At 49.5% G+C, this 139698-nt stretch overlaps 2 protein-coding genes across 6 annotated transcripts; one reads left to right on the top strand and one right to left on the bottom strand.

Moving 5' to 3' along the window:
• The first annotated feature begins 29945 nt into the window (after positions 1-29945).
• TACR2 (tachykinin receptor 2) lies at positions 29946-42221 on the top strand. The gene is made up of 5 exons (XM_036264844.1): positions 29946-30337; positions 34241-34435; positions 36407-36560; positions 37991-38187; positions 42005-42221. The coding sequence occupies exons 1-5, from the start codon at positions 29946-29948 to the stop codon at positions 42219-42221; spliced, it is 1155 nt and encodes a 384-aa protein (XP_036120737.1).
• A 1891-nt stretch (positions 42222-44112) lies between these two features.
• Positions 44113-112947, bottom strand: HK1 (hexokinase 1). 5 transcript variants are annotated; one of them, XM_036265613.1, is made up of 18 exons: positions 112775-112947; positions 86175-86337; positions 75207-75355; positions 70152-70271; positions 67227-67322; positions 66567-66666; positions 66275-66458; positions 64464-64619; positions 61740-61973; positions 59324-59628; positions 57782-57930; positions 57372-57491; positions 55771-55866; positions 53894-53993; positions 51243-51426; positions 49275-49430; positions 46776-47009; positions 44113-44972 (listed from the first exon to the last, which is right to left on the bottom strand). In XM_036265613.1, exons 2-18 carry the CDS (start codon positions 86314-86316, stop codon positions 44828-44830), a joined length of 2670 nt encoding a protein of 889 aa, XP_036121506.1. In that variant the 5' UTR covers positions 86317-86337; positions 112775-112947; the 3' UTR covers positions 44113-44827. The 5 variants fall into 5 exon arrangements, with proteins under 5 accessions (XP_036121506.1, XP_036121505.1, XP_036121503.1 ...); XM_036265612.1 differs by lacking the exon at positions 112775-112947 and adding an exon at positions 110298-110541; XM_036265610.1 differs by lacking the exon at positions 112775-112947 and adding an exon at positions 110351-110541.
• Positions 112948-139698: the final 26751 nt, after the last annotated feature.

The following is a 139698-nucleotide window of genomic DNA, read 5'->3' as shown; positions in this document are numbered from 1 at the left end:
CTAATCCAGGGTACGTAGAAATGCACACTTTCCACTGTTGTCAAGAAGGAAAACTATGGGGAAAAGGCAGAACCTAACCGCTAAAGTGCTAAAATGTGCAAGATCTGAAGTGTAACCAGGAAGTGGAATTGCTCAGCCTGAGGAGGGCGGAGTGCCCCACCTAGGAAGGTGCAGCATACCAGGGTAGGGCTAAGGTGCTCCGCATGGAGCTGGGGCCGGAGTTTCCTTTGTGTTTCCTTTGGTAACAGATCCCCCTTTCCCCAACCAGTCTCCCGGAATCTCCTTCTCAGTGGCCGGGTGAGATCCCAACCCTTCCCTCAGGGGCCTCCTTCCCTGGGAAGCCCTCCTCCATTCCCATCCTCGGGCCAGGTTAGGGACCCCCTTCCGTGCACACACTCAGCCCAGGGTGACCCAGCCTCTTCCCACCAGGCCATTCCTCTGCCTGGAGTCAGATGGCTGTGAGTCTCTCCCACAGCTGGATGGCCCAACTTGACTCACCGATGCTTCCTTGTGTCCCAGGCCGCGCTCAGCCTGGGAGTCTGTCTTTGGTAATAACATGTGTGGCCCAGAGGTCATGAGCAGTGCTGAGTGGGGTCCCTGGTGGTAACTACAAGAATGTCACCCTTGTCCAGGTCCCTTGTCCTGGACTCCCAAGCCTCCTGTGTACAGACTCCTAGAGAGAGACAGCCGCTTGGCCAGCCCAGTCCCCAGGGCTCTGTCCTAGAGGGAAGAAAGTGAGGTTGGGGGTGGGGAGGGAGCAATGCCCTGCCCTGAAGGGTTAAAGGGAAGTCCAGTTTCATGGCACAAAAGGAGCAGACTCTGATGGGTGTTCACTTTGGGTAGAGACATGGAACCAGGAACTGCTGCAGGTTACCTCCAGGTGAATAACTGAGGTCCAAGAAAACGTCTCACCACAGTGTTAAAAGTTGTCCTTTTGTTGGTGGCAGCAACAATGGCACCAGGTGTTAGACCAGTGGGGTCAAACTGAACCAGGGTTCAGTAACCTGGGTACTTGAGTTCTGGCTAGGAAAGAATTCAGAGCCCAGACTCCAACTATAAGAGAACATTTATTTAGGAAAGCTCAGAGGTAGAAGAAGTAACTTATAGAAGAAATGTGCTGAGTAAACAGGTTATAGAGGCAAAGGAAGGACCCTGGGAGCTTAGAAGTGAGGAAGGTCAAGGGGACAGGCATGCTCCAGGGAGGGAGAGCACGTTGGGTACTCCATCCTACGCGTGTTAAGGGGGGAGATTTTAGGGGAGGTCCCAGAGGAAGGTCTCAATAGACTTTTCAGCAGCTTTCCAGGTGTGTCCTTTCAGGGTATAGTTCTCCACTGATTGATTGGTCAGTGCCAGAGTAGGGGTCATTATCCAATGCAGCTGCGTCTGAGGTCAGCCCCAATGTGGCTTGTCTGGCTGTTCTGGGCCCGGAGCTGAAATACTACTGAAGCCTATCTCTAAGGAATAAAGGTCAAGGGGTCCAAACTACATGACCAGAGATATCCTAAGGGAGGAAAGGTCACCCTAGGGACGAGGTCCCACCCTGCAATTGTCCATTGCAGTTGGTCCGAAGGTTGTGGGTCATTGTTAAGCTGATTAACCGTTGTTCATTGCTAGGCATTGAGGGCTTTTCACCCTGGTGACCTTCTGTACTTGGCCTATTAGCCTTGCTCTGCTCATGTCTAACTGGCTGTCACACTTTCTGTCCTTTGAGAAGGAGGAAACTAACTCTCTATCCCTCGCCCAGCCCTGCAGAGCTAGTCTTACACCAACTCTTTGAGGGGCTGGTCTCTACCTCCTAGAGGGCTAGTTCAGCACCTTGTCCTCTGAAGGATTAGTCTGTCTCCCTTTCCCTCTCCCAACCTACATGCACACACACACACACATATTCACACACACACACACACATCTGAGTCCCTGTAAGATGTCCTGGAAAATGAAGCTGAGACACCCCTGCAGTTCTTTGGGGCTTACACAGCCTTTCCTATGCTCCTGAGTTCCTTCCTTGTCCCTCCCCACCCCCAACCTGAACCCCAAGTACTGAGGCTGCTCCTCAGCCATATTTGCAAACACTGAGACCTTAGAAGTGTCAAGCTATTTTCAACTTTTCCCTCCTTTTGTCAGGAGCTCTGGGCTGGGGATCAGCAGGTCTGATGCCAATCCTGGTTTTACCATTAACTTTTTGTGAGACTGTTAGACTATGTGGCATAGATATAGGTGTGAGTGTGACCCTGGCTGCAGATTAGAATCACCTGGTGAGATTTAACTGCGTTCTGATATCCAAGCCCTGTGTGAAGTCAGAATCTCTGCCTACAGGGACCTGAGAATCGGTATTCTTTTAAAGGGCCCGGGTACTTTCTAAAGTGCAGCCAGGACTGAGTATCACTGGTGTAGAGTAGCCATGAGGGTGAAGGGGTCAGCCAGCATTTCATCAGAAAGGCCACAGTCCAGAGGTCACTCCACCTATCCAGCAGTATGCTGATGTTTAATAACTGTCTCTCCATGGAGGAGGACCCTGTTACCAATTTCCATAGTGTAAATACTTCCACCATATCTGGTTTCAAGTTACCCACTCAAAGTCAATGAACCTGGGAGTTAGAGAAAGGAACACAATCACACACAATCAGCTCAACAGCCTCTGCAGCTCTCCATGTCTCAATCCACCCCCACCCAACCCCAAGCTTTACTGATTAGCATAGAGAATGCCCTAATGAATGTATCAGTGAAATTTATGCCTCATTAATTAGCATAGCAGGTATTGGAAATGAGCTCTCCTTTAGTGAAATTAGTAGTATTCAAGCTATGTAGAGTGGCTGAAATGGTTTTCAATCACCACCCATTCCTGTTCAGAGTAAAAGAATCTCACTTAGGGATGATACACTGGATTGATCCTTGAGGGATCCCATGTCCCAGGGTATTCTGGTTGCCTGATGTGACCATCAGTCTAACTGACTCCTGCCCCTAGAATGTTGTATCTTCCTTGCCGGGACCTTTCATGTCAGGTGGTCGAGCACCTCAAAGGACAGAGACAGGGGCCTTCACTGACTTTACAGAACACATTATATGAACCAGTTTTGTGGCTACTTGCTAATAAGTGTTTGTTTTATAAATATTTGTATGGGCAACAGAATTTGTTCTGAGATCTGTTTCCATGATAACTTGGCAGGGAGCTTGTAGGGGGAAGGAACTAACCCTCACTTTTAGTGGCTACTGCCATTTATGGAAAGGACCTTAGGAGTATGCGTGACCAACTTGGCTTACGTGCTTGTGTTCGCGCCGCTAGAAAGTGACTCTATCTGTGCCTCTGTTTCTCCATATGTGAAACTATAAGGCTTGACTGTTTCTCTTCTAGCTCCGACACTTTTAGCTCTAGTCCTTACACTCAAGTGCGTCAACAAATCCTACTGAGCTTCACCTATGCCAGGCCCTGCCCTAGGCTCCGGGCACACAGCTGGAAGCAAGGCAGGCAAGAGCTTCTAGTCCCTTCTGTTCAGGAGTGTGGGGTTGTGGGACATGCAGCATGTATTAAACAAATCCATGAAGAGGGTAACCTCAAGTACTGACATGTGCTAAAGATCTGGGAGAAGAGCTTCCAAGCGGAAGAAACAGCGAGTGGAAAGGCCGAGAGAGAGGAAAACACTTGGAGAGGTCCCTGGGGCTCGCACAAGGTATCGAGGAAGAGTAGACGGCGGGGGTCAGATGGGCAGAAGCCTCGTAACTTTGATCAGCAGTGTAGATTTACGTATTTCCAGTTTCAGTGAGAGTCGCTGTTAGGTTTTGAGCAGGAACCTGATCCAGAATCTGATTTATGCTTCAGAAGGCTGCTGCCTGGAGGATGGACAAGAGGGCTGAGGGGGCGGGGCGGGGGGGCTGGTTAGGAAGCCGTTGCCACAGTCCCGGAGCTGGAGGCTGTGGCTTGGGCTAGGGACACAGCCCTGGAAATGGTGACAAGAGGTTGCGTTGGGGATATATCATGGAGATGGAGCCAACAGGGCTTACTGGCAGACAGGGTGTGGAATGTGAGGAAAAGAGAAATCAAGGATGACCCCAAGTGCTTTTACGTTGAGCAGCTAGGTAGATGTTGCTGTCCTTTACAATGGTGAGGAAGATCAGGAAGAGAGGGGGCGAGAGGAGCTGGGTCAAAAATTACTTTGGCCATATCGGTTTTGAGATATCTTTTCAAAGTCCAGGTGGAGTTGACCAGGGAACTCAGAGGTGAGGTTTAGGTTGGATGATATAAATTTGAGAGTCATCAGATCAATTTAAACCATGGGCCTACAATGTGAGATCATCGAGGGAGAAAATGTAGAGAGAAGAGAAGACAAAGACAGACCCTGGGGTGCTCCAACATTGAGAGAATGAGGGGCTGACAGAGAAAACAGACAAGGTACAGCTGGTGAGATGGAAGGCCAGTGAGGCCAGTGAGGTGACAAGGATGTCTGGAGATGAAAGGGCTTCAAAAAGTTAAAAGAAATGTGCAATAGGACTGAGTGTCCTTGGATCTCATCTTAATACACCAAGGCTTCAATGATGTCCTGAGAGGTCAAGTGGGAGCAGAACAGAGAACTGACCATCACAAGATATGAGTCATTGGTGACTTTGATAAGAGCTCTTTCAGTGATGCAATGGAGACAAAAGCCGACTGAAGTGGATGGAAGAGGGAAAGCAAAGGGGAGAAATAGAGGAGGAAAGTATAGATAACATGGGAAGTCTACAGTCTCAGACACGTGTAGGAAACCACTCACAGGGGAGGGAGAGCATAGGTAAAATTCTTCCCAACACACCAAACAGCCTCTCAGGCCAACTATGCAAGAGTTGGCCTCTATGTTGGAGAATTTAAATGGCCAGGAATTCTTTGCAGATTCTCCATTATTAAAGAACAAAATTCAACTGAGTAAATTTGAAGATCTAATTGGCTTTATTAAGCAATTCATGAACTAGAAGAGTGCTCGAGGGGTTGTACAAAATGGAAGTTGTGCAAAAACAGGCTGGGGCTAAGAAGTTACAAGAATAGATTCCTTCGGGCAAGACCAACCTCACACAGGGGAAGGCAGGAGTCTTCTAATTCAGATGACCTCACTAGTGTGGATCAGGAAATTCCAGATTGATTGGTTTAACATTAACTCCTGGGAGAGGCTGAAACTCCGATTAGGTTAGTTACTAAATTTTAGCTTGGCAATGTGGCTTAGCAAAAGTGACTCCATTTTGGCCTATTGTTTCTTTTTTTAGTAACAGGAAGTGGGATCTATTTCCTCACCTCTTGAATCTAGGCTGGCCCTTTGATTTGTTTTCACCAATAGGATGTGAGTGAAATGAGTTTGAGTTCTAAGTCTAGGAATCAAGAGACCTCACAGCCCTGCTTTGTGCCCTCTTGAAATGCTGCTGCCATGCTGGAGAGTCCGTAAGTGGTGGAACAAGGTTCTTGGCTGACAGCCACTGACTACCAGACATGTGAGTGAAACCAGCTTAGAGCACCAGCCCATTACCCCCACAGCTGACTATCTCTGTGTGAATGAGTCCAGGCATGACTACCTAAGCCCAGCCCAAATGCACCCTCCTAGAGAACCATGAACTAATATGTCATTGCTGTTTTAAGGCTCAAAATTCTGGAGTGGTTTGTGGTTTGTTATATAGCAAAAGTTAACCAGTCAGTCCTAGAGCTGGAAAATAAATAAAACCCCTGAATTCAAATACTTATTCTCTTTTTTCTTTTGTTTGTTAATCCTCACTCAAGGATATTTTTCCATTGACTTTTTTAGAGGCAGTGAAGGGGGGGCGCACATCAGTGTGAGAAAGACACATTGATTGGTTGCCTCCTGCTTAACCCTGACTGGGGCCAGGGATCGAACCTTCAACCCAGGTACTTGCCCTTGACCACAATTGAACCCATGACCCGTCAGTCCAAGGGCCCCATTCTCACCACTGAGCCAAATCAGCCAGGGCTATTCCCTTCCTTTTCCATCTTCCACCTTCTTCCCCCAAAGTACTGCACTCCGAGTCTATAGATTGATCTTAAGAAGAGACTTCAGCTGTCCTTCGGATTTTCCTCGACTCCTCTCGGTGCCCTCCCTGGCTGACCCAGGCCACGTCTCCTTCCATCCCATGTGACCTCTGTGCTCTCCGTCTGTTCTCCACCGCCAGTCGCTGAGCATCACACACCATGCGGGCCTTCACATAATTACTTCTTCATTCCTCCCAACCCGTGGAATTCGATGTGCTGAATCCCACTTTGCAGAGGAGGAAACTGAGGTTCAGAGAAGTAGCTGACTTTTCTCCATCAGGGCGTTCAGGTGCTTTGTGACCCAGCGAACAGTGTGCCTTGTGCTCTCCACTCTCACACAGCCGTGGCTTCAGCTGCACTGGAACGAGACGACCTCACGACGGGGTTAACAAGGACCCGGGGACAACACATGCAGCTCACATATTGAGTTTCATACTGGTCGGAGTTGAAGCTTTACATGGAGTTATTGTACGTTACTGTAGGATAGCAGTTCCATGAGATTTTAAGTGTTTTGTTAAAAAAAAAAAAGGATGCATGGAGTCTGGAAATGCTGCAGCCTTCGTGGCCTTTAATGTGAGAACGGAGATTGTCATCTCCAGGAGGAAAGGGTGCTCGGCCTTTCTCAACTATATTTAACCATACAACTCTAGCTTTTCCCAGACACCAGCTACTGTCATCTCAGAGAGCTGGTATCCCTCAGAATGTCCTTTGGGAAATGTTGCCCCCTGAGACTGAGTCAAAAGTGACCTCCCAAAGTTATGTGCTGTGTACTTAAGAGGAAAATAAAAAGCAACAGAGATGATTTCTGTTTTGAGTCTGACTTTGTAAAATTACAGAACTTTCTCTGCTCTGATTGTCAGATAGCCAGATCTGTTTGTGCTCATACCTCTTAGGGCCTGCAGGGGGTGAGGAACACACATTGGTGATGCTGGGGTCCAAGAGGATTATGGAAAAGAGCCCCCAATAAAAGGCAAGTGGTCAGAGCAGCCTGGGTCACTCTAGTGGTTTTTCATCCCTGAAGAGCTGCCCCTGAAAGGCTTGCTCCTCTGGCCCCTCTCCCTGCTCCCCATCACTGTCCCCACAGAAGACCGACTGCCCCAGACCCCTCTTTACACCCCATAATTATCCCTTACCCTTGGCTACTGGACACCCCTCCTTGCAGCCCCCAACCCCACGACTGTTTCTGGGGCCTTTAAAACCTCAGGGGACTTCCTGCCTCCTTCCAGACAAACAGAATCAAACAGCTGTCCTGGAGGCCCACTCTGGTCCCAGAGGCCCACTGTGCTCTGCCCCTCCCCAGCCTATTTTTCTTGAGACTTGATCCTGGACCAGCTGTGTAAATGTTTCCTCCCGCCGAGGTCAGCCCAGGTCCTTCCCACTGTCCCATGCTGCAAGGCTGCTCCCGACCAGCTGTCTAGAGCAAACGTCCTCAGGAGCAGCTGTGGGTGTGTGGTAGGGGGTTGCGGAAGAGAGTGCTAATAACCTAACTGACCGGCCACAGGAACTCCCACTGGATGATGGCGCAGCCACGCCACAAGCCCTGCGCAGCCACGGAAAGTGATGTGGAAAAGCACTGGGTATTGTGGAATGGACCTTCGAGCACTGAGGCTCTGTCTGTTTGGGGATCGGGTGGGGCCTAAATTAGGCTCTTCTGGTTCTGAGACTTCAGCAAGGCTTTCTGGGCCTCCATTCCCAGCGATGGGCTGGGGAGCAGAGAAGCGATGTCACAGGAGAAATGGGCGTTGACGTTCGGAAGGAGACACCTGCAAAGTCCTAGGGAGAGTCCCCCACCAGAGCCTAGAGGACCAAGCTGGAAGATCCTGAATCTGGCAAGTGGGGGGGTCCCACAGGGGACAGTCAGTGCAGGCTGGGGTCCCAGGGCTGGGAGTGAGGTCAGGAGCTGGCACAGCCCAGGAGGGTTCTGTGCACTGCGCCTTGTGAGCCTTTTTGGACGGGGACAGGCCCTGAATGCACGTTGCCTTGGGGTGATGGACGGATGCATGAGTTAGGGACAGCCCAGGGGTCATTCAGTATCGGGGTGCCGGGATCCAGGTGAGGAGGGACTATGTGAACCAGAAGGCCTACTTCATGATATGATTGGGGAGGGGAGGCGGAAGGGAGAAGGATACCCAACGGTAAGTTCAACCTGATCATAGATTTTTCCCCCAAATGTACTGCTCCTCCATGTGTAGGGGGTGAGGTCTCACCTGCAGGAAAGGGGGCTCTGTTTTGAGAAGAAGATGGGAGAGGGTTCTGAAATAAAAAACCAGCAGATGTCCAATCCTTTCCTGTACAACTTGGTGTCTCCACGGGACATTTTCATTCCTCAGCAGGTGACAGGGTCCTGAGGCTACATGTTCCTAAGGATGGTATGAGGCTTGGTCCGCTCAGCACGTCACCAGCAGCTCTCCCAGAAACCCCGACCAACTGCGAATGGGAGTCTCAGCTCCAGGCACGCGGGCGCCAGCCATGCCCTTGCCTCCCACGGGGCTCCCAGGGCAACTGGGAGAGAATCCTCACCATGGACCTACCCTGGGGCCCTGGCGATGCACAGGCCTCTTCCTTCCCAGTCTCTCACCCTCTGCATCCCTTTCAGGGAGAAACAGATGCCCTGGCATGATGATCTTCTAGGATGATCAACCACCCTGGATTGTCCACAGCGGGGGTGGTTTGTGGCGCATGGTTCATCCCGTCTGAAACCTGGAACAGTTCCTAGAAACTGTAATGGTTCCCCAGAGCTGAGGAGTTTCTGGGAGGCAGGACGTTCAGTGCGAAACTGGCCAAGTCCTGCACAAAACCACGACGGGCGGTCGCCCTGCTGCTCCCCAGCCTGCCCACCATCTCGCAGATGTTCCAGCGGAACAGCCAGTGCGGGGAGAGCCGCAGGCTGTGCCCGAGGAAGAGCGAGGGCGGAGAGGGGAAGACGGGGGTGGGCCAGTGTCCGCAGCTATCTGATGGCTGGCCCCGGGCGTCCCTCGGGATAGAAGTGGGACCAGCAGCGTGTGTTGAAGGAGAGCTGAGCTCCCTAAAGCAGCACTGGGTTGTGAAAAACATCTGATTCGGTCAGGTTGGGGGGGTGCGGGGGTCACATACCACATGCCAGCCCTACCACATGCAAACCAACTCTGAACACTGGGAACATTAGTTACCCTCTCAGGACACTAATGCCATCTATGAAATGGGGGTCCCATTCAAAGTAACCAAATGAAATTATCAAGCACTGTACCTAGAACAAGGCGGGAATGCAAGAACTGTGCGTCAAATCTGCCAACAGCTGCCACACCTCTGTCCAGTCTAATAGGGGATGTTCCAGATCCACGGGACACGGGGTGGGTGACACCTCAGAGAATGACACCTCAGAGACCACCAGAACCGTTTCCCTCTCCTCAGCCCAGGCCCTGGCCCTGTGCCTGCCACCCACCCTCCTAAGACACTTGTCCTCTGCTGACTTTCTCCATCAGAACGTTTACAGCCCCTCTCCGTGTGGGTTAGGGAGGTGTTTGTGTGCCGCATTATGAGTGAGAAGGGAGAGGTTGGGCTCCTTCCCCAGGCCACTGCGGGCATTAGCAGTAATCCAGGACTGACAGCGGGGTCTGAGGGGCCAGGGCTGGGAGGGCCTTCACACATCGTGATGGCCAAGCCTCATGAACGGCCACATTGCTCACCGTGTGTGTTTACTAGTCATGCCCTTTTCTACATGTGTACTATATTGCACAATAAAAAGTTTTATAAGAGAAAAACATTCTCTTATTTTAATGTGCACTTCCTGGATGGTTAGTGAGGTCAGATGTGTTTTTACGTATTGATTGGCCATTCGTAGTTCTACAAATGTCCTGTTTTCATCCTTGGCACATTTTCCAGTAGCCCACAGACTCAGTGGACAATGCCAAGGCTGAGAGACTGAGAAAATGCCATTCCCACCTCTTCTGCCCACAGGGGACTCCAGACTGGTCTCACAGAGCTTTGCCGGAGGAAGGGTGGAGAAGCCAGCCGCCAGCAGGGGTCAGTCTTGTTGGGGCTCAGCTGGGAATTCTGGGGAAGCAGCCTGGGAACAGTGGCTGTTGGGGTTAGGCTGTGTGACTCATTGGCAGTGGCAGGGTACCAGGCATCACCTGCAGCTGTCGCACACCTCACTCAGGAGGGCAGTGCTGCTGGGAGAGGGGGGAGGCCTCAGGCTCCGGGGGCAATGTGAAGGTGCCAAGAAAGAGGGCTGGGGGCCGGCCGGTGTGGCTCAGTGGTTGAGCATCCACCCATGCACCAAGAGGTCGCCAGTTCAATTCCTGGTCAGGGCACATGCCCAGGTTGTAGGCCCTATCCCCAGTGGGGGCATGCAGAAGGCGGCCAATCAATGTTCTCTCTCATTGATGTTTCTCTCTCTCTCTCTCCCTCTCCCTTCCTCTCTCTCTAATCAATAAAGAAAAAAAATTTTTTTAATTTTTTACAAAAGAGGGCTGGGGAACAGAAGTCAGGTCTAGACTTGATCCTATAGCTATAGAGGAAAGAATGGGAGGCTTTTAACACTCAGAAAATGCCCATCGATCTGTTGGTCTACAACAGGAAGTGTACAAGCTACAGAGGCCTGTCCTGTGCTGGTTGCCGTGGGACCCCCAGCAGCCCTTAAGGGCGGACTGCACAGTTTACAGTCAACAAAGCACTTACCACTCCTAGACTTGCTTGGATATAGGCCCCTTCTCCACTTGATTGTCAGCACAATGAGGAAAAGACCATCTTACCACAATGTATCTGGGTGCCTCATGGGGTGCCAGGCTCATTAAACTTGGGAGCCACAGGTCAGCTGTCCCTTTGGCCACAAGGGCTGACTGCATGCAGCCCATTTCAGACTGCAGACTCTGTCCTTCTCCAGGCCTTTGCCGGAAGTCCAGTGACCCAGGCATCTGAAGAAAGCCTTGTAGGGTCACCAAAAGGGTCAGTTCTCTTCCCTCCAGCTTTCAGACTCCTTTCTCCTACTTCTGTATTTTCCCTCAGGCATTTCAACTTCCTCTTTCCTGTTTGCTGAGCAGCTCAGCTCAGCTTCAGCACCTACTTTCTGTCTTGTGCACCCAAATCCCTCCCTGCCCTGCTCAGAAACAATGAAAGGCCTTCCACTAGCAAAATATCATTTTCTGTTCCTGACTGTGTGGACTGAACTATTTTTCTCTCTCAATGCTCATCAGAACAGCTTTGTGTGGGAATCAAGACGGAGGACACTTAGTCCCCGAGTGTGTGCCCAGAGTCACACTGCCCTTTGGGGTCTGTGCAGGCAGTAGAACCCGGGTCTAGTTTCCACCTGCTACTCTGCCTCCACAAGTGTCCCTCTCCAAACACTAGAGCAGGGTTACTCGTCGTCCCAGGAAATAGTCCTGAGTATTTCACAATGGCTGCAGAGAAAGCGGGCTACCCTGGACTTCTGAGGGCCCAGTAGAGGGCCCAGTAGAGGGCCCGGGGAAGGCCACTGAGTTTAGGCTGCTTTTTGGTAGTTAATTCAAAGGGTACCTGGTAATTAAAGTCAGCTGGGAGTGGAGGGCGTCATGGCAGGTATCCTTTTAGTAAAAAAAATCTAATCATCCTCTAATTTTACTTTTTTTTTTCTTTATTGATTTTAGAGAGAGAGGAAGGGAAAAGGAGAGAGAGAGAAACATCAGTGAGAGAGAACATCAATTGGCTGCCTCCTGCATGCCCCCCACTGGGGATCAGGCCCACAACCTGGGCATGTGCCCTGACCAGGAATCTAACCGGCAACCTCTTGGTGCATGGGCTGACACTCAACAACTGAGCCACACCAGCCAGGCTCTCATATATATATATTTATCTTTATTGTTGAATGTATTACAGATGTTCCTCATTTTCCACCATTGACCCCCACCTTCCTACTCCCGCCCCCCTCCTGCCTTTTCCCATACTATTGTCTGTGTCCATTGGTTATGCATATAAGTTCTTTGGTTTATTTCTTCCCACTCCCAAATCCCCTTCTCTTTGAGGTTTGTCTGTCTAGCAACCTATTTGTACTTCTTAATTCCTTCACCTTTTCACCCATTCCCCCAAGCCCCCCAACTGACAACCAACAAAATGTTCTCTGTATCTATGAGAATGTTTCTGTTCTGCCTGTTCATTTTGTTTGTAGATTAAATTGTCGATAGATATGTATTCACTGCCATTTTATTTGTTCATATACTTTATCTTTTTCTTTAAAAAGACCCTTCATCATTTCATATAATAACGGTTTGGTGGTGGTAAACTCCTTTAGCTTTTTCTTGTCTGGGAAACTATATGGCCATCGATTCTAAATGACAGCTTTGCAGGACAGAGTAATCTTGGTTGTAGGTTCTTGCTTTTCATCACTCTGAATATTTTTTGCCACTCCCTTCTGGCCTGCAACATTTCTTTTGAGAAATCAGCTGACAGCCTAATGGGAACTCCCTTGAAGGTAACGAGCTGCCTTTCTCTTGCTGCTTTTAAGATTCTCTCTTTGTCTTGAACCTTTTGCATTTTGATGATGATGTGTCTTGGTGTGGGCCTCTTGGGGTTCATCTTGTTTGGGACTCTGTGCTTCCTGGACTTGTATGTCTGTTTCCTTCACCAAGTTAGGAAAGTTTTCTGCCATTATTGTTTCAAATAGGTTTGTGATTTCTTGTTCTCTCTCTTTTCTCCTTGTGGCACCCCCAAGATGCGAATGTTGGCACGCTTGAAGTTGTCCCAGAGGCTCCTTACACTATCCTCATTTTTTTGGATTCTTTTTATTTTTTTCTGTTCTGATTGGGTGTTTTTTGCTTCCTTATATTCCAAATCGATGGTTTGCTTCTTGGCTTTACCTATTCTACTTTTGAATCTGTGTAAATTATTCTTTATTTCAGTTAGTGCCTCCTTCATTTCTGACTGTGCATCCTTCATTTCTGACTGCTCCTTTTTTATGCTCTTGAGGCCCTCACTAAGTTCACTGAGGTTTTCACTAAGTTCACTGAGCATCCTTATAAGCAGTATTTTGAACTCAGCATCTGTTAGGTTGCTTATCTCCATGTCGCTTAGTTCTTTTCTTGGGGTTTTGTTCTGTTCTTTCATTTGGGACCTGTTTCTTTGTCTCCTCATTTTGGCTGCCTCCCTGTGTTTGTTTCAGTGTATTACTTAAGGAGAGGTATGGGGCTATCTGAGACCAGATGCTGCTTGTTTGAAAGAATTTAGGAACACCTGAAGCAGGATCCAAGACAGGCCAATCCTATGGTTAAGCAACTGGCAACAGCTTGGGTGGGCCTGAAAGTTGGGTGGGGCGGGCCTCAGAAAATCACCAAGGCGGGGCGACCAGTGTGAGCCAGGTTGCTGGAGTCCCAGATATGGAGACTGTCTGCTGCCCCAGGAAAGGGCTCACCAAAGGAACAAAGGCCTCTGACAGCACATTCGTCCTGGAGAAAGCCCCCTCTCCAGCCCTTGCTCCAGTGCCAAACAGCTCAGTTCTTCCCTGTATGTCTCTGGCGCTCCTGGAGCTGCCTCCCCTCCAAGCTCAGAGGGAGAGAGTCCGATAAGTCCGTGCGCGGGTCCTTTAAGGAGCTGCCTGGGGCTCCAGCCGCCTCACCCTCCCTGAGCCTCAGTTCCTGCTGGTTTTTCTAGACAGAAGTTATGGGGACTTCTCTTCCTGGCACTGGAACCCTGAGCGGGGCACCTCGTGTGGGATAAGGACCCCTCAGTCCTCAGGGAGGACCTTCCAAGCCAAAGTGTCCTCTTGATTTTTATCCGCCACACTTGGGTGTGGGACCTGCCCCTCATGCCTCCACCCCTCCCACCAGTCTGGATGTGGCTGCTGCTTTAATTCTGTAGTTGTAGGACGTCCATTCAGCTTGATTTCAGGCAGTTTTGAATGATGGTTCTTCTGTAGTTTAGTTGTAACTTTGATATGGTTGTGGGAGGACATGATACTGTGTTTACCTACCCGCCATCATGACCGGAAGTCCCCATATTTTAATATTACCCAGAAATGTATTTCACATTCTAGTCCAATATACACACAAAACACACAGCTGAACAAAACTGCATGAAATAAACTCACCTTCACCATGTGGTACATTCCTATATTTTCTATACTGTCTCCTTTGTTTTAACACTAGTTAACTCACTGTTTGAAGTCGCTAATATAATTCACATTACTGACAGAATGCCTCCAGAGAAGCCCCACTGGACCTGTTTTATCAGACAGGAAAGTCACACCTGGATTTCCAACCTTCGTCTGCACCATACCCAGATAGTAAGCTAAAGCAGAACCTTTATAAATTTGTCTCAGGTGAATCCTAACATGTGCTTGACTGAGCGTTGCACCTCCCTTATGCCCTCCCCCTGCCAGCTCACTCACTGTCTGTGTGACAACCAGGAAGTCTGCAGGGAGCACTGGAGGCCACAGAGAGCCATACCTTGTCCAGGGCAAGAAGGTCTGCTCTCCTGAGCTAGAGCAGCAGGACCAGTGGTAGGACAGAAGACACATCTCTCTCTCTCTCTCTTTTTAAGAATTTATTTTATTTTATTATTATTTCTTTTTCTTTTGGATTGTAGAGAGGAAGGGAGAGGGAGAGAGACAGAAACATCAATGAGAGAGAACACTGACTGGCCACCTCCTGCATGCCCACTGGGGACTGGGCGCACAACCTGGGCCTGTGCCCTGACCGGGAATCGAACTGGTGACCTCCTGGTGATGTGTCCACGCTCAACCACTGAGCCACACCGGCCAGGCACACATTTTCCTTTGGGGATCAGGTAGAAGGTAATTGCTTGTTGAACACACAAAGTAAAAGTAGCAGAAAAGACAAAAGTGGATTTTAAATAAAGAGAAAAATGTTATGGGAACTCTGAAGAAGATGTAATTGGAGACATGCAAAAGATTCTTGCAAACTAAAAAGTATGACTTTCAAATACAATAATTCAATAGAGGTCAGTGCTGAGGACTGAATCAGTGGTCTGGAAGATCAAGTGAGAGAAATATTTCACAACACAGAGCAGAGACACAAAGAGGTGGAAAGCAGAAGAGAAAGATAAGCGATGGGGAGACCAGATCCAAGATGAAGAAATGTGGCAAATGCCATGGGCTGACTACCTCAGCCCCATTCCCAACCTCCTCCTTCCTTCCCAGACTCCACTATGGAGGCTGGGCACATGAAACAGACTTATTACCAGTTTCCCTTGCTCTATGATGTGGTTCTGGCCCATGACATAAGTGTCCAGAAAGATTATTTTTTCTAATATGGAATACAAATGCAGTTAGTACAGGGCTTTCGTCTCCATTTTTCCTTCCTTGAATGCACACTTGGTGCCTGGAGCTGCAATAGCCATCCTGTGACCGCAAGGGAGAAGCCAAGAACATTGAAGAGATGTGAACGCAGAAGTAGCGTTGAACAACTGAATCAAGGCCAGCAACAATGCCTACCCATGGCCTTCTTATTAAGTGAGAAAAATAAGCAGCTACTTATTCAAGTTATTCTTTATCAGTGTTTCTGCTACTTACACCTAAAAACATTTCTAAGTAATATGAGAAGAAATAATTAAAGAAATTATGAAAGAACCCTGGCCGGTTTGGCTCAGCAGTTAGAGCGTCAGCCCGCAGACCAGAGAGACCCGGGTTCGGTTCCTGCTAAGGGCACGTACCTCAGTTGCAGTTTGTCCCCGGCCCCAATTGGGGTCATGTGGGTGGCAGCCAGTCAATGTGTCTCTCTCGCATCGATGTTTCTCTCTCTCTCTTTCCCTCTCTCTCCCTCCCACTCTGTCTGAAGATAAATGAAAAAAAAAAAAAAAATGTCCTCGGGTGAGGATAAAAAAAAAGAAATTATGAAAGAAAAATTCTCCATGAAGAAAAACTAGTATTCAAACTGAAAGAACTCACCAAGTACCAAGTATATTTAAAACTTATACTCCTTTATACATGTGGCATAACTTGGTAAATTTCTGAATTTCAACAAGAAAAGAGAAAAAGTTGCAATCTTCCAGTAGAAAGAGCAGGTTCCTTAAAAAAAAAGTATCAGACAAACATTAGATTTTTCTTTTTCGCTCCTGAATCTGGAAGACAGGGAAACAACATCAATAGATTATTGAGAGGAAATAACCATAATCTAAGAATCTATGTCCTGCTGAGATTATCATTCACTTGAAAGACAAAAGAAAAATATTTTTGGACATGCACATTCTCAGAGAAAATACATGTACCTAGCCATGTACCTATCATACATGAATAGAATCCTTCAGGAAATACTCCAACCAAATGGCAATTTAAGTCAGAACAGGGATCTCTCCCGGATGACCAGCGAATCCAATGGAATGTTTTTCTTGCGGCTGCCGCTGATCCAAACGGCTAGGGCAGACTCCCTTTTCACTATGAACTTATTACGACTTGTCACGATGCGCTTTGCTTCCTTGTTGAAAGTGACAGAAGCCGTTGCACGAATGTTCTTTTCATCTTTACAAATGGAGCAAACAGTAGACTCATTCAAGTCATAATGGTGGGCAACCTCCACTGTTTTCTTGCCATTTTTGATCATATCCAAGAGTTTCACCTTCTCCTGGATGATAAGCATCTTCCTCTGGCGCTTAGTTTCATTGTCAGAAGGCTTAGAAGAGCAGCACGTTTAGGAGCCATCGTGGGGCTTGGATAAAAGTTCTCAGAAATCGCAAACACTTAGAAGAGCAAAGATGCTTCTGATGCGTAGCGATGTACAAGCATGTATGAGAGAAATGAACTTGCATGTGGCTGAGCCAATCAGTGGCCAGGATAGGAAGAGGATAGGATAGCCAATCAGTGAACAGCACGCTCTGACTGGCTTGGTTTCACCACACCTGATATTTTGGAAAAATGTTATTGCTCCCACACATGTCTAAGGGTTGCACCTGGCATTGAAGGATTTGCGGGGGTGCTCGAATACATAGGCCTACAGTCCATACGTACAGTAATTTTGATTTTAATTGTAATATAGGGGTGTATAACTGACTCAGATAACTAAGCACGCAATGTATCATTTTTACTGTCTTGATCAACTTTTTAATGAATATATTTGGAAAAAAACCCGCAATAGAGTGAAGCCGCGAAAGCTGAAGCGCAAAGTGGCAAGGGACAACTGTAGTATGTTCTTTAAAATAAACTTTTGAGTGAGAACTTCTGGAATAGAAGATCTACGCTTAAGAGTAGCTCGGGACTGAAAATGTTCAATGATCTCAGCAAAACCCAGGAGTTTGGGTGGAGAGAAGTGAATATGGAAGACAAAGCTTTCTAGACGTTTTATTTATCCTGTAAAAGAGAGGGTAGGTTCAATGTCTCATTAGAGGAGGTGTAGTTATTTCATCTTTATGTATTGATAGAGAACTAAAGATTTAATTATGGCTATCAGAAATGCCATAGCAGGTATTCTAGAATTTTTCCAATAAGCAAAAAAGAAAAAAGAAAATAAAGAGGAAAGAACCACACTGCTGCACAAGATAAAGTGTAAGTGTAAAATCCAGTGGAGAAATAAAGTATTTCAGTTACAACATTAAATGTGAATGGGTTCACACTCCTATCTGGCTGGGTGGCTCAGTTGGTTGGAACGTCATCCCGTACACCAAAAGGTGGCGGGTTCTATTCCCGGTTAGGGCTATTCCCAGGTTTCGGGTTCAATCCCTGGTCAGGATGTGTGCAGGAGGCAACCAATCGATGTTTCTCTTTCTCTCCCTTCCTTTCTCTAAAATCAATTTTTAAAAAATGAAGATTGTCAGTTGCTTGTTTTAAAAAATCTACCTATATGTTGTTAATGTGAAATATACCAATTAAAAGTGAGAAGGAAGCCCAGCCAGTGGGGCTCACTGGTTGAGCATCATACCATGCACCAAGAGGTTGCTGGTTCGATTCCTAGTCAGGGCACATGCCCAGGTTGTGGGCCAATCCCCAGTGGGGGCATGCAGGAGGCGGCCAATCAATGTTCTCTCTCATCAATGTTTCTCTCTCTCTCTCTCTCTCTCTCTCTCTCTCTCTCCCTCTCCCTTTTTCTCTCTCTAAAATCAATAAAGAAAAAATATTTTTTAAAAAAAGTGAGAAGAAAACATTTCAAATAAAGGAGTGAGATAGGAGATACCAGGCAAAGGCAAACAAAAAGAAATGAAGAGTCACAGCATTGATATCAGTGTCACACACAAGACCAGAGCATGAACTAGGATGAAGGTGTATGTTATAAAACTTTAAATCTGTGGGAAAGCTACAAACCTCTATGCACCAAACAACACAACAGCAAAAGTGCATAAGGTAAAAATTCTTAGACCTACAGACAAATTTAGATACAGTTGGACATTTCAGTGTACTTTTTTCAAAACTTGATAGATCAAGTAAGCAAATAATCTGATAGGTACATGATTGAGTAATATGTTCAATTGAATAGATATGTTTAGCATTTTTAATATTAAAAGAAAAGATATACATCTTTTTCATATATCCCTGGAAAGTTTACCAATTTTAGTCATGTACAGGACCACAGTGGAGACTTTATTAAAAAGTAGATTCACAGGCAACATGTGCTGATCATAGGCAAATAAAACTAGAAATCAACAAGAAAAACCTGACCCCCCAAAATTTCATCTACTCTTTGAAAAATATGAAACACTCTTCTAAGATAACTCCTAGATCAACGAGAAAATTGCAACTAAAATAAAATTTTCTAGAAAGAAATAAAATACAAAATATATCTAAACTTATGAATTACAGTAAAGCTGCATTCAATAAAAGCATTATGGCATTTGCTCACCCGGTGTGGCTCAGTGGTTGAGCATCGACCCATGCACCAAGAGGTCATCAGTTCGATTCCCGGTCAGGGCACATGCCCAGGTTGTGGGCCCAGTTCCCCGTGGGGGGCATGCAGGAGGTGGCCAGTCAATGTTCTCTCTCGTCGATGTTTCTATCCCTCTCTCCCTTTCCCTTCCTCTCTTTCTAAAATCAATAAAAAAAAATTTTTTTAAAGCATTATGACTTTTAATTTTTTATATTTAAAATGGGAGACTGAAAATGTTTGACTTCTTCAGTTTAAGAAATTAGAAAAAAATCAGCCAAATATATCACCTCATTCAAAAAAGTAAGAGGCAATAACTTAAATTTACAAATCAAGAAATAGTATTGTATTATGTCATTAAGACATATAGACATAAATTCCAGAAAAACAGCTAAAAGAATTGAAATCGGTAGCCTGGGGGTGGGGAGGGGCAGAAATCGGGTTAGGGAAGTATTACAGGGAACCACTTTTTATTGTTATATGCTTCATGCTACTAGTTGGCTTCTTACATTATATAAGTATATTACTTTGATAAAATTTAATTTAAAAAATTGTTAAAGTGAAAGGAAAGTGGATCTTGGTACTTTGACCCATCGTAACATAGTGAAAAGAACATGGATAATGAGATAGGCTGAATTTGCATTTTGCCTATTGCTTATTCATAATAAGATCTTTGGTCATGAATTTAGCCTTTAAGTCTGGGTTTCCACCTTTGTAAAACGGGGCATTGATTTGTACAACCTCTATAGGAGGGTCAAGGATGGGCCTTAGCTCCCTTTGATAGGCCAGGAGCCCACCCCTTCCCCGGCACAGGCAGGACACGCCAGCCATAGACACATGCAGATTAACTAGGCCCATCTGCTTTCTGGTTTCATTTTCTGCTTAAAATTGCTTGGGTTTCATTTTTCCATAAACCACAAGCATTTTGTGTATTTTCCACAGTCTCAGGGTCCCTGGGCAGATATTAGCCACAATTTGAGAATTTCAAGCAGAAAACAGGTTTAGAAACATGGCTTTGAAAGTATTAAGAACAGACATTATCTACAGGCACATTTAAAGAGAAAATGTCTTCCTTTATGCTTTGATCACTGTAAACAGATAAACTGCAAAAATAGAAACCTGGGGCAAAATTCAAAATCACAAGAACAATAAAATGTACCTCTTGTGTTGTAAAAATTCATTCCATTCACAGGTTTCTGCACAGCGTGGAGCACAGCCTTTCGCTCCGTGGGAAAGGGGCGGGGTAGTGGGAAGCAGACCTTTGAAAAAGCGAGAACAGCTCAGTGTGGTGTGGGAGATGGGGCAGAGCACGGCTCAGCTCTGTGTGTTTCAGGAGGCCGGCGGCGATGTTAAGAGAGGCTTGCCAGCCGGGGCCAGTTGCTCAGTGGTTAGAGCATCAGCCGGTGTACCAATGAGTCTCGGGTTCAATTCTAGTCAAGGGCACGTACCTCGGTTGCGGTTCATCCCTGCCCCTGGTCGGAGTTGTGCAGGAGGCAACTAGTCGATGTGTCTCTCTCACATTGATGTTTCTCTCTCTCTCTCTCTTCCTCCCTCTATCTGAAGATATCTATCTGAAGATAAATAGAAAGAAAAAAAATGTCTTCAAGTGAGAATTGAAAAAATCAAAATAAATAAAATAAATAAATAAAAAAGAGGCCTGCCAGAGGAAGGGGAGGTTGGCGAAAGGCTGTGGAAGGGTCGCAGACAAGGGGAGAGGAGTCCGATTCTTGGCAGCTGGAACTTGGGCTCTCTGACAGCAGTGCTGCCTGCACCCACCCCCACACACCCTGACTGATTTGGGGTGTGATGTGGCATCAGGAGTTGGCAGAGCTCCCCAGGTGATTCTAATGGGCAGCGAAGCTTGGGAACCACTGGCCTTCACCAGGGCTTCTGGCAAGAATTGGAAGGAAAAGACAAACGGCGGGAATGGAGAGAAATGGAAGGGTTAAGATTTAAGAAACAGAATGGACAAGAGTGGGTGACAGTCGGGAGGTCGGGAGGGAGAAAGAAGCTGGTGGTGATTTGATGCCCAGGTTTCGGGTGGAAGTGGTCCATTTTCTGAGATGCAGAACACAACAGGAGAAAGGCGTGTGCACGGGAAGACCTGCTGATTAGAGATGATGTGCGCTTATTACTGGAGGTTTCGTTCAATAAATAGTAGCCCTGGCTGTGGTCATGGTGGTCGTTATCATCACCATCATCGTCCTCTGATTGGCAGACTGCTTAAAGCCCCTGTGGTCACTAGGATTAAAGCAGTGAGGTCGCCCTCTAGTGTTGTCACCTGTATATTGCAGGCACCCAGGCCTCAGTCTGCACCATGCAGCAGATGAGCTGGGCCCAGGTAGCAGCAGTGGGTGGAAGTGGGAGATTAGAGATTAGTAAAACAAACTCTTTTATTGCTCAGGCCAGGATCTCCCAGGTGAGCCCCCTGCTCAGCCCAACTGTTAGGGTCTCTTTTGGATGAGCCACTATCTGCAAAGTACTCACATCATGGATGAAGCCTGAGCAGAGAAAAGGGCCCTGGTCGGGGAGTCTGGAGGCCCGAGCTCCAGGCACAGTTCTGCTAGTACTGGCTGGTTGACCTCCAGTAAGTGCCTCGTCTGGGCATCAGTGTCCTTATCAGGACCAGGCATCTCTGGAGCGCTGATTGTGTCTGTGTTAATGACCACACAGTGGGCAAGACTGACTCTCTGCCCTCCAGAGGAGAGACAAGGGGCAGTGCTTATGTTCTCCAGAAGGACCTGCCAACTGCCAGTGAAGAACAGAGAGCAATGCCCTGGGAGGCTTCCAGGAGGAGTTTGAATTCCGCCTGGGCCCTGAAGGGATTAATAAATAATGTCTATAGCAAAAAACCTCCCCCTTCAGACATTCTGGAAAAGCTTGTCATCACAGGGAAGCCAAGCCCTGTGGCAAGATATAAAAGGGTGTGGGCTGTGGAATCAGACCGGGCTTTGACTGTTGGCTCCTCCAATGGTGTGACCTCGGACGAGTTATTTAACTTTTAACAATCTGAGAAATTGGGATGTAATAAATTAACAACAGGAAACACCTATTTAATCCTATGTGCCAGGCACTATTCTAAGCAATTTGCATGTATAATTAATTTAATCCTCACATCAAGCCTATGAGGTAGTACAACTAGCCCCATATTACAGATGAGGAAAATGAGGCACAAAGAGGTTATGTATCTAGTTTAATCATCAGGCCATGGTTGGCACGCAGTTACTATTGCTGTGACCACCCTAGTGACAGTAGCTCGAGTATACTGAAACAGGTGAGCTCATTGGCAAGAGCTCGGCCTCCTGGGTGGGCCACAGTCAAGGAGAGAACCTCGAGAGATAGAAAGTAACATTCTCCAGCAAGCATCAAGCACAATACATGATCATTTATTTATTATCACAGCATGGTACCCTATGGTCCCTGGGACTTCCCAAAAAGGGACCATGTGGGCAAGGAGAGGTACAAGCTCAGAACTGGCTTCTTCACATCAGCCCCAGTGAGTACCACATTGCCAACACCCAGCTTGGTCTTGAAGAAAAAAGACGTTCCCTCTCCCAGGTTCCCATGAAGCTACAGGTGGTCATGTGACCTCATCTGGCCAAGCAGATGTCAGAGACATCTGCTAGGAGGGTCCTGGGAAAGATTTTCCCCCTGACAAAAGAGAGAGTTCTTTTCCTCCGGCTTCCTTCCTAGGATGGGAATGCTCTCATGCAAGAACATAATATTTGGAACTGTCACAGCCATGAGATGGAAGGCCATGAAAAAAATTATCATATGCCTGGCTGGTGTGGTTCAGTGATTGAGCATCAACCTATGCACCAAGAGGTCACCGGTTTAATTCCCGGTCAGGGCACATGCCCAAGCTGTGAGCCAAATCCCCAGTGGCGGACATGCAAGAGGCGGCCAATCGATGTTCTCTCTCATTGATGTTTCTCTCTCTCTCTCTCTCTCCCTTCCTCTCTCTCTAAAAATTGACAAAGAAAAAAATTGTCATAGATATTTTGATATCGTTGAGCTGGTTAGCATGGAATCACCTACCTCCAGACTTCCTGTTACATGAGAAAAATAAGAACCTATTTAAGTCACTGTTATTTACAGCAAAAAGTATCCCTAATGTTACATCCAAGTTGTTTCAGTGTGTTCATTCACTTACCCAAGCATTCATTGATTTTTTTTTTCTTTATTGATTTGAGAGAGAGAGATAGAAACATTGATGAAAGAGAACATCGATTGGCTACCTCCTACATGCCCCTCACTGGGGATCGGGCCCACAACCTGGGCATGTGCCCTGACCAGGAATCGAACCAGCAACCTCTTGGTGCATGGGTCAACACTCAGCCACTGAGTCTCACCGGCTGGACACATTCATTTATTTTATCAGCATTTATCACTGAGCATATACTATATGCCAATTACGGTGGAGGTAAGGGAGGCTGTGGCCATAATCAAGACACGCTTCATTCCTGGCCTCGTGGTTTCTTAGCTTGGTTGGGAAGCCACACTGAACAGGTGTGCTAGATCAGCGTGTTAACAAGGAGGAAAGGGCAGTCGTGCTCTTGGAGTGTAGAACAGGGACAGTTAACCTGGGTAAGCAGCACGAAAGTTCGTGGAGGCTAGTGTATTATTATTTAGCATTAAGTGATGTAATAGAGAGACCTCAAAATACAATGCCGACAACAAGAGAGAAGTTTTGCTCTGTTTTTGTTTTGTTTTTTCTTTTCAGTAACTGCCCTGGGCTCTGCCATTCATACGCGTGGATGGCAGCTCTCCATTCCCAGCCAGTAGGAAGGGGGCGTGGAAGTAAAGGGAAATCAGCCCCCTCTTTAAGGATGAGAACTTGAAGTGTGTGTGTGTGTGTGTGTGTGTGTGTGTGTTTGAGTGTGCATGCACGCACATTTCTGCCCACATCCCATTGGCCAGCTCCTAATCATGTGACCACACCTAGCTTGGAAAGTAGGGGCTCCGGACTGTAGCTAGGCAGCCAGAGGACAGCTAACACTCTGGGAGGTTCTATTGCTAAAAGGAAGAAGGAGAGCGTGGTCCTGAGGGACCGTGAGCAGTCACGCCTGTCAAAGACTGGGCTGAGAACACATGCTGGTGCATCCTCAGGGAGGTGGCACCTGAGGGGTCCCTGAAGGACCGATGCAGTGACTTCAGACAAGGTGTCCCAGAAGGGACTTTCAAGGCTCCCCCAAGACCCTGCGCTCTCCCTCTCCAGCCTCATTCCGGGAGCAGGCGACGGGTATTCTGATCGTTTGAACATGGGAACTTAGCTTTTGTTTTCCCTGCCTTTGTTTGCCACACTGCAAGGACGGAATGCCAGTACATTTTCTTTTCTACTTCTGAGGAAGAGCTGATGATTGAACTTGTCTGTGCCCTTGAGGAAAGCAGAGTGGTGTCCGGCCCCATCGACGATGCTGTGAAAAGGCATGAAGGACGGTGGGGTTCGGAGGGATAGGCTGAGTTTTTCCAGAAGCAGGACTTCCTCCACAGGGCGGGGAGGAGAGGCCTGTGGGGCGGGAGAAGGGAGCACTCAGTCACTCTCCCCGCGGGGCCTGGAGGGGGACCGCGAGGGGGAGGGGCTCTGGAACCCGTCCTCAGCTGAGCCCCCAGCCCCCAGGTCCCAGGGGACCTCAGAAACGGCGTCCCCTGCCTCAAGCACCCTGGTAAGCAGGAAGAAGAGGCACCACCACAGTGACCCGTGTGCATTAATGAGCAGTAAAGACCCTGCCCCAGACGCCTTGCCACTGCGGACAGCCCGGGCGTGGGCAGCTGGGGGAGGGGGCAGGTTAGACTTCCCTGCTGGTTCAACAAGATAGGGACCCAAGATATGGAGTCAAGACTAAGTTGATTTTTAGAGAATAAAGACCTGGGACCTCCTGGCACCCCTGGTTTGTGACCTGAGATTTAGACTCACTACATGTCCTGTTCCTTTCCTGCAGGAACTCTGGGTGCCCGCCAGGCTACTCTGACCCTGCTGTCAGGATCAGGCTGTTCCTGTGTCCCCTCCTCCATTACTTCAGGAGTCCCTCAAGCGACAGCTCCTGTCACTCCCCGAAACCCCGAAAGCTTCTCTCTCTCCCTCCTCTGAAACTTGAAGCTCACGGCGTCATCCACCTATTTGACACATGGGTATGGTGGGTTCTCGCTGCTGTGCTGGGACTTGGCCCCTGACTTGGCCCAGAGCTTCATGAAGGTAGAGCTGTGAGCTTTTCTCCAAACTCTGAGCTGATCATTAGAGCGCCCGCCCAGTCAACAGACCCACTGCAGGGCCCAGGGCTTGGTCGACCCTTCGTCAACCCCCTTTCCTCACCTCGTCCACACCACGGAGCTTGCTGCCACCTTTGCCAATGCCCTGGACAGGGACCAAGTCCCCCGTCTGCACCCAGGCTGCCTCTGGAATGACCCCCAGTTATCCAACCAGCATGCGGGTGTTGGGGTGCTCCCCCTAGAACAAGCCCCGTCTACTTCCTCCTCCGCCTGCCATAAAAGGTCAGGTTCTGCTGCAGCCTGGTGTTGAAAGTGAACTCATTTAGTGTCAAGCACTTCTGAGCACTGTGTACACCAGACCACAGCAGATGTAAACATCGCGGCCTCTCCTTTCCAGCTGGATAAACTTCGGCTTTCGGGGCGAGGCGCTGCCCCAGCACCCTCGCAGTGTTGCAAAGGTGTCCGCTGGGGCCCTGGCTCTGGGCAGAGGCCAGTTCTCCCCCTCAGCGGAAGTCCCACATTCGGGCCACTGAAGCTCAGGCCAGGGGCAGGGGGCACAGAGCCCATCTCCTGAAGGGGCCAGCCTGGAACCCTCCAGCTGAGAGCCCCCTCAGGGGCTATCCATGAGGAACACATTCTGGGGTGCTGGGGAGACCCCAGGGTCCTCCAAAAGTGCTACCTTCCTACTCAGACAGGGGCTTTCCATTTAAGCTTTAGATCCAGTGAAAATAAGAACGCGACTTTCTTTACCCCTGACAGGGTGATATTTTAAACATCATTTATTCACCTGACATTTGTTGAGCATCTACTATGTGCCAGTGTGCCAGGCATTATTCTGCCCTGCCCACTCAAAGTTGCCTAAAATCCCATCGTTAGTGTTAGTCTCATTAGTTGAAGGCTTTCATATCTATATGTTAGATACAGATATAAGTAGACATGTAATATATATTCATACGAGGCCCCATCCCTCACTCCTCAGTCATACTTTAAATTTTATTCATTTTCAATCAACCGACATTTATAGGGTACTCGTGATGTGCTGACAGCTCTCCCAGACACTGGACATAAACAAGACACAGTGCAGGCCCTGAGCAGCTCCCCATCCATCTCACAGGGAGGTGGCTTTGATGGGGCTTGAGAGAGAGGAGCAGACAGACCACTACAGGCTGTGGAGGACAGAGGGGCACAATCAGGGATGTGGCCCCACCTCACTAGCGATGAGACCTGGGCAAGCCTTCTGAAATCGGGGGTCCCTCTCCTCTTCTCCAAATGAGGAACTAGATTGGGGCTCCTGGACCCTTGAATTTAATAGACCAATAAAACACCAAAAACCTAACAGAGGGAACCATGTGGGTCACCAACTTGTGATTCCATTAAGTAAGCAATTTTATAGAAAAAGGAAAACCAGGGTGTTGACCATCTGCCAGCACCATTATTTCATGAAAGAAAGAACATCTTCAGCCTTTTAAAAGCAGAAAGGGCTTGGCTCAACCAGATTCATTTAGCTGAATAAAAAGCTCACTGCGTTGTCATCGTCCTCATTTTTCCCAGTCCAAGTGAGCTGTGTCGTGGCTAGCTGACCCACAGATGCACTGATGCCCGCAACACCGTGGGCCACTGAAGTCACGACCAAGTGGCCCGGGCCCAGAAGCGCCCTCTCTCAGACGCTGTTGAAGAAGCACCCAGTCCCCAACCCTTCCTGGAGCCCCCTTTTCTCTCCATCTACTTCCCTTATCCCACCTTCTCCTCTTTCCAAACTCCCTGAAAAACCAATGCCTCTCTCAACTCTGGTCTTCAGGCCTCCAGCCCAGGAGTCACGAAAACACAAATCACAAGAAGCACTGGCGAGCTCACACCCCACACACCGGGAGGCTGCTGTTCAGCCAAGGTGGACACTGACCTGTGCATCCCAGACTCCCTGCAAGATGCTGGGAGTGCTCTAGGCAGACAGTGTTCAGCTCACGCCTCCTTCAGCCACTGTGTCAGCTGCAGAGACCTGCCTTGTGCAAGGCCACGCCCCTCCTCGGGGCAGCGTGCGCCCAGTGGGCCATGTGGAAGCGTAAAGGCCTGGCCACCTTTGCCCAACACATGACAGCTCTGCAAGACCACTCTAGTCCAGAGCAACCCATGAGGTTGTCCAAGGCGGTATCACAGTTCAACTTCCTCCTCCACCAACTCTTCTCCTCCTCCTTTTCCCAGGTGTGGATTCCTAATAAACATCCTGCACTCTAAACTCTGAATCAGAGGCACTTCCTAGAGGTTCCCAACCTGTGCACCGTCAGCTCAGCCAGCCTCTGCAGAAACAATGGCCAGCCCTTCCCCCTTCACTTCCTGGTGGAAGAGACTTCCCATACACAAACCTTGATGAGCAAACCAGAGTCTTCATGTGTCATGGGAGCTAAAGAAATTCAGGTATTTTTGTCTCTTTTAACAAACACTAGCCTTCAAGGCCGTGGTATAGTGATGGATTCAGCAGGTCAACCCGAGCAGCAAGATTGACCAGTAACCTCTCTGTCCAGGGCAGCCCCACCCTCACCTCCCACGAAGCCACTACCGCGTAGTTGGAAAGCTGCAAGAGGGCATGGTTTAAGGTGGGAACAAAACTCTTGGGTTTACAAGCTCGAAATAGAATCCCCATTATGTATGCATTGGCGGTGGCAGGGCTAGGGGATGGGGAATGTGTACTATTATGAGCTTGGATGACCCGTGACATGCTCTTGAGTGCCTGGCCCTGCACTGTGCTTGCACCTGAGACTCAACAAATCCCAGCTGCCTGGGAACAGGAAGCAGAACAGCAACGAAGGAAGGTTGTCCTGTGCGTACACCCTATTTCCACACATTCCACCTCTGAACCCTGGCCAGCGGAGCAGGAGACAGAAACAAGCCCCAAAGTTGGGTGGATGCTGCTGCTGCTGCTGCTGCTGCTGCTGCCAAAAGAGATCAAAGGCAGAGGCCTTTTAGCAAAGGACACGTGTGCAAACAGAGGCTGGTGGCTTGCTCCGGAGAGGGAACAGGCGTCTGTCCCGTGGCCGGGCCAGGACTGCAGCCAGCTGTGTCCGGAGCTGACTCTGGGAGAGCAGAGTCCCAAGAGCCCCACCGTACACACACCCACAGGAGCAGAAGGGACCCAGGAAGCAGGCCCTCCCCAAGGTGCAGGGCTGGATTCCCAGGAGACCAACCATACCCTTAGCATAGCTGCTAATGCTGGTGAGTGTGTGTCCTCCTCTGCATTGATGAGGGACACACTGCAGGCCTTCATGTTCCACACACCCGCAGGCGTGCACAGCCACACATGTACAATCACTCGGAAACAGCAGTGCAGCTTCATCAGTGCCCAACACACATGCACAGCCAATGACCAAGAGCAGGTTCCTGTGGGCAAACCCAGAGCAGCCCTGGCCAGCCTTCCTGGGGCTCACAGAAGAGGCAGCGAGCCTGTCCTTGTCCTGTGAGAGTGGTTCTCAAAGTGAGAACCCTGGACCAGTAGCATCAGCATCACCTAAGAACTGGTTAGAAATACAGAGCCCAGCCCTGGCCAGTTTGGCTCAGCGGTTAGAGCGTCGGCCCATGGACCAGACAGACCCCAGTTCAGTTCCCGATAAGGGCAGGTACCTCAGTTGCAGTTTGTCATGTGGGTGGCAGCCAGTCATGTGTCTCTCTCACATCGATGTTTCTTTCTCTCTCTTCTTCCCTCTCCCTCCTGCTCTATCTGAAGATAAATGCAAAAATGTCCTTGGGTGAGGAAGGAAGGAAGGGAGGGAGGGAAGGAGGGAGGGAGGGAGGGAGGGAGGGAGGGCGAGCCCTGAGCTGTCTGGGGGGCCAGTTATGGGCCAGCCCCTGTGTTAAATAGACTTTACACACATCATCTCGTTTAAAACTAATAAAGACAGTAAGTCTTCATTTAACATCATCTATAGGTTTTTCAACTCTAAGCGAAACAATGTATAATAAAACCAACTTTAATGTTGTAAACAAGTTAAGCTCTCCGGCATCTCATCAACATTACAATGAAATGACTATGAATGAAACAGCATTATCCAAGGATCTGCTGTAAGCTGAGACATACACTTTTTCCCCCTATCTTTTTCAGCTAGGAAAAGCCAAAGTTCAAAAAGGTTGAGAGACTTGCCTGGCATCATTGAAGCCAACACACACTCAGTCTGACTCCCAACTACATGCTCCTAATCACCTTGTAGAAGTAGCTCCTGGCCTGGGCTGAATATAAACACCCCACCAAGGACTGTGCCCGCCATGCCAGACCCCACCCCTGCCGCCCCTATTTCTCCCTGCCTGGCAGCCAGTCCTAAATCTTTCCTCAAGAGACAAGGCTGGGCCATCCCAGCAGGGCCGGGACGAGGGGCGGGAACCAAAGCCCCATCTCGTGAGCAGGCAGCACCTCTGCCAAGGCCTCGCCCGCCCGCAGGAAGAGCAGAAGGCAGCGGCTCGGAGGGCTGGCAGCCCAACCTGCGCCCCAAGCCTGAGAGACAGCCAGCGGCCCTGTGGAATCCAAAGCCTGCTGCTGTGTGCTCCTCTGACCCAGAACGCTTCCGGAAGAGTATTAAGAGGGACCTGGGTTTGAGTCCTGGCTTGTCACTAATTTACCGAGTGACCTGGGCTGGTCACATCCCCCCTTGGAATCTGTTTCCATTTCTGCCGTGAAGGGGTTGACTGATCATTTACAAGGATATCTCCTGCTCTGCGGCCGTGTCTTGGGCTCTAGATTTCCAGGTGACGTTGGAGAAGTCTGGCTGGGACATGGGAAGCTGAAATGCCAACGGCTCTGGAACCCGCTCTCCACTCAGCCGACGCATCTCTGCTTGCGACTGGAGAGTGACCCCAAGTTTCCCTGACGTGCCTGGCTTTGCACCTACTCCTCGCTCCCCATATACTCACACCCGGGATTTCTCTTCTAGAGCATATCCAGGCAGGGCACCAGGGTCCGGGAGGAGCTGAGGAGCGACCCCTGTCCCAGACCAGAGGCAGCCATGGGGATTTGTACCGTTGTGACGGACGCCAACATCTCATCTGGCCCTGAGAGCAACACCACAGGCATCACGGTCTTCTCCATGCCGGGCTGGCAGCTGGCACTGTGGGCTGTGGCCTACCTGACCCTCGTGCTGGTGGCCGTGACGGGCAATGCCACGGTCATCTGGATCATCCTGGCCCATCAGAGGATGCGCACAGTCACCAACTACTTCATCGTCAACCTGGCCCTGGCCGACCTCTGCATGGCCGCCTTCAACGCTGTCTTCAACTTCATCTACGCCAGCCACAACATCTGGTACTTTGGCCGTGCCTTCTGCTATTTCCAGAACCTCTTCCCTGTCACGGTCATGTTCGTCAGCATCTACTCCATGACCGCCATCGCTGCAGACAGGCAAGAGCGGGTAGGGCTCGGGAGAAGCTGGGGGAGCCGGCCCACTTTGCTGGGGCTCAGACAGGGCTGGGGACTTGCCCGTAGTCACACAGCAAGTTAAGTGTAGAACCCAGGGAATTGCCTCCCAACCTGATCATGATCCAAAACTGCGTATCTGGAAGGCAGGGGACTAGGGAACTGAAGCAGGGAAGGTTAAGGTTAGACACAGGAAGAACTTGATACCAGATGGTTGTCCAGTGTTTTAGAAACTTTCTGGAATGTTCTTTCTGAAGTTGATCTTTGCTGTGGTGTCTTTCTTTTACTACAAGAAAATTGCTTATATGGTTTTCCTATTCCTAGGTAGATTATATGAGGGGGAAATGTAAGATTGCATGCAGTTATAGAATTACACGGGCCCATCCTTTCCCCCGGGCTTCTCTCAGCGCTGCAGACTGTGGCTTCTGTGGGGGTGTCAGGGAGGATGGAGGAGTGATCGGCGGCAGCTGTGGGATCCTTTTAAAGCCGGATGGGGCAGGCAGGGCCGGTGTACAAGAGGAAGGGAACTGTGTGTCCCCGAGGGAGTGTGGTTGAGACAGACGACAAACAACAAGAAACAGACGAAATACACCAGGCAAGTGTGGGAGGCAGGGAGGAGCCTGGGGCCCAGGGAGACACAGACTCCTGTCCAAATGGTTTGAAGAGGCTCACGCACCCCCTCCCAGCCAATGAGCCCCGCAACCTCTCCACTACAGCAGCTCTCGTCTCTGTGCTTGGCTGTCTTACTATGGAATCTCCCTGAAGATTTCATTTGAGAAGTTTATTTCTACTAATTAAAAGCAAAAAGAAAGTTTAAAAACCATTCATCCCATGTTGGAGTCCCATGTTTCAATTTTGCACCCAGGAAACAGGCCAGAGAGATGGGCAGGACGCCCCGAGGTCAGCCAGCGAGTCAGGGGGAGGGCCAGATGCCTGGAACCCAGACACACTCACCACCACCGCCACAAAAAGGCCCTTCTTCCCCCCTGGAAATATCTGAAAGTCTCACTAAGACTTTCTTTCCTTTACTCAGCAAGTATTTGAGTGTGTCCTCTGTTTCAGGCACTGGGATATATACCAATGGGAAAAAAGAGTCCTGAAATCATGACCTCACGAAAACTTCCTTTTTGAAGGGGGTGGGGGACGTGTGAATGGACTTGAGAGGCCAGGGTGGGAGCAGGGGACCGGTGGGAGGCTGCTGAATAGTAATCCAGGTGAGAGAGGATAGTGGCTCAGGCCAGGGTGGGAGCAGGGGACCGGGCGGGAGGCTGCTGAATAGTAATCCAGGTGAGAGAGGATAGTGGCTCAGGCCAGGGTGGGAGCAGGGGACCGGGCGGGAGCCTGCTGAATAGTAATCCAGGTGAGAGAGGATAGTGGCTCAGGCCAGGCTGGGAGCAGGGGACCGGGCGGGAGGCTGCTGAATAGTAATCCAGGTGAGAGAGGATAGTGGCTCAGGCCAGGCTGGGAGCAGGGGACCGGGCGGGAGGCTGCTGAATAGTAATCCAGGTGAGAGAGGGTAGTGGCTCAGGCCAGGGTGGTAATTGTGGAGACTTGCCCTTCGGTTCTTCATTTCTATTACGTACAGCTACTGTGCTGGGCACTGGGGGCGGGACAGATAAAAATGCCTGCTCTGGTGAGAATTGACATAATAAACAGATAAGTTATATATTGTATTTTGAGATCATGGGAACGTATTAGGAAAGGGAAAGGGGACCTGAGGTGCTGGGGGGGCAGGTTGCAGTGTTAGGGTGCCAGACTGGCCTTACCGTGAGGGTGGGTTAGAGCAGACAGGAGGGTGGTGAGAAAGTGAGCCTCCTGGGCTCTGGGTTGAAAGAACGTTCCAGAAAGCGCAGCAGCAGCGAAGGCCTGTGGCCGGAGCAGGCCCGTGTGTGAGGAGCAGCAAGGAGGGCGTCCTCACCGACACGGGTGGAAATGCTCCCGGGCACCGAGTCAGTTGCTCGCTTAATGCCCCAGACCCCAAGACACAAGCTCCCCTGCTCGGGGCAAGGGCTAAAGAAAATGGGAGGCTGTCTCCTACTGTCCTGCCTTGTCCGAAGGTTCAGATTAACTCCAGGGAGGAAGACCAGGGGTCCTGTAGGACCAAAGCCATTTCCAGTAAATTTAAAGGAAGAAGGTGAATAAGAATAATCACACTCCCGAGCCCCGAGCCCCTGCTGCCTGCGGGCAGGTCTCGGGCATCCCACTCACTCTGCACAGGAACCCTAGTGGCACGAATGACGACCAGCCCACTTTGCAGAGGAGGAAATGAGAACGGAGTCCCGGGAGCTCAGGTTATGTGCTCGAGACGCCAAGGCTGGGAGGAGTCGGGATTCAAATCTGGATCAGGCCGAACCCGAGCCCCAGGCCTGCTCCGCTACTAAACGAGAAGAAAAGTGCCCTTTCCCGTCCCACCTCCTGGAACAGGAAGGACACCGGAGCCCGCAAGTGGACCCTCTGGTCGCCTGTACCGCCTATGGGGGGCGGGGTGCCAAGAGCCTTGAGGAACACGGCCAACCTCTCTTGTCCTACTAAGGTACTCGGCCTGGGTCCAGGCTGTCGAGGGCTAGAGCTGGGCCAGGGCCAGGCCACAGTCAGGAGAAGGTCATTGTCACAGCGTAGGGAGAGAGGAGGGTCACAAATGATCTAGTCCAGACATGGACAGCCTGTGACCACGGACTGTGGGCAGGAATATGAGGCGTCATGAACTTGGAGGAGATCACAGTTACAGGTGTAGGCAGCACGCCAGGTTTGCTGGGACTCCAGCAGCGCCTGGGACTGTCGGCAGTAGATATCGCCAGCACTTCTGTTGTGCAGAAATCTCAGAGTGTCACCTACACTCATCACTACTTCAAAATTACGTTTCCAGCCCTGGTCAGTTGGGCTCAGCGGTTAGAGCGTTGACCTGCGGACCAGAGAGTCCCGGGTTCAGTTCCCACTAAGGGCACGTACCTCAGTTGCAGTTTGTCCCCGGACCTGGTTGGGGTCGTGTGGATGGCAACCAGTCGATGTGTCTCTCTCATATCAATGTTTCTCTCTCTTCCTCCTTCTTTCCCTCCTGCTCTATCTGAAGATAAATGCAAAACATGTCCTCAGGTGAGGATAAAAAAACAAAAAACAAAAAAATTTACCAGACCTGCTACTAGATTGTGTTGTTTAGTGTTTGCTAAAGAAGTGGACGCATTACTATGTCCCAGATTTACTTTATATTTTAATGATGGTATTTCAGTATAACTGACTGTCATCGTAATCCTTGTGCTGTACCTGCGGAGGGCCACACACACAGGGCTGTCCCACCACCAGAGTGAGCCAGGTCCGGAGCGGGAAGCACGTGCACTGTCCATGTGCGCAGGGCACTGAATGCCACTCTGAAGGGGTAGGCGGCACTGCCCGATAACAGCCACAGCCGTATGTGCCTATTTAACTTATAGCTAATTAAAATTTAAATCTGAGTTCCTTGGTCATGTTGGCCACGTGTGTTAGTGGCTACCGAACAGGACAGTGCGTACACAGAGCATTTCCACCGCTTCTGAGAGCTGCTGGGCAGGGCTGCTTTGGGCTTCGTCCAGGAGACTGCCGGGCTCTGCTAATGTTTCTGAACAGAAGAGGGACTGGCCTAGGGCTAAGGGGCTCGGCAGGGCTGTTTCAGACAAGTGTCCTGAGATGGACATCCAATGTGGCCACACCGCTCTCTTGTGGCCATCTGAGAGCAAGTCCATACTCAGAGGGAGGCGGTGCAGTAGGGGCCTGGGCTGGGGGTTAGGCCACCCGCATGCCATGTGGCTGTGGGAAAGTCACCAGCAGCAGTGTGGAGAACGGGGCTGGAGGGAGAGAGGATAGGGGCTGGTCTGGTAGGAGGTGCCCACTGTTCATACCGCCCTTCGCTCACAGGTATATGGCCATCGTCCACCCCTTCCAGCCACGGCTCTCAGCTCCTGGCACCAAAGCAGTTATTGCTAGCATCTGGCTGGTGGCCTTGGCACTCGCCTTTCCCCAGTGTTTCTACTCCACCATCGTCATGGACGAGGGAGCCACTAAGTGCATAGTGGACTGGCCCGAAAACAATGGCAGCAAGATGCTACTTTGGTAAGGCCTAGGGGTGGGGGGGAAGTGTGGTGTGTGCATGCACGTGCATATGACAATGTGTGTGCTTGTGTGTGCATGTGTGCACACACTTGCATGTACACATTTGCAGTATGTGCATGTGGGTGCATACATGTGTCTATGAGTGTACTTGGGTTAGTGTAAGTACACGTATGTACTAAAAGGAACATCACGTACTAAGTGTCAGGCTTGTTCTAAGCATATACATATATGAACTCATTTACTTCTCCTAACATTATGGAGTATGTATTATTTTTCTTCCCATTTTTCAGCTGAGAAAACTGAGGCTAAGTAATGTGCCCAAGACCATAGGGCTAGTAAGAGGTGAAGTGAAGAGTTAAACATAGGCAGTCCTGCTTCAGAGTGCAACCTCCTCCCCCTCTGTCACTTAAAGCAGGATGTGCACACCCTCAGTTGAGGATACGGTGTGTGCACATGTGCATGTGCCACTACACACGCAGACGCACCCATCCTGTCTGTGTGTGTTAGTGTGTGTGTGTATGTGGATGTGCTTGTGGGCGTGTGTGCACACAGGTACGTGTTCAGGAATGTGTGTGTGGGTGTGTGTTTGGGGAGGGCACTGTAAAAGCTCAGGCCACAAGGGTCAGGGTATTGAAGCAGAAAGAAAGGGTCAGTGATGGAGCCGGGGGTGTTTTGGGGAGGATGCCTGGTGCCTGCCTGGTGCTGAGGTGGGCACCAAGGGCTCTGGGGTGGGTGTGGGGTAAAATAAAACTCAGCATGGTCCAGTTGCTGTGTGACCCTGGGTAAGTCCTTTCCCTTTCTGGGCCTCCATTTGCCTAGTACTCACGGTGTGGCTTCCTGATCCCCAAGCACGGCATGGTGGATAGTAGAGGATAAAGAACTGGTCGAGGTTTGGAGTCAGCAGCTGGGATAGAGCCCTGCCCTGCGCCCTGCTGGCTGGAAGACCCTTCGTAGTCACTTAACCTCTCTGAGCCTTTGGCCCCTTCTCTCTCAAATGGGGATTATTAGTAAAGGAACCTTGTTCAAGGATAGTTGTGAGCACAAAGGAGAAAATGTACGCCAGGCCCTCAGCACCATGTCCGCCAGAGCCGGCGCCTCTGTGTGGTAGTTTAAATAGGGGACACGTGCAAACAAACTGCAGGCATCAGATTTAGTCCAATAGGACCCCGCTGCCCCAAGCCCGAGGATGTGCCTGCTCTGGGCCGGGGCTGCCAGGTCACCATGGCGACACAGCCCCCACCCCGCCTCCTCCAGACCCCTCCCCTGACACCGGTCTCCGTCGGTGCTGAGCCCGGGCCTTCAGCACTGGGGAAGGCGCCGTTCCTCTGAGAAGCCTGTTTCGGGGGGCTGTTGGGCCTCGAGGGCAGGCCCCGCCCGGGTCTCGTCCCTGCGCGGTACCCCAGCTTCGCGGAAGGACTCAGGGCTCCAGAGCGGCGCCTGCAGCGAAGCGCTCGGGTTTTTGGCTCCGGGAGGGATGGAGAGAAGACTGGCCACTGGGAGGCGCCGTTTCTCCGCCTCCGTCGGGCCTCCTCTCCCTGGGAAGCGGACCGGGCGGAGCCGAGGGTACCGAGCACCGGCTCTCCGGCGTGGCGGGTTCCGACCCTGATGCAGGCAGCACGGTGCGCACACGATTCTGGGAGAAAACACTCCGAATTGTTGAGCGTGGGGGGTGGGTGAGGAATTCCCATTGCGTCCTCTGCTGGCACTTGTCTGTCACCTGGGCCGACGCAGGCTAACCTGGCGTCCTTTCGCAGCGGGAAGCCCTCTTTGGGCACCTGTGCTGGCTAGTGTTGCCTTTACTTATTTACTGTCTTTAAGTCAAACTAAGGCCTCCGGAGCCGCCCAGGCTGGCTCGCCGCGGGCAACTCAAGGGCCGCTCAGGGGCGCCCGCGGGGTCCAAGGTACTGAGCGCTGGCGGGTGCTCAAGTCGCCCCCGGACCGCCGCTGCCCCGCCTTTGGCTCTCCCTCCAGGTACCACCTCGCCGTGATCGTCCTCATCTACTTCCTGCCTCTCGTGGTGATGTTCTTTGCCTACAGCGTCATCGGCTTCACGCTCTGGAGATGCGCGGTCCCCGGGTACCACGCGCACGGCGCCAACACGCACTACCTGCTGGCCAAGAAGAAGGTGGGCGCCGGGGGCGGGGCGCGCCGGGGCGGGGCCGCTCCTCCGGGCTCCAGGCTCCAGGATCGCCCTCCAGGGGGCGCCGCGGAGCACAGGATCCACTGGCAACTAGCCGGGGTCCCAAGTCCCTGGCCAGAGCCTGAATTCTTTCTCCTCGGGCAGGTCTTGGTCTTTGGCCAAACTCCAAGTTACAGGGACTTCGCAGAATGTTAGGGAATCAGGGAACCCTTAAGCCCCACAGAATTTCAGATTCTTCCAAGAACTTTAGAATGACAGAATCTTAAAATCTTACACTTTTTGAGTAATCAGAATATTTAACTTAAGAAGTCCCACAGAACTACAGAAGGCTCCTTGATAGAATCACAGGCATGTTCTCAGATGCGGGAACTGCAGACCCGAGATCATGGACACGGGACTGCAGTGCAGCTACATCATGTCTCAGTTTCCAAAGGAAGTGCAGTGCCCCTGCTCAGGGCTCCAGGGATCCTGATACCCTGTCAAAAGCTTATCTTTGCTTTGCCCGCTTCCTGTTAGGTGAGCAGGGAGGTAATGGGCTGATCATATCATGTATCAGGTCAAAGTCTCAACTTCTCATGTACTGTTCGGAATTTTTCAGGGCAATTCGGGGAGGTGGTTGGATATAGAACACCATTTGGGACTTCCTCCTCACGGAGAGCTGGTCCCCATGTGCCAGCCCTGGCTTGTCTTCCATCCCATGGGGTACTGGGCCACACTCAAGGACACCTGCTGAAACCAACCATGAGAGGGGAAATGTCGGCTGGGCCCTGGCAGAGGCTGGGGTCCCAGATTGGAGCCTCATACCTCTGGATGGAAGGGCTGTGGCTGGGCCCTGGCAGAGGCTGGGGTCCCAGATTGGAGCCTCATACCTCTGGATGGAAGGGCTGTGGCTGGGCCCTGGCAGAGGTTGGGGTCCCAGATTGGAGCCTCATACCTCTGGATGGAAGGGCTGTGGCTGGGCCCTGGCAGAGGTTGGGGTCCCAGATTGGAGCCTCATACCTCTGGATGGAAGGGCTGTGGCAGACACAGACCCCAGGGAGGGCAGTGGGGCTGGAAACCCATAGCTGGCGTAGGGACTCCCCAAAGGATGTGGTTAGGAGTGAGTGCTCATCCACAAGGGATTCAGGATGCCTTTTAAGGGAAGTGGACACTGAGTTGGGCTTTGAAGTGTGAGGACTTCAAAGGAAAGGCAGCAGTGTGGACAGAGGGACCAGGCTGAGCACAAGGCCCAAGATGGAGGGCCCAGGAGTGTCTGAGCAGCAGATGCTCCAGGGGACTGAGGCCACAGTGGTAGACAGGACCTGCTTGTTGAGGGCTTTCCAGGCTGGCCAGAGGGGCACCCCACCCCCACCCCTGGGAGGATCGGGGCTTGGGGCTTCCAGGCTGAGCAGTGACTTAAGCCTTTCCTGGACCAGTTTGTGAAGACCATGGTGCTGGTGGTGGTGACGTTTGCCATCTGCTGGCTTCCCTACCACCTCTACTTCATCCTGGGCCACTTCCAGGAAGACATCTACTGCCACAAGTTCATTCAGCAGGTCTACCTGGCGCTCTTATGGCTGGCTATGAGCTCCGCCATGTACAATCCCATCATCTATTGCTGCCTCAACCGCAGGTGAGTCCTCATCCCCACCCCTCTCCTCAGTTCTCGGGGCCCTGTGGCCTGTCCCCATCTGGGCTCACCTGTGCCCTTGTGCCCCCACCCCCACATGGGATTACCATCCTCACAGCGAGCCCACAGCACATTCCTCCCTCTGGTCTGGGCCCCACCTCCTCCCCAAAGCCTTGCCCCATTGTTCTCACCATTTGTCTGCTCTTGCTTTCTCTTGGGGGGGGGGGGGTTACGTATGGAACAAAAGGAGAGAAGGGAGGGACAGAGAGATGGAGGGAGGGGGAGAGTCAGAGAGAGGCAGGAGGACAAACAGAGGGGGAGGAAGGAAGGAGCCAAGGTAAAAGACTTCATCTGTGCTGACGGTTTTTTTCCCCTTTAGTGATTTTGTAGAGAGAGGAAGGGAGAGGGAGAGAGAGATAGAAACATCAATGAGAGAGAACATCGATTGGCCGCCTCCTGCATGCCCCCCCACTGGGGATCAGGTCCACAACCTGGGCATGTGTCTTGACTGGGAATCGAACTGGCAACCTCTTGGTGTATGGGTTGACACTCAACCACTGAGCCACACCGGCCGGACTGTGCTGAATTTTAAGAGCTTCCTGCAATGAGGAAGAACCAAGGACTTGCCTTGGGTGAGAAGTCCCGAGCCCAGCAGTATGAACACTCAGTCGCAGTCCCAGGGCCAGATCCGACAGAGGAGCCGCCTGCTCCCTGGGGTGATCACAGTGCATCTCCTGCCATCAGGGGCTTTCGGGGCAGCTGGGAAGCAGCCAGGGAGGATGGAGCCCAGCTCTCACTCCTCAGACACCATCTGGCTCTCCCCACTTTTATACTTCTGGGGAAGCAGAGTCCCAGAGACGGCCTGGCATTTGTTCTGGGGCACTTGGAAAGGTGGGGGGTGCTGGGCCAGGCAGAAAACCCAGCACCCAGCAGTCTGGCTGGCAGAGCAGGCCATGCAGCCTCAGAAAACCGACGGCGGGGTCAGGTCGGAGGATCCAAGAGGTGGACCCTGAGTCCTGGCCTTAACAGGAGAGTGATATGGGCAACATTGGCCCTGGGCCTCTTTGTTCAAGCCTTTTTACCACCTCCCTGCCCACATGTCCGGGCCACTCCTGCCATTAGGGTCTTTGTTGTTCAGACATCCTTCCCACCTGGGGAAGGCCAGAAGGAAGTGGGAAAACTACATTTTTTGAGTGTTTAATGGGTGCCACAACCTTCAGTTGTCTCCTGCAAGGGAAGTAGATATAGAGGGAGGAAGGCGTTAGTCCCATTTTACAGATGAGGAAACTGAGCCTCAGAAATGACTCTCCTGACTCAGCAAGCAGTGGAGCCAGCATCCATGTCTCTCTGCAGCCTGTAACCTCACCCCACACCACACTTCTCTTGCATGCAGCGTGCCGGAGGGAGAACTCGGGAGGGACGTCACTTGAGGGAGGGGCCACCAGCACTCAGTGTCTGTGTGTTGGTCACTCTCCTGCCACCTAAGGACACAGTCCTCGGGGCTCTATTTCTCCAAGGGACTCTCCAAGTTCCTGAAATAAGTTCTGAATCACTCAGTATTTGATGACACTAGCTGTCAAGCGGGCTGTGCTCCTGGCGGGAAGCTTCATTGAGAATATGTTCACCAAGGGGCCATGTGTGCCCCACAGGGAGACACCAGTGAACAGAAACAATGCTCCTTGCCTCGGGGAGCTGACATTCTGGTGAGGGCAAACCTAGTAAGGCGATAAGCAAACCTAGTAAGTACATGAATCGCATAGTGTGTTAGGTGGTAAGTCCTACAGGAAAAAGGAGAAACGAGAGCTGGGTGAGGGAAGACAGGAAGGGCTGGGGGAAGTCATGGGCAGGGGGTACAATTTTAAAGGATGGTCAGGGTAGGCCTTATTGAGGAGTCTTTTTTTTAATATTTTTTTTCTTTATTGATTTTAGAGAAAGAGGAAGGGAGAGGGATAGAAACATCGATGAGAGAGAACATTGATTGGCTGTCTTCTGCATGCCCCCACTGGGGATCAGGCCCACAACCTGGGCATGTGCCCCGACCGGGAATCGAACGGGCAACCTCCTAGTGCATGGTTGGTGCTCAGCCACTGAGCCACGCTGGCTGGGCTGTTGAGGAGACTTTAGAGCAAGGGCTTGAGGATTAAGTGGGCCCTGTCTAGGGAAGAGTTCCAGGCAGATGAACAGCGAGCAAAGGCCCTGGGGTCAAGGGAAGGACAGGGCTGGTACTCTGACCTGGAGCCCTGTGTGGCTGGGCCCTGGAGACACATGCTCTGACTTCTCCTTGAAAGGAGTCAGCGCGGAGCTGTGCTGGAACTGGACCTCAGCGAGGCAAGGGGAGACACAGGGAGGTAGATGGTTAGGCTATTGAGGTAATCCAGGCAAGAGATGGTGGGTTTAGACTGGGGTGAAAAGTGGTCAGAGTCTGGCTATTGCTAAGGTAAAGCCAACAGAATTTGATGGAGGGGAGACGGCATGAGAGATCAAGGGTGACTCCCAGGGACGGAGATGCAGACGACTGTGAGGGGCGTGGGGGGTGATGGTTAGCTCAGGCGGGGGCATGCTGGGTGTGAGTGTGGCCACTAAGCTCCCATCATACAGGCATTTGCTGGGCCACACCATGGAGTCTTGTAGAGCTACAAGGCAAGGAACCAAAACTCGACGTGCTTTTCTGGAACACGGGACCCTGTGGCTCCTGGGAACAAACAACACAGTTCTCCCTCTCGGCTGCCACTCAGGGTCTTGTTTGTCTTCCTCTCTGACAGGCCAGTGTCCACCTTCTGCAGCTCACTTCTTCCACCCGTCTGCTTCCTCTTACCTCTCATTTGCGTGTGGATCTTTAATTATAATCTCAGAGATGCCACAGGGAGAGTTGTTCATTTTTTTTTTTTTTTAATCTCGATTTTGGTGGTGGTGGGAGTTATTTTTTATTTATTTATTTTATTTCATTTTTTCCTTTATTGATTTGAGAGAAAGAGGACGGGAGAGGGAGAGAAACATCGATGAGAGAGAACATCAATTGGCTGCCTCCTGCATGCCCCCACTGGGGATCTGGCCCACAACCTGGGCATGTGCCCCGACCGGGAATTGAACCGGTGACCTCTTGGTGCGTGGGTCGATACTCAATCTCTGAGCCACACCGGCCAGGCAGGAGTTATTTTTTAAGCAAATGTACCAAGTGTATATTTTCTTTTTTAATTTTTATTTATTTATTTTTCTTTATTGGTTTTAGAGAGAAAGGAAGGGAGAGGGAGAGAGAGACAAGCATTAATGAGAGAGAACATCGACTGGCTGCCTCCCCCGTGCCCCTCACTGGGGATCGGGCCCACAACATGGGCATGTGCCCTGACCAGGAATTGAACCGGTGACCTCTTCACGGGTGAACGCTCAACCACTGGGTGCAAGTGTATTATTTTCTTTCAAAGCTGTCCCCTTGGGAGAGCATCCTTATTTCCCCCAACATTGCCAAAGCCCCAATTTGTTAAGACTCCTATGAATATTACTGTAGAAGCCCATTAACCAGTCAAATGAGAAAGTGTTTCTGTATAATTTGTACTTGGTTTCTTTTTGTCGTTGGTTATAACAAATGGTGTACTTCATTCAGCTCAATCACCCACTCCAATCACTAGACTTAGCTCCCATTACTTCCGGCTGTTTCCAAAATTCAAATCCATGAAAGACTGTGTCTCTGCAGGGCCCGAGCAATGGCGGTTCTCAGGAGTGAGGCAGTGCCTTTCCCCGAAGGGAGATGGGCTCCTAGAGGTGGGAGAAGCTGTAGTAACTGCCCCTTCACCCCTGCTCAAGCTGACCCTCCATCCCCCAGGTTTCGCTCTGGCTTCCGGATCGCTTTTCGCTGCTGCCCGTGGGTCACGCCAACTGAGGAGGATAAGGTGGAGCTGACTCACACCCCCTCTCTCTCCAGGAGAGTCAACAGGTGTCACACTAAAGAGACGCTGTTCATGAATGGGGATGTGGCCCCATCTGAGGCTACCAGTGGGCAGCCTGGGGGTCCCCAAGTTGGGGTGCCTATCGAATCCTGAAGCCTTGTGCCTGGCTGCAGGGTGAGGCTTAGCACCCTTGGAGAAGCAGCACATCAAGAGACCACGTCTGAACATGTGGCCCACGCCTCACTCTTCAATACGTCGATGCAGAAACAAGACAGAGCCGGGAACTCTACAGTGGACGCTAACTTTAAGAGGACCCAGCCTTTCCTCCCAAAGACAGTGCTTCTGGGGATCCACTAGGAGTCAAAGTGGGAGCTGACACATCTAGTCCAGGAGTTGCCAGGTCGGACGCCTTCCTGGGCACACAACGTAATGAGTAAGTTGGATCCAGTATAAAAGAAAAACTGCAAATATGATGACAAAAGGCAACTGGCTTCCAGTGTGGGGTGATAGAGAATGGTGAGGACTGTGGCAAACGAGAGGACAGTGGCATCCAAAGGGGACAGTAGCTGATCAGCTCTGGACAAATGTTGCCATGTGGTAAAGGGACCCCACTGTTCCCAGATCTTCTGTCAAGAGAAGCCAGAAATCCAAATTCGCGACACTTCCAGACTTGTTACATTTGGCTCGCGTTTTTATAAATGTTGGGTAAATAAAGCACACCTGTGGGCAGACACCAATTCATTATCAGGTTAAGGATAAGCATCACCTCTGAGTTGATCCTGGGCCTCTCAGCCTTGGCATCTAAGAACTCAGATGGTGGTTAAGAGTCAAAAGGATTGAAAATTGGGAAGAAAAAAGTCAAAGGAGGTTTGAGACAAGTCACTCTGACCCTCAGCTCTTCTCTCCCAGTTGGCTGTGAGGCTGAAGGAAGTGACGCCTACAAACCCCCAGGCCAAACGCAGACTAAGTGCACTACGCAGCAGCCACGACGTGCTCCTAGCACGCCAGCCGCTCCACAGGGACCCCTGCAGTCAGGAGCACGGCTCTCACCCTGACTTCCACAGCAAGAAGGTGGCAGGCAGACACCACCAACTGCCCGGGCTCCCCGGAGCCGCAGGCCTGGCCCAAGGGCACAGGCTCTCCCCGCTTGCCAACTCCCCCCCTGTGCCCCGGGGAGAGCCATTAACACTGTAAATGAACATCCAGACTGTTTAATGTTGTGTGTTCTCCACAAAGATCACTGTGCCACTGGCACTGGCTGTGCCAAATAAAGGGACTCTGGTCTCCCCACACCGAGTGAGCATGCGGTCAGTCCTGGGGAAGCCACTAGGGCTGTAGTCACGGCTGGGACACTCACAGCACCTCAGTCGTAGGCACCAGAATGCAGGCTGATGCGGGATCCACCAACCAGCTGTGAGGAGCATCCGAAACGGTGCGACAGCAGCCCCGAGGCTGAGGTGGGACAGGGGTGCAAGGGTCAGACAAGCCAGGTTCCTGCAGAAGGGGTTAATTTAAGACGGGAGGGGTGGGGAGCGCAGCAACCCTTACCCCAGGCTGCTGCAGGACTTCATCTGCGTAGGGCCGGGGTCCATGTCACCCATTGTCTTCGAGTTGGCAGACACGGTGGCAAAGGGCAGGGTCTGCTGGGGATGGCGCAGGAAGCCAAGGGAGGCCAGTGTTGCCCCAGCCTCTCATGACACCCCATCAGCCCCTGAAAGCCAAGCTGACTTTTCCTTTGTTCCCGTTGCAATGAGGAGGCCAGGCTACTGGAGGCCAGAGGACATCTCTTTACAGGGTGGGGGCTGCAGGAGCCCCTCCCCAGGATCGGACCCTGGGGCCGGAGCAGGGCAGTGGCAGACGAGGGGGGAGGCTGATTCTGTGACAATGCAGGGAGGTAGCGAGTCCAAGGGAAGGCGGGGGCTAATAACACGATCTCATCTCAATCCTCCCTTTGACCCTGCCGGCCACAGAAATCCCAAGGGTTTGGTTTTGCCCATCCCTGGATGTCCTCCCCAGTCCCCAGCCATTAAGCACCACGCAGGTCTTTGAATTGGTACAAAGTTTACTAGGTCATACGACATGGCTCACAGAAGCGATGGGAAATTCCAATGAGGGCACTGTTTCGTTGGTTGGTTCCTTTTATGCAAATAAAGACAAGACACTTTGCCACAGGACTGCCCACCTCCCCCCAGACAGAATGCAAGACAGTCACAGTGTGGCTATGACCAGATCCACAGACACACAGGCCAGTGGCATGGAAATGCCCGGATGGGAACCTTGGGGCGCCAGACAGCAGTGGGTGCTGGGGCAGGAGGAAGCGGCGAGCACCCCTGGGAGGAGCCCTGGCAGTGTCTGCTGGTGATAATACACTTCACGCAGGGGATGCGTCCCCAAGGATGGGCTGCAGACGCCCATGAGTCCTGTCAGATGGTGACTTTTCATCTCAGGCCAATAAATAACTATTGGACAAATGCATAAATTAGAAATGGACGTCACGGAACTTCACACACGGGGAACGTACGGCAGGTTGAGATCGGATCATGCAGAGTGGCGGGGCAGGCGAGGGGGCCTGGAGGTGAGAGGTATTATCAACAGCACACACTCGGTTTGTACCCTATGTTAGGCGCCACCAGTAGGCTTGTTTTCCTCCCGCTGTGGCAGTGGCCGGCGTCTTCCCAGCACAGCTCGCTGGAAGAACGGGGATCGCCGCTTGGAGAGAAGTAAGTACTGGAAGGACAGCAGGCTGGGGTCCAGGGCTCTTAGCTGCATGGTTCTCCCCGGAGCCGGACGCCCACGGCCGTGATGAGGGCAGCCCCCTTACCGCTGCCGTCTTCGGACAGGAGGAAGGACACGTTACACTTGGGTGACAGTTCCTTCACGGTTTGGTGCATGATTCTGGAGAAGCTGAAAAAGACAAGAGAAGAAAAGGGTAGGTAGGGGAAGATGAGACGAGAAGCTGGACCCACCCGAAGGTGCTAAAGGACCCTGACCATGAGGAGGGCGAGGGGCGGGGGAGGGGCTGCTGAGAGCAGCTGGGCTCACTGAGAACGGCGGGAGCAACACGAATCCTACTACGTACTAGAGGCAATCCTACCACCACAATGTTCAGCTGAGAATCGAAAGCAAACTACTTTGTACAGCTTATAAGGGCCAGGGCATGAATAATACACTCAGACACACCCTGAGGCTCCTAGGGGATCAAAACCCAAGATCTGTTCGAAGGCCGGGGCATGGCCACTGAGGCGGGCCTGCACCGGGCCTGCACCGGGCCAGCGCCCGGTCCCTTCGGCAGACTGCGGGCGCGAACATCTTCTACCCACAGCTGCAGCCCTGAGACCCCAGCCCGGCACTGGCTACAGCCCAGCAGGTGGTCCCCCAGTGAAGGATCATCTCTGAGAGGTGACTCGAGGTTCTGCATTTTGTGCTGGAAATGAGACGGGACCAGGCTGAGGATGCTCAGGACACAGAGAGGTCACATGAGCTGCCCTTTGTTGAACACCTACCACACTTCACAGACATCATTTCCAGTCCTGCCAGTGGCTATTGTCCCATGAGGAAGACGAGACTCAAACTTAGCAGCTGAACACAGCTTCCAAATGACGGCGCCAGGATTAAATCCCAGTGTGTCCGGCTCCAAAGCCTACCCTAAACCACACCTGGGTGCCACCTCAGGGGAGGAAGAGGCGAGCTACTAAGGTGGAGGGATGAAAGTGGGGTTGGAGTGAGACGGATGGGTCCACCCCCACCCATGGCCATGAGGTAAGCAGGTAATGTTGAGTTGGGTAATGTTGCTTTTAACTAGGGTGACATTATTGCCTGGTTTACCTGGGATGGTCCCAGTGAAATTAATTATTTTTTTATTTTTCTTTATTGAATTTAGGAAGAGAGGAAGGGGGAGAGAGATAGAAACATTGATGAGAGAACATCGATTGGCTGCCTCCTGCATGCCCCTCACTGGGGATATGGCCCACAACCTGGGCATGTGCCCTGATTGGGAATTGAACCGGCGACCTCTTGGTGCGTGGGTTGATGCTCAACAAGTGAGTCACACCAGCCGGGTAAAATTAATTATTAATAGCACTCTCTTCACTGGCAAAAGTAACCCAGAGTTTAGACAGTAAATAATACAGTCACTCTATAAGAGCCTTTGGGACATGCAATGATCACAGAGCAGATGGGGCCACACGACCTGTCCAACACTTAACCAACAGAAGTAGCTCCCCACCCACTCCTTGCTAGAAGCCCAGAGCGAAAACTGCTCCTGCCTTCCGCGTCTCTGACAAGCAGATGAACAAGACAAGGAGCCCCCTGCCCCTTTCCTTCACTCCCTCTCCCCTTACCAAACAGCCTCCCGGCCAGGCTGCAGCTAGCCCGGCTGATGGGTAAGCCCACAGCATCTCCATCTCCTTTCCTGCCCCCACCTGTACTCTGCCCGACCTAACGGGGCCCAGGAGCAGCGAGAGGGACATGTCACGACACTGGTTGAGCCGGCCAGGTAAAGCCACTTCTCTGCCTCTCTCAGTTACACTTCAGCGCGGCTCATCACCTCATCCCAGATCAGCCCCGGTCCTGAGTGCACAGCCTCGGGGGGCCTGTGATCAGGGTGAGGAATTGTCCTGTGGGAATTACGTCCCGATGTCCCGTCACCATCAGAGGAACTCCCCGGCCCAGGAAGCTCTGCCCTACCCAACGGGAAGCCCCACTCACTGTGGGTGAAGCTTGTACAGTGTTCCATCCACGCCCACGGTCACGTTGAGATGGTCCAGCCCTCTGTTTTCTCGAATCTTATCCACCACAGCAGCCATGCCCGCACCGCACATCTGTGCGGCCCTCTTGGACACCACCCCGCACACGGTCTTGACGAGGATACTGTCGTCGCAGGTGCTGTTCAGGCCCAGCTGCTGGAGGATGGCTCGGACCTGGAGCAGTGCTAACCGGTCACTGTGGGGGACAAAAGTCAGGAGGCCGCATGAAGCATGACCCACGAGAACAGCCTGGGAGCCAACTCACCGTAATTACCCATGAATAGAGTCATGGGTTTTTTTTTCCCCTTCAAAGTAACATTTATTTGCTCATTTTTAAAAAATGATCCCAGCCCTGGCCGGTTTGGCTCAGCGGTTAGAGTGTCGGCCTGTGGTCCCGAGAGACCCGGGTTTGATTCCCGCTAAGGGCACGTACCTCGGTTGCAGTTTGTCCCCGGCCCTGGTTGGTCGTGCGGGTGGCAGCCACTCGATGTGTCCCTTTCACATCGATGTTTCTCTCTCTCTCTCTCTCTTCCTCTCTCTCCCTCCCACTCTATCTGAACAAAAAATGGAAAAATGTCCTCAGGAGAGGATTAAAAAAAAATTTTTTTTTTTAAATGATCCCAAAAGTACTACATGTTAAATTGTAGAACATTTGGTAAATCTAGGAAAATAAATATCATAAAATTAAGACTACCCACAATCCCAACACTGGGGAAAACACTATTACCATTTTAATATATTTCCTCCCAATCTATTTTTTCTGAATATCACTAAACAATGTCTTTGTTCTTATGATACGCACAACAGGCCTGTCCTTTACATGTGGTTTTCTTTATTGCTTTTTGTCCTACGTCACACACCTGGGCAATTGCCCACCTCCTTACCCCAGAACAGGACCGAAAACAGCTGCCGCAGTATTCCATTCTGGGGGGCACCAAACTTACTTAGCCAGTTTAGAGAAATTTAAGTTGTTTGTAACCGTCTGCTATTATAAAGTAACATTCTAATGAACTTTCCTATTGATAAATCCTTGTGTGCAACTAATTTTCCCCTTGGGACACATTTCTGGGTCAGAGGGAGACTGATACATCTCGCCAAGGCCTTCCAGGAAGCTGGGTCGACCTCCTCCCTCCCCAGGAGAGCATTCGGTCATACGTGTCCCCAGGGGAAAAGATCACTTTTTAAAACATTTGACAATTTGGTAAGTATGATGTCACCTTGTGGTTTAATCTGCATTCTTCTCTATTAGTGAGGGTGACCTTTTTTTTTTTTTTTTTTTTCCTTTTCTCATTTGTTTATGGACCATATGAACTATTATGCCAAGACGTTTATTCTCCTGGGATATTTGTCTCATTCTTATTAAATTGAAAAAGTTGTCGATGACTCATGATGATAAGGATGATGGTGATAAGAGCAGCCAGCCTTGTTTGATTTACTATGTGACCGGTGCTTTATATACATTACCCATTTCCTCCTCTTGCCAACCAACCAGCACATGTCATAGTATCACCATTTTCAAGATGAGGAAGCTGAGGCTGGGAGAACCGAGCACGTCACTCAGGCACAGGTCTCAAGACCAGACCTGATCAAGCTCTCGCCAAGGGCACCATGCTCTGCATCGCATCACATACAACACACGTGTTTTCCCTTGTGTGCTGTTTGCCTTCTAAGTTTGACTACTAACTTTTTTTCTTAACTTACAGAAGCTACTGGCAAAATGTGGCAAGTTCTTTATGATTTCTTATATACCTCATTTTAACTTTCTGTTTCTGACCCTCTCACGTATGTGGGGTCCCCGTACATATATATGTGGTTAAATTAGATTATTTTGTCTTGTGTATGTGTCTTATGTACGTGTAATTATTAGACAAGCTAAAAGAACCCAGGAGGGTAGAGGAGTGTTTTCCTCCCCTACACAGGCGTGGGGGCAGCAATGGGCAGCCAATAGGAGTGCCGCTGTTAGGACCCCTGTAGAAAGAGGTGGCTTTTGCACAACTGCTGTGGCTTTTGCAGAGCACCTTGCAGCTTCTCTCACTGCTGGGCCGTGGAAGAGGACAACAGCAGAGACGAAATGCTCACGCAAGAAAACGAGAGGAAGACAGAGACAGCTTGCTGTGGGGCATGCGCACTGGGCGGGCAAGCTGCCGCTCAGATGGCAGGGGGTAGGGCTGGTCCAGTGGTTCTGGGCTCTATAGGACTCAATGCCCCTTTGACACAAATATTTGTAATGCATCGTCACTATCCTGAAATGGAGTCCATGGGACCTACTTACATACATAATTTCAAACAAATCAGTATCATGCCCCAACATGAAGTCAAATAAAATGAATGTATTTATAGTAAAATTATAGGAGAAAAAAAAACTCCTCCTAAATGGCTAGAATGTCCTCTAGGGTGCCTGGTGACCCCTGGCCAGGTTGACCGCTAACAGGCCCCTGCAGGGAAGCCCCTCCCCACTCACCTCTCAATCTGAGAGAGATACTTGGTCTGGAAGATGCCCCGAGTCTTCAGCGTCTCAGAGATCTGCCCTCGGAAGAGGAATCCCTTCTTGGTGAAGTCAATCAAGATGTTGCGAACAATTTCACCCAGGTACATGCCACTGATCATCTTCTCAAACCTGAAACGGGAGGGGGGAACTGGGCGTCTGTGTGTGCCAGTGCTCCAAAGGCATCAGCAGTCCGCACCCCGCCCTGTGCTCCCGGCAGAGACAGAGAATGAGGCCAGGAAGGACGGAGGGACCCTCACCATTCCCTGGGATCAGAGGTGAAGCCACCAGCACTCATGTCTAAGTGCTGGACCATTTCCCTCCTCACCTAACTTCCTGCCTTTGCCTGAAAAATCCCATTCCAGCTCTTAGAACAGGTTTTATCTACAGATCTCGGGCCCCCATACACCCTCCCTCGTCCTTCACAACGCACAGGGCCACTGCCTCTCATCACCCCTGCAGGAGAGCCTCGAAAAGGCGGACACTGTGTGCTCGTTCAGCTTTGGGTCCCAGGGCCTAGCACTGCACAGCGCTAGGCTCTCTGTCGGGTGCTCAATAAATACCTGCAGAATAAGCAAACCACCAGGCTGAGTCTTTAAGGGACAAGGAGACAATAAAGGGCAATTTGCTATGAGATTTTTGGGAGGTTCTGCAAACACCTGGAGCACTTGGTCAAGCGCCTGGCAGAGCTGAGGAAGCCATGCAGCTGGGGGATTCAGGCGGCCACGGACTCCCGAGGGCAACCTGTTCTTGGGGTTAGTTCCTGCCTTCTCCATACTCAAGAACCTCAGTACATGACAAAGGATTTAAATGCTTCCATGACACACACCCAATCCCAGCATCCTCGGCTGGGAAGAGTCCACTGTAATCTGGACACTCCACATTTCAGGCAGTCCACCAAACCACCACATGGCGTTGTTATCATCAGGTCCCACCCAGGCCTTCTCATCCCCTCAAGGAGACCTTCTCGGTCTGTGCTGATATGGCTTTAACCCCTTCCAACACCTGCCGATCTCCTTTTGTAACACAGGAAAGGGGGGTCTTCATTTAGAGCTTTTGGTAGGCAACAGTAACTAGAATTAAGTAACAGTGAATCACTATATTCATCTTATGATGGCCATCTATTTATTGGGTTTTCTGGTTTTCTTCTCCCTCATTAAGTTAAAGTTAAGAATGTAAGCTGATTTATAGGAAAATATTAATAACAGCACAGGTGGTATTTGGAAAAGGTAAGAATCTTGAGGGTGGCTGCAGAATAACTTATATTTGGGAAGTACTACCCAGCCCTTCTTTCTGCTCCTGGGACACAGCTTAGACCCGCTCCTCCTGGTGATGGCAGAGGGCGGCCTGAATCCTGGGAACCTGAGCCATAGGTCATCTGTCTGCTGGAATGGGTGACACTGCCACCTCAGCAGGGGCCCTGAGACCCAAGCTGTAAAGCTCCAAACAGCCACTAGGTGGTGCAGGAGGTCCCCTATGGGAAGGATGAATTGTGCTGAGCCTCTGCCTCACCCGGATCGGAAGGCCCCCATCCCCACCTCCACCCCAGCTGGCAGGTCTGAATTTCCCTTGCCCTTTGACAACTGCAGGTCAAGGGTGTTCTGCTTCCTCTAAACAAGACAAAAACCTACTGACCAAGAGGAAGGCTAGAATGTGCCGGGATGAACACAGCCACTGATGGAAGTGGTGTGGCCACCCCACCCTGTTCCCAGAGGCACCTGCAGAGGACATCAAGCCAGGCCCTCTTGTACCATGGCGGGACTCATCCTCCATTCTTTCTCTCCTTGGGCCCAAAAGTCAAGGTCAGGAGAAAATCCGAAAGAGGGACCAGTTTCAAGCCTCTGTGTAGACCCCACACCTACTAGAAACTTCTTTGTGCAGAACAGGCAGAACGCCCTCCCAATCCTGACCCCCTTATGTGCCTCCTCCAATAGGCAGAATTACCTCTGTTTCCCAACGTTTAGGGAATATTCATCCACCAGTCTGTCGTAGTTTGTTCTGATATCATCCAGACACCCGTTGTCCCCGAAAGCACCCCACTCCATGTTGATGCACATTCGCCCCTCATTCCCCTCCAGCATCTCCACGTTCTTCATTTCTTCCATGTAGCAGGCATTGCTGCCAGTCCCTGGAATACACCGGGGAAATGGTTGGCCATGCAACTAGGCCCGGGGCCTAGGATTCCAGACAGGGGAACAAGTCATAGCCTCACTTTCCCAATACTTTCCAGAAAAACCTCAAAATGTAAAAGGAGATTCAGAGTTAAACCATCAAGAGAACATCTGATTAACTTACTTTATACTAGGACATCAATACCAAGAGCCTCCTCTGTTTACCTGTCCAGGCAGAGCTGTATTTATTTTAACAGAAGAGAGTCTTATAACAAAGGGACGAAGCTTCAGTGGGGGATGTTCAGGCAATATTCAGATTGGAAGGATATTTCTCCTACTCCTGCTCCCTCTTCCTCTCTCTCTCTCTCTCTCTCCACACACACACACAATACTGTATGGGGGTTGTCCACTATCATACCATGGATGTCCACTTATCTTTTCTTATCAAAGACGGTCATGGACTGTACCTGCTCAGTAAACTCTCCTATGTGTCCCATGATGAAGCCCACAGTTAGACACTGAAAGACACTGTCCCGAGAATTTCACGGGTGCTTTTTTAAAGTGATGATTCCTCACCATTTTGGTATCACAGACCTCTCTGAAAATCTGGTAATTCTCCTGAGAGCAGGACCATTTTCCTGGGTGTACCACACTGAACACACACAATGGATTTCAGTGGCTCAGGAGCCTGACTTCCAACGCTGACCTCCCCCAAAGCAGGGCTACTCAGACTTGCCTCCCCAAGGACTGGGTGGAACCACAAACTGTTTGCTGTTCTCACCATGCGGAGGTAAGCAGAGAAACTGAGAGGAAGCGTCTAAGACTTTCACAGCAGTTTCACCTGCCACAATAGCCAAACTTGTGGTCATTGGACTGGAAATTAAAAATCCAACCAACTAGCCAAGGACTCCTTCACGCAGAGGGTTTAGATGTGCTCCTGAATCACCTGGAGAGTTTACTAGTTAAGATGCAGATTACGACTCAAGTCTGGGTGGGTCCTGAGACTGCATGTCTAAGACGCCCGCAGGCGGTGCGGAGGCTGCCAGCCCATGGACCACCTTTGCATTTGCAGCAAGGCCCGGGAGCTCCATCAACCAGGCAGAATGTAGACACAGGTGGACTTGCCACACGAAGGGAACACAAAAGGGCTTTGTTTGTTTTCATACCCTCTAAAGAAGCTTAAGCAGAATTCACAAATGCCTCTGGCTGTGTAATTGGGTTATTTTTGTTTGTTTTCTCAGCTCCCTTTCACCTATAGAGTAAAACTGAGAAATGGAAGTGGGTGCAAAGAAAGCCAGAACACAAACTTTTTGCCCAGGGGAGTTCTGAGCAGAGAGATCAAATGACAGGGGAGGAAAACGGGGCTCCACAGGCAGCTGGAGCTGTGGAGAACCCCTGACCCCACCCGCCGCTCCGCCGCTCCGGAGCAAGGAGCTGCTCACTGGGCTGCTCTGACCTCCCAGGCAGGAAGGTGAGGCCTGACCCGGAAGTGGAGAATGTGCTGAGTCACTCTGGCTTTGCATTTCACGCCCAAGCCCATTCATATGGGGAAGACAGGGAGGGGCTGGGTGGAGAAAGGTTTGCAAAAAGAAGGGAGAAACAACAAAAGAGCCCTAAAGCCAGGCTCCCCAAAACCTTTCACCTGGAGCTGCTCCCTAGTTTTTTCAATTTCCATAGGAGCCAAAAATGGTTTAACAAATGAAAAGGTCTTCCTGGCACCGGCAGGGCAGTGGCTGGGGCTTTATCCCTTCGCCCACACAGCAGGGTGCACCCCTCCCTATCTGCCTGGGATCTGCAGATGTTGGCCAAGGAACTGGGGTGGGGGTGGGGAGTCTTTTCCCAGCATCCCATGACACTAGGAGCATGTTCAATTAGACAATGGTTTTCTCACAGCCCAAACCAACATGCTTCAGGAATTGTGTGCTATTAAGGCCCAAGCCCCTAACATGCTCGGGCGATAAGGCAACAACCTGCAAAGCCAACAGATAACCCTTCTCAACCCACTTCAGTGGCTGGGACCACTCACAAACAGTGGCTGCTAAGGGCAAAATGGCAGCCAAGACTACTCTCTAGCTCTTTCCCAGGACAGGAGGAGAGAACCTCTTCCTTCCCAGCCGCAGGCTTGGCAACACCTGCCCGGAGCTTCTCCATACCAGCCCGACAGAGTGGCGCTGCAGGCCAGGCCAGCTCCAGTACTCCCACCCCATCCACCGAGCCCGACGAGACCCCATTCCTGGAAAGCTCCGTTCCTGGAGTGTGGTGACAATCGATGTGGTAGGTGCTGAGGAGGAGAGCCCCTGGAGGGCTCTGTAGCGTGGGTCCAGGTCAAACTCTGGAGGCGGTAAGAGGACAGTACTGACAGACACTCTGTCTCCCCCAGATACACTGTCCCCATGGAGGGCAGAGCTGCAGGGTCAAGGCCCCACAAAACAGGAAAACCCAGCCTGCCTTGCCCCGAGGAGGGAGACCTTCCAGGGCACCCACCTACGATGAGTCCAACCTCACAGGTGGGCTCCTCATAAGCACAGGTCATCATGGTGCCCACCGTGTCGTTGACGACAGCTACCACGTCCAGATCAAATTCCTTTGAAAGAAAGGGACACAGCTTTAGCTTTAGGGGAGGGAGGGCACTCCTGCGTGGACCCTGCACGTTGGCTGGGCCACACTATAGCCAGCAAGCTGCTGGAGCAGCCTCTGAAGCAGATTTCTCGCCAGCCTACAGGAGGCATTAAATGCTCCTTCACTGGCTAAACCTAGTGTTAATGATGTAGCTCAAGTCTGAGATCCAAAGAAAGGAAGTACTGTTAGAGAGGCAGCCTGGGGGGAATTGTTGAATGGATAAAAGACGGGACTCAGCCAAAAAGGCTCTTTCTCTTGGGGAGTTTAAAGTGTTACAGCCTTTCAGAGGGCAGACTGGGAATTCTCAGAACCTGTCTTTCAGAAATAGCCAAGAAGGTACACAAAGGGACGTGTTCACGGATATTTTTTCTGTATGACTTGCATGAGCCAGAACAGGAAACAACCCAGAAAGAGATTAAAAGGAGCTACGTGAACCACAGTTCATACGTCCATGGGGATCCTGTACATCCGAGAAAAAGAATGAGGTTGATCTATGTGTAGTGACATGAAAAGATGCCTGCTTTATATTAAATTTAAAAAGCAAGTTGTGCCCTGGCCGGTTTGGCTCAGCAGTTAGAGCGTCGGCCTGCGGTCCGGAGAGACCCGGGTTCGGTTCCCGCTAAGGGCACGTACCTCGGTTGCAGTTTGTCCCCGGCCCTGGTTGGTCGTGTGGGTGGCAGCCACTCGATGTGTCCCTTCACGTCGATGTTTCTCACTCTCTCTCCCTTCATCTCTCTCCCTCCCGCTCTATCTGTACAAAAATAAATAAATAAATAAATAAAAAATTTAAAAAAGCAAGTTGTAACACAGTATACATGGTATGATTCCCTTTTTAAAAAATGCATGCTGGTATATGCATGGAAAGTAAGTTGGGAGAACACTAACATTAAGATTTGTGAAATGGGGAGAAACAGATCATCGGTTTCTTTTCAATGACGCATTAGCTGTTGTCTAGCAAGCTCTTCCAGGTGCCTCCAATCCCTCTTCAAAGCCATTCACGTCGGTCTTCCCGACGGCCTGTGTCTTTGTCTGCTCTTTTAAACGGGAAACATTTGCACTGATTTTTTTTTTTTAACTTCTTACTGATTCCCTAATTAATGAATGAGTTAAATAAAATCTCTGGAATTTTTCATTTTATATTTTGTCAATGTTCTCCAGCCAAAGACCAACACAGCTACGGCGGGACAAAGCTGGACTGCTGACTGGCTGTGCCCGGGAGAACCCATCCCGTGGGCACCGCAGAGTGTCAGGAAGACTTTTTACAGGGCGAGAGCCCCGATGGTTTCAGGGAAACCAGAAGTGGGGCTCTGGTCTGGGTTGGACGCTGTCAGCAAGCAGGGCAGTTCTCTGAGTGTGCGCTGAGCCTGCCGGGGTCGTGGAGGCTCCTTCCTATCTTGCCCAGTTCCACCGCGGTCATGGAGTGGCCGCGACGATGTTTACGTTCTGCGGGACTATGTCCCACTGGAGGGCACCACGGCCTGACTGCTGGTGCCGGGCTGGGCCCAGCTGCCAGGGACGCTTTTCTCTTTTTCGGTCTGTAGGAGAGCTATGATTTCACCTTCACCAAACTATCCTGTAACAACTCAAAACTGTTCACCTCTGTTTTACTGCTGACCGTTGGGGGAACTTTTTACCCAGGGCACCTGCTTCTAGATTGTTTGAATTCTTTATGATCAGCAAGCATGACTTTTATAACCTGAAAGCACAGGAAAGGGTTTTAAAAACATCGCTGCAATAGTTACCTCTCTCCTTTTTATCGCATCCCTTAGTAAGGTGGCTACGTCATGCCCCACACAGTCGGTCGCCTTGAACCCCTTCGTCCAGGTGATCAGGATTCCCTGAAACAGGAGAGGCACCAGGAGAGCCCTGTGTAATTAACCCAAAATCCCACTCCTTCCTGAGTAAACACAGCTGAGAATTTACAGCGAGACCATGCTGGAAAAACTGAGGTATGAGCCAATGAAATACTGACAGTCCTCCACAGGCCCAACCCCTCCTCACTGCCCTCACACCATGAACTGGGTTTACACTCCCCAATTCACAGATGGAGAAACTGAGGCATAGAAGGTTAAAGGTGTTGCCCCCGATGTAGCCAACTAGTTCCCCTGAAGGACAGTCTGCCAACAACGTAAGTGGAGAAATGCAAGTTTTCAGTAACACTACTACTCCCTAAGGTAAAACTGGGGTTTGGCTGGACTGCAGTTATACAGGAGGTGGGTGTGTAAGTGAGTTGCAAAAAAGAAGTTTATATAGATCCAACTGCTGACACCCAAAGGTCTTAAGAGGAAAAAGCCCCAAGTCAGCACTGTGGCTGCATGAACTGGCTTCCAGGGCAGGTGGCCCCACCTAGCTTCCTGAGTTCTGCTAGTCGTACGCCTCAAACGCTGGCCTAAGGCCAAGAGTGATGCATTGTCCCCTCCAGGGCCTCCTCCCTGGCCACACATCCACCGGTGACACACAGAGGCACTGTGGCTCTTCCTGCAGGACAGGCCTCTGTGACTGCACAACAGGCTCCCTCTGCACAGGCGACGCCCCACGCACCGACAGCCCTAGCACAGCGCTGGGTGCTGGAGGGCTGGGACCCTCTCACCTGGGCTCCCTGAGGACAGACACTGCAACCTTCGGCTCTACCCAGCTCCTAGAACTCAGCAGGTGCTCAAGCCCGGACCTTGGACAGTATTTCATCCCATTTACTGAACAAATGTCTAAGTATTTCCTCTAATAGAACTCTGAGCTAGGGCATGTGGGACACAAAGGTCCTCACTCACAACATAGCAGAAAAGAAAGACACAACCACTAATAACAGTAGAAAGGACTACAATCGGGCAACATTAGAGGGAACAGGGAACACAGAGGGGAATGAGATTCTTTTTGTCTGGAGGACAAAAGGCTTCCCAGCAAAGGTTAGTGCTTTAAATAATAAAAAAAAGAAAGAGTCGCCCTGGCCGGTTTGGCTCAGCGGTTAGAGCGTCGGCCTGAGGTCCGGAGAGACCCGGGTTCGGTTCCCGCTAAGGGCACGTACTTCGGTTGCAGTTTGTCCCCGGCCCTGGTTGGTCGTGCGGGTGGCAGCCACTCGATGTGTCCCTTCACGTCGATGTTTCTCTCTCTCTCTCCCTCCCACTCTATCTGTACAAAATATGGAAAAATATCCTCAGGTGAGGAAAAAAAAAAAAAAAAGAAAGAGTCTTCAGATGTACTGGAGGGTGTGGCACAAAGCCTGGTCACCGACTGTGACATCTGAGCCATGCCTGACATTGAGGGATGACAGTGAGACTGGAGGAGGCCTCAAGAGCCAGCTCGCACTGGCCACGGGACAGTCAGTGCTGCCCAGGGTCTGACTCACCGCATCCAAGCTCGTCTGCTTGCAGGGAAATGAGAATGTAAAGCCCAGAGGCATTCTGGGACCTTTGATCCCCATGTAGTCCAGGAAGTCAGAGATGCAGGAAACAATGTGGTCAAACAGCTTTAGGAGAAAAGAAGAGATTATGTGTGCTCTCCGGTTCCGTATTTGCATGCACGCATACAAATGCACACGTGCACACACAGACACCCTGACCCACCAGAGCAAGCCCCTCTGCAGGATCCTCGCAACCCCCTGAGCATCCCAAGTCCAGCACAGCTGAAGCACCTGATGCTTTCAGGCCACACGGACATGACTGCACGGCTGCGGGCATCACGTGGCAGGTGCTGGGGGCTGCCACTGCCATGTGAGCGACACACGTGCTTCAGTGGCATAAAAGCAGACTGTCTCACCTCTTCCCCAGTGCCCTGCATGATTTCGATGGGGATGGCGTAGATCTTGTTGTGCATTTCCACTGTTCTCTTTTTCCCACTACGGATTTTCACCAGCAGGACACGGAAATTCGTTCCGCCGAGATCCAGGGCCAAGAAGTCCCCGTGCTCTGTGGTAGTCAAGAATATAAAGAATGTCGAAAACAGACAAGTGCCTCATGGCAGCCAGTGACCCTAAGACTACAGACTTTCAAGGGGGACACCCTCCTATTACATGAAGAGAGAAGCTATAGGTCTCTCCTCCAGCACACAGCTCAGGCTCAGAGAGGGGTGGGCACTACTGACTTGCCGACCCCCACAACCTTTGAGCCACACTAGGACAAAGGGCCCTACGGATGAACCACTTGCAATAAGCAAACTTCACCAGGGTTACTAAAGAGCTGGGCAACAACAACCTGATTATAGGGACCCTCATACAGAAAATAATAATATATGTCAGTGTGAAGAGTGTTTGCAAACATGGCCGCAGTCATTCCCTTCCCTGTCCACGTGCTTCTTTGCAAAATGACTTGGCAGTTCTTCCCATCAAAAGGTGGAGTCTATTTCTCCTCCCCTTGGATTTGGCCCAGCCTATGACTTCCTTTGGCCAACAGATACGACAGAAGCAAAGCTGAGCCCATCCCAGCTTAGGCCTCCAGGAGACTTTGAAGTCTTCCCTCTCCCTTGTGGACCCTGCTGCTACCAGGTGAACGAGCCCAGTGGTCCGCTGGAGGATGAGACCCATGACCAGGATCTCCTGCACCCCAGCAGACACTAACCAACTGTGAGGGGGGCCCCTCTTCTGACCCATCAGTGATTGCAGCAAAATGAGTCCAGCAAAGACCAGCCAAGCCTGGCCCAGGTGTGCAATAATAAATTGCTGACCCACAGACTCATAAGCAATAGTAAATGGTCACTAAGTTTGGGGTGGTTTATAATACAATAATATGAAGTAACTTACATGTAGGACACATTCATGTCGCAAACATGCATTACTCCAAGGACCCACCTGAGAAGCCCTTTAGAGTCCCCCTAGCGGTCAGCTCCGATGACGACCAGCAAGGTGAGCATTAAGGGCTGACCTCTGTTTTCCAATCTGCCTGGGTGTGAGCATCCCGAGGCCCGTCTGCCTCAGGCAGCCCTGTCAGGACTTAGGAGGGGTGCATGGGTGCTTCTCCTTCTGCCAGTTTACCGCGTGTGAGAGCAACTATAACATCTCAGTGTGCGGGGTTTGCCTAGCTTCATTCTTTTAAGAACATTTTATAATTCCTAGCAGGGCTGTGGCTTTAGAGATGGCACCTGCACAGGAGGCCCGACCAGGGCAAGTCAACTGCCCTGAGTCACCCATGGGCGAGTCAGTGGTAAAAATGGAAGAGTTTGAGTGAGTTTCTAGCTCTTGCTCAGATCATGCAACCCCAGTGTAAATACATCCACTGGAGAAGCCGACCTCCGCTGCCCCACTGGGACTCGGTCACTGGTATGAGAAGCAGGAGGGGCACATCGGCCCCCGACGGAGGCCCTCACCCGTCCCGTCTGGGGTGCTCCGGACGAAGGAGGGCAGCATCTTGACTACCGCCTGATCATGTGTATTCTTCTTCAGCCCCAGCTCCATCTCGGTCTGCATCCTCTTCTTCACCTCCAGCAGCATCTCCTTGGTGAGGTGGAAGTGGGCCAGGGTCTCCTCTATCTGCCGGTGCTGCTCGGCCAGGCGGTAGGCCACGGCCGTCACCATGGCCGCCCCCTTGCCGCTGCCACTCTCCGACAGCAGGAAGCGCACATCGGAGTCGGGCACCAAGCGCCTCAGAGTCTTGTGGAAACGTCGGGAAAACCTGCGGGGGGCGGGGGGCAGCGGGGCTGAGCCATCTGCCAGGAGCTCCCTGACCCCCTATCTGTCTTTTCTCACACTTTAATTCCATTTTCTACACCTGCTTTTCTCATCACACAGCCATACACAGCTACTGTAGAAACGTTCACAAATGCAGACAAGTGACTGAGAAAAACAAGATCGCCCACAGTCATGCATGAAAAGGGAGGATTCTCACTATTACATGAGTATCAAGTATGGAAATTCAGGGTCCAAAAGGACATCGTCCTCCACCACGGCAACGAGATAAGAGAGCACAGTGCTCGAGGCCCAGAGCTGGGGAGCCAGGTGAGGAGACGACGGGAGGGACCCCACCACTTCCACCCGGGGACTCCGGCCCGGCGAGCCTCGGCGTCCCCGAGGGTGGCAGTACCTGTGCTTAGATTAGTAACCGCACTGAGGAGAAGGGCCTCATAATCACTCTGGCCTTTGCTGTCACTTGGCCCTTCCCCCTGCTACCGAGTCTGGTCATATTTCAGAGGCTAGAAGGGGGCTTTAGGACGGGACTCACGGAGACACAGAACCTCCTCAGAGTCTGTGGTCTCTCGTAAGTATGGAAGGCTGCCTGCCAAAGGAGACGGGGAAACCGGAACCCCCAAATATTAACAGTGGTCAACTCCAGGGGGTGGGATTAAAAATGACTCTATTCAATATGTAATTTTTTAAATTACCTCCGGTTTCTATACCAAATACATGTTATTTCTGAAATAAGAAACACTTAGCCAAAGTTATTTTTACACATGATGTTGTGGATGAAGAGTTCCGGAGGTGGCCGGTGGTAACTGCTGCTCAACGGCATGAATGTACCTACTACTACCGAACTGCACGCTCAGAAATGAGTAAGACAGTAAATTTTGTATTATGTGTTTTTACCACAGTTAAAAATATTTTTTTAAATGTGATAGTGCAAATCTCTAAGGTTTCTTGTCTCAAAATGTACCAAGAAATTCTCTCCCCCCACCAAAGACAGCTAGTTTCATTGTCAAGAATTTATAGACTTGAAAATTACAGAAAAATAAAATGATGACCCTAACAGATAATGATATCTAACTTGCTCAAAGCCTACCCCTCAGCAACACAAAACTACTTCAGTTAAGTCAACGTTCGCCCAGTGGTCACTGGACTGGGTGTGAGGAGCAGCATCCGCCTGCTGGACCACTTATAGGCGCAGAACGTACCCAGTGGGAAAACATCTGCACCCCGTACGAAAGTCATGTCATAAGTAGTCACTGTTCAAACTCACTACAAATACTTAGAATTCACCTTCGCCTTTTACAAGGGCAAAGCCATGTTCTTCGTGGCCACAGGAGGCTTTGGGAGCCAAGGCGTCCAAAGGACAAGAAGGCAGCATGGGGATGAGGCCCTCATCATCAGTGGGGACTGCTTACAACTTACCCCTCTCTCTGGCTCTCAGATGCAAAGTGTCAACAAGGTGCCCATTTAAAAAGGTAATGTCAGCCCGGCCGGTATGGCTCAGTGGTTGAGCATTGACCCATGCACCAAGAGGTCACTGGTTCGATTCCCAGTCAGGGCACATGCCCAGGTTGTGGGCCCGATCCCCAGTGCGGGGCATGCAGGAGGCGGCCAATCAATGTTCTCTCTCATCAATGTTTCTTTCTCTCTCTCCCTATCCCTTCCTCTCTTTCTAAAATCAATAAAGGAAAAAAAATTAAAAATAAAAAGGTAACGTCAGAGGGGACTTTCACAGGAGCCTCTAAATCAGGAATGTGGGCTCTGCACCTACGACCCAAGCTACGGAGAAGATTAAGGTCCCTGATGAGGGCAGGCAGGAGAACTGGAGATGCAGACACATCCCGCCCAGCATTCCTGGCAGCTACGGAAATCTCTAACAAGACTTAGAAATGAGGAGAGGACACTGCAGCGCAGAAGCAACACCAGCGAGAAACGGCTGAGGGCCGCGTACTCCAAGTGGGCAACTCTGACCTTTCTGCCCAGAACTACGTATTGTCTTGTCTGCCAAAAACAACTTTCACTGGGTGCAAAAGCCTGACCTCTGGAGCAGGTCCTGAGCCCCGACGGGTACTGAGTGCCAATCACAGCAAAGGGCAGACTCACTGTGGGTGCGTCTTGTAAAGAGACCCGTCGACACCAACCGTGGTCCGCAGCCTGGGGAGGCCCTTGTTATCTCGGAGGCGATTCAGGATGGCGCCCAGCGTCGCAGCCACCAGGTTGGCCGAGCGGAATGAGACAATGGTGCACACATGCTGGACCGAAATACAGTCGACATCAGAGGGCTCCACTCCCAGGCGGGTCAGGATTTCTTTGGCATTGTAGATGCCTTCCTTATTCCTGTGAAGTTAGAGGCCAGCACTTGTGAGTTAAGAACCTCGTCAGGCAGGGCCAAGCACAGAGGCGAAGGTCTTGGAAAGGTAACCCCATCCCCCATGTGTGCACAGCATAGCATGAAGACAGTCAAACACCGGAAAAGAGCATGTGAAGGGTTGTCTTCGGTAAGAAATACCAGGCAGCACTGTGAAAAACGGCACTATGCTGGGTTACTTCATGCACATGGAAAGAAGTGAGGCGAGACCTCGGCCTCTGAACCGGTGGGAAGACAGCTGCATCCACGGGGCTCTGTGCTCAGGAGGCCCAGGGCAATCTCCGGCGCTCCAGGCCGTGGATGCTCCTGGATGCTGACATCTTTCTTCCTTGATGTCTCCAGGTCAAATTTTAATTTTCTGCATTCACACTTTGCCTGCCTATTGTTGAATTCATTCCAAGGTACTTTGTAGTTTTGTTACTATTATAGTGGTGTCTTACTATTATAGATGGTAGCTTTTAAAATATATATACATATTCTCTTTTTTTCTTTTTTTTTAAGTACTTTTTTTTATTGATTTCTTTTTTAGAGAGAGAGAGAAGCATCGATGTGAGAGAGATGCATCAATCAGCTGCCTCCTGCACGCCCCCTACTGGGGATCGAGCCCGCAACCCGGGTACGTGCCCTGACCCAGAATCGAACCAGGACCTCTCAGTCCCTGGGACGACACTCAATCCACTGAGCCACACTGGCTGGGCTCTTTTTTTCCCTCTAATGTACCATATAGTAAAGTAAGATGTTACCAAAGGGGAAAACTGCAGGAGGGATTGTGGGACCACTCTGTAGTATCCTTGTAATCTTTCTGTAAATCTAAAAATATTCTAAAATAAAAGATTTATTTTAAACATATATACCAATTTTCATTATTGCCAATATAAAGACATATAATTGACGTTTGTATCTTCTCTCCAGACATTTTCCTAACCTCTCCTGTTATCCTATTCACTTTTCTAGATATGTTTCAGTATTACATGCAGATAATTACCATCTGCAAATAATAACACTTTCATCTCCTCTTTCTTTTTTCTCATTCTTATCCCTGTAATTTCTTTTTCTTTTTCTCATTCTTTTAAACACTAGCTAAGACCCCAGGGCAAACTGAACAAAAACGTGTGATACTATCTAGCTCCTGATTTTAAAGAGAACGTTTCTTCTAACATCTGCCCTGGCAGAATGTTTTTAATAGGCATTTTTGCCTTTATTACAGTATACATGCTTTCATGAGCTGGAGTTCAGATGGGTTTTTTTCTTGGTCACCAAAGAGCCAACATCAGAGACATGTCCTGAGTTCGTCACGGCTCTGAAGACAAGCCATGAGCCTCCTGCCCCTCCCACCCAGCGACCAGGAGGCTTGAGGAGACGGAAACTCGGTCCCACGCTCCCGGCTTACTGTAGCTCTGCACCAATCACCCCGAAGGAGCATGATCCCAGGACAAAGCCCAGTACATCACGTGACAGACCAGCAGGTCCAGATAAACTTGCCACTCCCACCAGCCTCCTCTAACCACCAAGCCAGCTGGTACGTGACAGGGACACCTTCTCCCGGAGCCGCTACGAAGCCACTGGCTCTCTCTGCATTTCCAGGGCCTCGGCAGGGGCAGTGGGAATGACCACTTTGTGCGGAGATGAAAGGGTATTTCTCACACCAAGTTGCCCCTAACTTTTAAGCAAGTGGCCCCCCGTGGCTACATGGAGTCTCCCGGACCAGGACTTGAACCTGGTGGCACAGGGAAGCCAGCCACAGGACGGAGTCCTTTAGACGCAGGGGCACCTGACTGCGCCAGACCGCCGCCGGCCGAGTTCACCTTCTCCCCACAGGGTGAAGGCCTGCGACAGTCTCGGCAGAGAAGCCTGGGTTTCTTATGTTGAGGCCAAAAGGTAGCAGACAGGTTGCTGGCTGGACTCTGTCCGGAGTTTGTCTGCCCTATCTCATATGTTAACCAATGTTTCTCAAACATGTGCCAGGGAATACCTCTTCTGGCTGTTCACCAAAGTGAACTGGGTTTTCTTCAATATGCTAATGATACTGTAAAATCTCTAAAGGGAGGAGAAACGTGCAGTATTTCCCAACCCTACTGGCCACAGAACCCTTTCTTCAGGGAACACCTAATCATCTTGAGTCACTAGGGTTCCCTGAGCAGACTGGAGAAGGTCCTGATAGCCCAAGGAGGAATTCCAAACCCAGGCCCTGGGCGGAAGGGAGAGAAGAGGGGCAGAACGAGAGACAAGAGGCTGCTTCTGTACCTAAGTCATCCATGAAGCATATGCCGCTCACCAGAACATTCTTTAATGAGCTGACACCAGGGACCAGCAGGGAGACCAGCCCGGGATGGACAGAGAGAGGAAGCCCTGGCGCTCTCGAGGGAGAATCCCACTCAACCAGGACTCAAGCAGTAGCAAGAGACCTGTCACTCCTCTGCCCCCTTTCCTGCCATAAAGCCCCAAGAGGTGGCACCTACTTTTCAATGGCTGACACATCACTGGTGTTAAACTTCCCTTTGGTCAGGAGCTCTGGGGTGATCCGCCCTTCAAATAAAAGGCCCTCCTTGGCCATCTTGACCAGGATCAATCGAACCAGCTCCCCCAGGTACATGCCACTGACCATCTTCTCAAACCTGCAGGAGAAAAGCACCCGGTCACGTGTCAGGCCCTCCCTACGTACCCACCACTGGGGACCTCGTGAGGAGTGGGACAGGCACAGGAGACGAGGCCTCATCCCTCAGGGGCTCACGGCCTCGCCAGCAGGCACGACCACGCATGTGTGTGATTAAACGACAAGGGGACCATCCTTGGGGATCATCCAGACCCCACACCTATCCCCAGGTGGGCAGCACGAGGAGAGCACCCCCGGAGCAGGGAGGGAAGGCTGCCTGCAGATGGCGGAGGCCTGGTACTTGCTCACAAAACTTCACGCTGTCCTTTCTAAAGGGCTTTCCTCCCCATCACTGCCTCAGGGAGATGGCCCCGGCCTGCAGGAAGGAGGTGGCCAGGAAGCATTCTCTCCATGTCCCAGCGCCGAGGGCCAAGTCTCCTCAGAGAGAAGGCTGAGGAGGGCACGGCGCTGCAATGCAGCCATTCCCAGGACCTGTCATTGCTCACCTCCCTGGCATTCACATTCTCCCCTTCTAGCTAAAAGGACCAAGGAGGCCCTGGCCGGTTTGGCTCAGCGGTTGGAGCGTCGGCCTGCGGTACAGCGAGACCCGGGTTCGGTTCCCGCTAAGGGCACGTACCTCGGTTGCAGTTTGTCCCCAGTCCTGGTTGGTCGTGCGGGTGGCAGCCACTCGATGTGTCCCTTCACATCGATGTTTCTCTCTCTCTCTCTTCCTCTCTCTCCCTCCTGCTCTGTCTGAACAAAAAATGCAAAAATGTCCTCGGGTGAGGATTAAAAAAAAAATTTAAAAAAAAAATAAAAGGACCAAGGAGAATTTGCTTGGAGGGTCCCACTTCTCCTCCACTAACCTCACCTCCAGGGCAGGGCTCTGAGTAGCCAATCGGCTCCTCTCACTGCTCCGGCCACGCGCAGCCACAGGCCGATCGCAGAGTGAACCCTCCCCCGCCTCCCCTGGGAGGGGTGGTGTGAGGCGTGAACTCTGCAGCTGCAGCAGCCATTTCGAGCCCAGTGCTGCAGGGGAGGCTGCCCAACCGGGGCCTCAGTGCCACACCCGAGCCAGACTCAGGCCTGAGGCCGGCTGACCAGGGACCAGGAAGAAAGCCCCCAGCAGGACAGATCAAGGCAGGTCCACATCCGGGCGCTGGCCTGTGCTCCGAGGGAACCCCACTGGCACACCCAGAGCTGGCTGTGACACAGCAAAACAATCTGCTCCACTCAGGGGCAGGCCCGCAGCCAAGGATGCTACTGACCTGAGCACCTGGCTCCCTCATCCGTCAACATGGGCTCAGAGAAACACAGTTCTCATCATTCCTGCTCCTGACAGGCCCAGACAGGCTCAGACAGGATCATCCCAGCCACAGCTGTGTTGAGGATCCCTAGCAGGAGAGAGCCTTTCTGAGTCCTACCTGCCTGGCTGCCACCCCCAGTACCTATTGGACCGGTCCCCGTGCAACCCTGGGCCGAACCTCAGGGCTTGCAGGAGCCGGGCTGCAGCTCCACAGCAGTGTCTCTCCAGAGGAGACAGATGATGCAGATCCAGTGGACTTTCCCTTCATGAGCACCATGCTTTCTGGCCCTTCCACCCCCCATTCCAAACCTCGTGTTAGGTGTCCCCCAAGTCATATAGATGACTAGTAAGGCAAGGTGGGTGGCACTCACAGCTGCTTGCCCGGGTTGAGAGACCCCCGGTCTATCTCCCGGTCGAATTCAGTGCGGATGTCTTCCAGCGCCCCGTCGTCCCCGAAGGCCCCCCACTCGGTGTTGATGCACATCCTGCCCTCGTCACCTTCCACCAGGTCGATGTGCCTCAGCTCCTCCATGTAGCAGGCGTTGGTGCCGGTGCCTTAGAGAGAGACAAGATCAAGAGCCGTGACCACACGAAGTCTCAGGGAGGAGGCAGCGCCTTCTGGAGACACTGGTTAGAGGGATGGACGAGGTGGGTGGAAATTACCGATGATGAGGCCGACTTCACACTGCTGGTCGTCATAGCCACAAGTCATCATGGTCCCCACCGTGTCATTCACCACAGCCACGATGTTGGCATCATAATCCTGGGGACAGGTAACAGGGCATCACCATCCACGCCCACGTGGAAGCAGAGATCACAACCTTGAAGAGAGGTGGTTTCCATAACCGCTGTCGCCCCTGGAGGTGGTGCTGCTTTCATCACCGGCACTCACACGAACGGGGCCAGAGCAGTGATTCAGTTACCGAAACTGCACAGCCCCCTCGATTACCTGGCTTAGATTCTTTTCAGAGTGGATTTCATACACAGAGCCACAGCGCTCTGCAAATCACCCCACTACACCCATGTGCTGACTGCCTGACCGCCCCGGCCCCCATACAGGCCAGCCCTCCTCTGTCAGAGGCAGCCACCCAGCCCCACGGCCTGGCTGCTTCAGCAGCACCTCAGAGAGCTCTGTTTCCAACCCCCCCAACCTTCTGGGCTGGGCACCCTCACACTGTCTCACTGGCCTGGGCCTCAAGACCTCGCACGTGCTGCCTCAGGCCGTGCACTCCTGGCCTCTCCCTGCCCTCCACAGGCCTCGGTCTGGTTTAGAACAGCCTTCTCCCCACCCGTCCAGCTCCACGTGGCCCAGAGAGAGGTTACCCCGCGCTTTTTGATGGCTTTGTCGAGCAGCTTCACCACATCCGCTCCCTCCACTCCGCTGGCTTTAAATCGCTTTGTCCAGGTGATCAGAATGCCCTGCAAAGGAGAGCAGACGGGTGAGACTGGATGAAGGCTGGGAGGCCTCCAGAACCCCCAGCCCTCGGGGAGGCTGCTCGAGGACAGGGGCCAAGCAGAGGCCCAGCGGGACCCAGTGGCTGGCTCCAGATCACACTGGAGACAGGACCAGACTGTCCCACTTCCTGGTCATCCATCTGGGATGGATTTCTCTGGTGGCGGCCACGGGACAGCACCGCAGCCCTGCAGTACTGTCACGCAGGTGCAACCCTAACTGGACGTCAACGAGGGAAATTCAGTGACTACTTGGATTTGAACATAAACCTCGCTGCCATAATAGCCCCAAGGAAAGAAAGAGCCAAACTGAGAAGAGAAAATGCTACAATTAATCTTGGCTAATGAGCCTAGAAGAGGCAGGTCCTGGAGATTTCAGGAAACATGGACTCTATGCATATGATTTATGTCTCTTTCCCAACTTTGGGACTTAACCATTTGAAAGCAGCGGCTCCACTATTTCTCCGATATGACCCATTTCCGTGTATTAATGGAGAAACCTCAAGAAGGAGAGACATCCAGTGGTTATTCACTTGGGAATGTGGAAGGGTAGGAATTTTACTTTTTGCTTTACCTCTTTATATTATTTCAATTGTTTTACATTTTGCCTTTGTATGTTTTTAAATCGAGAATCCTAGAGAAGAAAAAAATTGTTCTATTTGTTCCTCCCGGAATGGAGAAAAGCACTGTGGGTGACGTGGCTGGGTCGTCAGGCCCGTCAGCCGGGTGGGGGTGGGGGTGTGTGACACGGACTCCCCCACTCACTGTGAACGCCACACACCTGCAGGGTGGGCGGAAGGGCAAGTACTGGGGATCATTTGTGGTTCTTCGCTCGGCAGCAGCCCGCAGCTGAACCAGGCTTTCCCAAACCCGTTTTCCTCCCCTCAACCCCACCCCCACCCAGAAATGGACTCCAAGAACAGTCTTATAGAAGGAACATGGGGCTGGAAATCAGAAGACTGGGTCCTCTTCCCCCAGTTCTGCTCACTTCCTGTGGGCAGTTCCCCTAACTCCTTGGAGGGACACTTTGCTCATCTGTGGAGTAAGGCAGCCTTGAGTGGGCACAGGCCCCCCGGTGGGTTAACTGGAGCTGGTGAGCCACTCGTTTTCTGTCAGGTAGCGCAGTCCAGCCTAGGAAGCCGCCCCAGATAGGGGTCCAGGCCTGTAGAGGGGCCCCCGCCTTTGGCTCCTTCTCTGTCCACAATGCCCCTCTGCCAGGCTTATCTGCTCCACCCTGCGAGGATCTCGTGGCCTTGAGGACGTTCCCTCCCACTCCCATAATGCCTCCTTCCCTGGAAGACTGTGTCTTTGGGGGTGCAGTCAGATCGTCTGCTCGCAGTCTCTCCTGGCACAGCCCAGCCAGCACAGGGATGGCATTCGGTCAATAGCTGCTAATGAATGAGCAACAGCAAGCCCATTGGCTTCCTTCCCACCTCTCCCGGTGGGAAACGGGTGTCCCACACTGCCTCTGCCCAGGGAGTGTGACTGTCACGCCTCAGTTCTCAAAAGCCAAGTGACTTGTAGTATCAACAACAGGTTTTGTGAGAGGTTTGGGGAGACACCCTGGAGGTGTCTGAACATCTTGGAGGTGTAGCAATATCAGATTCGAGAGAGAGAGAGAAAAGAAGAGGCAGCAATATCTCAGAAGCCTTTAAACATGTGTGTGTGTGGTGAGGGTCCAGTGGGTGGAAGTTCACTGGGTGGGATGTAGGGCCTGGGACTCTGGTCCTAGATCTGCTATGAATGAGCCCTGTGATCTTGTGGAGGGGCTTGGCCCCCTGGACTCTCAGGCCCCTTGCTCTGACACTGTGTGACTGCAAACTGTACAGAGGTAAGGGCCCAGAGGCATGAAGCAGAGCCCAGGAGAGGGCACTTACCCTCCTGAAACACAGGTACAGGGATACTTCCCAGAAAGGTGGAGAATATTTGTGCCCAAATGTGCCTATTCTGCAGAACAGCAGACGTTACCAGCATAGGCTCGGCTGCTTCCTGGTTGGATGGCCTTGGGCGGGTCCCTAACCCCTCTGAGACTCAATGTCCTCATCTGAGAGGTGGGGATCATAAGCAGTTTGCTCATGGGGGTGTTTGAAGATTATCTGTGTTAACTGTGAAGGCTACATTAGAACGGAGCCCCGCACCCGATGGGCCCTCATAATGCTAACTATCAGAGTTCCTATTATGATTTCATTCACAGGTTGTCCTGCGTGTGTGTGTGTGAGTGCACGCACGTGCGTCTGCGGTTTTTCTGTCTCTCTCTGTAGAAAAGGAACAAGGTAGCAACTACTTGTTTGTATTGCTGCAGCGCTCTATGGTGTACGGCTGTCCTTGCTGAACCAGTGAATGAACACCTGACACACAAGAAGGTGGGTGCAGTAGTCACCCGGAGCTGAAAGGAGACGCAAGGGCCTCTTGGGGGCTGGGGCTAGTGCCCAGCAGGTGCTGAGGCCAGGTGGCATCCTAACGAGACACATGCTAATGAGGATGGCTCCCAGGCAAACAAACAGCATGTCCTGCAACGGATCGAGGGCTTCCCAACCAGGATTGAATTTAATACATGGTTCTCTCTACCTGATGGCCACAAATAAAATTTCCAAAATTACACACACAACTAAAGTAATTGAAAAAAATAAACAGAATATCATCACCTCACATTCATTTCTACAAAGTCTCTAAAAAAATATATAAGACACGCAGGCTATCCCATAAACAAAAGGGAAAAGTGGTCAAGAAAAGGGGTTCATTAGCTTTTCCACTCTGGGGCTTCTGTGGAGCCTGGTAATCCCAGAATGTCCTTACCTCGTCTATTTTGGATTGCCGACAAGGGAAAGAAAATGTGAGTCCCACAGGTAGTTTCTTGTCCTTGATTTTTTTTTTCTCCATGAAGTCTCCCAGGCACTCAGCGACATGGTCGAAAAGCTGGAGGAAGCATGAGAGAACAGTCAGGAGGGAGAAAAGCGATTCAGGGAAATCGTACATAGCACAGCCCCCGGGCCGCCTGCAAAGCCACGCCGAGTGAGTGGTGGAGGCAAGTCCCCAGCACAGCCTGCCCTGTGGGCCAGCACGGCCCAGGAAGCATTTCAAACCTTCAACTAGAGCTGGCCTCTTAGCAGCCACTAATATGTATTATCAGGGTATTGAGGACATTTAACATATTAAAAATGTTTAAAAATATTAAATGTAATTAATAATTTAAGTATTTTTAAAAATTAAAAATAACAGAGAATCAGCTCATCCCTGCATATCAACAGCCTCCATCGGCCAGCCAGGTGGGTGGCTGGCTGGCCCCTGCTCAGGAGTCACTATTCCCATCTCCATTTCCCCCCCGATGTCTGTCTGTACCTACTTCTACCTGCAAATCCCAGACGCTCCACGGGCAGTTCCAGAGCTGCCATAGCACTTGAGTGACTTGGCAATCTTCAGATTACTGCATTTTTACTTTCCTGGAGTACAACAGGCATGCCAAGAAAGTGGCCATCCTAAGTGCAGAGTTTGCTGGGTTCTCACAAGCTGTACCCACCTGTGTCACCAGCACCCAGATCAAGAAACACAATGCTATCAGCACACAGACCCCCCCCCCACGTTGTCCCTTACAGTCGCAGCTGTGGCCACCCAATCGCACAAGGACAATCACCAGCTGCTCTGAACTCCAACCTTCTCGCCTAGTTTTGCCTGCCTGCCACCCAGAAACGGAATGACACTGTGCGCTCTCTATGAATGCCTCCTTTGCTCAGTTACACGTGAGAACCATCCACCTGCTGGGTGTCTGTAGACCGCTCACTCTCACTGCCGCAGAGCATTCTATGGAGTGAGTAAGCCATCATTTATTTAGTGGATTGCAATCTAAGCTTGCCTGCTCCACAACAGTGCCGGGATGTGCATAGGCATCGCAGGACTGGCTACAAAGAGTCCAGCACTGCGTCCCCAGCCTCTGAGTGCAGACTGTCAGTGACAGGAGGCTCACCGCCTTGAAAGCAATCTTCTTGGATCGAATCCCTCCCTATCTCTAAAATATACCCAGAAGTGAACAGACTGTTTCATGTGTGTTCTGACCAGAGGAGAGCTAAGTTGAACTAAGAACTTCCCGTTTCCTTAGCCCTACACCCCACAGTCTAGGGACCTCCCCCCCACATCTTTTTCACATGGCTGTCAGAGCACTAGACTTCCCGTGTGTATGGAACTGACACAACTATGGAGCTTCTTGAAGCCCAGAAGAAGGCAGCGTTGGCAAGGTCACGCCTCACAGTCACAGGAAGCAGGTCCAGCTCCCAGACAAGGCCGCCTGCCTAAAGGCTTTCCTTGCAAGGGTGTCCTTGAGAGGGAGCCGGAAGTCATTATTCCCCACTCCACCTTTCCCCAGCGGTCCCTGACCCAGCTCTAAAGTCTGACTTTTCCGCCAGGGTAAAGAAAACCCTGTCGATGCTGATGCAGGAGACCGTCCCTGAGTCACCAGCACTCAGGCTGTGCCTGCAGCCGGCAACCCCGACCGAGGAGACACGTGACCACCTGCCCGCCCGGCTAAGCTCCCCGCGACCTATATTTGTGAGAGATATAAGCCCACTACTAAGTCCATCAGTGCACCCCACATCATCCGCACTCAGAGGCCCTGGGCTCCCCGGGGCCGCCGGAAGGGAAGGCCAGAGGCGGGCAGGCTGCTGGCAGGGAGAACGTGGCTGTAGAGTGGATTCCCATGAATGGGGTACACCGACCAGCCAAGCTAAACGAGCACCCCAAAGTGCTCCAATAAGAAGGAAACGCAGTATTTTTGGACCACCCACAATCCAGAGGCTCAAGGAGACAGGAAGCCACCCTCAGAACTATGTCAGTGACCAACCAGGGAAGAAAGTTACCCAACCTCTTTGCACTCTAAATTTTAGAGTCCAAAAAACATCTATTTTCTTCTTTTCTGACAACATGCCAGTTATTTTAAAAGTCCCCACACATAGACTCAGTTCCTCTGATGAAGACGGCAAGCAGTGACTAAAAAACGTAAATGCTTCTTATTCAACATCCCCAAAATTAAATAAGTGATGTTTTAAGATTGCATTTTGCTTCCAAAATTATTAAAGCTTAAAATTGCACTGAAACTTCAGATACCGTGTGTGTGCATGCGCGTGTACGCACATGTGTGTGTGCATGTGTGTGCGTGAGTGCGTACGTGTGTATAGAGAGAGAGAGGGAAGAATAAAGCAAATAGTTAATAATTGGAAAGCCAGGATCAAAGGTTATACAGGAGTTCTTCGTACATATCTGAAAACTTTTCTGTAAGTTCGATATTATTTCAAATAAAAGGTTTAAAAATCTATTAAGAATTCCCACACATTTCAGAAGGTGAAATCACAACCCCAAGAATTCAGCACTGTTGCTAGTCTGTGAGTCTGACCTGCTTCATGGGCAAAACAGGGCCCTTTATTTTCCAGAATACTCTACAGGTCAATAAGAAATCTCAGAAAAATGGACCACCCAGTACTTACTTCTAACTTCACACCAAACTTCTGGAACAGATGATCCTGTTTCGTCCCTATTTTTCAACTGCCAACCCTCTCCCTCGTTCCCTGGACCTACCTCCTTGCCCACAGCCCTGACATTTCCTCACCAGTCCAAAAAAAAAGAAGTAAAACAATCAAAACAAAGACAAAACCCAGACTAAGAATGTTCCATGTTGGTAAAACTGTAACATCTGGAACCAGACTGCCTCAATTCAAATCCCAGCTCTATCACTTATGAGCTGTGAGACCCAACGGGCTGGTTACTTAACACTGAGCCTCAATTTTCTCATCTGTGCAATGGGAATAATAACACCTACCCAAAAGGGTTGTTGTGATGATTAAACGAGTTAATATAAAGCACTTACATCAGTGACTTGTATATAACATCCGCCGTGTATCTACTCTAACCCTTCATCACCATCATCATCATCATCACCTTCTTTCTTTGCAGACTGGTCGAAAAGGGCAGAGGAAAAAACAGACAGCAGGAAAGAAAGTGATGGGACTGAGGCTGACAAGATGGCAACTGAGAAAATGGGAACAGAGGCTGGGGGAGATGAGGTCCCAGAGCCAGCAGTAAGAAAGAAGTCACTGTGGGTGGGGGAGGGGCCTGGGGGCTCTGGGACCCTGGGGACGTTGGCCCTGGCCCAGTCCAGGTGGGTGAGTGGTACGGGGAAGGTTGGGAGACCCTGGGGGCCTCCCAGGTGCTGGGTGAGCATATGGATTCTGATTTGTAGAAATAGCCCCTTTGCCCTTTCGAGAAGAGGGGACCGAGGTGAGCAGGGTCTGCTGGGTCCACGTGGGAGACGAGAACAGCGTGGACCTGCCGAGCCTGTGAGAGAGGGCACTTTGTAAACGAGTCCGTTCATTCTTCTAATAGGGTGGTGTGGGTGGTTGGGCCTTATACGGAGTAAAAAAAAAATTATTTTTAATAAAATATAAAAACAAAAAGAAAGAAGTCACTGTAGAAGTGAACGTAGCAAGTATGTACCTGTGGTGGGGACACCCCATTAATTTACAAACCCTGCCAAAGCACACAGGAATGTCTGCAGCACGGAGCGTCCCGGGGTGAGGCAGCAGGCAGAGATGGCTCAACCCAAGGACCAGGGGCCTGACTGTGACCGGTCAGTACTTGTTAAACAGAAAGGACAAGGCTGCCAGGCCAAGGCTGCTGGCCATCTGCAAGGAGAAACAATCAGCAACCGGGGCAGACCCGGAGCCCTAGCAGCGGGCAGCCTTCATGCACGCACCGGACGGATGGGCCCGTTTCTGCAGCCCAGGAATGTAGGATGGGGCAGACCTCAAGGCAGGGCCATCAGTGAGTGATGCAACCCATTCCAGTGGTTCATCTGCTCTGACAGTGTCACGGTTTGAAAAGCTCTTACCCAAAACCCCCAGAAGCAGGTTAAAGGCGGGATTATCCCTTTTCTCAAAAAGGCAGCGTGCCTGCCCCAGGCCCCTCCCGTTAACTGAATAACAAAGTGGAGTCAAGAGGCGATGGCTGCTGGGCCTCATCTCCAAGTCTAACCCGGAACAAACGGGTTTCTGGAGAACTTAGTCACGAAGCTTACTGCGATCACACCCTCCCTAAAGCAAATATTTGGCGATCTGAGTGCATGTCCTGGACAGCGGCCACGACCAACAGGCGCGCTGCAAACTGGACGAGCCAGAACATCCACCGGAGCACGGCTGTCCGAGGCAGACATGGCTGAAACCTGACCCCTGACCACAGGGTCCTCAGCGAGCTCGGGACCCACCACGCGCTGCACCCAGCCGGCGGGATAGGGGGTACGGGTCCTTCAGCCAGCAAAAGCAGGTAGCCCTTCCAGGAGGCACCCTAAAGTGGGTGGGGCTCGGGTACCGAGTGAGAGAGGAGGGATCACGGATTTCCCAATCAAGGCCCTGCCCTTTTTGCTTTCTGCGCCAAGGACTCACAGGAGGCTATTAAATCAGGTGGCCAGGATCCCTTGTAGCCCAAATGAAAATCCCTGCTGCGCCACAGATGACAGCCACACCCTAGGAGGCCTGGGCTTTCGGTGAGGTGGGTGAGGCCACCAATGACTTGGAAGAGAAGTTTTGACCCAAGGGCTCTGCTAAACCTGTGCTGAGGAACGCACCCCAGGATCCTTGGGGAATGAATGGTTTTATCCATTAGGGCTGCCAGGCCTCCCCCTCCACACCCTTCCCCCTGTGAAAGCCCCTGAGCCCCCTCCTATTCACCGTTTACCTGGGAAGTGGGGTCTCTTCAGAAGGTGACACCCTTCCACCCTGCAGTCCCTCTCCACGTGCATCTATGATAAACTCCTTCTCGGGGCTCAGGACACCAGCGCTTTGGGGTCTGGTTCCTGGAGGCGTAGGGACCCACCTGGCTTCCACTGCCATGCATGATGTTCTCCGGGGTGTCATACACCTCAGACTCCATGTGAACGTTATGGTTTTTCTCCTGATTCACTTGCACCCGCAGGATTCGAAAGGATGACCCACCAAGATCCAGGGCAATAAAATCTCCCCTTTCTGTTTAGGAAGACAACAGGTATTGCATCAGATTCAAGTTTTACAAGAAGGCCCCACACTTTGCCACTTCTCCCAGGGTCCGGCCACCCCACCCCCGGTGGCACAGCGCAGCAGGAGCCCCGCAAACCTCACACGTGCTCCCACCCGGCGCCCTGAAAGTACTGACTTAAGTACAAAGCCCCACTCCATCTTTCTCTAGTTCCTTACCCTCTGTCAGAAACAGAACTGCTGTCCATACATTAAAAATAAAAATAGCATTTCAGCCCTGGCCAGTTTGGCTCAGCGGTTGGAGCGTCGGCCTGCGGTACAGAGAGACCCGGGTTCGGTTCCCGCTAAGGGCACGTACCTCAGTTGCAGTTTGTCCCCGGCCCTGGTAGGTTGTGCGGGTGGCACCCACTCGATGTGTCCCTTTCACATCGATGTTTCTCTCTCTCTCTCTGTTCCTCTCTCTCCCTCCCACTCTACCTAAGCAAAAAATGGAAAAATGTCCTCGGGTGAGGATAAAAAAAAAAAAATTAAAAAATAGCATTTCAACTCAGAGAAACCCTGCCTCTGAGGCCATCCCGTAACTTGGGCTCCCTCCATGTCAATTCAGACACCAACCACAGCTAGGCCAGGGCTCCACTTATTCCCCAGGGGATTTTTCTTTAATTGTGGTAAAATACGCATAAAGTTTACCATTGTAACCATTTTTAAATGTACAATTCAGTGGCATTAACTACCTTTCTCAGTGTTCTGCAGTCACCACCACTATTTCCCAAACTTTCTATCACCCCACACAGAAATTCTATAACCATTAACAATAACTCCCCCTTCTCCTCCCTCTAGTCCCTGGTAACCTCTATTCTACTTTCTGTCTCCATGAATTTGCCTAGTCTAGATATTTCATATAAGTGAAATCATACAATATTTCACCTTGGTGTCTAGCTCATTCCATTTTGTTTAATATCACCAAGGTTCAGGAGAGAAAGGTGAAGGGATTAAGAAAAAAAATTTTTTTCCACCTGGCCAGTGTGGCTCAGTGGATTGAGCATTGGCCCAAGGACTGAGGGGTCCCGGTTCGATTCTCAGTCAGGACACATGCCCAGGTTGTGAGCCTGATCCCCAGTAGGGGGCATGAATAAACTAACCAAAGACACTGAATATCACTGTTCTTATCCTCTCTCTCGCAAGTTCCTTGAGGGAAGGACAACTTAGGATTTTTTTGCACCTGCCTTTTGACATCCAGGACAGCTCAATAAACACTTGGCAGCTGCCTGATCACAAAGGTTGGTGGCTCATTCATTTATTCATTCATTCATTCATTCTGGCACCCCTGCATGTTGCTCATTAAGCATGAAGCAGTTATGTCACTGGTTGGTTGTTTTTTTAATAAGCATTTTATTCAGAAATAATTCACGTATCATACAATTCATCCATTTTAAAGTATACAATTTGGTGGGTTTAGTATATTTAAAGAGTTGTGCAACCATCATCACTATTTAATTTTAGAAAGTTTTGACCACCCCAAAAAGAAACCCCATACCCATTCGCTGTCACTCTCATTTCCTCCCAACCCCCTGCTATCCATCAATAACCACTAAATCAATGGTTCTCAACCTTCCTAATGCCCTTTAATACAGTTTCTCATGTTGTGTGTGGGTATATCTGCTTGTGGGCGGACCCGCCTAGAGACATAGAGGAGCCATGTCTCAGTTCCTAAGACCCTCAGAAATCATGTGTTTTCCGATAGTCTTAGGCGGCCCCTGTGAAAAGATCGTTTGACCCCCAAAGGGGTCGCAACCCACAGGTTGAGAACCGCTGCACTAAATCTACTGTCTCTATAGATTCCCCATTTTGGACATTTCATATCAATAGACTCATACAGCCCCAGTGGTGTGGTTGAACGTCAACCCATGCACCAAGAGGTCACTGGTTCAATTCTCGGTCAGGGCACATGTCCAGGTTGTGGTCCCAATCCCCAGTGTGCAGCACGCAGGAGGCAGCCAATCGATGTTCTCTCTCATCGAAGTTTCTATCTTTCTCTCCCTCTCCCTTCCTTTCTCTCTAAAATCAATAAAGAAAAAAAAATTTTTTTTTAAATAGACTCATACAATATGTGGTCCGTTGTGTCTGGCTTCCTTTGCCTACGATGTCTTCAAGGTTCGTCTCTGTTATAGCATGGATCAGTACCTCATTCCTTGGACATGCCAATGCATGGGCCTACCACATGACGCCACTGGTTTTAAACAGCTTCTACGGTCCACAGGAAAGAGACCAAGGGAGAATGCTGGGAAGCAGGTGCCACAGACTTGTGGGAAATTCAGGTCTGTGGAAAACACTATACCAGGTTTAAAAACTGAATTTGGTGTGAGCGGGCTCCTCTCAAAAGGATGAATTACTAAGATATGAAAAGCACTTAACCATCTGCCAACATTCCCTGAGCCTTTCTGTATTCCAGTCGGTAAATGCTCCATATGCATCATCTTCCTCTTAACCCTCTTGACCCTATGGAGTAGGCACTGTTATAATCCCCATTCTACAGATGTGCACACACAGGCTGGAAGGGCTAGGTAACTTAGACAAGCACACACCAGTAAGCAGTAGAGCCAGAATTCAAATCCAAAGCCCAAATTCATAGCTGCCTCCTGGACAGATCATGGGACAGGATCCCACGGATGTCCTCAGAGGGAGACTTCAGCACGTCAGGACTGGCTGTGTTCCTTTCTGGGGGGTCCTCAACATCCATGACTCCTTGCAGCTTTGGGTTTGGTTTTGCTTTATTCTTTAGTGAAGCTAATGGAAACTGAGTCTGGTGAGCAACTAGAAACCACTTGTTCCTTGGGGGGATGAAGGCACAAAAGTGAGCACCATGCTAGGATAAAATTACAAATGTTTTTATTTTGTTTCAAGGTGTAGAGAATTAGTTTACTGGTTTAATGTTTAAATAACCATTTATTTCACATTTTACACCGGTTCTTCATCATAACTTTAAAGAAAATAGCATGGGAGTGTTCTAGATGCCAGCTTGGTCAGAAGTCCCAATCTGAGTTGACTCCAAGGCCTAAGTGAAACAAGTTTCCTGTGCTCAGGTTCAAGGTGATGGAGGAGGAGCCTGCTGAACAGTGTCAGTGTTGACAGCAGGTAAGAGCTTTCAGCCTCTCCTGCAGGACGGGTCAGGTTTCAGGCAGTACCTTCCCAGGACCCAGGCCTCAAGTGTTTCAAGCAGGATAAGTGAAAACGACCTTAGCCGCCTATGATCCAGGAGGAGCCTGGCCTTAGGGAGCCTGGGACTGGCCCACACTTCTGCAGCTCTGCAAACACCCCTCCATGGCCCAGCCTCCTGCTCTGGACATCTACCCCAACTCTGCTGCTCCTCCCTTAACAAGCACAGGTCAATGCAGTCCCCAGGAGTGAGAGTCAGAAAAGGCAACAAGACAATGCCAAACACTGGACACTCCACACACCTGGGAGTGGGGATGGATGGTGCGAGGGGGCCTTTCCCTGCAGGCGGGCAGGTGGCAAAGGGTCACTGTCAAGCCCAGTGTAGCTCCTGATCCTTCCCTGAGCAGTGACCCCTGTGCCAGGGTGTGTTTGTGCTGAAAGAAATGGCATCCGGCACCTCTTTCAATCACATTTGCAGCTTGGGAAACGTCCAACAAACATTAACACACTTTCTCAGTCTGCAGATTAGGAAGCTCCAACCAAACCAGCTGAATGACTTGCCCGTGATCACACCTGTGGCAAGGCCAGGGCTGCTCCCTTTTCTCCGTCGCTCATCTTCATGCAAACACGGTGATGCTCATTGTGTTTTATGGGTCTACGTCCTGTTTTCCTCAGTTGGATGATAAGCAAAATGAAAGAAAGGGCAACTTAACACGCTTCCCTCCCTCCCCAGAACTGAGTCCTGCACCTGGCCGGCCATCGGTAAGGGTTTGCTGCTGGTGCAGTAAGAACTGCCTGGGCCAGATACGTGGTCTGAGTGGTCCTCTTCTCTGCCATGCAAAGGACAAGGGACAACTTCTGGTAAAGGCAACAAGATATCTGGTAAACTTTGTTGGCTATCTAGCATCTCTGTAGATAATGTTTTATATTTGAGGTTGGGGGTGGGGCTGACTCCCCTGCTCCAGATCCAAGGGACCAATGTGTGACCCAGACGCATCCAGAGTCACCCATCCTGGCCACTATGATTGGTTCAGGATGGGCACAGGACCCACACCAGCCAATCATCACCCGCCTCAAGACCATCACTGGGATGGCCAGCTCCGGGGCGAGGTGTCACGGGGACTGCCAGGGCTGTCTCCACCATGCGGCAGAGGTGGCCTGTGAAAGAAGCCAACACAGAGACTAAAAGAATAAGAGACAGAGCCAACTTACAAGTAGATTTCCCAGTTATATGAACCTAGACTTTGACCTCTTTTGTTTATACAAATTAAAGTTCGATTTCTTTCAGCTATAACCAGAAAGCTCCCAAGTTCAATATTCTCTTTTTTTTAAAAATCCTCACCTGAGCATATGTTTACTAATTTTTTTTGAGAGAAAGGAAGAGTGGGGGGAGGGGGGAGAAACATCGATCAGCTGCCTCCCATATGTACCCCAATGGAGGATTGAACCCACAACCTTTTTCTGTGTATGGATGTTGTGGCACGAGAGAACCGAGAGACCACCAGAGCCAAATTAAAGCCAAATAGAGAGCAAAGCCGGCCGGCGACTGACCCCGAGTTCTGGGAGACCAGCCCTGGGGCCTCCAAATGTTGTGGTGCAACCGAGTCAAAGAAAGACCACTAGAGAATTGAAGTCCAAATAAGAGCCGTTTATTAGCCGGCCGGCGTCTGATTCCGAACACCCCTGTGACAGAGTCTTCGGAATCAGCCCCGACATGCTTCATTACCTGCCTTTTATACCTTACAGCAAATAGGATCTTCTGGATATAATGCCCAGGGCCACAGCAATGCTGTATTGAATTAGTTTGCTGTACAGATAGCAGGAGCACCCAGGCACACCCAGGAACACCAGGCACACCCAGGCACACCCAGGAATACCCAGGAATACCCAGGCACACCCAGGAACACCCAGGTATTTCAGGTATTTCAAGGTACACTGGGTCACACTTAGCCCCGAGCTGCACAAACACAATGCAAGCCTGATTCCTTGAGATTGTGGGGAAGGTCGAGTCTCTGACTCAAGACCTCCAGGCTCCGTGGACTCTGTCAGACACGTAATCAGCTCCCAACAATTTCTTGGTCCAGAGAGTATTCCATTTACTGAGGTTATTTTGACTGAACAGGTTCAGCTAGAGGGCACACAGTGACTTTCCCAATCATCAATTATGGAGCAGCACAATAATATACCAATCATCAATTATGGGGTTATAAACATGCCAGCACAGGATCAACACTCCAAACAACTGAGTTGCCTGGCTGGAGCCCCAGTTCAATATTCTCTGTTAGGGAATGAGCCCCCCAAATACTTGCCCTTATAACATAAGGGTCTATAACCCCCTCAGGTTGGTTCCTGACGCAGGGCTGATATATCCAGCCAGCCCACTGCAGAGACACCAGAGCTGCCATCTGTGGGGTCATCGGCAGTTCGTGGGGTACTGAGGTGGGGGTGAGAGCCCGCCTTTACTTCCCCTTTATCTGCCTGCCCTGCCCACAACATCACAGAAATACCAGTGAATTCTAAAAAAACTCTGCATCTTTCCTCCAGGGTTAGACGTACGCACTTAGGCCTGATGGCTGGGGGTCCCCTGGCTGCCCCATCAGTGGGGAAGGGCCTTCCCAAAGAATTCTTACCAAGTCAGTTGTTAAATTACAATAATGAAGAGGAGGACAATGGCCCACTGTAACGCTCATGATGGTTTGCACTTTCCAAAGCACTTTTGCAGCCTGGAGGGCCAGGGTTATTTATCATGCCCATTTCACAGATAAGGAAACAGAGGCTTAGAAAAGTCCGCTGACTTCTCCAAGGTCACACCGATAATGATCCGCATAGTCAGAGATGAATCCAGCATTCTGGGCTTTTATTTTATGTTATTTTTTTCTTTTCACTTCAGCTTCTCTTTGTAGTGATGGGCTTCCCTCCAACTTCCTCTTCAAATCTTGGGCCTCAACCTTCCTTCCTGCTGCTGGTGCCTCCTACTTACGACTGCTTCCCACATTTCCCATTCCCACCGAAGCCAGGAGAACGGCTCTTCTGGAGCCGGCTCATTAAACAAACATCTGAAGGGCCCCTGGCAGCTCCCCACTTTCTAATGACAGCCATTATTACCAGCGAATAAAAGAAAACAAACACTGGACAGATGTCTCTCTTGAGTCCAGGACTGCGCTGGACTGCAGGGCAAACAGAACTCGTGCCATCATGAAATGCCTGCTTCATCCTGCTCAATGAGTTAATTCTGCACATGCGAGATGAGGGCTTTCCCTCCTGTCTGCAATCCAGATGCCTGGTGAGTACAAAGAACAATGAGAACGAACACTAGACATTCAGGAGATTTCACAGACGGGAAGAACTTCATCCAAACATCTTCCCAGATAAGGAAACTGAGACAGAGACAGGTGAGTGACCGGTCCAAAGGCGGAGGGAAAAAAAGGAAACGGTTTCCTCCCTTTGGCTGGGAAGTGGTCCTACGTATATTTGGAGGTCAACAAATTAACGATGAAAAAGAAAAAGAAATGAGCAGTGACTGCCCCACAAATCAAATGTTTTTTAACTTACCCTTTGGTTAGAGCATGCTAGGAACCATGAAGCAGAAACAAAGAGATACTCAACTGAATTTGCCCTCAAAAGCTTACAATATAATTGGTATTTATAATATTCTTAAGGATAAATGAGAAGAGAGAGAAAAAAAGAAGTTTTACAAATGAAACATAGTGACCGGGGCCTTCGAAGGAAGACTGGGCCACTTTGAAAAGAGACATCTGGCCCGGCCGGTGTGGCTCAGTGGTTGAGCGTTGACTCATGTACAAGAGGTCGCTGGTTCCATTCCCGGTCAGGGCACATGCCCAGGTTGTGGGCCAAATCCCCAGTGGGGGGCATGCAGGAGGCGGCCAATCGATGTTCGCTCTCATCGATGTTTCGATCTCTCTCTACCTCTCCTTTCCTCTCTCTCTAAAAATCAATAAAGAAAAAAAATTTTTTTAATGAAAAAAGAAAAGACACATCTGTTCAGCCATGTCACCAGAATAAAAAGGCTTCAATATCTTCCTTCTTTAATTTATTATCCAAACCTTTCCTATTCTAAGAAAAATATGCACCAGCTAAAAGCTGTTTAATGCACAGATTACTGAAGGGCAATTAAAGAAAAATCACTACCCATAAAAGAGGTCCCACGGTAAGAAAGTTAATCAAAGTGGGCTGGTACATTTACAAAAATCCAGTAGATTTCCAAAACTCTGAGTCCAGGCCGCCAGGCAAGGTCCTCGGGGAAGGACAGGCTCGTCTGGCCCTTCGGCCGGAAGTCCTGTGACCCCCGCGGGGACAGCAGTGCTTCCACCCCTCCTTCGGTGGTTTGGGATCACCACTCATTCTGTGGCTGACTAATTACACAGTTGAAGCAGTAATTAACATTTCCAAAAGGGAACAGCACTGTGGTTTACTATGAAGGAGACCTGCATTCTGACTACTTCAAGGGACCTTCTGGTTCTCGGTCGACAAGTAAGCAGAGGTGAAGGTGGTGGCACTTCTGTCACAAAGGGCAGGGACAGGACTCGGGGCAGGTATCCGAGGCCCGGGCATCAATGTGCTTGTCTGTGTGGGGCTGTAGGGGCCATTCCATGAGGAGTGTGGGCCCGGGGGCACCCAAAATGAACTCACCCATGAATGGACCCATCCGTGAATAATAGGAACAGCAGCAGGGAGAAAGGTGTGTTGTGGCTGCATTGTGTCCCCCCAAAAGATATGTTGAAGTCCTAACCATTGCACCTAAAAATGTGACCCAATGGGGAAGCAGAGTCTTTGCAGATATAATCAAGTTAAGAAGAGGTCATTAGTGGGGTCTTAATCTGACTGGTGTCCTTAGGCGAGAAAAATGTCACATGAAGACAGAGACGCAGAAAGCACATAAGATGACAGAGGCAGACTGGGAAGAAACAGTGCACATCCAGAGACACCGGACCATCTGGCCAGTGTGGCTCAGTGGTTGAGCATCGACCCATGCACCAAGAGGTCGCTGGTTCGATTCCCAGTCAGGACACATGCCCAGGTTGTGGGCCAAATTCCCAGTGGGGGGCATGTAGGAGGCAGCCAATCAATGTTCTCTCTCATCGATGTTTCCCTCTTTCTCTCCCTCTCACTTCCTCTCTCTAAAATCAATAAAGGAAAATAAAATTTTAAAAAATAATTAAGTAAGTAAAATAAAAAAAGAGACGCCCGGACCACCACCAGAAGCTGGAAGAGGCAAGGAAGAGCGTACCTAGAGTCTCAGAAGGACCATGGCCCTGTGACACCTTGATCTGGACTGCGAAACGGTGCCCTCCTGTTATTTAAAGCCACCAGTTTGTGGTTCTTTCTATAGCAGCCTCCGAAACTAACACAGGAAGAAACAGTCCATGGGTGAGGGGAGCACTTAGGGGTGCGGGGAGAAGGGGCAGAGCCCTGAGCGCAGGGGAGCAGACCGAGGCCCTCTGCACAGGGCACTGGGTCCCTGCACTTCAGGGCTTTGGTCTCACCTCCTCCTCGCCCTCCTGTTCTTAACAGCACTCTGTGCTCCCAAAGGCCCCAAGCAGCTGGCCCGTCCTCACTGCAGAAGAGACAGGCTCGAAAGGAGTCATGGGGCCCAGGCTCCTGGCTCTCGTTCCACAAACCCTAGGACTGAGCCCCAGCACAGCGGAGTACCCCATCTGTCATCAGACCTGACACTCCACTGACTGTGAGACACATCATTATTTCACATAACATGAAGAAGAAGAAAATGCTGCCAATAGCAATCATAAGAGGTTATTATTGTGTAATACATCGCTGACTTCAGAGATACTCAGATAAAAAATTACCTCAAAATAAATGAAACATAAGGGGGGGGGGGGATCAAACAGGTTTGGTGTCACGGCTTATGTTACTTGGTGTCTGCTATGACTCCACGACGGGACTGCAGAATGTCGACTTCCCCAGATGAGTCCGAGTTCAGAGGCTTGTTCTGAATAGCAGTTGATGGGGGGCAAATGGCTAGATTACTAGTGTACTTGGATCATACTCTGAGACCCTCAACCTGGAAATGATTTGGGAAGGAGGGAGGGAGAGCATCACCTGCTGACATCTGGTCCTAGGACGGGGGCTGGCTGAGGGGTGGGGTCAGGAGGAAAGGGAAGGGGACTCCCTGGATGTGTTAGCCCTGGGGCAGTCACACAGTATCAGGTGCCCTGAAGACATCAGGTATCCTTCTGAGGTCTTCCAAGCAAGGGGGGCCATTCCTACCCACTGCCCCCCCATCCTCTTCGCTCAGCTAGCAGCAGACCAGCCACGCCTCTCCTACAGAACTCCAGAACTCCTCTAGTTAATCCAGAAAAGTCTCAAAGGCTCCAGGGCTGGGGAAATGCAGAGTGAACTACAAAGCCAGAAACATCAGAACAAAACCCAGGGCACACCACAGTCCAGTCACTGATGTCCAGGATCTCTCTGGTAGTTATTAGAACATGAAACTGCTGGTAACCAAGACCTTAAGGAAAATCAAAGAATGGAGGTGGAGCAGATTTTCAATAGTCAAGAACCAGCAGAGATACAAACGCCAATGTGTGTGCATGAAGCAAAGCCCAGCGGTGGCCACAGAGCAAACAGAGCACATGCCCTTCCTCAGCATCTGAGTCTTCCCGGACTTCTAAAGGCACAGCAGGACTTTCCCACAGGCCCTGCCCTGGCCCATCTTTCGGGCAACAGCTGCAGTTTTCCTGACGTCCATTCTGCAGGCTGCATACTTGATGCCCCAAACCTCAGCCTACACGAGCCTCCAGAGCAAGGGGTGAAGGCTGTGCTCTCAGAGTGGGTAGTCACAACCCCAAAACAAACTTGAATTCCTTCTCTCCCTCTCTCGCATACCTGTGAACCCCAGCTGGCATGCACAGAACACAGCTCAGAGAGGGGTTCCTGCCCCTGCACACTACTAACTGCAGGTGCACTGGACAGAACGGCCTCCATGAGCGGGCCAGGCTGTGCCCTCAGCCCCCACTCTGCCAAGTGCAGGAGCTGAGTCCCCCAACTCTCCACTGAGACACACACGGGCCACACAGACACAACCAACAGGATCATTTTTTTCTTCTATTCTGTCTCCCTTCGCCATTTCTCTGCTTTGGGGGCTACCTTGATTTAGCATCTGAGAAATTTGTTCAGATAGGGACTTGAACCTCCACTCTGAGTCTGAGTGCCACCTGGTCACTAGGATTGCTACATATTGAAAGGAGGCCTTGGTGTCCTGACGGAGAGAATCTCCTAAAATGAACTCTTCATTTGTTCTGGAGCCTTCCATGTTCTGGAGACACAAGCATCTCTAAGATTTACACAGCACCTGTATGATCTATAAATACTTCCCTTTCTTATCACAAGACACTAGACAGTCAGGCCAATGAGGGCAGGTCAGCCCTGTTTAACCATGGCATCCCCAGTGCCTCACACATGGTAACTGCTCAGCAGACCTATGTTGGATGGATGGATGGATGGATGGATGGATGGATGGATGGATGGATGGATGGGTGAGTGGACGGATGGATGAACAGATGGACAGGAGAACAGATGGATGAAATGGTAAATGAATGAATGAGTGAGTGAGTGAATGAACAAAGAAACTAAAGTTGGAAGAATGTTTCTACAGAGCATTCAGCCCTTGGAGCCAATCTCTGGATGAGAGACTCACCTGAACCATCAGGAATGGACCTTACAAACGTTGGTAACATCTTGATTGTGGCTGTCGGATTACAATCCCGGGAAAGACCATTCTTCATCTCCTTCATGAAACGAGTCATGATATCTATCAGCATTTCATCAGAGAGCCGCATGGAATAGAGATACTTGTCAATCTGGGGAAGGATGAGAAGGAAGGAGAGTGAGGCCAAGCTGAGAAAGGTCATTTCAGTTCAAGTTTGGCTCAGGGAGGACAGGGCAGGTGAGGTGCTCACCTGCCTAAGACAATCCAGCTCCCGCAGGCACCTGACCACCCATACCGGCACATCACAAGACAGGAAGTCATGCAAATGCCATCAACCACCATCACTCAGATCACCCTTGCAAGTGCTCTGAGAACCAATTATCTCCAAGGTCCTGTCAAGCCCTGAATATTACATAGAGGCTGCCCTTTGATGCCCTTTAAGGACATGCCAGAGGCACTGTAAGCCTCCACACAACTCCTTCCCTCTATGGCAAGTGGCTGGCTTATCCTCACATGAATGGAAGTGCTACAGAGGTTAGGAATGAGAGCACCCAGGCCAGCAACCTGGGGTTCAAATCCCAACCCCATCACTTAACAGGTATGTGACTTTCAGGTTCCTTGACTGAAAAACTAAGATGATAAGCAGGAACTCACTCACAGAATATTGTAAGATCAAATGAGATGAAGAAGCACTAAAGACACAGAAAGTGTTCGATAAACATCAGCTGTTATTACTGACGTGAGACAGTGGGGCTGACGGGTTTCCTAGGGTGTGATTCTAGGTCGGTAGAAATAGGGCCAAAGGGCTGGAATCCTTCAGAACACGGGGCAGCAGGCCCACAGCAGATGCCTTAACCCCACCATCCCAGAAGGTGTAAAGACAGCCCCCCAGGTTCCCATGCCTGTGTCCCGGGGCTGATATGGCCAAGCTTTCAGGTCATTCACTATACCAACCTCTTCCAAGGTTCCCAGGCTCCTAACCTCAGGCCCCCTGGGTTGTCATTGGTTGTTCTTCCTTCATAGTATCTTCCCATTTATTGGGCATATACTATGTGCTTGGCTCTGGGCCAGATACCTGTCCTCATGGAGTTCACCAGAAGTCACTTTGAGTCACCATTCATTCTTTTTGCCACTCCTCAACTTAGGAAGCCCTGATAACCACATGTGTGGATTACTGATTTCTGATGACTTGTTCATTCACTATAATATTTTTCCATCCTCAATCCCTCAACCTTCCAACTAATCCTCTTATACCACTGCCACATTCACCTTCTTAAACCGCAACCTGGGCCAATTTGTTCCCCTGCTCAAAGCCTAGCAATGCCTCCCATGTCTGGGGCACCTGTGCTCTGCAGGTGTGGCTCTGTGCTCAGTGAACTCCGGCGAAATCACCTCTGCTATTCCTGGTAGATGCTAAGCTTTCCTACCAAAATGCCCTTCCTTCTCTTCCCAGATATCCAAATCCTCATCTCTTCCAAGGTCAGCTCAAATGTCACCTTCTCCTGCAGATGTCTGAGTCCCTCAGGCTATGGATAACCCCTCCCCTCAGCACTGATGTTTGCCCAGGGTCTAGCCTGGACCACAGCTTTCTGCACCTGTCACCTCAACTGTGTCTGCTCCATTCACCTTGACTTCTCAGTGCTTCGCATGCAGCCCTGCACACTGAAGGCTTCTGCTGGAGACAGACAGATTTATGACCCAGTGACACTGAAAAGACCTTGATGCTGATTTGCTTCTGAGAATGGCATCTCGTGCTCACTTTTCAGGGTAACTGGAAATGTCGTGACTCAAGGACACAGAGTCTTGGTCTAGGTCATATCTGTATATTTTGTCCTGGGCCGCCTTCTTGCTTTGGTCTCTGTGCCTCGTGTTCCCCAGGCCCTGCCTGTTGCTGCTTCACTGACAAGGCATTGGCCAAAGTCCTCCAGCATCCTCTGTGGCCAGAGATAATCCTGCTCCCTCTGCCAATCTCTTCTACTGTATCCCCACATTTCCTTTCCCTTTTGTGGCAAAGCAATGCAAAGAAGGGCAATCAGAAACCACCAACAGCTGAGATAGAAATGGCCAGAATCATGGTCCTCTGAGAAGACATGCTCTGTTCTACCCCCAAGGGGATCAGCACGGGATCAGCAGTCCTTGCACCCACAGCCTGGTGAGGATGAGGTGGTCAAGATACAAGTGTGCACGAGTGGACACAGGAATACACAGGGGTCTACTGAGCGCAGCCTGGGAAGGCTTCTGGGAACGGGGATGGCAGAGTGCACGCAGACACAAGCAAGAGCATGCGACCAGGCCGAAGGCAAGGGAGGATGGTTTGTGCAATGAACAGAAATCAATTGCATATGGATCGAGCACACAGTGTGAGGCAACTAGAAAGGCTTTCAAGAGCTAATACAGGGCTTTATAAGCCACATAAACAAATTTAGATTGATCCCAAAGCACGACGAGCCTTGGGATGACCGTAATGAGCATCCGCCAATGAGCTCTGTTTAGAAAAGATGCCCTGCTCGGTTTGGTTCAGTGGTTAGAGCAAAGAGTCACGGGTTCAACTCCGGTCAAGGGCATGTACCTCAGTTGCGGTTCGGTCCCCAGCCCTGGTTGGGGCCATGAGAGAGGCAATCAATCGATGTGTCTCTCTCACATCGATGTTTCTTTCTCTGTCTCTCCCTCCCACTCTTTCTGAAGATAAATGGAAAAACATCCTCTGGGGAGGATTTTTTAAAAAGAAAAGATAAAGCTGTGTACTGGGTAAAGAATGGGCGAGCAGGAACAAGTCTGGGCAATTAATAATCGCATTGCGACACTAGCATTTTGGACATCCTTCAACTGCCACACTCCTCACCGACATTACGATTATTTGTTTATTGACATTTCCATCTCATCTGATAACATGTGAGCTGCCCAGGGAAAGGAAGCATGTCAAATAGACCTTTGGAGCTCACCCAGTTGCCTGGGACAAAATAGGAATTCAATTACTATTGAATGCTGGAATAATACTTTATCATTATATTGTGGTTTACAAATAATTCCACATCCAGTATGTCATTTAACCTTCAAAATGACCCTGTCACCCGGGCTGATTTGGCTCAGCAGTAGAGCGTTAGCCACGGACCAATGAGTCGAGGGTTCAATTCCGGTCAAGGGCACGTATCTCAGTTGCGGTTCGTCTGTGGCCCTGGTCGGGGTCGTGCAGGAGGCAACCAGTTGATATGTCCCTCTAACATCGATGTTTCTCTTTCTCTCCCTCTCTCTCTCTCTCTCTCTCTCTCTCTCTCTCTCTCTCCCCCTCCCTTCCACTCTTTCTGAAAATAAATAGAAAAATATCCTTGAGTGAGGATTTAAAAAAAAAAACAAAGACCCTGTCAAGGAGACATTCTTTTTTTAAATTTTTTATTCTCACTCAAGAATACGTTTTATTGATTTTTAGAGATGAAAGGGGGAGAGAGAGAGAGAGACATAGATGTGAGAGAAACATTGATCAGTTGCCTCCCGTATGCGCCCCGACAGGGAATTGAACCAGCAACCTTCTGGTGTATGGGACAATTCTCCAACCAACTGAGCCACTCAGCCAAGGTAAGGAGACATTCCTAATCCCCATTTTACAGATGCAGAAACTGAGGCTCCAAGAAGCTAAGTGACTCGTTCAAAGCACATAGCCAGAAATCAGGTCTCATACCTGCAGGTCACGCTGTCCTTAACAATCACCCCCACCCCTGAGGGAAGGCCTGTCGCCCTCCTCTGTGGCGGGCAGGCCCAAGTAAAGCTGCTGAGGTTTTCCAGCTGGATGGGAGAAGCTTCTAGAAAAGGCAGGGCTCTCCATTACTCCACATCCATCCTGCTCCTAACTCAAGGTGCAGCTCGGCACAGGGACACCGATTTGAGAATCCCGACGTTCTGGGACGGCCAAGCCAAACCCAAATCGAGCCTAGCAGGCTGGGGACAGAGAAAAACTGGCCCCCAAGAGCCAGGAAGGAGAGGGTACTTCCTCTGGTTCAGGTTTATGAATCATCATTTGGTGTAACCTTCTCCAAAGAGATGTGGAAACTGGGGCCAAAAGGAGGGTAAAGTTGGGGCGAAGCTGGCACTGAACTTGAGGCCTCCTGGATCTCATGGTAAATGATGGTAAGCCGAGGGGAGCCCTTTCCACGGGTCCGTGGGAGCTCAGGAGGGGCCTCTGAACCAGCGGAGACCCTGGGGCTGGGCTGGCCAGGACGCCCACCCTGGGCACCTCACTGAACAGGGGCCTCCTCCCCTCACTCACACCAGCCAGGGGCTATTTGTCGCCGGCTGGCTGCTGCTGCCCACCGGGAAGGGGGCTGAGAATGGGGGTGGAAGGACTTGGAGAGAAGGGTCGGGAAACCACTGCCTGTATGCTGCAGACCTTGGGGGGGAGGGGGACTGCGCTCTGCAGGACCCCAGGAACAGAGCTGCTGTGTCTCCTCCCAGGAGGGGCCGGAAGCCCGAGGGGTGAGCTGGCAGACAGACCTGGAAAAGACAACTTCCGGTCTTCAGAAGTTTTGCAAAGTCTGTGGCCCTTTCAACTTTTCTGCTGGGTGCCCTCCCCGCCGCATCTCCAGACCTCTTCTCCTCCCCCTCCCCCTTCCACTTCCACAGTCCTGCCCTTTCTCTGAGGACACCCCCTCCCTCCCACTGCTGACGCACTGCCCCGGCCAGATAGCGGTGCCCAGACAAGCCCTCCTGTCTCCAACCCCCAGCCCCACATGTTGGGGACCAGAGGGCACAGCACAGCACCTCTTCTAGTGGCTTCAAGCCACAAGCCCGGCCTTTGGAACATCTGTCACAGGGCGGAGACTCCAGGAGTCTGGGGCCCCGAGCGCTCGCCCTCGCACACAAGCACGCGGGACTCTGGTCAGGCTGGGAAAGAAATGGGAGGTGCCAGGACCCCAGGCACCACAAGCCGAGCAGAGTCCTGTAGACTCTCGGCCAGGACAGACAAGGACCCCGGGGCAGCCTCCAGGGCGTCTTTCACCTGAAGGGAAGAGCCCTTCTCATGAGGGAGAGCCAGGTCAGCCACACAGGGCGGGCACTCTTGCCCAAACACTATGCAAGTTACTTGTCCTGGGCTGTCCTTACAGACCAAGAGGGCCTGGAAGCTTCCCACAGCTCCAGAGGCTGGAACATGGCAGAGGCAGCTCAAGAGATGTCAGAAGGGCCCTGGCCAGTTTGCTCAGCGGTTAGAGCGTCGGCCTGCGGTCCGGAGAGACCCGGGTTCGGTTCCCGCTAAGGGCACGTACTTCGGTTGCAGTTTGTCCCCAGCCCTGGTTGGTCGTGCGGGTGGCAGCCACTCGATGTGTCCCTTCACGTCGATGTTTCTCTCTCTCTCTCTCTCCTTTCCTCTCTCTCCCTCCCACTCTATCTGTACAAAAAATGGAAAAATATCCTCGGGTGAGGATAAAAAATAAAAAATAAAAAAAAAAAAGAGATGTCAGAAGGGAAAACAGTCTCGCCAAGTGCCCTGGCCTAGAGCCATCAGCTAATAAACAAACCCAGTGGCCATGCACTGTGCTAAACTCAAACGTTTCTGTGCCCGATCCCAGTGCCCCCCTGCTCCCAACACAGCACGAAAACTCAACTCAAGACTGGACATGGCCCAAGCGAACAGGGCAGGCGTGGCAGGAGGTGTAAGTAAGCACTGGTGACTGGGCATTTTGACCCACAGCCATGGAAAATTTTCACTCCCTCTCTGGTCCTCTCCTATGAGGATCCAGAATGGAATGAGGCAGAGAACAGGTGTGACCAGAGGTGTCCGGTGCAGGCCTTTAAAATGAACTTTCCGAAAGGAGTGGGGAGCTGACAGTGAAGGGTTAAGAAGGACTCCTGCTTCAGGGCAGGGCAGAGATTTCAACATCCATGCGAGTCACTTCTCTTTCCTAGACTGACTCAGGAGAGAACAGGTCCGGGGTGGTTAGTATTGCCGTAATAAGAGCTCGCATCTGCAGAGTGCTTGTTTGTTTACATACAGCACTCTCACATATATTAGCTCACTTGCATGCCATAGAAAGAGATGAGATGAGCTCAGAGATGCCAGGTGCTGGGGGTAAAGCAGGTGCTTAATACGTTAGTTCCCTTTCTCCCAGCACGACCCAGTGAAGTAGGAAGGAAAGGTATCTACATTTTATAGTAGAGGAAACTGAGACCCAAGGCTCAGGAAAAGTCACATGGTTTATAAGTGGCAGCTGGGTCTAGATTCCAGTCTTCTAATCTCTCATTTTGGGTTTCTCCTTACACATTCCATTCTTTCTCATGTGGTGGGAAGAATAAGACGCCGTGGACAAAGAGAGCTGGTTAAAATCCAAGATCTGCCAATTAGCTGTGTAACTTTGGACGAGCTTCTGGAAGAATTTTTAAAATGTGCCAAGAACAAAGTAAGCATCAAATATCATTTCCCACCCTCCCACATAAATGAGCAAATGGGAAGCCATTCCCTCTCTCTCTCTCTGTCATAAGCACATGTCCCTAATTCCTTCTACCTACATGCCTAGAAAAATGCATTGGTTACCAAGAGTTAGGGACCCATTTTGTAGAAGAGAAAACTAAAGGTAGGTGGCACTATGCCCGAAACCAGGGCAAAATTCCTCTGAAACAGCTGCTATGTTGTTTTGGTTTTTTTTTTTTGTGGGTTTTTTTGGTATGTGCCCGTAGCAGGAACCGAACCTGGGACTCTCTGGTCTGCAGGCCAACACTCCAACCGCTGAGCCAAACCGGCCAGGGTGCAGTTGCTATGTTTTATAAATTTTTTAAAACAACTAACAGAGTAAGAACAGTAATACACATTTATTATTAAATAATATTCAAGCAACACACAAATGCACAAAAGTAAAAAGTATGAGTTCTTCCCCCATTCTTCTCAGGGATAGCCCTGCTAGTAGCTTTATGTTCTAGGTTGGTTTTCCTACCTAAACATTCATACATACAGACCTTGGTTTCCTGGTTCATTTTACAAAAATGGAATCACAAACATTTTTTTCTTTTTTAATTATTTTTTTTTTCTTTATTGATTTTGAAGGGAGAGGGGGAGAGAGAGAAAGAAACATCAATGAGAGCGAACATGGATTGGCTGCCTCCTGCATGCCCCCCACTGGGGACTGGGCCCACAGCCTGGGCATGTGCCCCGACCGGGAATCAAACCAGCAACCTTTTGGTGCATGGGTCGATGCTCAAACCCTGAGTCGCACTGGGCCCTTTTTTTCCTTTGAAACCTTAACTTCATCCTCCTATTAGCTCTGGGAACTGCCTCTAGCAGCCATAGTCAGATGTCCTCAGGACCCTGCCTGCCCAGTGACAGAGCACGGGCGAGGCACTGCAGACACCTGACTCTGGCTTTGCCGTCCTGTGGGCACCTCAGTCTTTCCATCCACAGTGTGGGTGTGTTCGTGACTGATTGACAAAGGCCTCTCTCCGTGCACAGCACTTTGATATAGTGGGCCTTAAACCATCCTGTCCAGAGAAGTGGGGCAGTTGTCATCACTTGCAATGCCCCCCGGAAAAATCAGGGGCCAGAGAGGTTCTCCAGCAAGAGAACTGCAGTGGACACGGGTTCCCCGATTTCTGGTCCTGTGCTCCTTCCTCTGTGCCTTTCTTGCTGAGCCAGGAAGAACCCAGGCCCAGGACTTCCTGGAGCAAGGAAACATGGGAATACGGGTGGTATTAATGCCACAGCTCAGCCCGCTCCAGAGGCAGCACGGCTGCCCTGCCTGGCAGAGAGCATGCCGCTGCATCTGAGTTCTAGGGACGCCTCATTCACACCACACCGCTACAATTTGTCTGATCTGTTCATTTCCCCTTTCACACAATCCTGGGAAGTTCAAAAGCCATAGCGAGTCCAAAGGCCTGCCCCATGAGACCCTCTGCTGTGGTGTGTGCTGCTCAGCGCCTCCTCCTGCCCCTCGGCAGGGTCCCAACCCTTTTTCCTACCTACCCAAGCCTACTTGGGTTTCTGTCCTGCTCTTAGCAGCTGGTCCCAGGGAGAAAGCTGGCCACAAGGGGAGCCGTTTTGCTCTTGTGGGCTCCCTAAAGGAACCAGCTACTCCCAGCTCACTGCTGCCCTCCCTCTGGCAGCCCGGGCCCTGGTAGTGGCCAGGGGTACAGGGCCCATGCCTTCCGGGCACTCTGTGTCCCCCAAAACCCTCAGCCTGGCTTCTCGGCTGCACTGGTGGATGTTCGGGGCCGGACGGCCCTTGGTGACGCCTAGCCCAGGAGTCTCAGAAGGGTTTGCTGGCTCAGATGAGGCCAGAGGCTCCTCTTCTCTGAATGATCCAGCCCTTCTCCAGAACAGGCCCCTCACTTGGGCCTCAAGGTGACCTGTGTGGGGCCAATGGTCTCGCCCTCAGGGACAGAGTGTTCCAGGCGGTCTCCAACACCCCACCCCCCTCCTCGCACAACATCTGCATCCCAGGGTGAGGCTGTGACGGACACCGAGCCCTCCGAGGACTCAGTCTGCCATTCGAGCCTCCCAGAGCCTGCCAAATACCTGGAAGTCACCAGAGGAAATGTGTTTGGGAAAATAAATTCCACTTTAGAGGCTCCGTAGTGAAAGATGTGTGTGTGAACATCACCAAAGCCAAAGGGGTCCCTCCGGCATGTTAAACCCTGTGCGGGGCGGCTCCGTCTCCCACCTCTTTTTCCAGGCCCTGAGACAGCTCTGGGTGCCTTCTCTATCGCTGCATTTATGCGTCTGAACTGAGAGTTCCGTTTCACTACGCAGCAGCAGGGATCGCTCGTACAGCACTTCTCTTTACTCCCCACAAACCAGGAGGAAAACTGGGATCCCCATTCCTGATGCAGAAACAGGCTCCAGGAAGGAAGGTGTCAGAGTATGCTTGAACAGGTCCATTCAGGGCCATACTGGGCACTCCAACCTGCCCTGATCCGTCTGCACACTTGCAGGGTGGCTGTTATTGACCCCATTTCACAGGAGAAACCTGTGGCCACACAGTCAAGTGACAGGCCCCCAAGCAACCAGCCACCAGGGGGGCTCCAGCTTAAGACTCCAAACTGGGGGCCCCTTCCCTTATCCAGGACTCCTCTTGCCAGGAGGAGCATTGGTCTTCCTAGTAACCTTGGTACCCACTAATAGGTGTTTCCTAGCTGGTGAGAGAGACCGAGCTGTTGCCCAGGACAACACCAAAGCTGTTATAACTGAACTAGCTAAAAATAAAGGAGGAACCGGTCCCTCAAGGGGAACAAAACAGCTCTGGAATGTGGTGGCGCAAGAACAACAGGCTTCCTCCTGGGCCTGGATGGCTTGGCACAGGCCAGCCTCCAGACTCAGTTCCCAATGTCCCAGGTACCTCTGGACAAAAGGAAGGAAGGATCTTAAGGGCAGACAGTTTTGCTTTCACTATGAGACAACCAGACCCTAATGCCAAGAGTTGCAAATACTAAAGGCTAGTTGCTCGGGGCCTTTCTTTCTTTTTTTTTATTCTCACCCAAGGACATTTTTTGCACTTATCTTCAGAGACAGTGGGAGGGAGAGAGAAAAACGTCGATGTGAGAGAGACACATGAACTGGTTGCCACCCACATGACCCCAACCGGGGCCAGGGACAAACTGCAACCAAGGTATATACCCTTAGTGGGAACCGAACCCAGGACTCTCTGGTCCATGGGCCGATGTTCTCACCGTTGAGCCAAACCAGCCAGGGCTGCTCGGGGCCTTTCGCTTGACTGTGTGGCCACAGGTTTCTCCCGTGAAATGGGGTCAGTAACATCCGCCCTGCAGTGTGCAGATGGATCAGGGCAGGTCGGAGTGCCCGGCGAGAAATCCAAAGACCTCAGGCTTCCTCCAGCTGCACTCTCCCTCTCTGACCTTGATCAAGTCACGTCCACCTGTTTTCCATAAGTAAACAGCAATAATGAAAACTGCCACACGAGCTCCGTGACACTGGATCCTCAGAATGCAGGCTTTCCAGAAACCCTGCCGAGGCGGAACTGTACCCAGGATCGCCGCCCCACTCAGGGCCCTGGTGCCTATGCGCTGTGATCCGCAAAGCTGCACGCCCCTCCCGGGCCTCTCAAGGTGCCACAGGTGTGTTCTGGGTGAACGACCATGGTAATATCCGGTATTTGTACAGTTCTGTACACTTTCCAAGTGTTTCTACATCTACACTCTAATTTGATAAATGAGCAGATAGTAAGGCAGGGCTCATTTACCCCATCTGACAGGTAAGTAAACTGAGGCACAGAGAGCTTGATGCTCTTGGAACAACACTGTTCAAGCTAGAGGGATCCTTGAGAGGTAATGGATTCCAGCCTCCAGATTTTACAGAAGAGGAAACTGAGGCCCAAGGACCCCAGGAATCCACTGCTTTAAATGCAGAGTGCCTCTATCCAAACTCCTGAGCCACAAAATTCACTGTCTAGCTCTGGCCAGTCTGGCTCAGCGTTAGAGTGTCAACCCGCGGACCAGAGCGTCCCGGGTTCGGTTCCCACTAAGGGCATGTACCCTGGTTGCAGTTTGTCCCCGGCCCTGGTTGGGGCCATGTGAGTGGCAACCACTCGATGTGTCTCTCTCACATCAATGTTTCTCTCTCTCTTCTTCCCTCTCTCCTTCCTGCTCTATCTGAAGAAAAATGCAAAAATGTCCTTGGATGAGGATAAAAAATAAAAAAATTCACTGTCTAGTAGAGTGCTGTCCAATGAAGATATGATATAAGCCATAAGTGCAATTTAAAATTTTCTAGCCCGACCAGTGTGGCTCAGAGGTTGAGCATCGAACAATGCACCAAGAGGTAAGCTGGTTCCCCAATCAGGGCACATGCCCAGGTTGTGGGCCAAATCCCCAGTGGGGAGCCTGCAGGAGGTGGCCAATCAATGTTCTCTTTCATCCATGTTTCTATCTCTCTCTCTAAAATCAATAAAGAAAAAAAATTTTTAATAAGATTCAATTTTTTAAAAAATAAAATTTTCTAGTACCCACATTTTTAAAAAAGCAAGTGAAATTAATTTTAATAACATTTAACCCAATATATCCAAAATATTATTCCCACACATAATCAATATTTTATAAATTATTAATGAGCTATGTTATATATCTTTTTGTCATACAAAGTCTTCATAACCCTGTGTGTGTTTTATATTTAACAACACACCTCAAACCAGACTCGCAACATAGCAAGTGCTCAGTAGCACATGTGGGTCGTGGCACTGTTCTGGACAGTGCAGCTCTCTGTCACTCCAGTGGCATCATCGTGGGAGCCTTGGGGGATGGTTTCCACTGGAGAGCACCACAGTGCGCTGCTGTGGACTCTGGAGCCCTGGATGACAGTCCTGGTTCTGCATGCACAGCGAGAGATACCCACTAGTGTCAGAGTGACCTGTGTTCCATCCCAGCTCTACTGCTTTCAAGATCATGTCAATTCGCCTGCCCCACATGTAAGATGCAGGAGGAAAGACCTACATCCAAGCTGTAAGGACTAAATAAAGCAGGTGAAAACAGTCTGTAACTGGAACTCTGCGAAGGTGAGGAGGTGTGTTTATTACAACAGTGGCCTTGTTCTCCTACTCCACTCACCCCACCCACCAGGGAGGGTCCCAGAAGACACCAGGGGACATCAGAGAAATGAGTCAGAATGAAAAAGGCTGGAAGCAAACCCATGTGTCAGTAAACAAGGAAATCAGCTGCCTACAGCACATCCAGGCAGAGGCTGGAGGAGAATGCTAGGAGCCGGCATTCTAGAGAGCATTAGGGGGTGTCCTTGTAGGTTAAGCAGTGGGCTCCCCGGAGGTCCTTTTAAATGCAAACAAGAATGGGGGAGGTGGACAAACAAAAAGGGTACAGGGAGAAATGTGAAAACCAGGAACAATCCCTAAGATTTTACTGTAAATGACTTTATTGGGCCAATTTCCTTCCCAAGTAAAGGGAGCTGCTGGACACTGAGCAGCTGAGTGGTGAGGGGGTGGGAACTGGCAGCCACCAACCAGTGTGCTGGTGTTGAGGACGTTGGGAAGGAAGGAGAAATGGGAGTCAGAGCCCCTGAAGGGTCCTGCACCCAGCTCTGCCCCTCCCCCACTCTCTCTCTTCTTAGATCTGTTCCCCTAATGAGAGAACTGGGTTCTGAGTCAGGGGACCTGGTAGTGTTCCTGTCACTACCACTTGACAAGTCACTTCACCACGTGGGGCCTCAGTTTCCTCATTTCTAACCAATTTTTAAATACGTGTTTACTTTTTTAGAGAGAGTAATGGAGAGGAAGATAGAAACATCGATGTGAGAGAGAAACACATCGCTGTTTCCTGCAGCCCTCCCCACACACGCAATGGGGATTGAGCCTGCCACCCGGGCATGTGCCCCAACCAGCAATGGAACCAGTGACCTGTTGGTGCACAGGACTACGCCCATCCACTGGGCCACAAAGGCCAGGCAGTTTCCTCACTTCTAAAAGGAGATGAGGCCTTCCTCGAGGTGGATAAAAGCAGGGCTCTCCCAGCAATTCCACTCCTACGCATATACCCAAGAAAAATGAAAGCATATGTCCACACAAAAAAATGTGTACACAAATGTTCACAGCAGCATTATTCACACAGCCCAAAATGAAAACAACACAAATGTTCATCAACTGACAAACACATAAGCAAAATGTGGTATGTTAAGAAGTACAAATTGGTTGTTAGAATGACCAACCTCAGAGGGAAGAGGGGGGCAGGAAGAGATAAACCAAAGAACTTATATGCATATATGCATAACCAATGGACACAGACAATAGTGTGGGGATGGCAGGAGGGGGGTGGGACAGGGGAGGCGGGGTCAATGGGGGTAGAAAGGAGTGACATCTGGATTCTTTCAACAATTAAGATAAATTTTTTTAAATGTGCTATATCGATACAACTGCATATTATTCAGCATTAAAAAGAATGATGTGATGGTACATGCTACAGCCTGGATGAACCTTGAAAACATCATAGTTTGTGAAAGGAGCCAGACACAAAGGCCACGTATTGTGTGATTCCATTTATATGAAACGTTCAGAAGAGGCAAATCCATTTATAAAAAAAAAAAAGGAGATTAGCAGATGCCAGGGGCTGGACGGAGGAAGGAATGGGGAGTGACTGCCTAATGGATATGGGGTTTCTTTCGGCAGCGCTGAAAATGTTCTGCAATTAGATGGTGTGATGGTTGTACACTCTTATGAATATACTAGAAACCAATAAATTGTAAACTTTTAAGTGGTCAAATTTATGGTATGTGAGTTATATCTTGATTAAAAAATAAAAGCAGGTTAGGAAAATGTCTGGAGAGAAGATACAAATGTCAATTATATTTATTTATATTGGCAATAATAGAAATAGGTATATATGTTTAAAATAAATCTTTTATTTTAGAATATTTTTAGATTTACCAAAAGATTACAAGGACAGTACAAAGTGGTCCCAAAATTCCTCACATGATTTTACCCATTGTTTTTTGTCTTGTTTTTTAATTTTTTTTCCTTTACTGATATACTAGAGAGACAGAGGAAGGGAAAGGAAAAGAGAGATAGAAACATCAATGAGAGAGAACATCAACTGGCCGCCTCCTTCATGCGCCCCACTGGAGATCAGGCCCACAACCTGGGCATGTGCCCTGACCAGGAGTTGAACCAGCGACCTCTTGGTGCATGGGTCGACACTCAGCCACCGAGCCACATCGGCCGGGCAGGTTTCCCCATGGTTAACATCTTACTTTACTATGGTACATTAAAGAATAAAAAAAGAGCCCTGCCAGTGTGGCTCAATGGATTGAGCTTCATCTTATGGACTGAGAGGTCCTGGTTCAATTCCCAGTCAGGCACACACCTCAGTCTCGGGCTCAATCCTCAGTAGAGGGTGTGCAGGAGGCAACCGATCAATGTTTCTCTCTCACATCGATGTTTCTCTCTCTCTCCCTCTTCCTCTCTCTCGCTCTCTCAAAATGTTTAAAAATTTATATTTAAAAATAAAAATATTTAAAAATAAAAATAAAAGCAGGGACTCTGCCATCCAACTTGGGTCTGAATGCTGGCTAGCTTTTGTGTGTACTATGTAAGTCCTCATCCAACAGTGGAGATCATCACAGTACCCACCTCAGAGGGGCGCTGTGGGGGGGTGATGCTTTCAGCATAGTACCTGGCAGCAGACGTGACAGGCATTATATGTTGGCTTCAATTAGTGTCATTACATTAATGATTAGGTAGGGCCTATGACAGGAAACAAACGGGCCCCTAGGAGGCATTCAGCACACCCTTCCCCCGGAGGTACCCTCCGTTCTCCACATCTGCAAGCCTGGAATCAAGCTTGGGATCAGGTACGTGGGCTCCGACATTTTCTGCCTCATGCAGAAATGGACCTCTCCCTTGGCTTCTGTTTGCAAAGGGCTGAGCTGCAGACTTCAAGTTTCAGTTTCCCCTGCTGTGGGGGCGCAGCCACCCTCTCCTTTGCTGGAAGACAGTCTGGGGGAGACTGCTGGCTTGAGTTTTGTCTAACAGAGCTGGGCACGCGTAAGGGACTGATAAGCCGGCCAACCCTGCCGGAGACAGAGCCCCTCAGGAACAGAGAGGGTGTGTGGGCAAACGCACACGTGTGTGTTTGAACTCCCCAAAAAGTTTAACAGATTCATGCCGGATCACAGCGGGCCACGGAGGGTGCTCACAAGCCCTTCTTGCATCTGCTCCCCTCCCCAGCACAGTGCAAACGCGTCAGCAGTCAGTGGTGCTGGCCCGTGCACAATGAGCGCTGTCAACTTCGTCTAGTAACCCTTCGCGACAAGGGCTCTGCTTGATAAGGTAAAACTAAGAAATGGCTCAGTTGACCCATGCACCAAGAGGTCACTGGTTCAATTCCCAGTCAGGGCACATGCCCAGGTTGTGGGCCTAGTCCCCAGTAGGGGGCATGCAGGAGGCGGTCAATCAATGTTTCTCTCTGTTTCTCTCTCTCTCTCTCTCTCTCTCTCTCTCTCTCTCTCTCTCCCTATCCCTTCCTCTCTCTAAAATCAATAAAGAAAAAAAAAAAAATTTTTAAGTTTAGCAGACTGGTGAAGGACGGTGAAATGCAGGTTATAAAAAATAAATAAATAAAAATAAAACTAAGCTTGAATGCTGCAATGTAAATGGAAATAACTGAGAAGAAGCAGAGTCCTTAAAAATTATCAAACGTCTTCAAAGGTGTGACTGTACCAAGGGCTGGGTGAAACCAGAGGAGCCTGTACAAAGTTCTGATGGGAGTGTGACAATGGAGGACGGCAACTTGGCAAAATCTTGGAAATGGGAAGATGTACACACTCCTCTACCTACCATTTCCACCCTCAACACCGCCTAGAGCCCAAAGAAACGTGCAGGTGTGCTGAAGATGCGCACAAGACTGTAACTGGAAACATTAAAAACCCCAAAGCCCGTCAGAAGACTAGATATACTAACTGTGGTGTACTCACACAATGAAGAGCATACAGCAGCTTAAATCGATAAGACAGAGTTATATGGACGAACATGGGGAAAAATCCCCAAAGTAGACTGTTGAGCTAACAAAAGCAAGCTGCAAAAGGATACGTACAGGATAGCCTCATTTACAAAAGGTTAAAATCATATAAAGTAACACTACATATAGATACATGATATGTGATAAAAGTATAAAATCATGCATGGAAATGATAAACACCAAATTCAGGACAGGGGCCAGCTATGGACAGAGAAAGAAATGGGATAGAAGGGGGTTCAGTTGTAGCTGTGATGTAATAATTGAGTTTCATTTCTCAAATGAAGAGCAGATACACGCCTGTATGTTTGTCAACTTGGATATTTTTTATGTACCACAACAATTTCATAATAAAAAATTAGCTCGTGTATACATATTCCAAAGGAAATCATTAAAATCAACAAAGGTGGGTTTTCCTGGAGGAAATAAGCAGAGGGAGCAAGAATAGCCCTCTGGATCCCATTCCAGATATTCTTAAGACCTTAAGAAAGTCACTTATCTCCTCTGGAACTCCAGTCCCTGTTTCTAAATGGGGAATAAAATCTCTGCCTTCTGTCTGCAGCACACCAGGGAGATGGCAGGATGACCGGGGGAGGAGCTGCGAGGGGGAGGGACCTGCCCTGGGACACACCAGGACAGTGCTTCAGGTCCTGACATACACACATTCCCACACGCACACACCTAACTAGTATCTGACAAGACACCCATGGAGTGTTGGGGGATGCTCAAACCATTAACAAGAGAAAGAAAAACTACATTTTAGTAACTATCCATTTGACTCTCCTTTATAAAGTTTCTAAGTATATTTTCTTTTGTACACCCAGAGCCTGGCTTTAAGCAATTTCTAAGCTATTGCTTTCTCAAGATCTGACCACTGGCCTCTATCTACTTCCTTGGCATTCTATGTTTTGCACTTATCATACGACAGCAAAAACTCATTGACACTCCATGAGAACAGTGACCCTTTTAACCAGGTTCATAGTTGCCCCCCCGCCTAACACAGTACTCATAAAGGACTTAAACATTTTCTGAAGAAACCATTGAATTTCCATGATCGGATTTGATTGTAAAGGTCCTCAGATCAATAAAGCAGGTGCCAGCAGTCCAGACATGACTGCTTCCTGGACGCGGAGGTGTATGGCCGCCTCTTCAGCCAGTACCTCCCCCGGGGCCTCCTCGGGCGTGCTTAGAGCTGACTCAGTGGCTAAGTCTATCAGGCAGGAATCCCTGACTGCAGACACACAGGGAGATGGTACTAGCTATGTTAAATCAGTCTTTTTAGGAGAAAGCTGCCCATGCCTTCTCCAGCAAACAGCAGGAGCGTGGGAGGACAGCGCAGCATGGCCAGATGTGCAAGTCCCTCATACCTACTCACTTTCCCAGTTTACTGCCTCACGACAGCCTCAAATTACCAAACCAAATGAAGTGTTGGGCTTCTCTTGGGGGAAAACTCCTAGGAACACCCAAGGTATAGAGGACAGGGATTATGAAATGAATGTTCACCAAGGAGTGAGAGGCTCTTCCTGGATATCTGTATAATGCCATACCAAAAGGGGCATGAGACATTTTTCATAATTTTCTAACACTCGTCTCTCTCACCCGTGAGCAATAGGGGCATTTTTTAATGCTTGCTTTTGCAGCTGGGACACATGGGCCTCTGAGGAAATAAGACCTTGGGTAGCCCTTTAATTACTAAGCATATTCTCCCCCACCTTCCCTGGCCAAGCACTCTGAAGATTCCTGGGTTCTGGCTTTTGGGACTAATCATGCCTGCAAGTGGGGATCACTTAGGATCAGAGGAATGCCACCCAGAGAAAATCCACTGGCGTGGATTTTGCTCACCATTCTGACAATCCTGTAGAAAAGAAAGTCATCTTTCTTTAGAGGCCAAGTTTCTGACCTTGCTGGACTCATCTTCCTTTTCTGAACGAACAGAGGACTAAGCAAGAGTTCACTCTCCTGCAGGTTTCTAATGGCTACACTGAGTGGAAGAAGCTGGTGAGATGAGAGGAATGTTAAAAGTTACTTGGAGGTCAAAGGACTCTGTCTCTAGCTGCAGAATTAGCAGATGTCTAGGACTCTGATGAATGGAATCTTTCACAAGCACACATGTGCCTCCTTTTCCTCCTAAAAGCACTAGAAGAGTGAAAGGAAATTATGTTTTGTGCTTAGTTGAGTCTAATGCCAGGATACCCTTTTCACAGGACTCCATTACTCAATAATATGCAGATACAGTCTGGAAAATGGGGCTCCAGGCTGGGGAGCCAGACATTTGGCCTGTTTCAAACCAGGATATATTTATGAAGTTGAATTACTGACATATCTCATAGACAATGGAGAGAGAAATAATACGCTTTTCGTGATCATTTTTGTGTCTTGAGCAATGCCAGAAAGCCTTCCCTGGCATCACCCCATCTCCCCTCCTCCTACAGATAGGCCAGAGGGCAAGAAGATGGATAAGGGTTAGCAGGGGATGCCAAGGCTGTCTCTGGAGCCCTGAACACTGCCTAGGGCTGAAGGGCTGAATCATCATGGCTGCCCACAATTGTTCTCACTAGGTACCCGTCTGGTCATAGGTAAGGCCGAGCTCCCACAGGAGGAACAGGGCTTGGAGGCCTTCATCCCCCACTCAGCTTTTCCTGCAGTCAGTGGTGGGTAGGAAGAAAGGGCTGGTCTCTAATAAGTCCTGAGTCCCAAGAAGGCAGATGCAGTCCCTCAGCATGTGCACAGGTGGGAGTGGGGAAAGATGACTGGGGCATCAGAACAAGTGCCTGTTGCCCTGGCCAGTTTGGCTCAGCAGTTAGAGCGCCGGCCTGCGGTCCAGAGACCCGGGTTCAGTTCCCGCTAAGGGCATGTACCTCGGTTGCAGTTTGTCCCCGGCCCTGGTTGGTCGTGCGGGTGGCAGCCACTCGATGTGTCCCTTCACGTCGATGTTTCTCACTCTCTCTCCCTTCCTCTCTCTTCCTCCCACTCTATCTGTACAAAAAATGGAAAAATATCCTCGGGTGAGGATTAAAAAAAAAAAGAACAAGTGCCTGCTTATGTGCTCAAGAGGCCCAGGCAGGCAGCTTCCCAGCAACTGCACCCACGATGGCAGTGCCACACGGCCCATAATGCAGGCCAAGGTGATCGATCCCCTGGCAGGAATCCACAGTCCCACCGTAGAGCAGTATGAGAAGTCATCAGTGCAAGAAGGCCATCTTGTTTTTATGAATCTCCTTGACCAATAATATTATGTAGTAGACGCTTTGGCCTTAAGACCTTCTCCAGCAAGGTTCTGGGGCCAGAAGAGGGCAGGGAAGGAATATCAGAATCCTAATCTCAGAGGAGGAGGGATCTGAGGACTAACTGATTCAGAAGTCACATACTCAGATGTCTATAGGAGCCTGGGGGATAGAACATGAATCAGGCCATCATGAGGAATGGAGAGTTCTGGGGCCACAGTAGACACTGTGTGCCTGATAAAACAGGTCCCACTAAGTGCAGTCCTAACCTCAACCCAACTCAGCCCTGGAGACCATACAAATGGTGGTGGGTGTGGATGCTGTTGGCTTCCAAGGTCATCTGAGTGCCCCTCCTCCCCCAGGGACCTATTGTCTTGAGCTACAGAGGGCACCACGTGTAGGGAGAGAGCAGTGAACTCATCCAGGCCTTAAATTCCCACTGTGAAATAGAAAGACCATCACTGATACACACCATTTTAAGAAAAGCCATGAAATGCACATGTTGGCATGCACAGCTCCCTGAGCTCAGTGGCCAGAAGGAAGCTCCAGGGTGCTTCACAGGGTAAGCATGAGTGCCATGGTTTGACTACTCCAGAGCCACTGTCATTTATAGCCATGAGGGACGGTGGCGGATTCCCCGGCCTGTCTCCTAACTACCCCACTGTAATCCCCACTCAGCACTGGATCCAGGATTCAAGCAGCATCCCCAGGGCCTTTGTCTCAGCACTTCCCCCTCAGCTGATTTTCGAGAGCAGGCTGGTCAAGTTCCCAGTGAAGAGAGGCGGAGACCTGGGTCACACCCTGGCTCTGCCTCTAAGTCACTGTGTGACCTTGATGAGGTCACCCTCATCGGGTTTGCTTCCTATTGTACCAAAGGAAGGGGCTGTGTTAGGTGGATAGGAAGAGACTGAACATGTGGCTTATACAGCAGAAAATCCAGGCCTGTTGCTCCTGCCTCTCACCTGTAGGTAACACTCCCTTGTTTGAACTCTAAAGTGAGGCTGACTTTGCTTGTCCATCCCAGCTTTCCAAGCAATAATATCACCCATTTAGGGTGTGGGTGGGTCAGGAGGCTGTGCTACGCCTGGCACTGATGGGTCTTTCCCTACAGCCTAAGCTGTTTCTCAAAAACATGGTGGCAAAGCTGGCATAAGCGAGAGAGACATCTTTGAGGCCTGCCAGCAGACAGCATTTTATAGTATATGCCAAAGGCAGCAACACCTGGGAGATGCAACCATGTGCAAGTGCACACATGTCACAGCATACATGTCAAAGCCTCCACTCAACTCAAAAGACCAGTCTCTTATTTGAGCTCCCTGGACTGGCTGGAAATTGCAGCTTTAAGAGAGCGGTCACGTAGAGGAATAAAAAATTCCATTCAGACATGCCATGCTCCAGTCCTGAGGCCTATGAGCAAAGTTTCCGGTGGCTTCCCCTGCGTTCCAGGAAGCCAGGCCGGTAACTCTGTCGTCAGATTAAGAAGCAACCGCAACAGCTAGAAGAGCTGGGGTGACAGCTTCTCCGGAGCACTGGACGCCCTCCGCCCGGAACCCCAAATATGGGACGCCTGGCCTCCCGTCAGCACCCAGGCCTGCTGCGCGCTCAGCTCCCCAGCATCTCTGCGATCACTACTCCGCCCACGGCGCTCAGACCCTTGTAAAGACAGGCCACCTCCCCGCACGGCCGTGGCCTCATCTGACATCCACACTCCGTTTCAAGGACACTGCAGCAAGCAGCCCCGTCTCGGGGGTCTTCCCTCGCCCCCCGCCCCACCCCAACACACACACACGCACACCGAGGCAGTTCCTGGGAGAATCAAAGGGCGAAGCCTGGCCCCACCGCCCAAGGTCCAACCAGTGCTGCCTGGGAAGGCCAGGCGCGGGAGGATGGAGGCTGCGGCGCAAAGCGGATGCCGGAACGCAGCGGCGCGGCCAGAGCGCTGGGCGGCGGCGCGGACGCGGCTCACCTTTTTGACCTGGTCATCCTTCAGCTCCGTGAAGTAATAGGCCAGGAGCTGCGCGGCGATCATGCTGGCGGTCCGGGGCGCGAGGAGTCAGGCGTGGGACCAACGTCGGTCCTCCGCAGCCTTGGCGAGCAGTGGTCCTCGGGCTGCTGCTCGGCGGCTCCTCCTCCAACTCCCGCGGCTCCTCCCCCACGGCCCGGGCGCGGCGGCTCGCGCGCTCCCGTCTCCGCGCTCCCGCGCCAGGAGGTTGGCAGCCGCCAGCAGTCCCACCTCCTCGATGCCCATTGGCTGCCGCGCGCCTCCGCAGCGCCAGGAGGTGGTGTCCCGGCCAGGGCGGGGGGCGCGGCGGCCACTCCCTCTTGCTCCGGAAAGGGGAGGGCGACGCTGCGATATCCCCCCGGGACCGGCATCTCCTTGCACGTCCTCCACGTAGGGAGCCGGCGCGGGGGCGGGAGGTTCTCTCGGGCGCGCACCGTCACGCGTGGTGGCACCGTGGCCGGGTGGGGCGCAGCGGAGAAGTGCGAGGCGTGAGGAAGGCACTGCATCCGGCACTGCCCGGATGAGCGACCGAAGAGGGCCTGCTGCGAGAGGGGCGGCCCAGAGGGGCGGTCCCCTTCCTCGAAATGTGGGCTCGCCCGGGGAGTTCCGTGTTTGGGGAAACGCGGGGATGGGGCTAGCAGAAGTAGGCGTGGAAAGCGAGCTGGGCCTGTGTCGGCGGAAGCGGGAGCCCAGCCTGAGCCCTCGCCTCCTTGCACTCGGTCCCCGCGCCAGCCGGCTCTCCGTGGGCGCAAGGGGCCAAGCGTGGAGCCACCCGGCTCCCCACGCGCAGTGCATCACCGACCCCAGCCCGCCCACTTGTGCTGTGGCGCCTCGGGCCAGCCCGGCCTGATCCCCGGCTGGTGGATTTGTATTGCTAAACCAAGAACGATTTGCCACCTGTTCTCCCCCAATCAACAGTTCTGTCCCCGAGGGCTGGCGGGACTTGGGCCGCAGGTCCCCACCTAACAGACCTCCACTTCTTCTAAGGCATCCAGGCTCGCTAAGGTTAGGGGGACAGTTTCAGCGCCCCTCTTAGATGCCACCTTTTTTACTTCCTCAGAGGAAGTTAGCCAGTTTCAAATGGAGGAGGGGAGATGCGCAATCAGGTATTTATGCTGCTGCTAGGACTGATAGCAATCTTTCGATTCTTAGAGTATTCCTTTCTGTGTGCCAGACACCAGGATCTTTACTGCCTTCGGAGATGATATGTAATGAGCTCAAAATACAATGTGGTTACTACCCTGATTCAACAGATTAGCAATTTGAGGTGCAGGGAGGTCATGCATCTTGTGGGACTTTATACAAGCAAGAGGTCCAGATCTGGGATTAGACCTTAGGTCTGTTTTCAGAGCGGTGCTCACCCTTGAGGTTTACAGCCCTCCAAGTCGTATGTAGCTCTCTGCCTAAATAGGCCATGGTCCTGAGACCAAAGCTGCACCATGTGGTGCCCTAAGATGGCTAGAGTTGTCTAAATGGCACCCCCTACCTCCACCCCAGCCTTGAATCCTGAGAGCCCCTGGCTAAGCCTTGGAAAGATAAAGTGGGAATTGGGAGATGGCTTAGATCCAGGATATCTCTCCTCAGGAACATCAGGGGCCTGACCACTGCCGTTACCAACTGAAGAAGACCTCAGATGAAGCCCTTAAGGCCCCAGATCCCGCAGTCAGAGCACAGCCCCCACCCCCTGGCTTTATGACTGTGACATCCTGAGTCACCTCTCTGAGCCTGCATCCTCATCCACAAGATGGAGATACTAATGCCCACTCCCCCCACCCCCTTGGTTGTTGTGGAATATGTACTACAAATTAAATACCCATTTATAATATATACTTAATAAACGGTAGGCGTTATAAGATTGGGGAGCTGATGAAGTTTAAACTTCAGGGCTTCTCACTTGTATCCCCCCATTCTAGGCCCTGAGAGGGCCTAGCAATTTTATATTTGTAATTTTGAATTATTTTCCAAAGAGGCTCCCTGAAATTATTTAAGCTTTAAGCTCCACAAAACCTGGACTTACCTCCCTGATAATATCACTATGAGCCAGGAACAGAAAGGTTTTCTGGCATCCATCAAACACTTACACTACCTACATGGCCAGAAAGCAAAAGTGGGTGAATGAGAACAATTTGGTTGTTCCCAAGTGCCATTTGAGTCTTGCAAATGTGATTCTGCTAGACTCACAAGGCTGGGTGCTCCTTGAGGATCAAGACTGTGCTTTGCTAATTGCTCTTGTGGACCCAAAAAAAGGGTTCTATGGAAAGTAACCTCACAGGGTGATCTGATCATAAATTTCTAATAGGGCTGCTCAGGGAAGGTAGTCATGCCCCAGGCCTATAATTTCTTTAGTAAAATGTTTTAAACCAACCCAATCCAATGTTCTTGTGCATCTAGGTTAACACACCTTTGAAATTCTAGAAGATTCCGCCAAGTGGGTATTAACCCTCAAGAGAGCACATTATCTTAACTATCCTCTAATTTAACCTCTGCTTTACTTTCTCCAATCCCCTCCTTAATTTTAAATGCAAAAAAAGAAGCTCAAAACTGCTTTCACCAGGAGCATTTTAGATCTTGCTCCAGGCATATGTCATCAGTTTGAATTAAACAAATTCAAAAGGATTTTCTAGAGGTTTAGACGGACGTTCTTATGTTGACACTCTGTTCCCAAATCTATCATAGGGCCTGGTGCTCAAGATAGAATCAGCTCAGTCAGTTATCTGGAGCATACGTACCCCTTAACCCAGGCCCCTGCTAGCACTACCATGGCGCTCTCATTACAACTGAGATCTTTGAGCTGAGCCAGGCTGAAGCTGACCCTCTCAATGGCCAAGCTATCCTGACATGTTCTGTTTGCAGGCAGGGAGGCTGCCAATGCTTTCTCTTCCCTGGCCTTGGAGAAACTACTCAAGGTGACTTACTCCTCCCCACCACTTGAATGTAACCAGGCCCCAGGGCCTATCAGTATTTCCTTATATCCCTAAACCTGACCCACTGCCTCCTTCCAACCCCCATCCTCATCACCCTATGCCAGAAATATTACAAGAATCTTCTAGTTGCCTTCCTTAGTTCCTGGCTTCTCACCATCCAAGTCACTCTGAGGTCCAGGCTACATTTGTCCTGCTAATCACATCATAACCCTGTCCCAGAACCCCTGGTGGCCCCCTTCTTCCTGATAGAGCCAATTTAAACATTTTTGCCTGGTGCCTGAGGCCTTCTGTAATCTGACTTCACTCTTCCTCACTTATCTCTTCCTTCACCTTTGGTCACAGCAATGCCACTTCCCGCTGTCCTCAGCCTCCACCATGTCCATTCCATTTGAGACCCTGCTCACATTTCCTTGCTTGCCCTGCCTTCTCCACTCACCTCCACCCGACCAAGTATCTATCCGGCATAGGGCCCAGCTCACCCACCCTCCCCATAAAGCATTCCCTGACCGTGACTACTCACCCCAGACTCCCAGGCCTTAGCACCTCCACAGGGCAAAATCGAACTGTACTCACAGTCCATATAGATCTAGACCAAGGCTCTTCTTTACAGGTGCAGAACCTGAGACACAGCCAGTGCGCCATCTTGCCCAGTGTCGGGTTGTGGTAGAATGTGGAGCTGGGGCTCAAACCCAGTTCTGATGCCCAGCCAGTACTCTGTCCATCCTTCCCACTTCACTGCAGCCTGGCCTCAGATAAGTAACACTGAGTCATGACAAACTGCCTGATACCGTTGACTGTCTCCAGGGGGCCAGCCTTATCTGCCCCAATCAGACATCGTCCTGAGGCAGAGCCCACGCTGCACTGCCGTGTACCACACTGGGTTCAGAGCTGAGCCTGTGTCCCTCTGTCAGGCCAGTTATCACCTCATACTCTTCTTTATTATTCTGCCTCGTTTTGCTGTCACATAGCTCTTAGACCTCAATTAAGCCCCCTTGCTGATTACTCTCTGGGTCCTTGGGAAGAGCTGCCAAGACCTTAACCACAGGAAGTCTACTTCCAGAAGTCTCCTGCCCTCACCCTCCAGATGGCCCTCCCCTCTCCCTGAAATCCCCTGGGTTTCTTTGTTCATTCGCTGTGCTTCTCTCAAGTTAGGGAAGAGGGTTAGGGTCAGACAGTGCCAGGCTGCCACCCCCCTCCCCAAACACACCTGCCGGTAGGAGACTGCAAGCTGTCAGTGTAGCCACTGCCATGTGACCCGGCACTAGGAGTGTTACCGCCCACTTTCCCTCTGGTGGATCCGGTGGATCGAAGCTGCTCCCCAGCACCTGGGAGCACACTTCTAACAGCAGCGTTTTCATAATGTTGACAGTTAACAGAGCAGTTTCTCACTTATTCCCTCATTTCTCAATAACAGGCTGCTGAGGTTAGAAGGGCAAATACCATTATCCCCACTTAATCAGTCATTAGGGTTATGGAGATTATAGAGCTTATCTAAAGTCTCAAAAGAGACAATGAAAAAATAAAAATTAAAGCCAGTGCCCCACCATGGCAGCATCGTGTAACCCTGACACAGTCGTCGGGGGTTGGGGGTGCATTCTGAAAAGAAGCACCTGGAAGGGAACCTGACCTCAAGTTTGTATTACTTAGAGCCAGGGTTTACAACCTGGCTGCACAGGAGACCCGTCTGCAGATCTTTTACAGATGCTGATACCCAGGACCCAGCCACAGAGATGGCTGAATTGATCTAGGGTGCAGTTCAAAGATCACCTTCTAAAAGTTCTCCAGGTTCTCCCTGGCCGGTTTGGCTCAGCAGTTGGAGTGTCGGCCTGCGGACCAGAGAGTCCCGGGTTCGGTTCCCACTAGGGGCACGTACCCTAAAAAATAAAAATAAAAGTTCTCCAGGTTCACCCAGCCGGTGTGGCTCAGTGGTTGAGCGTCGACCCATGCACCAAGAGGTTGCTGGTTTGATTCCCAGCCAGGGCAAATGCCCAGGTTGTGGGCTCGATCCCCAGTCAGGGGCATGCAAGAGGCGGCCAATCAGTGATCTCGCTCATCGATGTTTCTCTCTCTCTCTCTCTCTCTCTCTCTCTCTCTCCTTCTCCTTCTCCCTTCCTTTCTCTCTAAAATCAATAAAGGGGAAAAAAAATTTTGTTTAAAGTTCCCCAGGTGAGTCTCAGTTGCTGGCAGGATTGAGGACAACTGATTTAGATCCTAACTTTGCGGGGGAACACCTGGAAGAAATTTCTGCACTGAATTGGCCCGTACCGTTTTTACCAGTCTCTCCAGGGCAATGCTGAAGGCACTTTCTCCTGGGTCTTAGTGACCCTGCAGACCCAGAGCCACTGAGATGAAAGTTCATTTTTACTTTCTCATTAATTTTGCAGACAGGTCTGTTTCCTGCAGGAGAAGGCTGGCGAGGAGGCCCAGGCGCCCAGCCCTGGAGGTAATGGATTTGGAAAATGACATTCTCAGCCTGTCTCCTTTCCTCTTTCATTTACCCAAAGTTCTGCCCTCTGACAACATCATAACAGAGGTTGTAAACGGGCAACCACCAGGTTAAAAGTGGTGTGCAACATACCTTATTTGGCCCACCAATGTTTTCTAAATGTGAGCCAACACTTGAAAATTAGGAGATTTCATTTTAAAATACAGGTCTAAGCCACACAGGTTATTGAGGCAACAATCGGCTAGAACTGGGGGCCCACTGGCCCCTTCAGACAGGACAGGGGTGCTGAAGCTTGCCCCAGGCCCCACCCAGCCCACCCACTTCACTACACACTGCTGACTGGCCCTGTAGACATTTAAATTTCCAACCGATAACTGGAATTTATAGGAAGAAGGCCTCGGGTATTAGGGCTGGGACTAAGATGAATGAAGAGAGGTGCCTAGGTGTGAAAATCCAAATCTTGCACCCTAGGCACCTCTCTTGCATCACCCAAGTCTCAACCTTCTCAGACCCCTGCCTGCCAGCTTCTTGTTCAACCCTGACCTGTTTACCTGGCTAACAAAGGGCCTGTCCCCAGAGACATCTTTCTCAGCTTCTGTCCCAAGAAGGCTTCTACTCCCCTTGGGGATGAGAGTCTCTCAGGGGAGCCAAGGAAAGCCAGTCTGGCTCTGTCACTTCCTGGACATCTCATCCTCATTCCATTGCGTCTGAACCTGAGGAGTCTCCTAGGCATAAAGAATGACAGCCTGAAGGCAGGAGGGTTAACCAGACTGCTGAGACCTGCCCTGCTGCTTATCTCAGGCGGACTCCTTCCCCAGAGGAAGCTCGTATCTTGTTGGAACAGAGAAATCTCAATGACCCTGCTGGTTACCCTGGGTTTCCTGGAATAGTTCTCCCCAGTGCCCATACACAACTGCTATCACGGGGCCAACAAGAGTTCCTCCGTCCTGCCCCTTAGAATTAACACCAAAATATAGAGGGAAATGCTCACGCCAACTCCTGGGCAGGGTTTCTGGCTGTGGAATTTCACAGCCCAGCAAATTAAACATACAAACAAACAGAAAACTAGGCACTGGATCTTCTAATTTGTTATGAAAGGATACTTTTTTTAAAGTTATAATTTCCATTTCCTACCACCATATGTCCCTAAAGGAAAAGAAATTTTAACCAAGAGAAATACAAATAAGGACTGTTTGTTAATAATAACAGCTTGTGCTTAGGTAGAACTTGCTACATGCCAGGTATTGTTCTAAATTCTTTACTTATATTAATCACTTATTTTTAGTATGTTTTTATTGATTTCTAGAAAGAGAGGACGGGAGAGAGAGAGGTAGAAACATCCATGAGAGAACATTGATCCGCTGCCTCCTGCACACTCCCTATTGGGGATCAAGCCCCAAACCTGGGCATGTGCCCTGACCAGGAACTGAACCAGCGACCTCTCAGTGCATGGGATGATTCTCAACCAACTGAGCCACACCAGCCAGGGCTTAATAATTTATGTGACCCTCAGAACAGTCCAGTGAGGTAGATACTAGTTATATCTCCATTTTATAGTTTAGAATACTGAGTCACAAGAAAATTAAGTGACTTTTCCATGGTCACAAGGCTACTGAGTGGAAGAGCTAGGCTCCAAACCACGCTGTCACCCCAATAAGGTGAAATCTTCATTTTACCATATTGTCCTTATTTCTCTGATTCCACCTGGGGCCCAATGATGCCATAGTCACAGATGGGTTCAGGTCCTGCGTTATGGAGCCTCTCCCCCAGGGTACTGAATTGTACTTGGTTCGATTTGTAAAGCATGGCACATGGACCCTGGTTCTGCAGAGCCCTCACACAAGGGGCATTCTCAAAGCAAGCGGTGAGGGAGACAGACCCACATGACCAGAGGGGATGGTAGGGAGGTTTGGGAGCAGTCGCCCCTCCCAGTGTTGGGGCATTTGGCTTGGTTGAGTCTACTGAGCTGGCTGAGTGTGCCTTCCCCTCTCACTGTCCTCTGTGGCTCCATCCCAATGTGCCCTACCCAAACAATCACTCTTGTCAAACGCTCTAGGGGGTGGGGGTCACTGGGGGAAGAAGGGGTGCGGGGACATCTATAACACTTTAAACAATAAAGAGAAAATTTTTTAAAGGCTCTAGCCACTCTCTCTCCCCCGAGCTCCAGACCCGTATTTCCAACTGCCTATGAACATCAACTCCTAGATGTGCCACAGGCACCTGAAATTCACTATGTCTCACTATGTCTCAGTCATTTTCTTCATCTTAAGCTTACTCTTCCTTCCCAGTTCCCTGCCTTGTCATTTAGTGACACACGGATTTGTGATGCACCTAATCTGCCCTGCACTTCCCAATCGCTAGAAACTTGCTGGTGAGCCAGACAGAGCCCCTGCTCACATTCGGTGGCAGACAGTAAACAAATCACAATTAAATACAGAGTAGATGAGCTGCTGGGAGGGAAAATAAAGCGCTGGAGCCCACCCAGCTGTATCCAGCTGTAAACTTCCATTTCCCCTTGGCCCAACTAATGAATACTCAACTTTTGTTTCTTTATTGATTTTGGAGAGAGAGGAAGGGAGAGGAGGAGAGAGATAGAAACATTGATGAGAGCGAACATCGACTGGCCGCCTCCTGCATGCCCCCCACTGGGGATCTGGCCCACAACCTGGGCATGTGTCCTGACCGGGAATCGAACCAGCGACCTCTTGGTGCATGGGTCAACGCTCAACCACTAAACCACACCGGCCGGGCAAAAATGTTTTGATTATTTATCTCAATAATATGTAGATTTATTTACAACAGTGAATGCATACTACAGTACTAATATATATGGTGCAAAATATACCTCAAACATAGACATGAAAACAGATGAGACAAATGCGAGTGTAAAATGATACAGCTACTTTGGAACTGTTCGGCTGATTCTAACAAAGTTCAGTATACACCTACCCCATGACCCAGCAATTCCATTTCGGGCACTTACCCAGGAGAAATTAAAGCATATGTCCATACAAACACTTGTAAACAAATGTTCACAACTAGAAACAACCCAAATGGAATGCAGACTGGTGCAGACACTATGGCAAACAATATGGTGTTACCTTAAAAATTAAAAATGGCCCTGGCCAGTTGGGCTCAGCAGTTAGAGAGTCAGCCCGTGGACCAGAGAGTCCTGGGTTTGGTTCCCGCTAAGGGCACGTACCTCGGTTGGTTTGTCCCTGGCCCTGGTTGGGGTTGTGTGGGTGGCGGCCTCTTGATGTGTCTCTCTCATGTTGATGTTTCTCTCTCTCTTCCTTCCTCTCTCCCTCCCTTCCTCTCTCCCTCCTGCTCTATCTGAAAATAAATGCAAAAATGTCCTCAGGTGAGGATAAAAAATAAATTAAATGTAAAAAAAATTAAAAATGGAACTGTCATTTGATCCAGTGATCCCACGCCTAGGAATATACCCTAAGAAGACTGAAACATCAACCAGAAAGAATATATGTACCCCTGTGTTCATAGCAGCATGATTTACAATTGCTAAGATCTGGAAACAGCCCAAGTGTCCATCAGTAGATGAGTGGATAACAAAGCTGTGGTACATATACACAATGGAACACCATGCAGCTGTAAGAAAGAAAGATCTCTTATCCTTTGAGACGACATGGAAGGTCCTGGAGAGTATTATCCTAAGCAAAACAAGCCAATCAGAGAAAGACAAATATCACATGATCTCACTTATTTGTGGAATATGATGAACAAAACAAGCTAATGAACAAAATAGACCCAGAGACATAGAAAGGAGTAGAGTACAGACTGACAAACCTCAGAACGGGATATAGGGAAAAGAGAAGAAATAAACCACCAAATTTTTTTTTTAAATCCTCACCCGAGGACACTTTTCCATTTTTTGTTCAGATAGAGTGGGAGGGAGAGAGAGGAAGAGAGAGAGAGAGAAACATCAACGTGAAAGGGACACATCGAGTGGCTGCCACCCGCATGACCAACCAGGGACGGGGACAAACTGCAACCGAGGTACGTGCCCTTAGTGGGAACCGAACCCTGGTCTCTCTGGACCACAGGTCCACGCTCTAACCGCTGAGCCAAACCGGCCAGGGCTAAACCACTGAACTTATAAGCATGCGTAACCATGGACATAGACAACAATGCTGGGGGTGGGGGCAGGATTGGGAGGAGGGTGTCAGTGGGAGGGGAAAGGAGAAACATCTGTAACAAAAAATAAAAAAAAATAAAAAGAAACAATCCAAATATCCATGAACAGGTGAGTGGGTAAACAAATTATAGTATAGCCCAGTCAGTGTGGCTCAGTGAATTGAGCATTGTCCCATGGTCTGCAAGGTTCCATTCAATTCTCTGTCAGGGCACATGCCCAGGTTTCAGGCTTGATCTCCAGAATGGGGCATGCAGGAGGCAGCCAATGAATGTCTCTCTCACATCGATGTTTCTATATCTCTCCCTTCCTTTCTCTCTAAAAAAATCAACTAAAAATAAATAAAATAAAAGCACAAATTCAGTTTATCTTTAAAAAGTTTTAATATATCCAGCCCTGGCCGGTTTGGCTCAGCGGTTAGAGCGTCGGCCTGCGGTCCAGAGAGACCCGGGATTGGTTCCCGCTAAGGGCATGTACCCCGGTCCTGGTTGGGTTATGTGGGTGGCAGCCACTCGATGTGTCCCTTTCACGTTGATGTTTCTCTTTCTCTCTCCCCCTCTCAATCCCTCCCACTCCCTCCCACTCTATCTGAACAAAAGATGGAGGGGTGTCCTCGGGTGAGGATAAAAAAAAAAAGTTATAATATATCCATACCTACTTCATACTTCTTGGTTATAAGAAAAATAATGCTTTTTTGGCGAATAACAGTTTCATTGAAATTTAATTCACACACCATATAATTCACCCATTTAAAGTTTACAATTTAATGGTTTTTAATACAATCCCAGAGTTATGAGACCATCACCACAATTCATTTTAGAACATTTTCATTATCCTAAAAAAGAAACCCCTATGCACATTAGCTGTCACTCATGCTCATGCCCTAGGCAACCACTAATCTACTTTCTGTCTCTACAGACTTGTCTATTCTGGACATTTTATATAAGTGGAATCATAGAGTATGTGGTCTTTGGTGACTGGCTTTTTTCATTTAGCATGCTGTTTTTAAGGTTCATCCATGTTGTAGTAGATACCTGAAAATCATTCTTTTTTATTTCTGAGTAATATTCCACTATTTGTTTATCCATTCATCCGTTTACGGACATTTGGTTGTTTCCACTTTGGGGTTTGTTAGGGCTGCATATAAAATACCATAGGCTGGGTGGCTTAAAGAACAGAAATTTATTTTCTCACAGTTCTGGGGGCTGAAAGCCCAAGATCCAGGTGTCAGTGGGTTTGGTTTCTCCCGAGGTCTTTCTCGCTGGTTTGCAGATGGCTGCCTTCCTCACATGCTCTCTCTGAGTTCACACATCCCTGCTGTCTCTGTGTGTGTCTAAATGTCCTCTTAGAAAGACACCCATCAGACCGGATTAGGGCCCACCCTAAAGATCTCATTTTAACTTAATTACACCTTTAAAGACTTAATCTCCAAATATGATTACATTTTTAATGCACTAGAGGTTAAGTAAGGCTTTAACATATGAATTTGAGGGGGACCCAATTCAGCTCATAACAGGTGTCATATTAAGAAAGTATTGCCAGCCCTGGCTGGTGTGGCTCAGTAGATAGAGTCGACCCTTGTACCGAAAGGTCTAGAGTTTGATTCCTGGCCAAGGGCACATGCCTGGGTTGCAGGTTTGATCTCCAGTCCTGGTCAGGCCACGTGTAGTAGGCGACCTATCGGTGTCTCTCTCACATCGATGTTTCTCTCTGTCTTTCTGTCTGTCTCTCTCTCTCTGCCCCACCCCCTCCTACTCTCTCTAAAATTCAATGGAAAAAATATCCTCTGATAAGAATTAAGAAAAAAAGAAACCATTGCCAAATCCAAAGTCACAAAGATTCATACCTATATTTTCCTCTAAGAGTTTTATAATTCTAGCTATTGCATTTGAGTTTTTAATCCATTTTGAATTAATTTTTATAGATGGTATGAGGTAGGGGTTCACTTCATTCTTTTGCATGTGGATATCAAAATCCCAGCACTATTTGTTGAAGAATCAAATTGTTTTCATGCCCTTATCAAAAATCAAATTACTATAAATTCTGGATTCTCAGTTCTATTCCACCGATACATGGGTCTACCCTTATACCAGCACCATACTGTCTTGATTACTATAGATTTACAAGTTTTAAAACAGGAAATGTGCATTCTCCAACTTTCTTCTTCTTATTCAACATTTGGCTATTTTGAATCCTTCTATTTCTATATGAATTTTAGGATTAGAGTGTCAATTTCTGCAAGGAAGCCAGCTGGGATTTTGATAGGGATGGTGTTGAATTTGTAGATCAATTTAGGATGTATTGCCATCTTAACAATATTAAATATTCCAATCTATAACATGGATGTCTTTCCACTTATTTAGATCTTTAACTTCTCACAATGTTTTCTAGTTTTCAGAGTATAAATCTTACACTTCTTTTAAATTTATTCATATTTGTTCTTTCTGGTGCTATTGTACCTAAATTTTTCTTAATCTTATTTTAAGATTGTTCACTGCAAATATATAGACATACAATTGATTTTTATATATTGATGTTGTATCCCACAACCTTGCTGAATGTGTTTATTAGTTCTAGTAATTCGAGAGGGGGTGTGGACACCTTAGGGTTTTCTGTATACTACAAGATCATGTAAGAATGAAGTCTTGATTCATACAGCAATATAAAAACATTAAAGCCAGGTGCAAAAGAGTACACGTGTAAGATTATGTTTACATGAGATTCAAGAACAGGAAAACTGAACTATGGTGATAGAAGTCAGAACATTTATAGCCTCAGGATGGGGGATCCTAGTGACTAGAAAGGGGCATGAGGAGATGTTGGGGAGTGATGGAAATGTTCTATGTCTTGAACTGGGCAATGATTACATAGGTGTATAGGGTCAGCAATGGACCACGTATATGGCAGTGGTCCCATAAGATTACAATGTTTGTGGTGGTACTGGTGTAAACATACCTACTCCACTGCCAATCATATAAAAGTAAAGTATAGCACATACAATTATAGTAGTAGGCTATACCATCTAGGTTTGTGTAAGTACCCACTATGATATTCGCACAACAAAATCGCGTAACGATGCATTTTTCAGACCATACCCATCATTAAATTGTGCATGACTGTAGAAGTATTCAAACTTATCGAGCTGACACTTAAAACTTATTGACTTCACCTGGCTGGTGTGGCTCAGTGGTTGAGTGTTGTCCCATGCACCAAGAGGTCACTGGTTTGATTCCCGGTCAGGGCACATGCCCAGGTTGTAGGCCTGATCCCCAGTGGGGGATGTGCAGGAAGCAGCTGATTAATATTGATGCTTCTCTGTCTCATCAATGTTTCTCTCTCTCTCTCCCTCTTCCTTCCTCTCTCTCTAAAAAATCAATAAAAATTAAAAAAAAATAAAAGAATGTATGCACTTGACTGCTAGTAAATTATACTTTAATAAAAATAAAGATCCCTGGCTGATTTTGCTCAGTGGTTAGAGCATCAGGCCTTGGACTGAAAGGTCGTGGGTTTGATTCTGGATCAAGGGCATATACCTGGGTTGCAGGTTCTATCCCCAGCCCTTGTGTGGGTCATACAGGAGGCAACCAATTGATGTGCCCCTCTCACATCGGTGTTTCCTTCTCTCTCTCTCTCTCCTTCCCTTCCATTCTATCTGAAAACCAATGGAAAAATATCCTCAGGTGAGGATTAACAACAGCAACAATAATAATAAAGGGATACTGAAATAAACTTTTTTGAAATGTGGTGGGCTAATTAACTAATTATCACAAGGCACTCTGCAAACATAGGGATTATCCCATCATTAGCAATATACAAAGTAAAGCTGGAATTCAGATAGCCTTGCTTGGTTTTAACTTTTTTGGCTGACGACATACTATATCTGATCAGATCTTTATTTTCTCTTAACCCCAAGATGCAGATAATGAGTGGCTTGTACCAGGGGTGGGGAAATCGTTAGCGCTCTTGTTTTCTTATTGTCCATGAGCTTCAATCTACGGTTTCTGTGTAGACATCTTTCTAAGCCACTTGCTTATTTTGTGAAGGTCAGTTTAGTTATAGCCAGATAACATGACACATAAAACTGCTTTAACCAGACAGTTACAAAACAGTGATGCCTCTGGGCCCTCCTCACGGTGTAAGATGCTGGGTACAGACGGCACAAGTAACCATCTGAAAGGCTGACCAAGCAAGGCCACCAGTGTTGATTGGTCTTTGAAAATTGGTAACAGAGGAACTTGTAATACTTTCCTCCCACTCTGAAGTGGATCACCTTGCGCGAGCACGCGCGTGCGCGGCGCATGCACACACACACACACACACACACACACACACACACCCTGGACATCTCTCTGTACTTATCTCCACTGCTCCCTGTCTGGTGTTCTGAATGCCCATGTTCCTTGTCTCTGTCAGACTGAAAATAATGTAATCACATGACTTCTCAGCCTAGGAGATCGCTTGGGCCCCGATAGATGCCTCACCCGGACATCTAACGCCAGCCCTGCTGCCTTCCCCATCAGCATCTCACCAGTCAGCCTCTCCAGGCTCTGTCCATCCTTCACAGGCTCTGCTTTTGCGCTTGCTGCTCTCTGATGGGAATGAATGTCCTTCCTGGCCTTGCACATTCCTTCTTCTGCTCCAAGAGCCTCTGCACATCTCACCACCGCGACCCAGTCCTCTGATCTCCACAGGACAGGGTCGATCCCTCCCTGGCTCTTAAGTCACATGTCACCCTGGGTTGTAACTTTGTTTTTCAAGGTGAGTTTCACTTCTCAGCCATAAGTCCTCAGAGGCTAGAGACTGCCTCTTATCCATTTTTGAAAGAACAAAAATATAGCTGCTCAATCAGTGCAGAGAGGAGTAGGGTAGGGTACCGGTGTCTATGAATCCAGACCCAGTTTTGGGCCTCTCCTGGGACCAGGTAGTGGACCCAGATGCAGAAGGAATCGAGAGTTTTCATACTTTCCCCAGCAAGTTGGTCCTTAAAGACTACCTCCCACCTTCACATGAAGCAACTCAGCTCAGATCCACTCTGTTGTCATTTTAAAGGCACAGTAAGGTGCCAGCTTGGGGAATGGAAGGGAGGTTGGAGGACCGTAACAAACAGCACAGAAGGGAGCCTAGTAGCCAAGGCCCCTCAGAAAGCACCTGCCCTGGGGGTAGGCTGGGTCCTAAGAAAGCAGGTTACAGGTGCATGCTCTTCCTCACCGTGTGAATCAACAGCAGGGCGGGTTGGCCCACTAGAACCATGATCAGAATTCCCACAGAGCATGGCCATGCCATGTCTCTCTTTTACAGAAATGTCACAGGAGAAAATAGAAAGAACATTTAGGTTCCTTACCTTACTTTCAGTAAGCTGAGGCAGAATTGGTTTTGAATCCATGTCCTTAAAGATAGACAGGACAAGATAATGTGTTACAAAGGTATCTTAGAATCTTGCAGTCATACCATACTGATGCTTATGACTAATGAATCATGCTCAGAAAGCAAAAGTAATTACAAGCAACCTTGAAATAGCGAAGCAACTTCTAACATAATTAATGATTCTCTGGATGAAACGCAGCAGAGCTCAGAAGTGTTCAAATCATGAATGCATTCACATAAACATTTATCAGGTGCTCACACTTGTGCCAGGCACTGTTCTAGGAGGTGGAGATTCAGAGATTGAAGCTCTCAGGGAGCCCACAGTCCACCAGAGAAGACAGGTGTGTCCACATGAAAGCGCAGCACTGGCTGAGGTGTTAGAGAGGAGTGTAGGGGAGCTTTGGGAACATAGGCCCTGTCCCTGCTGAACCATTGGCCCCCCATGTCCCCAAGATGGCAGGATGCACAGCTTCCCAGATGAACTTGGAGGGAACATGGCCATCAAGTAGCCACCAGCTCTCGTCTGGGAAGGGGTGAGTCAGCATCCTGCCCTCTCATCACTTCCTCACAGATTTGGAAGCTGCTGCCAATCAAGAGAGAGGCCCATGTGGATTTCTTTGTGGTGGCAGCTGAAGGGATAAAAAGGGTGTAGTAAATTATTTGCAAAAAACAGCCACAATAATTCTCCTCCCTGTACCCGTTCTCATGTAGTCTTTAACCACAGTGATTGGCCATGTGAGTTGTTTTGGCAGAGGCTTGAGAAACACTATGCTTGACCTCTCTTGCTGCTCTTAGGATTCTTGCAACCAACACCCCTGGTAGGTGAGAAAGGATGAAACCCGGAGCGACAGAGCACAAGAAGCAATCCTACTCTATAAGGAAGGAGACTGAGGTTTCCAAAAGGTTGCATAACAACCCTCATGTGCCAACAGTCCCTGCAAAAATCAGAGGCGACCATGTGTCTTCCCTGAAGGGCAGGGACCATCTTTTCAGCACTTCTTTTTTTTTTTTTTTTTATCCTCATCTGAGGACATTTTTCCATTTTCTGTTCAGATAGAGTGGGAAGGAGAGAGCGGAAGAGAGAGAGAAACATCAACGTGAAAGGGACACATCGAGTGGTTGCCACCCACACAGCCCAACCAGGGATGGGGACAAACTGCAACTGAGATACATGCCCTTAGCGGGAACCGAACCTGGGCCTCTCTGGACCGCAGGCCGACGCTCTAACCGCTGAGCCAAACCGGCCAGGGCTTTTCAGCACTTCTTGTCCTGCCTCACATGGAGCAGGCGCTCAGTAAATATTTATTGTTCGTGAACTGAAGAGCCATGCCCTCTTCTGAGGAGAAGCTTCACAGAAACCATGGTCCTAGGAAAGGCATTCCAGACAGCCCGAGTGACCAGGACAAACCAGGCAAGGTTTCCAAACCCAAGGCCCACACTCTAGGTCTTCCACCGCTATCCCCATGAGAGCAAACTTCCTGCTGAAGGTTCTAACGAAGCCTTGCAGATACGTACAGGCCTGCATGAGAATTAAAAGTAAGGCAACAGTGAAAAACACTGTCCAGGGCTTAGAATATCCAGGGAGCCAAGGAGAAAGAGATGGAAGGAATCGTAAAACCTGGAGCCCTTCCTTAGATTAAGAGCGAGAATTCAATATCCAGAGCACACAATCTAAGCTTAGAACAACTCCAGATATAACTGTCATCAGGAAGTTGTGATTGGTGTAGCACGCCTCACCCTCAGCCTCGGGTTTGTGGCAGAGGTAGAAAGAGCTCAGCGCTAGAGCCAGAGACACCTGAGTTTGTACCCTGGATCTGCCACTGATCAGCTGTGCAACCTTGGGCAAGTAATTTAACTTCGTAAGCCTTCGTTTTCCCATCTGTTAAATGGGAATGATGCCTACTTTGCTGGGCCTTTGTGAAAATTAAAGGATACTGTGTTAAGTGGAGTAGCTGGCACAGACTAATTGCTGGTTAAATGGCAATAGCTACAGTAAAGGTCATGGATTTATAGAGGCACAGGGCAATAGCTGCAGCTTCCCAAGGCCACTTAAGGGATCAAACCAATTTCCAACTGCTGGGTTCCCACACTGTGTCTTGAGACCGAGAGTATGTGCTCCTCTCTCTGGACTCCGAAGTACCAGCTCTAGGTCCACTGGCACTAAACCCTGAGTGCCAGTGTCCACGCCTGCTGACTGCCACGGGGCGCCTCTGACACTGCTCTGTGCCACCTCTCCAGGGCTGGCCTGGCCTGATTTATTTATTTATTTATTTATTTATTTATTTATTTATTGTAATTGATTTTTAGAGAGAGAGGGAGAGAGAGAAACATTGATGAGAGAGAATATTGATTGGCAGCCTCCTGCATGCCCCCCACTGGGGATCAGGCCCACCACCTGGGCATGTGTCCTGACCGGGAATCAAACTGGCAACCTCTTGGTGCGTGGGCCAATGCTCAACCACTGAGCCACACCAGCTGGGCTACTATTTTGGGGACTTTTTTTTTTTTTTTTAATCCTTACCCGAGGACATTTTTTTCCATTTTTTGTTCAGATAGAGTGGGAGGAAGAGAGAGAAACATCGATGTGAAAGGGACACATTGAGTGGCTGCCTCCCGCACGACCCAACCAGGGCCGGGGACAAACTGCAACCAAGGTACATGCCCTCAGCGGGAACCAAACCAGGTCTCTGGACAGCAGGCCGACGCTCTAACTTCTGAGCCAAACCAGCCAGGGCTGTGCTACTATTTATTTTTAAAAATATATGGATTTTTTTCTTTTTTTTTTTTAATCCTCACCTGAGGACATTTTTCTATTTTTGTTCAGATAGAATGGGAGGGAGAGAAAGAGAGAAACATCGACATGAAAGGGAAACATTGAGTGGCTGCCTCTTGCATGACCCAGCCAGGGCCGGGGATGGATCGCAACTGAGGTACTTGCCCTTGACCAGGGTTGAACCCGTGACTCATTTGTCTGCAGGCTGATGCTCTAACCACTAAGCCAAAATGGCCAAGGCTCATTTTTCTTTTTTTAACTCCTTACCCAAGGTTATTCCTCCATTTATCTTCAGATAGAGTGGGAGGGAAACAGAGGAAGAGAGAGACATAGATGTGAGAGACATTAAATGTTTTCCTCCTGCATGACCCTGACCAGGGCAGGGGACTGAACCACAATTGAGGTACGAGGTACGTGCCCCTGATCAGAATTGAATCCATGACTCTTTGGTCCACGGGCCCACACTCTAACCACTTAGTCAAACCGCCCAGGGCATGGCCTGGCCCGCTTTAAACCCTCAGTGGAATTTCACTAGGCAGGGGCACAGGAAGGGGGCACTGGAGACCATGAGAGGTCGCCATGACATGTCAAACAAACCTCCTGGTTCAGAGGTGCTCTTCCTTTCCCACGGCAGGCAAAACGTTTCACCCTTGTGAGTAGAAGAGGAAAAGACAAGGAAGAGGCATAGGAAGTCCCAGGGCCAAGGAGAGTCTTCAGGTTTATGTATTTAGTGGCCTCCACTCTCCACTGTAACCAAACAGGAGTTCTGGGTTCGGCAATGAGACTGGGACTGAGCTGCCATCCAGGCCTTAGAAATGGGTTGCAGTGCAGTTCTATCCTGTGTGGGAGGGAGGTGCTTCTCGGCAGGATTTGCAAAGCCTTTCTGAGGATGATGAAGGGGCATTTTTTAAACCATCCTGTGGCGCTGAGGGAAAGTTTCCTGCTGTTCTGGGCTTGTCACAGGCTGGTGCAAGGCAGTTCACTGAGCCGCACGCCCCCACCCGCAACTTTCAGATGCTAATTGGGAACTGAGAGTCACCCAAGGCAGACAAGGAGAAAGTTTGCACAAGGCAAATAGGCCAGGCCACAGCAGCAAATGGAGTGCTGCTCTGAGTTCTGTTCCCAACAGCACTCTATAAATCCTAGTCCTGTGTTTGTCACTGGGCTGAAACCACACCATGCTTCAATTTCCCAAAATGTGAAAAGGGAGCACCTGCAGTTCTTGCTCCGAATGGGCCATCTGCAGCACAGGTTAATTTAAAATGAGCCCACTGCCCTGGCTGGTTTGGCTCAGCGGTTAGAGCGTCAGTCTGCAGACCAAAGAGTCGCAGGTTCGATTCTGGCCAAGGGCACGTACCTTGGTTGCAGGTTGCGGGTTGCAGTTTGTCGCCAGCCCTGGTCAGGGTCGTGCGGGAAGCAATCTGTGGATGCGTCCCTCTCACATGGATATTTCTCTCTCCCTCTCTCATTCTTCCTCTCTATCCCACTCCCTCGCACTCTATCTGAAGTTAAATAGATAAATATCCTGCAGTGAGGATATTAAAAAAGTAATAAAAATAAATAAAATGAGCCAGCTACTCAAGAGAACACCATTTATCCTATAAACATTTTCCAGGGTTTGTTCAACATCCAGGGGAGAAGCAAAGCTCGCTCTAAAAGGCAAAAATGGGCCTGGCCGGTGCGGCTCAGTGAGTTGAGCGTTGTCCCATGGACTGACAGGTCCCAGTTCAGTTCCTGGTCAGGGCACAGGCCCCGTTTTCAGGCTCGATCCCCAGAAGGGGGCGTGCAGGAGGCAGCCTATCAGTGTCTCTCTCACATCGATGTTTCTATATCTCTCTCCCTTCCTCTCTCTGTAAAAAATCAATAAAAACATTTTAAAAATAAATAAAATAAAAGGCAAAAATGGGCTCTGCTTTTACATGGCAATGTAAAATCTGGCCAAGGAAGGCTTCTCTCATAAAAAAGCCACACTCCTGTGTTCAGCACACATTTGTGACTTCACAGAATACCTGCTAAGAAGTGATTAACCAGAGGGTTATGTGCGTGATCCCTTGGTCAGGACCTACCTGGCCCAGATGAGAATTAACCTGCATAGAAAGTTAAAGACCTGATCTGAGGGGTTCCTGCCTTGTCACATAATGTCCCTGCTGTTGTCTTGGTCTGGGGTTTTCCTCCTATAAAACAGACCCAGCCCGGCTGATGTGGCTCAGTGGTTGAGCATCAACCCAAACCCCAGGGAGGGGCATGCATGAGGCAGCCACTCGATGTTCTCTCTCATGGATGTTTCTATGTCTTTATCCCTCTCCCTTCCTCTCTCTCTAAAAATCAATAAAGAAAAAAAAATTTTTTAAATAGACCCCAATATAACACTCTGCAGGAAAGTGGGCTGAGGGGACCATGGTGCCCGTGACCATATGAAGTCAGAGAAAAGCTAGGGGAGATCTTACGCATGCTCGCTGGCAGGTCTGCCCCATGGTGGGAGGACACCTGCTGTGCCCGGGGCCTTTACTCTCTTCTGCTCTCAGCAGCAGGGGCTGGCGCACCTGGAGAAAAGCAAAGCCCAAAGGAGGCGATGTCAGAGGTCCATCAGTCTCATTCATCTTCACCAATGGGGAGCCTAAACCCTGATACTGAGGACCGCGGCAAGTGGAGGACCCTGTTTCCAGAAAAATCCATAATCCCAAGTAAAATGTCATAAGGTTTCTGGCAGGATATTATTCTAGAAGAATGTCCTTGGAGCCTGTCTGCATCACCAACTACAGTTTCCTCTGCTTAAGATGAGGTCTAAAAAAGTATTGTGCTTTGAGGAGGAAATCCAATAGAAATTGAAAGTAGGTGATCAATCATAAATTCCTAACTGGGCAGGTTGTGGTGGGTAGTCATGTCCCAGGCCTATAACTTCTCTAGTGAAAGGGTCTGAGCCAGCCCTGTCCATTGTTCTTGTGCATCTAGGTTAATACACCTTTGAAATCCCAGAAGTAATGCCCCTCCAGGGGGACATTAACCCTCAAGAGAGCACATCATCTCGTTAACTACCCCCTGTAGTCCAATCCCTGCCTTGCTTTCTCCAATCTGCTGTATGCTCACTCCTTAATTTCAAACGAGTAAAAGAAACTAAAAAACCATTATTCACCGGAGTATTTGAGATCTTGCTCCCGGCATATGTTGTCAGTTTGGCTCAAATAAACTCTCACCAAGAAAAATTTTTTTAAAGGAATTTAGCTAAAACAGCTGCAAAAGGCCAAGATTTCTGAAGTGAAATCTTCACCTCGGAGTCATTCTCTTCCCCTGTCTAGCTGGAACAGGGTAGGCAGGACCTCTGGGTAAAAATTACTTCTCTAATTATAAAAGCAATGCAAACTCATCACCGAAGTAGTCAGAAAATACAAGCAAGTGGATTGAAAAATAAAACCACCTTTACTCCTATAGAGATAAATTCAATTAACATTTTGGTATATATTCTTCCTGCTATTTTTCTCTGAATAATTACATAGAAGTAACAACACAAAATTGCAATCATGCCCTATTTTATTTTATTTTTTTAGAGAGAGAGAGATGATGTGAGAGAGATACATCAACTGGTTGCCTCCCACACAACCCCAACCAGGGCTGAAACCGAACTGCAGCTGAGATCCATGCCCTTGACCTGAATCAAACCCATGACTCTTTGGCCTGCGGGCCAACATTCTAACCACTAAGCCAACCTGGCCAGGGCAGAATTGTGCACTATTTAAATCTACTTTTTTTTTTAATCCTCATCTGAGGACCTTTTTTCATTTTATCTTCAGATAGAGAGGGAGGGAGAGAGAGAGAGAAACATTGATGTGAGAGAGACACATCAACTAGCCGCCACCCACACAGCCCCAACTGGGGTGGAGACAAACTGCAACCAAGGTATGTGCCCTTAGCGGGAACCGAACCCAGATCCCTCAGGTACACAGGTTGACGCTCTAACCGCTGAGCCAAACCAGCCAGGGCTAAATCTACTTTTTAAAAAAATCTCTTTTTATTTTTATTTTTATTTTATCAGATAGAGTGGGAAGGAGAGAAGGAGGAAGAGAGAGAAAAACATCGGTGTGAGAGAGACACATCAACTAGCCGCCACCCACACGACCCCAATTAGGGCCGGGAACAAACTGCAACCAAGGCACATGCCCTTAGCAGGAACCAAACCCGGGACTCTCTGGTCCACAGGCCAATGCTCTAACTGCTGAGCCAAACCGAGCAGGGCTAAAAATCTTTTTAAATCTACCCCCCACTTCCATGGAATAATATATTAAGAAACTCTTTCCTGCCCGGTCAGTGTGATTCAGTGGTTGAGCGTCAACCAATGCACCAAGAGGTCACCGGTTCGATTTCTAGTCAGGACACATGTCCATGTTGTAGGCCCAATCCCCAGTGTGGGGTATGCAGGAGGTGGCCAATTGATGTTTTCTATCATCAATGTTTCTATCTCTCTCCTTCTCCTTTCCTCTCTCTCTAAAATCAATGAAGAAAAAGAAAAGAAAATCTTTCCATGTCATTAAGTATAGATCCCATCAATTTTATTGGTTACACTGGGTAGAGATTTTATAATTCATATATAGGAAAGCTAACTCAAGATTCCCTATTCAATAAATGTCAGATGTCGTAAGTCAAAGTTCCTTGCACTTTTATTAAGTTTCTATCATATCCTGAGCAACTTACAGAGGTTATGTGATTTTCCTAACAATTAACATGTTGCAGCAAATCCAAAAGCTTCCCTACTAATTAAGGCCTTTTCAGCTCTAAGACAGTAAGCGAGTCCAGCCTTCTAACACTGGCATAATCCCAGGCACCCAGCCACTGAAACCGATAGCTCAGGTTGGTGAATTCTGCCAGAGTTGGTCTTGACACGATACCGGTCACCCCTAACATGCCAAACCCTCCCTGGCCCAGCTCAAAGGCATAAAACAAAATGTGTGTGGTGGGTTGTTATTGTTTACAAAAACAAAATTCAAATTTAAAGCTCATACTCAATAATCCCTTCATCCCAAGGGCTTCTGGAGGAGAGAAGACAGAAACTGGTTGTTATATATTCTTCACAGAACTTACAAATACCTGTACTGGTGTTTTATTGACTTGATAATGGCACACCTTCCTCAGTTAGAGGAAAGGCTCCCGGTGCAGGGACGTCGTAGGTGTTGAACGCAGCGCAGACACTGAGTGCAGCCTACGGCGCCTGGTCTCAGACCCTGCTGAGCCATGTAACACCTTTGACTCTGGAAAGTTACATCAATACCTGAACTTCAGTTTTCTCAGTTGTAAAATAGGGATAATGACAGTAATAATAGAGTCACAAAGGAACGTGAGATATGAGTGTGTAACAGAGGACTTAGAATAGTGCTGGCGCCTAGTAAATACTTAATATATGTTACTGGACAATTATTATTGTTGATTGATTAGCAATTTTACTGAGACTGAAAACAGTTATAAAAGCAGAAAGGGATCTTACCAAGTGCCTTAATGGCTTATAACTGGACGAAAAAGACCTTCGCGGCGGCCTTACAAATTCAGAGACCAAAAGTAACCACGTAGGATGGTCTGAAATGAAAACTTTCTAACTAAAAGCAGGTCAAGACAGGTAGTCATGCCCTAGGCTGGTATCTTTCCAGACAAAGGTCAATCTTGACCTTATCTAAGCCTCTCCATTGTCTTTTTGAATCTAGCACAACATACCTTTGGAATGTCAGGGTAATTTCCTTTCCTTCCCCAGGCCCCTCAGGACGGACCTCAGCAGAGACCACAGATCCCCTTACTGTTATTGTTACCATGTTAATCATTGACTGTTAATTTCCTGTCCCCACCAAAGTAAAAGAAGTACGTGTATTTCTTTTCCTTTGTCTGCAGTCCCAGAGATCTCCCCACTTTGGTTTCTCCCGCCTCCCTAGTCACCAGTGAACTTCCTGTAACTCCCTATGCTCTCCCCTGTGGTTCTGACGTATAAAACAAGTGGTAAAACTGCCATTTTCCCAATTCGTTGAGATTTTGCTTCCTGATAATTGTTGTCGTCAGTTTGGCTCAAATAAACTCATAAAAATTCTTACAAGCCTGGACGATTCCTACATTGACGGGAGGCGCCGCCTCTTCAGAGGTGGTTTCCAATGGCGCGTCCACAGCAGAGATCCCGCCAGGATGGCAGCATAGGTGACCGCGGGACACGCATTTTCCCACAACCCCATCAAAATTACAACTAAACGACAGAACAGCCATCATGCACAGCCCCTGAAATCTAGCCGAACAGAACTCCTAGAAATAAAAATATACAAAAGAAGCCACGATGAGACTGGTAGGAGGGCAGACACGCAGAAAGGTTGGTCCCACAACCACGTGTGGCAGATAAATACTGGGAGGGATATCTTGGCTGTGGAGGTCCCTCTGAGGAGTCAGGGGTCCCAGCCCCACTCCCGGCTCCCCAGCCCAGGGATCCAGGAAGAAAAGTCCTGATAACTTCTGGCTGTAAAAACCAGCGGGGATTGTGGCTGAGTGAGACAGAGGCTTCTAGAGTCCCAGGCAGTTCCTCTTAAAGGGCCTGTGCATGGACTTATTAGACTTATTAGGACTTACCCGCTCTGAGCTCTAGCACTGGGGCAGCAGCTCAAAAGGCACCAGGAACATACAAGAAAGAACTGAATTGTCTGGCATCAGGGCAACAGCTGTGGGGGCAGCTTTCTCCCAGACAGAAGTGCTGGCAGAGGCCGTTTTTCCTTTGCTGAGCCCTCCCCCCACAGAGCTGGGAGGTGGGTGCCATATCTGAGTCTCCATCAACCTGGCTCACAATGTCCCTCCCTCCCACCCGCCCTGGTGATCCCCTGAGACCCCACCCCACCCAACTTGTGGGTCCACCAAAGCTGTTTCCAGTGGCTTTTCCATAAAACAACCTGTCTTGGCTCATGTTGCCAAGAGATTTTCCTAAAATCTCTCAGACAAGCAGTATCTGGCCTCAATGTATCCCATATCTCTTGCTGAGTGGCCCAGGGATTGGCATGAAATAGTCAACGTGATGAAAAGAAAGAACCTACAATTAAGATTACTCTACCAAGCAAAGCTATCATTTAGAATTAAAGGACAGACAAGAAAAAGCTAAAGGAGTTCATCTCTACCAAACCAGTATTATAAGAAATGTTAAAGGGTCTTCTTTAAAAAGATCAAAAAACCCTGGCCAGCATTGCTCAGTGGTTACAGCGTCAGCCTATGCACTGAAGGGTTGCAGGTTCAATTTCTGGTCAGGGGCACATGCCTGGGTTGCAGGTTCGATCCCCAGCCCCAGTAGAGGTGTCGTGCAGGAGGTGACCAAACGATGTGTCTCTCTCGAATTGATGTTTCTCTTTCTCCCTCTCCCCTTTTTTTCCCCCCTCCATTCCACTCCCTCTAAAAACCAATGGAAAAATATCCTCGGGTGAGGATTAACAATAAATAAATAAATAAATAAATAAATAAAATGAAAAACAAAATTGCAATAAATACATCTCATAAATGGATATACATAATCTCAAAATAGTAATGGGGAGTGTGTCAGCAAAATATTTTACTGATAGAGTGAATGACCAGAAGGTTTGGAGAGCCCTGGCCGGGCGTAAAGCCTGCTCGGTTTTGTCTCCATCCCCTCTGTCAGCTTGGTGATGGGCCCCACCAACCTGTGCTAATGAAATTCCAATAGCTGGCACAGTCCAAAGCACAGTGTGATCTAAACATAATACTATACATTTTGCTTTGTAATTTATGATTTAACTTTGTGTTTATAAAAAGATGTTCTCCTAATTATGCTGGATACGCAAACAATTAAAATAGCAATGCAGCCTGGGACCTGGGTTCTAATCCTTATTGTGACACTTAATGAATTTCTCTGAGCTTGTGTTTTGACTGCAAAATGGGGATTGTAATAGGTAAGAATTGATTATCATTTCTCCTTTTGCATTAGAATTTGGCTTTAGGTTAACTCTCTAGTTCTGTTCCCCTGGTTACCTGATAAGAGTAGTGTCTCCTCATTCATCTTATTTTACAGAGAGGGACAAGCAGCTACCTAATGCCAAAGGCCAGGGAGGGTCTGGCTCAGGGAGGAGTGACACCCCATGGTTCAGCCACCCCTCACTTGCCTTGAGGTGACTTAAGGCACTGCTTCTGGCTCTTCACTTGGTCTCACTCTCATTTTTCCAATAAGCCAACATATGCTGTCCTCGCATCCCAACTGTAGATTCTTGGCACAAAGCAGGTACAGGTGTGTGTCTTAGGTCTTTGGTCTTTTCTTCCTTGGGAACAATGCTCTGAAGTTCTTAGTTGATTAGTTGAAGCCCTGAGGACAGAAAAGGACAAAAGATGCATTTGTCGTAATATCAAGAGCCACCAAAGGACTGGAAGGGGCCAAGCCTGCTCCGGAATCTTGTAAAGGAAGGGCACAGGCCTTAGGTTTCCAGCGAAGAGTTTGTTACTGCAACCTTGTTAGGGGTGGGGCACTTGGATGCCCTTGACATTCAGATGGTGCTTTATGGTTGTGAAGTTCTTTTCCCACAGGGACCTCACAGAAACCTTGAGTGGGAGGGGAGGGCAGGAAAGGTGACGATGGTGAAGAGGATAGTAGAGATGATGATGACAAGGAACCCTCATGTCTAAAATCAATAAAAACATACCCTCAAGTGAGGGTTAAAAAACTATCATAAAAAAATTAAAGTCCTGATTCTCCCCTGTTCCCCACATGGAAGAAAAGTTCATAGATGATATTCTGAGAAAAGACCTGATAGGGGTCTGCAACTATAGAGAGAAATGGAACAGTTATTTGGTGGAGTGGGGGATAATATACAAGGATTTTAGCAATTAGAGATCAATTGCTCAGGGTCTGAGACTCCAGGAGCTAAAAGTATATATATATATTTTTTTGTCTTTATTGATTTTAGAGAGAGAGGAAGGGGGAGGGAGAAAGAGATAGAAGCATCGATGAGAGAACATCGATTGGCCGCCTCCTGCATGCCCCCCACTGGGGATTTGGCCCACCACCTGGGCATGTGTCCTGACCGGGAATGGAACAGGCAACCTCTTAAGTGCATTGGGCATATTCTTTAAGAACTGGAAACAACCTAACACATCATACCCCATTCCCACCTCATCTAAGACCAGATCCAGTAGGTGGTGCCTCACCTCAGACTTTTCCACTGTTGGCTCCCTCTGACTTCCTTCCACTGGCCTTCCTTCTCTGAATTCTTACAGAGAAACCCTCCTCATTCTCCCCAACCTCCCAAGGATGACAATCACACTTATCTGTGGCTCTTAGTGAAGAGACAATCACTGACCAGCCAAAGTATAAGAGAAGACCCTGGACTTACAAATGCTTTTCTTAAAGCAAGAGGAACATGACAGAAACTTCAAGTACCTGTGACCTTCACCTGGGCTTCGCAGATTGGTCCACATTCTGGAGAAAGTTAAATAAAGGTCACAAGGATCTGATTCTACTCTGACCCAGGCCTCCCTAGCTCATGGACACCTCTCCCATGAGTATTTTTTTTTTTTTATACTCACCCAAGGACATTTTTCCATTTTTTGTTCACATAGAGTGGGAGGGAGAGAGAGGAAGAGAAAGAGAGAGAGAAACGACGACGTGAAAGGGACACATCGAGTGGCTGCCACCCACATGACCAACCAGGGCCGGGGACAAACTGCAACCGAGGTACGCGCCCTTAGCAGGAACCGAACCTGGGTTTCTCCGGACTGCAGGCTAACGCTCTAACCGCTGAACCAAACCGGCCAGGGTTCTCCCATGAGGTTTGTATTAAATTCTCACTTCAGGATTTGGCTGATGAAGAAGAAATTTGTTTTGGACTGTTTATTTAAATTGTCAATGCTTTTCATGGGTATTAAGTCCTTCACAGCCCAGGATCTACTTAGTTCCTAGAGGAAATAGCCCTCAGAACACATTTGTGTCATTCTGGGGTCCCTCATCACATCCAGCCAACTGTATGGTCATGCACACACTCATTTGACCATTTGCACATCTGCTCCCAGTCCAACTGCATTTGGGCACTACCCAGCTTCTTTTTCAATGGGGAAATCAAAGTCAAACCCAGGCGAGTTCTACTCCAAAGGACATGCTAACAAAAGACCCAACTCGGAGAAAATAAGATGTGGCAGAGTATAAACGAGCAGCTTGAATTCTCATTCAAAACTGTATTCTCATGCTCTCCCAACAACCTTCGTAACAGGAGGAAGAGGGCAGAGAGATGATTAGCCCATTTCAGAGGCAGCCAGACTGAAGCCCAGGAGGAAATACAGCACAGGGACCTGCCTCTCAGCCTGGTCATCTCACCACCGATCGGTGCCCCCCAGGCCTAGGAGACCTGGCCTAGAGACACCACTGTCTGGAAATGACATCAGCCTTGAGTGATAAGAGAGAATTTGTCAACCAAAACGTAACACCAAGAAGAACTTACTATGAGGCAGGGCTGTGATGCTTCTAGCTGCAAGGTCTTTGGAGAGTCACATGGAGAGTCACATGGAGATGAAAGCCCGCTCCTCTGAGGCTGCAGTCACAGCTTCTCTACGCTCCTGATGATGTCAGACAAAAATGCGACCACATGCTCTTAAAAGAACTTTCCACCAACAGAGAGCGCGCTCGTCTGCCCACCACCTTGTCACAACTGGAGCCAAATGTCTGCTTCATTTGTACCCAAAAAAATGAGACTCCATCCTACCACAACAGTCCATTGAATTCAAGCCTCTTCACAGAGGAAGCAAAAGACTTCCTAATCTCAAGCAAAAAATGCCAGCTATGTACTCCCACAGGGTTCCAGTCCCCTGGAGGCGCAGGGCACCAGGGCTATCACAATAACCTCCCGGCTGATCGACAGTTCAATTCTCTTTTGTGCAAAACTCCAGACTCTGTCCCAAGTTCAGACCCAAGCTTCAGTCCTGGACAGTCCACCCTGGTTTTGCCCCAGAAGCATCCCGTGACCTCACGAGCAGACTCAGACATCTAGGCCCACTAGCATCTGAGGTCCAGAGAACCACACAGCTCTAGTTCTGTTTGGGAGGAGAGGGATTTCCAGTGTGCTCCAGTGAGTACTGCCTTCTGCAAACCAAGAAAAGACGGGAAGCGGGGGAGCGTGCAGAGCTGATAGACAAATCACAGATTAAGACACAAGTACCCAAGATAAGTGAGCCAGGCAGCCGTAGAGTGAGCAATAGTTGCTTTGGGAGTCAGGGCAAATTCAGAGGGGTTCTAAGACGATAGACGAGAGCTGGGACGCTGGAAACCTGTCTGTTTCCCTGGGAAATGTCAATCTCCTTTCTTCTGATCTCCCTCAGCTCTAACCCCACCATCATATTTATTTTTGTGCCTAGTCCTGTCCCGTCCCTCCACAGTTTACTATAAAACAAACTTTTTATCAGCACTGGGATACCTTGTGAACTGTATTTTATTCAGGCTTATACGAAGCTATAAAAAGAGACAAGATGACATAAATCATAATGGTTATCCATGATGTCCTGTTAAACTGAAAAGGTTAGATGCAGAGAAATGTGTAGAGTAGAGATTTCCATTTTTATTACCACTGCCACAAGCAAAAATAACTATATCTGCCCCGGCTCATTGGAGTATTGGCCCATCGACTGACGGGTTGCAGGTTCAATTCGCGGTCAAAATCAAGGGCACTTACCTGGGTTGCAGGTTCCATCCCTGGCCCTGGTCAGGGCACATGCGGAAGGCAACCAATCGATGTATCTCTCTCTTCCCCTCCCTCCCTCTCTCTCTAAAAATCGATGGAAAAGCATCCTCTGGTGAGGATTAACAAAACAAGAAAAACAACTATATCCATGCGTGTCAGTTGTACCATATGAAATGTCTGTTTTTCTAGGTTAAAAATTATGTTTCTTAGAGAAGAGTGATTAAAAATCCACTCCTGCCTCTCACTGCATATAACTGAGACAATCCCCCCTGCTCCTTCACAAGGGGCAGGCAGACCTCAGACCCCAGTCCAGGGCCATGGACCAGCAGAAGCCCTGCTCGGGTAAGAGCCGTGCGTAGTTCACACAGCCCAAGGGCTAGAAGAGACCAAAGTACAGGAATAACTGCTAAAATACTTGTCTTCTTGGGGAGAAGACATATCGATCAATCTCCCACCCCCATCCCAGGTAACACTTACCAAAAGAAAGCTGGTGGGTTAATATCAGATAAAATAGACTGCAAAATGAAAAGCATCATTACACAAAGACGGTCACTACAAGAATGATAAAAATTTCTAAATAATAAGTATAATATAGACCAGGGCTTAGCAAATCATGACCAAAAGGCCAAATCCAGCTTCCACTTATTTTTGTAAATAAAGTTTTACTACTAAACAGCCATATTTATACATCTACATATTGTCTAGAGCTACTTTTATGCTATAATGGAACAGAACACATGACCCACAAAGCCTAAAAGTTTTTATTTTCTGGCCCCTTACAGAAAGTTTGTCAATCCCTGATATAGACACTATTCTATGATCAAAACACAATTATGTTAGAAGTTAATAATAAAATGATAAATTTTAAAACTTCATATTTTTTGGAAAGTACAAAAGTACAATCTTTAGAGCTCTTTTTTTTTTTTTATCCTCACCCCTGGACATTTTTGCATTTATCTTCAGATAGAGCGGGAGGGAAAGAGAGAGAGAGAGAAACATCGATGTGAGAAAGGCACATTGACTGGCTGCCACCCACACAACCCCAACTGGGGCGGGGGACGAACTGCAACCGAGGTTCGTGCCCTTAGCGGGAACCGAACCCAGGTCTGTCTGGTCCACAGGCTGACGCTCCAACCGCTGAGCCAAACCGGCCAGGGCTTAAGAGCTCTTTTAAATAAGAAATCATAATGGGAATTTAAAGTCTTTAGAACTCATGGTTAGGATATAAACAGACCATTGCACTCACTGTAACAATTAGAAAAAAACATAAATAAACTGAAAAAATATATATTTCTTTTTAGCGACACTGGAAAGCAATGAATACAAAGAAATCTAATGGAACTAAATCCCAGAGCAGAAAGAACCCTTCCCAGTGAGTAGAGAGAGGAGGAGATTGCTTCCCTCTCTGAGGGTATTTGCTGCGTCTGGGCAGGGCTGCTGGAGACGGACCGTCGGAGCAGAGGCACACCTGCGCTGAGCGAGAATGGGAAACCAGCCAGCTTTCGCAGCCGTGTGGCTGGCTTCACGAAGCAGAGTCTGGAGAAGCTTCAAATGCACAGCTGGTTTCCCCACCAGCCAGCTGTCCCCACAGAACTTTTGCTACATGGAGACAGGAGGCCAGCTCAGAAATTCGGAGAAAGATTTCCTGAAATGTTATTATTTGGGGAAAGAGAAGTCTGCTTGAAGGGAGGGCTAGCAAAAATCACAAGATAGGCATCACTCTTAAGATATTTGAAATTACTGTACAGGTAAATTCATCCAGCTCAATATCAAAATGTTAGCTGCCTCAAGGAAGAAAGGGTTGTTCTCCCTCTGGGAAAAAAATATCATCTATTTCAGACTTTATGACTATTATATATAATATGCAAAATAGATAGGCAGATAGAACGATAGGTATATAGATAGATACACAAAAATGTAGAAAAATGTGATCCATAAGCAGGAGTAAAAATGGACAATAGAACTATAGAACTTCTGGGTATTTATCTAAAGAAAATGAAATCATTATCTCAAAAAGTTATCTGCATCTCCTTGTTCATTGCATCATTTTTTTTTCTTTATTGATTTTAAATACAGAGGAAGGGAGAGGGAGAGAGAGATAGAAACATCAATAAGAGAAAACATCAATGAGAGAGAACATCAATTGGCCGCCTCCTGCATGCCTCCCACTGGGGATTTGGCCCACAACCTGGGCATGTGTCCTGACCAGGAATCGACCCCCCAATGACCTCTTGGTGCATAGGTCGATGCTCAACCGCTGAGCCACACCGGCCTGGCCATTGCAGCATTATTAACAACCACTAAGACATGGAAACAACCTAAGTGTCCATCAGTGGGTGAATGGACAAAGAAAATGTGGTATCTATATACAATGGAATATTATTCATCCATAAAAAAAAAGGAAATCCTGCCATTCGTGACAACATGGATGGACCTTGAGGGCATAATGCCAAATTAAATAAGTCAGACAGAGAAAGAGTGTATGTGGAATCAATTATATGTGGAATCTAAATAAAAAACTGAATCATAGGTACAGAGAACAGATTAGCAGTTACCAGGGAGTGGAGTAAGGAAGTTTAAAAGGTTAATAAAGCTAATGGAAAAGTATAGTAAGGTGACTGGATGTAAGATCAGTGATAAAAGTCTACTGCATTTCTTTGCATCAGCAACCAAACAATTAGGAACTGAACATTTTTTAAAGGGCTTAATTTATAATCACAAAAAAATATAAACCACTTCTGAATAAATCTAAGAAAAAGGAGTGCAAGAACTATGTAGAAGTAGAAAATTGCAAAGTGTTTTGAAAACATTCGAGAAGACCTACACCAATGGAGAGGCATCTCATGTTAATGGCCCGGAAGAAACAGCACCTTAAAGAAACCATTCTCCCAAAATGATCTACAGATGCAATGAAACATCAGTATAATTACCAATAAGTGATTTTAGTTTTTGTGGAATTTAATAAGCTGGCATGTCATCAGAGGAGAAAGAAGGGACCATTTTAGAAACAGCTTGCAAAGCTATCTATGTGCTCAGGAAATAAAATTGTTTCTAACACACACCATAGATAAAAATCATCTCCGTTTAAACTAAGAACTAAATGTCCAAAACAAAACTTTAAATTTTTTTTTTTTAGAAGACAATACTATTAAAATTGCCTGGTCGGTGTGGCTCAGTGAATTGAGCGCAGTTTCATGGACTGAGGTCTCAGTTTGATTCCTGGTCAGGCATATGCCCAGGGTTATGGGCTTGAACCCCAGTAGGGGTTGTACAGGAGGCAGCCGATCGATGTTTCTCTGTTTCTCTCTCACATCGATGTTTCTATCTCTCTTTTCCTTCCTCTCTATGTAAAAAAAAAGCAATAAAAACATATTTTATTTTAAAAAAATAGGCAAAAGCCATGAATAAAACATTTAACAGAAGGAGGAAAACATTCGGTCAGTAAACATATAATGAGATGTTAAATCTCAGGGAACTACAAATTAAAACCACAATTATATATGACTACCCACCTATTAG

The sequence above is a fragment of the Molossus molossus genome, unplaced genomic scaffold (genome assembly GCF_014108415.1).
Source record: "Molossus molossus isolate mMolMol1 unplaced genomic scaffold, mMolMol1.p scaffold_m16_p_17, whole genome shotgun sequence".
Lineage (NCBI taxonomy): Eukaryota > Metazoa > Chordata > Mammalia > Chiroptera > Molossidae > Molossus > Molossus molossus.
This window is presented reverse-complemented; position numbering and strand designations above follow the sequence as displayed.

Bases quoted from the DNA above. Each gene is read 5' to 3' on its own strand.
- TACR2 (XM_036264844.1), top strand. From the start codon at position 29,946: ATGGGGATTTGTACCGTTGTGACGGACGCCAACATCTCATCTGGCCCT. The intron at 30,338-34,240 runs GCAAGAGCGGGT...CTTCGCTCACAG, and splicing joins ACCGCCATCGCTGCAGACAG to GTATATGGCCATCGTCCACC. The intron at 38,188-42,004 runs GTGAGTCCTCAT...TCCATCCCCCAG, and splicing joins TATTGCTGCCTCAACCGCAG to GTTTCGCTCTGGCTTCCGGA.
- HK1 (XM_036265610.1), bottom strand. From the start codon at position 110,419: ATGGCGCACTGGCTGTGTCTCAGGTTCTGCACCTGTAAAGAAGAGCCT. The intron at 57,931-59,323 runs GTGAGGGCCTCC...TGACTACCACAG, and splicing joins GAGCACCCCAGACGGGACGG to AGCACGGGGACTTCTTGGCC. The intron at 47,010-49,274 runs GTGAGTGGGGAG...TGTCCCCCACAG, and splicing joins TATCTCTCTCAGATTGAGAG to TGACCGGTTAGCACTGCTCC.